At 37.6% G+C, this 144179-nt stretch overlaps 2 protein-coding genes across 8 annotated transcripts; one reads left to right on the top strand and one right to left on the bottom strand.

The window, feature by feature from the left end:
• Positions 1-6250: 6250 nt before the first annotated feature.
• HPF1 (histone PARylation factor 1) lies at positions 6251-32959 on the top strand. Its single transcript, XM_055276396.2, has 8 exons — positions 6251-6385; positions 10171-10330; positions 11537-11726; positions 13718-13816; positions 20070-20220; positions 24724-24811; positions 30568-30740; positions 32720-32959. Exons 1-8 carry the CDS (start codon positions 6338-6340, stop codon positions 32849-32851), a joined length of 1041 nt encoding a protein of 346 aa, XP_055132371.1. The 5' UTR covers positions 6251-6337; the 3' UTR covers positions 32852-32959.
• A 6626-nt stretch (positions 32960-39585) lies between these two features.
• Positions 39586-143067, bottom strand: CLCN3 (chloride voltage-gated channel 3). Of its 7 annotated transcripts, none has more exons than XM_055276387.2 (14): positions 142478-143025; positions 126884-127059; positions 83452-83609; positions 75596-75695; positions 74100-74287; positions 72689-72811; positions 71033-71239; positions 67658-67738; positions 65573-66118; positions 59569-59755; positions 56473-56871; positions 49420-49636; positions 44848-44923; positions 39586-42813 (listed from the first exon to the last, which is right to left on the bottom strand). In XM_055276387.2, exons 2-14 carry the CDS (start codon positions 127041-127043, stop codon positions 42655-42657), a joined length of 2601 nt encoding a protein of 866 aa, XP_055132362.1. In that variant the 5' UTR covers positions 127044-127059; positions 142478-143025; the 3' UTR covers positions 39586-42654. The 7 variants fall into 7 exon arrangements, with proteins under 7 accessions (XP_055132362.1, XP_055132368.1, XP_055132367.1 ...); XM_055276393.2 differs by lacking the exons at positions 126884-127059; positions 142478-143025 and adding exons at positions 95573-95638; positions 101931-102040; XM_055276392.2 differs by lacking the exon at positions 44848-44923 and having other exon boundaries at positions 142478-143067.
• Between the last annotated feature and the right edge of the window lie 1112 nt (positions 143068-144179).

Genomic DNA, 144179 nt, shown 5'->3' with positions numbered 1-144179 from the left:
AAAATTCTGCAATTTCAAACTACTCCCAGTGAATTTTATTTGAAAATTTCCCAGCAACCATAAAGACATGAGAAAAGCTCCAGTTAGCCCTAGTGAACAAGAGAAGGTAAGTTATCTTCCCAAAGTAGTGACAAAGAGGTCCTCAATCAACTTAAAGAGGGCAGCAGAATAGTTAAACATTGCATTTCCTTATTTCCTCTTTTACTGGCCATTTTGAAAATGAGGGACCCACAGTTTTGTCCACTGTCTTGACTAAAGGGAGATTCAGAGGATACAGTAAAACCTGTGTATCCTGGCAGGACGTGGTGGCTCATGCCTGTAATCTCAGCACTTTGGGAGGCTGAGATGGGAGGATGGCTTCGAGCCCAGGAGTTTGAGGCCAGCCTGGGCAATATAGTGAGATCCTGTCTCTCTCTCTTTTTTTTTTTAAAGATGCATCCTTTAGATACAAATTTCCTAAGTTAATTAAACTAGGATTAAAAATGCAAGTGGCTCTGTGAACTACAGACCTTATTCAATCTGGCTGATTGCTAGAGAGACTGTATTGCACAGCGTTGAAAGTACTCTGAAAGGATAGACTATTCAGGTTTGAATCCCACCTCCAGAGCTTGCTGTGTGACTTTGGAAAATTCACTTAACCTCTTTGAATGTTACCTGCCTTATCTGTAAAATGGGAGTAGAAATAGAAATTACCTCACATGACTGGTATGTGGCTTATATCAGTTGGTCTCAGCAAAGCACTTAGTACTATTGTGGTTTATTCAAAAATGCTCAACATTGCTAGTTATCAGAGAAATACAAATTAAAACCACAATGAGATAGTACCTGACACCTGTTACAATAGCAATAGACATTATCAAAGATAACAAGGGTTGGTGAGAATGTAAGAAAAAGGGAACCCTTGTACACTGTTGGTGGGAGTGGAAATTAACACAGCCATTATGACAAACAGTGTGGAGGTTCCTCAAAAAACTAAAAATAGAACTACTATATGATTCAGCAATTGTACTCCTGAGTATATACACAAAGGAATTGCAATCAACATGTTAAAGAGATATCTAGGCATCCATATTGATTGCAGCATTATTCACAATAGCCAACATAAGTGTCCATCAACAGATGAACGGATAATGTGGTACATATACAATGGAATACTATTCAGCCTTAACAAAGGAAATTCTGTCATTTTTGACAATGTAGATGAAACTAGAGAACATTACGCTAAGTGAAATAAGCCAGTCACAGAGAGACAAATATTGCATAATCTCACTTATATGTGGAATCTAAAAAAGTTGAACTTACAGAAGTAGAGAGTAGAATGCTGGTTACCAGAGGCTGGGGGTTGGAAATGGGAACTGCAGAGATATTGATCAAAGGGTACAAAGTTTTAGTTAGACAGAAAGAATAAGTTTTTGAGATCTATTGCACCACACAGTGACCATAGTTAATAATAACGTATTACATATCTCAACATTGTTAGAAGAGTAGATTTGAAATGTTCTCATTCCAAAAAATAATAGGTATTTGATGTAATTAATATGTAAATTAGCTTGATATAGTCATTCCACAGTGTGTATATATATACATCAAAACACCACATTGTATTCTATAAATATACACAATTATCTGTCAATTAAAAATATTAAAAAAGAATAGTTCTATTGCATAGTAAGTACTAGATATAAAACATTTATTAATAATAACTTTGTTTCAGAATGACAGACACTGATAACCTGAAGAAGTAGACCAAATTTGGTCAACTCTACCCATTCCTTCAAAATCACTGTGGAGTAAACATATGAACAGGATAAAATACATTAAATGTATTAAATATATTAAATGTCAAATGTTTGAATTAAAATAGAAATTTCATTCATATTCTATAAAAGAATTATACAAATTATTATTCAGAGCAAAGTTTTAGTTCTGAACTTGAAATTGTGTATAATAAGTGCAGTTTTACAGGTTACAACTGCCAACCTGCTGTTATTCAACTGAAAAATATCAATAATAAATCCTCCAGTTAACATACTTAACGTACCTTGAAAACATGCACTTTCCTCCACTCCTTAAGAAGCCTCACTAAAACAAAGATAAAGAAGATTAAAAAGGGGGACAGAGAGACCATATACTCATAAAAACAAAGAAAACAGGAGAAGAGACAACAGAAAAATGCCACAAAAATTTAGAAATCAGTTGACGTGGGTTGAGTTGCATCCCCCCAAAGGATACATTGACTGTGTCCATATCTGGAAATAGGGTCTGTGTGGATGTGATCAAAACAAAGTGACGGCCGGGTGTAGTGGCTCACGCCTGTAATCCCAGCACTCTGGGAGGCCGAGGCAGGTGGATCGCTTGAGGTCAGGAGTTCAAGACCAGCCTGACCAACATGGTGAAACCCTGTCTCTACTAAAAATACAAACATTAGCTGGGCCTGGTGGCACGTGCCTGTAGTCCCAGCTACTCAGGAGGCTGAGGCAGGAGAATTGCTTGAACCTGGGAGGCACAGGTTGCAGTGAGCCGAAATGGCACCACTGCACTCCAGCCTGGGCAACAGAGCGAAAATCTATCTCAAAAAAAAAAAAAAAAAAAAAAGATAAAGTGATACTGGATTAGGGTGGTCCCTAATCTAATGGACTGCTGTCCTTACAAAAAGAAAGTTAGACACAGGCAGATACACTGGGAGAACACGTAATGACAGAGATAGAGATTGGAGTGATTCATCTGCAAGCCAAGGAACACCAAGGACTGCCAGCAGTCACCAGAAGCTAAGGCAAAGGCATGGCACAGATTGTCCCTCAGAGTCCCCAGAAGGAACCAACCTCCTGACACCTTGATTTTTTATTTCTAGCCTCTGTAACTGTGAGGGAATAAATTTCCATAGTTTTAAGCCACCCAGTTTGTGGTAATTGTTATGGTAGCTTTAGGGAGCTAATATACTGGCGAACATATGGACTTCCCAGAGAAAACTGAAACCCAAGTGTTTTCAGAGGTGATGCCTGGAAGCAAGCTCACTGGCACTGCAGAACCTCACAATGGCTCAGGAATTGGAAGTACCATACCTCTTCAGTGGGTTGAGCTGAAAAGATACCATTAAAAGTCCCAGAAGCAGTTAAGACTCCTAGATTTCCTCCCCTGGCAAAGTCAGGGAAACATTCTCTATCCTTCATTCCCAACCTGAGGATTATTTCTTTTGTGAGATATGGAACCAGGATATGGATTCAGGGACACCAGACACAGCTGAAGGTAAAAATGTTATTATGAAACAGTGGTGTTAAGTGAAGGTATGCATAATTATATCTTATTTTATTTTTGTTTGAGATGGAGTCTCACTCTGTCGCCCAGGCTAGAGTGCAGTGGCGTGATCTCGGCTCACTACAACCTCCGCCTCCTGGGTTCAAGTGATTCTTGTATCTCAGCCTCCCAAGTAGCTGGGACTACGGGCACGTGCCACCATGCCTGGCTAATTTTTGTATTTTTAATAGAGATGAGGTTTCACCACGTTGGCCAGACTGGTCTCGAACTCCTGACCTCAAGTGATCCACTCTCCTTGGCCTCCCAAAGTGCTGGGATTACAGGAATGAGCCACAACACCCAGTGGAGAGTTAATTTTATGTGTCAACTTGACTGCACCACAGGATGCCCAGATACCTGGTTAAACGGTATTTCTGAGTGCGGGGGCACTAAGTAAAAGAGATTATCCTCACCAATGTGGGTGGGCATCATCTTATCCATTCGGGTCTGAATAAAACAAAAAGGCAGAGGAAGGGAGGATTCATTCTCTCTCTGCTAGATTCTTGAACTGAATCTTTGATCTTTTCCTGCCCTCGGTGATCCTGGTTTGCAGGACTTCAAACTCAAACTGGAATCTACACCATCGGCTCCCCAGTTATCAGGGCTTCAAACTACAATATGGGCTTTCTGGGTCTTCAGCTTGCAGATAGCAGATTGTGAGGCTTTTCAACCCCCATAATCACGTGAGCTAATAGACAGATAGATACAAATATAGGTATAGATATAGATAAATAGATATCTATTCGTTCTGTTTCTCTGGAGAACCCCGACTAATACAGCGCATATAATGAAATTATTAAGACTCCCAGCCTCTTTCCCACATTGGGCTCCAAGAAGTCCGTATATTCTCAAAGCAAGTAATTACAAGATTACTCTCTAGAAGAAAATAAACAGCTGGTCCTTGCCCCACCATCTTACACCTTGTCCAGCAGTGAACAAGCCTTGCCTATGTCCCCAAAGCACCTTTTTAGAGACTCAATTTTACATATAAATTGACAGCAAGGATCACCACACAAGATGAAGAATGCCTCTAGCAGAAACAACAGGGACCAAGTATAAACAACCAACCAACCAAAAAAGACTCAAAAGAATCAAAGTTAATGCAGAGTTATGTAGAAGGCATTTTAAAAAACCCTATAATTTACATCTGCAGAGATAAAAGGAGCTATATTCATGCAAAATAATGTAATGCTATAAAAGAACAGACAATAAAGAGCACTTAGAAATAAAGGTATATTAAAATAAATAAAGTAATCTGATAGTCATTTGTCCAATTAAATTGAAAAAGTCACAGAGAAAGTAGAATAAAAAGAGGAAGAGATAGAAAATAGGACAGACAGGCCGGGCGCGGTGGCTCACGCTTGTAATCCCAGCACTTTGGGAGGCCGAGGCGGGCGGATCACGAGGTCAGGAGATCGAGACCACGGTGAAACCCCGTCTCTACTAAAAATACAAAAAAAATTAGCTGGGCGTGGTGGCGGGCGCCTGTAGTCCCAGCTACTCGGAGAGGCTGAGGCAGGAGAATTGCTTGAACCCGGGAGGCGGAGCTTGCAGTGAGCCGAGATTGCGCCACTGCACTCCAGCCTGGGCCACAGAGCGAGACTCTGTCTCAAAAAAAAAAAAAAAAAAAAAAAAGAAAATAGGACAGACAAGTAAGAAAAAGCATCAGCCAAGAAGGTCCACGATCTAAATAACAAATTTCAAAAAAGAAGAGATACAATAAGGGGGTGAGGAAGAAATGATCAAATAAATCATACCAGAAGAATTCCCATAACTCAAGAACATGTGTTTCAGGATTGAAAAACTGATCAACAGGAAGGAGAAAAGACCCATAACCAAGACACTCAATTGTGTCGTAGAACACTGGGAATAAAGAAAAGATCCTAAAGCTTCCTGAGACAAAACAAAACAGAAACGAAAGCGGGTTACATATCAAGAAATTTAGTGACCTGTGAAGGAGAAGGAAATATAATGACATAGAGTTTCTCAGCAATTCTGGAAGCTAAAATATTGTGGAGCAAGCCCTCCAATATTCCGAGTGAAAGTTATTTTCAATGTAGAACTGTGCTCAGCCAGAATAAAAACATTTCCAGACATGCACACTCCGTGGGAAAAAAGACCTGGCAGCAACCTCCCTCAAGGAACTATTGGCGGATATGTTCCACAACATGAGGGTATATAATCAAGAAAAAGGAACACACAGACTCAGGAAATAGAGAACTCACCTCAGGAATGAGGAATAAGACCTTCCCAGGATGGATGTGAAGGAGGCCCAAGGGCATCAATTGAGAGCTGTGCCTTCCAAATTTTGATGTGCATAGGAATTACCAGGGGATCTTGTTGCAATGCAGATATTGATACAGTAAGTCTGGGTAGGGCCTGAGATTTGGCGTTTTTAACAAATTCCCTCAGGATGCTGAGGCCACTGGTTCAGGGACTACACTTTGCATATCAGGGGTGTAGAGAAAAAACAGTCCCAATCGTACCAAGAAGACGACGATACAGAGACAGAGAGAGACCGACAGACATTTATTTCCTTCTTGGAGATAATCAGGAATGAATCAGTGTAAGCCAATAACCGTAGAGTAGGGGAGAGAGAGGGATGGAGAAGGAGAAAAGGATTAATATTTTAAGTAAACATAAATGAAGAAAAAACAAGGAAGGGGCTGTATTGAGGGCAGCCGCATACATCCAACCTTGCCTCTAGTAGACACCTGAAGAGGAAGGTTGGACCACTCTAACGGATTCAGATTCAGTAGTCTGGGTGTCTCTGGAGCGACCCTGGAAGATGCTCCAGAAAGCGTAGATGCAGACTACGCTGACAGAAGACTCTCCTTCCCCGCGCCCAGCACGGGAGTGGGCGGAGCCTCAACGCGTCCGGCGCCAGGTCTCAGGGGGCGGGGAATGGGCGGAGCCTTTCCCCTAAATTGGCGCGCCCGGGCGGCGCTGAAATTTGGATTGGAGGCTTTTGAACCCGGAAGAAGTTGGCGGCCCTCGGAAGCGGTCGCGGATCGGGGAATTCTGCTGTCGCTGCAGCTGCAGAATGGTCGGCGGTGGCGGGAAGCGCAGGCCCGGCGGGGAGGGGCAGCAGGTACTGCCGGAAAGGCTGTGCGGGCTACGCGGGGCGCTTTGGGTGACAGCCAGGGCACCAGGAGGCAGCGCGTTTCATTCATCTAGTGACTGTTAAGCTTGCTGTGTGTCCAGGGGCTGCGGTTTGCTGCGGGGATCCTGCCCAGGGCCGCTGTTTCGCGCTGTGCAGGGGGTTGGACGAGGAAAGTAGCGCCTCTGCATCTTCTGCACAGCTCCTCTTGGCGCATTTCATGGGGAAACGGATTAAGCCAACCAACGGTTCATTCATTCGCCCAGCCAGATTGATTGGGAACTGATTACATACCTGACATTGTGCGGGGCGCTGCGGATTGGGGGGTCGACCTGCCTGCCCCTGCTCCTTGTAGAGCCCCCGGCCTGGGGAGGAGGGGCACAAGAGAATATGCATTCTACTGTGACTTTTTCGTTTGGGATTATAACGCTGGTGTGTAGAAAGTGCTATGGAAACACTGAAGGAGGACTTAACAAGTCCCAGGGGGTGTTAAAGAAGACTTTTAAGACAACTCTTTGAAAATTGGTTTTGAAGGCAGAGAAGTTAGATTCTGAGACATAAAACTGTAGGAGATGTTTGGGCGTAGCGGAGCGTTCGGCTTGGCTGGAGCCAGGGAAATGGGAAAATAAGAGGAACCTGATCATAAAAGCACTAAGAGTGGAGGAGGAGAGAGTATGTGCATTCTCATACTTTACTAAGATTTCGGAAGTTCTGTAGCCACTACAGTAGCAATAAGGGGAATCAGGAAAGAAGTGCCATTGTGATAACTAAAGTTTTAGAAAAGTTACTCTGGTAGTGTCATAAATCGGACAGGGTGAGACATTCTTAGAGGGCTTAATTAACTGTTAAAGGGCCATGGGTATAGGCATCCTTTATATTGGGTCTTGCATTCTAGGAAGACCAGGGTAAAGAAATGTAGCCTCTGAAGGGGACAGCTGTTCTAAATTCTAGTTGTTAGGGATATGGAGATGCTGAACTAGTGTGTGAGTTAAGGCACAGCTGAAAAAATTCTTTTTGAAGGTGCAGTGAAGAACTGCTTTGGTGGAGTAATGTGCTTAACTAGAAATACAACACCAGAAGTGAAGATGAGTCTGTAGAGACTATAACCATAACGGCCAGCATTTGTATATTATGTGCTAGGACCGTTCTGTGTATTTTTACATATAATAACATTCCTTGCAACAACCCTGATATAGGCACTGTATGCCCTTTTTGCAGATGAGAAAACAAATCACAGAGAGGTTAAGTAACTTGCCTAAGGTTGGAAATCAGTAGAGTCAGGAGTCAACCCAGGCAACCTAACCATTATGCAAAACTGCCTTTCAGCGAGGCAGATTAAGCCTTTTCTAACATCTTAAGTTGGAGCCAGCCTTTGAACATCTGAACAAAGACAGTTATAAAAACAGAAGATAGGATAGCTCAGGACTTCGTATGTTCCTACTGTTCTATATTTGCTGTTGGAGAAGCAACATAGTGAAGTGGTTGAGAATCTGCTGTGGAGCGAGATTTAAACCTGAGTTTAAATCCCTTCTCTTCCACTTCCTAGTTAGGGACATAGGGAAGTTAACCTCAGTTTCCTCAGCTGTACGATGAGGTTAATAGAATCTAGTGCATGAGACAGTTGAGGACTAAATGAGTTAATCCACAGAAGGTGCTTAGAACAGTGAAACAGCACAAAATAAGTTCTCAGTAAGTATGACTTAACTACTTGTTTTTACTATCATATTATCTTTACTACTACTATTTGCTATTATTGATACTCACTTTTGGATTCATTTTTCAACAGCCTTTTTGTTCAACGTAATTTTTTTTATAAATCAGATGCATTATAATCCTTGGCATAATAAACTGTTACCATATTCATGATCGTCTTTGACCTTATTTATGTTAAGTAATGTAACAAACACCAGTGAACCCATTGCCCAATCCCAAAGCTGAAACAGACAGTAGCTACTACATCTACGCGTGTTCCTCTCCTATCGGTTCAGCCTAACTTCTTCCTGTCAATTATGTTCAGTGTAGGTATCCTGAATTTTGTTTTCCCTTGCCTTTTAAAAATAGGCTTATCTCCTATGAGTGTATACCTAAACAATATTTATTCTTAGTTTTTGAACTTCATAAAAAGGCTATCATGCTGCATATAATCAAGAGCTTTTTTCCTCATTAAAAATATTGAATATAGATTGATCCATATTGTGTAGCCATACCGTAACCATTCGGTAAATGATGGAGATTGGTTCTAGGAGCTTAGGAGAGCATACACTAATTTTTAAAGCAACAAGAAAACAAACCGTCTCTTTAGCCAAAGATAACACAGTTAATATTCTAGTATACAGTAACAAATTTCCATATATCCCCAAATCTGAGCATACCCAAGTTCCAAAGTTGGTCCTGTGGAACCCGAGTATACGAAAAGTTGGCCCTCTCTATAAGTGGATTTCACATCCCAAGAATACTGTATTTTTTTATTTGCATCTGGTTGGAAAAAGAATTCATGTATAAGTGGGTCCACAAAATTCGTCTATTGTTTGAAAACCTTATAAATATTCTAACAATAGGTATTTTATTCTGTTTTGTTTGTTCTTGGAATTAATACCATCATGACCATTCTTGTATCATCTGATTACATTTTGTAGATGTTGAATTATACCTAACATTAATAAACTTCAGACTACTGGGAAAATGGAAGAATATAGATATGAGAAACATCTAGCTCAGAATTTCTCAACTTGAGCACTGTTGACATTTGGGGCCAGTAGTCTTTGTTGAGGATGCCTATCCTGGGCATTATAGGATGTTGAGTATACCTGGCCTCTGCCACACTAGCACCTTTCTTCCAATTTGGTGACAACTAAATAGGTCTCCAAATGTTCCCTGGGGGGCAAAATCACCACCGGTTGAGAACCACTGCTCTAGGTAGGAAGAATACAAAGGAAAGAACTTAATCCAAAAAGAAAGAATCTAGGTTCATAGAAAAACAGATTGCTGCTCAGGAAACTAAACATACGTAACCTCCAATTAAGCATATTGTCTTTACAGAAATTTATCAAATATCTAGTAGGCATTATAAAACCTAGCATACTTATATAATGAACCTGTATTGTGGTGGTCCTAGAGATGAGTATTGTAACTTCATCCTGGCATTAAAAGGCCTTTTCTGAAATAATTGGATTTTTGGCCTAGAGTTTAGTGCTATTCTGCTAACTTTATTAGGAACTGTAGGTGTTTAACATTGTCACTAACCTTCCCCCTTTATCTGGAAAATCAAAAGGGAGGTATCTGTTTTTAAGGCTGGGTAATGATTGTAGTGAATAGCTCAGACACAACTCTGGAAGTTGCTAAAGAAACAGCTTTTTAACTGATGAATTATATCCAGTTTCTTCTATTTGTTTCTGGTTTGATCAATTAATCTGTTTAAAAGACTCACACCTTTAACGAAAAGAGGGCATAATCTGCCCTTTCTTTATTCCTCTCTTCCTGCTCTTTATTATTTCTTTTTTTTACCTTTTTTTTTTGTGGTTTCCATTATCTTACAAAAATATATTTAAAGACTTGCTGTGTGGATTCCTCTTAACCACCATATAAACTACTCTCTTTTTCCTGTGCCCAAATGAATTCCCAGATTTTACTCAAAGACCATTTAGAGAGTTTTAAGGAAAACACATGTATTTCATAGAGTTGGGTGAACAAGAGTGAGTGATACTGTTGTGCAAAGAGAGTTACTGAAATTACTAAAGATAATTTGGAGAACTAAAGTTTTGCGTGCCAATTTTCAGTGTGAAAAAACAACTGATGTGAAGAAAAGTAAATTCTGTGAAGCTGATGTCTCCACTGACCTTCGAAAAGAAGTAGAAAATCATTATAAGCTTTCTTTACCTGAAGATTTCTATCACTTCTGGAAGTTCTGTGAAAAACTTGATCCTGAAAAGCCATCTGGTGAGTTGCTCCAGAATCATTCTTGTGTTAATGGAAAAAGTAATATAATAGGAACTGGGCTGGGTGTGGTGGCTCACACTCTAATCCCCAGCTGAGGCAGGAGGATCGCCTGCGGCCAGGAGTTTGAGACCAACCTGGTCAACATAGTGAGACCTCTTCTGTACAAAAAAATTAAAAAAAAAAAAAAAAAATAGGCATGGTTGCATGTGCCTATAGTCCTAGCTACTTGGGAGACTGAGTGGGAGGATCCCTCCTTGAGCTCAGTAGTTCAAGGTTGCAGTGAGCTCTGGTCACTCCAGCCTTGGTGACACAGCAAGATCCCATCTCTAGAACATACAGTAATTGGCCAGGCATGGTGGCTTATGCCTGTAATCCCAGCACTTTGGGAGGCCAAGGCAGGCAAATCACTTGAGGTCAGGAATTCGAGACCAGCCTGGGCAACACAGTGAAACCCTGTCTCTAGTAAAAATACAAAACTTAGCTGGGCATGGTGGCACACACCTGTAGTCCCAGCCACTCAGGACGCTGAGGCAGGATCATTGCTTGAACCTGGGAGGGAGAGGCTGCAGTGAGCCGAGATCACACCACTGCCCTCCGGCCTGGGTGACAGAGCAAGACCCTGTCGCAGAAAACAAAAAAAACAAAAAAAAACCTAACCAAGGATATAAACAGTTCATAGAAAAGGAGTATTTCCCAAGATGTTTCTAGTAAGAGAAAATATAGAAAGAAATGTAGATTAATGCTATAGTAATGCCACTGTCACCTATTGTATTGGCAAAAGCAAAGGTAAATAATTTCATCACATTCTGGGGGAATGTGAAGGAAAGCAAGCTCTTTCGTATGTTGCAGGAGTTGTAACAGTTCTGCTTCCAAGAACTAGTCTTATGGATTACATAAACTAAGAATTATGTTTGAGGATGTTTACTTAAACAAAAAATGGGAAATGGCTTAAATGCCTACCAATACCACATCTATTCAGTAGATCTTCATTGTTTTAAAAGCATGAAGCAGATTTTTAGGAAATAATAAACTATCATGCCTGAAATATGTTAAGTGAAAAAGAAGAGTGTATAGAGTATTTTTAGATTTTCTTTTAGTTTAGAAACTTTTTAAAGACAATTGCTTAGAAATAAATAGTTGACTAACTAAAAGCATTATTTCCTATCTGTCTCCAGAAAGTATTGTCTAAATTTATTTTCTTTATAGATTCACTTTCTGCAAGCCTTGGACTTCAGTTAGTTGGTCCTTATGATATCCTTGCTGGAAAACATAAAACGAAGAAAAAATCAACAGGCCTGAATTTTAACCTTCACTGGAGGTTTTACTATGATCCTCCTGAGTTCCAGACCATTATTATTGGAGATAATAAAACTCAGTACCACATGGGTTATTTCAGGTAAAGGATCTTTTCGTCACCTCTAAAATACAGCTGCTGTCCTGCTAATGAGGATAAATAGTTATTCACTAGCCTCACCCAAGGTGAAAGGCATATTTTCCCCTGTTGGTGGATATATGAGCCATCTGTTGTTCTTGCTGTTACCGTTTTAACCTTCCCTAGGATGGGTAAACTCTTTAGGTTTAATCTCACTGGTTTTTCCTTTCCTTGTAATTTTTTTCCCTTTTGGGTTCAGAAGAGCTCTTTTGGCCCAGGAAAGATAATTTAGAGCAGCTGTGCTTAATAAGCTGTGTGCTTCCAGGTGCCAGAGTGGCAACTGGTAGTTAAGAGTGGTCTCTGGAGTCACACTGGCCCTCTTGTTTATTATCTGTGTGACCCTGTATCATTAGTGACTGTGACTTTTCTGTGACTCGGTTTCCTGCCTTGTAACAATAGGGATAACTGTACGTACCTGATAGGAATATTATGAGAATTAAATGAATGCATGCAAAATACTTAGAGAAACTCCAGGAGGAAAATACCTTGTCCACTTTTACCAGTAGAGATGCTATCCTTTAAAGTGAAGATTAAATGTAAGATAATAGAAGGAACGTGCCCAGGAAGAAGTGTTGTAGTACAGTAGAATGCACATGCGGCTAGGAATTGAATTATACTGTAGCCAAGGTCCTAACTTACTAGGCCCTTGGCTGAGTAATTTAACCTCTCAGTATTTGTTTCCTCCATTTTAAAATAAAAGGATTTGGTTATATATGTGGATAGGATCCTTTCATCTCTAATGTTTTACAATCCTTTTTCTTGTTTTTCCTTTTTTTTTTTTGTATTTGAGTATAAAAGCAACTAGGCCCTAAGAATCTTAGTTTTAGGTTCCGTTATATAAGATTTATCATAGATATTCCTAAGAAACTTGGAGCTTAAAACTGGCGAATTTGCTTCAATTTTTTAAAAAATGGCCTTATAAAAAAGGTGTCAACCTAGATCCTTGGGAGGGAACTGGCTTTCCTTTTTAAAAGATATTTTACTGGTTGGGCGTGGTGGCTCACGCTTGTAATCCCAGCACTTTGGGAGGCCGAGGCGGGCAGATCACGAGGTCAGGAGATCGAGACCATGGTGAAACCCCGTCTCTACTAAAAATACAAAAAATTAGCCGGGCGGGTGGCAGGCGCCTGTAGTCCCAGCTACTCAGAGAGGCTGAGGCAGGAGAATGGCGTGAACCCGGGAGGCGGAGCTTGCACTGAGCCCAGATGGCGCCACTGCACTCCAGCCTGGGTGACAGAGCAAGACTCCGTCTCAAAAAAAGAAAAAAAAAAAAAGATATTTTACTGAAGAGCTGAAAAATGACTAGTGTGGGGTTAGCAGATCGAATAATTTGAAGTAGACCATGCAGTATTCCTACCACTACAATGTAATCATCCTATTTGTGACAGAGAAAGGGAAAAAGTGTAGTAATAGGGTGATGTACCTATAATTTGAATAATTTTGAGCTATTGAAATGGCTTTGTAATTTTCATAACTGTTGTCCATTGTTTGAGGACGCTACCTACTACACTGAAAGCGTTCCTTCCATATCTACTACATATACACCAGCAACAGTATAAATGTAAGCCTAACTTTGCAATATTTATAATACTTTAGTGATGGAATTTTTTAACATACAGTATGTAAATGTGCAGATTTTATGCGTGTTGACAAAATTTTTCAGCTTGCAAAATGGGACTGCAACATTGCATTTTTCACTTAAGCAATTTTTTACATCTACATTGTTGCTTTCTAAAATGAATGTGAATGCCATCTTTTATGACTGCAACTTGCCTTTTCCATTACAGAAATTTTTGTTTGATGTAATCGATAAACTTTGGTATGATTTAAAAAAAAAAAAAAGGCCTCCAAAAAGGAAAAAAAATAGGTGTAAATTGTCTGTAGACCTGAAATTCCACTTGCCTGATAATATAAATTATGGGCAGCTAAATTTTTAATGTCTTTTGCTTACACAGGGATTCTCCTGATGAATTTCCTGTATATGTTGGTGTAAATGAAGCAAAGAAAAATTGTATAATTGTTCCAAATGGAGATAATGTATTTGCTGCAGTCAAGTAAGAATATTTTATTTCAGTTTCTCTTATATTTGTTTACAATGTTTATACTATATTAGTCCATTACAAAGGGGGTTTGAGGGGCTGGGCACAGTGGGTCACATCTGTAATTCCAGCACTTTGGGAGGCCGAGGTGGGCAGATCGCTTAGGTCAGGGGTTCAAGACCAGCCTGGACAACATGGGGAAACCCCATCTCTACTAAAAATACAAAAATTAGCTGCGGGCATGGTGGCACACACCTATAATCCCAGCTACTCAAGAGGCTGAGTCAGGAGAATCGCTTGAACGCAGGAGGCGGAGGTTGCAGTGAGCCGAGATTGCGCCACTGCATTCCAGCCTGAGTGACAGAGTGAGACTCTATCTCCAAAAAAAAACAAAGCGGATTTGAGACAAGCCCATAATTGTAGATTTCTAGAGATAATTTCCATGACTTTTGCAGGTAGTCTTATCTATACTGTTATTTTGTCACTCTTCACCAAAAAATACACCTCTTATGTAACTATTTTACTTAATAAAAATAATACTTGACCTCAGGTGTTTCATGGCAACATCAACAGTTTTGTTAGACATCTGATTTTAAACACTTGTTAAGAGTTCATTTCTTATGTATAGTTGAAACAGACTTTAAAAATAGGTGGTCATAAAATCCTTGGAAGGGTTGAGGGAGCAGGCTGAGCTTCCAGGAATGACAGTTGTGTAGCTCACAGTGGATTTTGTCTCTGCCACCATCAGGAAGCTGGGAAGTTGAGAACTCCTGCCACAATGAGTGGCTCTAGGACCACATTATCTTTGGTATAATCTGGGCCAGGTAAATGGATGCCCTACCCTTTGCCTCTCAGCCCCCATGAAGCTAAGAACCAGGTGCTGGGATCTCAGCTTCAGCTGCTGCAGAACATCAGATGCCTCTACAGCTGTGCTCACTGATGGAGATCGTGGAAGCACAGCCTCCACCTGGTATCTCTTCTGCCTCTGAGATTTCAAAGTATTGCAGCTGCTTGGAAGAAGATAGGTCCCATGTGGAGCCTGAGCTAAAGAGTAGTATGGGAAATGCAGCGAACTTTCATGGGGAAGGGGTTGGAATAGAGCTGAGTGAGCCAGTCTGTGCTATATCAGTCACAGACATGACTTGAAGCCGTTTTATTTGTCAGCAGCTGTGTAGTTTGCATTGTAATGAAGAAAGCAAACTTTATCACTTCAAATACAAGTAGATTATCTTTTCTTTGACCTCTTTTAGTACTGTCTCTTTAAAGGGCTGTTGTTCCCTGTGATTTGATATACAAATTTGCAGTAAAGTGAATTCAAACTAAATCAACCTACTACAACCACTAGACTATGCTACGTACATACTGGTGTATCTACAAGGCAGCTACGTTGTAGATGTCCAAAAATGTTCTTTCTTTTCTAATACCTCTCAGTTTCCTATAAAACGTTACTTGGTATTTGTAATTTATAACTTCTTTTAAACTCTTTGGATTTATCGTTCAATTTAAATTGGTGCCATCTTTATTAGAAACTCTTGTTGTTTTCTTGCTTGTTGTCTGTCTCTTGCACTAGCATGTAAGTTCCATGAGGCAGAGGGTTTGTTTTGTGCACAGTATCTTCCCCATACTAGATGCTCCATAAATATTAATTCTATAAATACCTTGGCATGTAAAAACACCTAATTTTTTCAGGCTGGGCAACACAGTGAGACTGTCTCTTTTTAAAAAAACAAGCCTAACTTTTCATTTGTATTATTAGTCATGTTTGAATCTTTTTTTTTTTTTAAAAAAAGATAACATAATAGTGGTCATGTAACATAACCCAAGACTCTTCTGGTATCTTTTTTGTTGTTGTTGTTAAGCTAATTGGAGAACACAGACAGTGAAAAAGAAAAAAGAATACATCGGTGATATTTATAATTTAGGTGAAGTAGTATTAGGCAAGTGAGTATTTGAGGAACTACCTCCAATAATTTATCTCAAACAGGGGTAAATTACTTGAGATATAACTATTTTAGTACTTTTAAAGTATTATAACGGTTTTAGTTTTTTGGGTACTACCTCCTTAAATCAGCTAATCAGAACACTGAATTTCTTTATATATTTTAAAATTTATTTTTATGGCAGACTGAGTAAGGTATTTCAAGGCATACCTTTGATCAACACATTTTTATTGTCTTTAGTTATTATTAAATCTTGTGTCTGCAATATTTAATAGTAACTAAAGAAATACAAATTAAGCCAGCAAAGATTTTTTTTAAAGGTTAAAGAAATAGTAATAACCAATGATGGTTAGGGTATAAAAACCCTTACTGATGTGTTAATTGGTAAAACTTTTGTAGAAATCAGTTTGAAAAATGTTTAAACAACCATATTCTAAGATTTCTTGATAGGTGACATTGCCAGGTACTGTGTGAAGTACACATTTATACCCTTAAGTTAGCAATTTCACTTCTAGCTGTTTATTAAAGGGATTTTGGACAGGTACAGAAATATGTATATTTATTACAGATTGTTTATCAAATGAAAAATTGGCAACATATCGAGTAATAGGGAAGATTAGGTAAATATAAACTATCCATATACTATAATACTTTGGTATTGATTTGTTGAATTTGTTATGAAGTGGGCAAATAACAATAGTGTAGAATGATTCCATTTCATACTGTCTAATGCATATGGAAGTAAACATAATTCTTAAATAACTTTGAACAACAAAGTTAGGAATGATTTTTTTTTTCCTTCTGCCTTTTTTTCCTAAAATAACTGGGGTAAATAGTTTTGACCTTGGGTCAGGGACCCTTAGGGTCAGAACTATTTGTGATAATAAAATGTTATTTTTGCACCAATGGCACAAAGTTAATAGTGGATAATACTGTTGTCACCTTGGCAGGAATCAAGATAGTGCCACCAGAGTAGCAGCAGTCATTGCATTATTCACAGCAGTAACATGCAAATGTATTTTAAAATGTTTGTGGTGGAGCCCGGCATGGTGGCTACTCCAGATGTTGAGGTGGGAGCATTGCTTGAGCCCAGGAGTTCAAGTTCATCCTAAACGACATAGCAAGACCCTGTGCCTGAAAAAAGTCAGTGATGGAGTATACACGTATTAGATGTCTACCACTGAGTGCATCTCTTTAACATTCTGTGATGAAATAGGAAATACATAGAAAGTGTTTCTCATACTGAAGTACTGTGGTTGTCTCAAGGGAAAAAAAAGCCCTTGTATGATTGAGTTTTGAGATGAACTTTTCCCCACTTTTAGAAAGAGTGACTCATTGACAAACTGGTTATTTTGGTCTAGATACTGGCAGAAAGTCTCTCAAATAAACCAAAGAAAACAACTGACTGACTGTATTTTTTGCCAGTGATAAAATTCAAGGTTTCAAATAAAAATTAGATTGAGAAACTTGTAATACCACTGTGAGCACAATAGCTTTTTTTTTTTTCATAATGTTATGTAATGGAGTGAATTTGATATATAAGTTTCAACACTTATATCTGTGTGATGTAGTGAACCACTATTTCCAAAGGGCCATTGCATGATGCCATATAACATGCATGGGTACAAATTTCATTTGCGTTAAAGACATTCTAATGGATTTAAAGTCACAGCACAAAATGTTCGTGTTCATGGTTATGGCTTCAGTTGCACATTGCACCTTATCTTTAAGCATCACACAGTAAAGTGCTAGAGTAGGTTTCGGCAGAGACAAAAACTTAAAGATAGTCATAATAATGTGATATGTATGGCAAGGCAGCTACCAAGTGCCTTCAATGGTGGCGGAGGTAAAAGAGGATATTTTATGTGGGCCTTGATGGGTGCCTAAGAACTTACTAGAAAGAATGGGAAGAAGGATGTTTTAGGTAAGGGAGCAGTATGTGAAAGTGTGAAACTACATGGCCCAGGGTACTTGAATGGCTATATTGCCATGCCAGAGTGTTGAGGAAGATTGTAAAGATCGATTGACACAGGACTGACATGATCAAATCTGCATTTTATGGTTGATATAAACATATCCTCTAGACATACAGCTGGTATTAAGTGAAGGTAAGATTTAGTGTAACTGTGTGCTGTAATCAGAAGTTAGATTTTGATGGCTTGGGTTTCTGTGGCATTTTAATCTACCAGTGCTACTGGTAACTCTACTGGTTTAATCTATTAGCTCTCTCAACATGGGTAAGTTGATTATCCTCTGTGCCTTTTTTTTTTTCCTGATAAGTACAATGAAGCTAAGACTAGCACCCACTATAAATGTTCTAAGCCCTTTGATAACAGTGTTGTAGGGAATACTACAAACTCAGATGTTGGCAGTGAATAGAAGTCAGTTTCTTCCTAGGAGTTGTTACTCCCTCAACTTTCTTCCTGGGAGTCTGGCATACCCTCCCGCTCTTCATTGTACTGCTGACCTTTTACATTAATGGCAAAAATCTTAACCTGTTTATGATAAAGTATAAAATTATTTCCACAAGTGGCATTAACATGCTGTATATTCACATACTTTTGAAAGCTACTTTGGATTATGCTTTTGTATATGCTTACAAAGTACTTTGCTTTCCTTTTACATTTTCTAAATTTTTCTTAATACAAACTTCAACATTAAAAAAAAAATCTATTGACCTTAAGTGTTATAAGTGTCCTCTGTCTCTTTAAAAATGGGAAAAAAAGGGCCGGGCACGGTGGCTCAAGCCTGTAATCCCAGCACTTTGGGAGGCTGAGGCAGGCAGATCACAAGGTCAGGAGATTGAGACCATCCTGGCTAACACGGTGAAACCCTGTCTCTACTAAAAATACAAAAAAATTAGCTGGGTGTGGTGGCAGACACCTGTAGTCCCAGCTACTCGGGAGGCTGAGGCAGGAGAATGGTGTGAACCCAGGAGGCAGAGGTTGCAGTGAGCCAAGGTCGGGCCACTGCACTCCGGCCTGGGCGACAGGGCAAGACTCCGTCTCAAAAAAAAAAAAAAAAGGCCAGGCACAGTGGCTCACGCCTGTAATCCCAGCATTTTGGGAGGCCAAGGCAGATGGATCACCTGAGGTCAGGAGCTCGAGACCAGCCTGGCCTACATGGTGAAACCCTGTCTCCACTAAAAATACAAAAATCAGCCAGGCGTGGTGGCATGCACCTGTAATCCCAGCTTACTCAGGAGGCTGAGGCAATAGAATCATTTGAACCCAGGAGGCGGAGGTTGCAGTGAGCTGAGACCTTGCCACTGCACTCCAGCCTGGGCAACAAGAATGAAATGCCATCTCAAAAAAAAAAAAAAAAATTTGCTTTGAGACAGTCTTAGGCTGAAGTGCAGTGGCACCATCTCGGCTGACTGGTTGGCTGCAACCTCCGCCTCCCAGGTTCAAGTGGTTCTCGTGCCCCAGCCTCCCGGGTAGCTGTGAATACAGGTGTGTGCCACCATGCCCGGCTAATTTTTGTATTTTTAGTGGAGACAGGGTTTCACTATGTTGGCCAGGTTGGTCTCCAACTCCTGACCTTGAGTGATCTGCCCACCTCGGCCTCCCAAAGTGCTGGGGTTACAGGCATGAGCCACCACGCCCAGTCCCTGAAAAAATTTTTTTTTTTTTTTTTTTTTTTTTTGAGACTGAGTCTTGCTCTGTGGCCCAGGCTGGAGTGCAGTGGCACGATCTCGGCTCACTGCAAGCTCCGCCTCCCGGGTTCATGCCATTCTTCTGCCTCAGCCTCCCAAGTAGCTGGGACTATAGGCACCCGCCACCATGCCCGGCTAATTTTTGTATTTCTAGTAGAGATGGGGTTTCACTCTGTTAGCCAGGATGGTTTCGATCTCCTGACCTCGTGATCCACCCACCTCGGCCTCTCAAAGTGCTGGGATTACAGGCATGAGCCACTGCGCCCGGCCTGAAAAATTTTTTTGATGTCTACTTTTTTTCGATGTCTACTTTTTTTTCTGTTAGGTCAGACTTCTCCAAAGTAGTATGCCATATCTTAGTATCAAGTGATACAGTTTAAACTTTGACTAATCTCAGCTTTGTAAATATCCCTTATACCTTTATTGTAGACATTAGAATACTAATATAAATTTGAATCATATTTGCTCTTTCTGTGACTGGTAGTTTTTTATGAATATTGCTTTACTCTTATTTGAAGAAAACTATTAGGGATTTTGAGAGAAGTGTTGGTGATTATTCTGTGGACTTATTCTTGCATGGAATTTGACAATTTTACCTTGGCTCAACTTCCAAAGGTCTTTGTACTTAGTACAGTGGCCTGCCACATAATGAGGACTTTTACTTCTTTTTCAGATTATTTTTGACGAAAAGACTTAAAGAAGTAACGGATAAAAAGAAAATCAATCTCTTGAAAAGCATAGATGAAAAACTCACAGAAGCAGCCAGAGAATTGGGGTACTCGCTTGAACAGAGAACCATGAAGATGAAACAGAGAGATAAGAAAGTATGATTTCAAACTGTTGGTCTCTGTTTTGCTATAGCATATTTTTTTCCCCTCTTGATTCCTTCCCATCTCTAGTTTACCCTTCTCTTCCCTAGTCCTATCTTAAGAGCTGGATGCTGTCCCTCAGGGGTGCTAGGAGGATGGCACTGAAAGAGGATGGCACTGAAACGGGTCAGATGGCTCCTTTGGGTTGGTACACTGATTGAATTGCACAACTGGTGATATCACTGCCATGGTTGAATAACTCATGCCAGTACTTACCACTCTTTTAATCTTATTTATCAGTTAATCACTTCATAAAGTTAAGTGAAAGCTGCTTTGTACATACATACATTTTCTCCAGTAAACGTGTATATAAGCAGTGCTTCTTTCTTTTTCCTTATTAATCCTATCATTTCCTTTTGCATCTCTCCTAATGTCTGCAGTGTGAGGGGAGTATTTTGTAAAGGAGCAAATACTTCTTAGTGTTGGATTCTTTTGGTTTTTCAGCTATAGATTTCAGAGTAAGTTAATGACAAGCTGGAAGATTTCTGGTTTGGAGTAAATGAGAATTCTATAGGAGTTTGTTCTTGTGGCCTCTGGGGAAAAAAAAATCATTTGTCACTGGAATGAGGGCTCCCCAGTCTCCTCCAGCCTCTCACTGTTTGTCTGCCCTTGCTGGTTCATCTGAATGTTCTAAGCTAAATGGAGAACTTGTTATTCCTTAATAAACTAGCACTGGTAATGAAGTACCTTAGTGTACTTAGACATTAAATCCTACTTCAGTTCCTTCTCTGAGCTTGATTCAGCTGCAAGGGTGATATTCTGATAAGCTCTAGGCACTCTTTAGTCCTAGAGACTGGAAGGTTTCTTAAAACATACATTTTAATGAAACCCATTACAATACGGCATTTTAAAAATTAAGATTTTATATTGCCATTTACGTTTCCGGTTATCACAGGAAGCTTCTCCCACTTTGTGACTAGGAGGAAGGGTAGCATTTGTAACCTAGTTAATGTATTCCTAATTTGTTTTGACTAAAGTCTGAGCATCCGTACACATAATAGCTGTTAGCAAATTATTTAATCAGTCTTCTTTTTTAATTTTTCTACCACAAGCTGTAATTTATTTCAGACATTTTCTTAATTCTTCCCATAAATATGATTGAGTTTTAAATTTCATAAATATTTTTGTCCTAGACCCCTCCCCCATGAAGTTTCATTTTAATGTTTGTTTTTTATACAAAAACAGCTGGTAAAAACAAAGACAAAAAAGAACTTACAAGACAATCATGTTGTTAATCCTCCCCTGTTGATGATTATACTTTCAAACCCTTTTCTGTTGTATGTAAGGTTGTTGTTCTTTTATTGTTTTTGTGAGATCTTCATTTAATTCATATTTTTCTACCGAAAAATTCAATTCCACTAGTATATGTGAGTTAGTGGCTTTGTCCTTGTGTGTGAGCATGAGAATATATCCACTCTAGTATGATAGAGCACTGTGCAGCACACTGGAAATCAGTGTGTTTATACTGACAGTAACTTAGCGTACCTTGGAATGCAGAGTCTTTACGAGTTATATCATTTGATTCCCTACAACAAATCTGCAAAGTTGGAATTATCCTATTTTATAGGTGAGTAAATTGAGGGTTATAGAGGTTTTGTGTCTTGTCCAAAATTTTAAATGACACATGTAAAACCCAACTTCATATTTTTCATATTTAGCATTCTTTCCACCCCATCTTCTTACTAATTGGCTCTCTGCCACTTCACCTTTTCCATACGTAGATTTCTTCATAAGGAACATTGGTTAAATGATGCTTAAAATGATGGTGTGGCACTCCATCCACCTGTGATCTGATGCTTCAGGATGTCACCCACCCCTATACAGTTTTCCTAAATTTGTAATCTTATTCTTCGTAATTTCTTAATAAAATTACGATTCTGATGACTTCTTAATTGATTCCTCTTTATGGACAATTAGTACAGGTAATCATCTGTGAAAAATCTGAACATCTACCATCATTCTTACTGTGTGTTGTTCAGCCTGAGTTGGCAGCTGTAGCACTGCTGTCTTTTTCTTTCATTATTGCTGCTTTATGTCCTGCTTTTTACACTTATGAATATGGTATGTTTATCACCTCATATTGCCAATTTAAGATCTACCTCATAATTTTGAGTGGCTGCAGAATACTGTGCTTATGTTCAAAATTTGGGTTGCTTAAGATTTTTCACAAATACAATCCTGCCATAGATATCCTTTTATACCTTTATTCTCATACTTATCTGGTTAATTTTTTAGAATAAATTCCTAGACATAGTATTGCCAGGTCCAAAGTAGTTTGTGTGTGTGTATGTGTGTTTGTAGTTTTTCTTTGCTTGTTTCTAATTTTGTGGGGTTTTCTTTAGTCTTCTTAGTTTTTTCCATGCTGATATAAAATTCTGCAGTTTTAATTAGCATATCTTTTAATTATAAAGGACGTCAAATACTTACACTTCTCTGTTGATCATTGTATGTTTTTTTTTTAACTGCCTGAACTCCGCCCATTTCTCTATCAGGGTTAGAATTAGTCTTTTTCTTACATGTGTTCTAATTTGGATGTTAGTCTTTTCCTTTGTTAGACTCCCTTATAGTTTAAAGACATTAATTTTTATTTACTGTTAAATTTTGCAGATATATTTTATCAGTTAATTTGTCTTGTGTACTTGATTTCACTGGATAGACTTTTTATTTTTATGTAGTCTTCTCTATCAAAAAGTTATTTTTTAAAATTTACCTTCTACTAGTTTTTGGCTTTATTTTTTATTTATTTATTTTATTATACTTTAAGTTCTAGGGTACATGTGCCCAACGTGCAGGTTTGTTACATACGTATGCATGTGTCATGTTGATGTGCTGCACCCATTAACTCATCATTTACATTAGGTATATCTCCTAATGCTGTCCCTCCCCCCTCCCCCCACCCCACGACAGGCCTCGGTGTGTGAGTTCCCCGCTCTGTGTCCAAGTGCTCTCATTGTTCAATTCCCATCTATGAGTGAGAACATGCGGTGTTTGGTATTTTGTCCTTGTGATAGTTTGCTGAGAATGACGGTTTCCAGGTTCATCTCTGTCCCTAGAAAGGACATGAACTCATCCTTTTTTATGGCTGCATAGTATTGCATGGTGTATATGTGTATGGCTTTATTTTTACATTTAATTCTGAAATCCAGCTACAGATTATCTTGATAGAAAGATTAAGATAGAAGACAATGACTTCATTTTTTTCCCAAGTGGTAAGCAGTTGTCTGATAACTTCCTTTGAATAATCTGCCCTTTCTGGCAGCTTAATAAAGGATAATGAAAGAAGCAAGAGACTGGGAGAATAGGGAGATTAGAGAGAAAAAAATGTTGAAGATATAGAGACTTAGGTGAGAGGCCTTTAAGGTTGGAGTTTGGTTTTTGGGTTGTGTCCTTCCTCTGCCTTGGAAACTTTTCACTGAATTGCATAAAGAAGTGGAATATTTGTACAGATGTTTTGCTAAGGAAAGGACCTAAAAATAATGCCACTAACATGAGCTAAAGGAAGCATGGAAACTGGAAGGGTTGTGGTGGTAGTTGTAGTTTGGCCTGTTTTTGTCTTTGAAGACTACCACTTAATAAAAGCTCACTGGTTATATGATTTGCCTCCATAAAGGATACCACAAACCTAGAAACTGCCCCACTTTTGGGGAGTTTGCAAACAAGCCTAAATATTCCAGTTAAAAATAGGGGGGTCTGAATTTGGCAGGATGGATGAGAGGAGTTCTGTCCTACCATATCTTCTTTTTTTTTTTTTTAAGAGATGGAGTCTCGCTCTTTCACCCAGGCCGGACTGCAGTGGCGCTATCTCGGCTCACTGCAAGCTCCGCCTCCTGTGTTCATGCCATTCTCCTGCCTCAGCCTCCCAAGTAACTGGGATTACAGGCGCCCGCCACCGCACCCAGCTAATTTTTTGTATTTTTAGTAGAGACGGGGTTTCACCGTGTTAGCCAAGATGGTCTCGATCTCCTGACCTCGTGATCCGCCCGCCTCGGCCTCCCAAGTGCTGGGATTACAGGCGTGAGCCACTGCGCCCGGTCATGTCCTACCATATCTTCTTGCTGACAAGAACTGTTTCTTACTTTTTTTCTTTTAGACCCAGGTTCCTCTGTGCTTTCTACGAAGAAGGTACTTTGACCTTAGAGGAAACCGATATTTTGGCTTGCCTTTTAGGATGTATTGGGTTCTTCCTTAACAAATCAGGATGCAGACTTCCAAGTGACTGGCACAATTAAGAAAAGCCAATTATTTCACTGTTCTGTGATTACTTCAAGTGTTTAACTTTTAGCTAATTTTAAAGAAAAAAAATAGTGTTGAATTTTTACCCTGGAGTCCAAATTTACTGAAATAAATTGTCATTGAATGTTACATTTTGGCAGACATGTTGAGGGTTTATGTATTTGGGTTTTTTTTTTTTTGATGTCTGCTTACCATGATTACATTTTATTATTTTCTTTAACGTAGGTTGTGACAAAGACCTTTCATGGTGCAGGCTTGGTTGTTCCAGTAGATAAAAATGATGTTGGGTACCGAGAGCTCCCTGAAACAGATGGTAATGTATTTCATATGTAAACATGTGCATATATGTTAATGCATGTGAATAAAGGTTTTGCTTATATTGGGAAGTAGGTATGTCCATATACCTTTTCTGACACAGTCGCTAGACCTTAGTAATAAAGAGTGAGCTTAGGTTTTAGAGTCAGTCATTCCTGAATTAAAACTGAGTTCGTAGCTGTGTGGCCTTGAACAAATTATTTAACCCTGTGAAATCTTGTCTTTTTCATCTGTAAAATGAAGTTAATCATATGCACCTCATAAAGGAATTTGGGGTGTAAACAAGTATTAAAATACTTAGCAAAATGCTTGCCTCAGTGCTCAAAATTCAGTAGGTTTTTTGTTTTTTTTTTTTGAGATGGAGTGTTGCTCTGTAGCCCAGGCTGGAGTGCAGTGGCACAATCTCGGCTCACTGCAGCCTCCAGCTACCAGGTTCAAGCGATTCTCCTGCCTCAGCCTCCCAAGTAGCTGGCATTACAGGCACCCACCACCATGCCTGGCTAATTTTTGTATTTTTAGTAGAGACGGGTTTCAGAATTTTAACCTATTGCCTACTTCTTGGGAACTATTTCCAAACTTTTGACATTACAGTCAACTTGCAAAATAGTCATTATTGAAATCGTGTGTGTTTTTATGGTTCTTTGTGAACATTTTTTCATCTGCATATAAAATGATTTAGCTTTCAGAAGCCCAAGATCCTGAACTACATCATCTGTAAGTATAAAAACACTTTGAAAATGGACCACTGCACATAATCTATTTATTGCTACGTTAAACATCGAGAATTAAAATCGCTTCTCAACACTTTTCCCTTTGTCTCCATTCCCTTATCGTGAATAGCCCTGCTGGTATTCCTTTATTGATCATCCTCTTCTGCGGGGATAAAACTTAAAGGGAAATCAAACTTAGCATCTTCTCAAGGAACCACATATTCCTGCCCAACGCACGTATTTGGCCGTCTATTTTTCAGAACAGAACTAACTAGCCTTGGTAGTTACCAGTCTCTGGGGTTGTGACCTGGACATCTGCATTTAAACCAGTTCTCTAAAGCAGTTCTTCTCAAATTTTACTGTGCAGAGTCTCCAGCCAGTAGACAGAGATGTCTTAGGTGGCAGCTATTCATATGGATCTGTTTTTGCTGTGCCCCTGCCACTTAGAGGACTGCCATAGGGAAGATGAATGTGGCTGAGCTGTCCAGTGTGATGGCCACTGAGTGCTTCAAATGTGGCTACTGCAACAAAATTTGTAACTCGCATTTATTTATTTTTTACTTTTTTTTTTTTTTTTTTAACAGGGTCTCACTCTGTCACCCAGGATGGAGCACAGTGGTGCAATTATCCTGTCTCAGTCTCCCAAGTGGCTGGGACTATAGATGTGCACCACCATGCCTGGCTAATTGGTGGGTTTTTTTTTTTTTTTTGTCCTGTAGAGACAGGGTCTCACTCTATTGCCCATGCTGGTCTCGAACTCCTGGGCTCACGTGACTGACCCACCTCGGCTTCCCAAAGTGTTGGGATTATGGGCGTGAGCCACTGAACCTGGCCTGTAATTTTGTATAATTTTAATTAGTTTAAGTTTGTAAATTAAAACAGGATTAAGTGTTTCTTACATTGATTATATGTTGACATAATACTATTTTGGAAATATGGGTTAAATAAAATATCTTAATTTCACCTGTTTTTTTTTTTTTTTAGCTCCTTCTCCTGTCCCACCTGTTTGTTTTTTCATGTGGATACTGGAAAAAATATAACCCACACTGTATTTCTCTTAGGCTGATCTGTTCTATATCTCCTCTTTGAAGCCAGAGGCAATTAGTCTCTGATGGGACCATCGTGGGCCCTAGCTACTGGTCAGTCTTCTGCTTCTACACTAAGTCATCTTCTCTTCGTGTGTCTGCTCACAGAGAGAGCTTTCAAAAAGCACGATTACTATCTCATTTGGGAAAGGTTGAGCACATTTGTTGTAGAGATGGGCAGTCTCTAAAGCTTTTGGGGTGATGGATGTTAAATTGTAGTGCCCTGGAGCAAAGCCTGTTACCCTGCGGTAGTTGTGGTTCTGGGGTTATATATCCAAGTCTAATATTCTAGGCATTAGATCCTTCTGTATTTAATTAGTTTTGAAGTGGTAGCAAAACATAAGAGTGAAGGACCTAATCTTCTTGCTCTTGCCAGTGTCGTTTGCCAGGAGGTATAATTGACTGGCAGTTTGTTAATGTGACAGTGATTAGCAAATCACAACTAAGTTTGTTCTTAACCCTTTGAAGCTTCTTACAACAACGCTTCAACTTAGCAAATAAGATACATTGTATTGAGCAATTCTTAAATGTCAGTGTCTTGATTCACTATACAAGTGATGTATTTAATTCTCACCCAACTCTTTAAAGTAGGTCTTATTCCCATGTTCACAAAGGAAATAGACCCAGGGTGCTCAGCATTAGTCAGTAAGGGCTCTGGTTTTCTTTCTTTCTTTCTTCTTTTGGTTTTTTTTTTTTTTTTTTGAGATGAATTTCGCTGTTGTCACCCAGGCCAGAGTGCAATGGCAGGGTCTCAGCTCACTGTAACCTCCTTCTCCCAGGTTCAAGTGATTCTTCTGCCTCAGCCTCCTGAGTAGCTGGGATTACAAGCACCCACCACCATGCCCAGCTAATTTTTGTATTTTTAGTAGAGATGGGGTTTCAACCATGTTGATCAGGCTGGTCTCGAACTCCTGACCTCAAGTTATCTACCTGCCTTGGCTTCCCAAAGCACTGGGATTACAGGCATGAGCCACCACACCCAGCTGAGGGTACTGGTTTTCATACTTGGTTTTCTGACTGTAGAGTGCATACTACTGTCTGAAGTAAGAAGAGTTGCCTGCCCAGTTGCCTGATTTTTACCTTGACAGAACTATTGTAGCTTAATTTAAGTATTCTAGTTGATAGTAGTGGCAGGGATATAGTAAGAATTCAGCAGTGAAACTCCTAACTCATTGAGTATTTTGAGTAGAAACATTTAAGTCTTCATTTTTGAATAGCTAATTTAAGGCTTCACTGATGTTCTTTAAGTTTGGGTTTCAGTTAAATGAAATTTCTGTAATGTTTTATTGCTGGAAGAACATAATTTTCCTTGTACTGATGGTGAGCTGAATATTTTCATCTCTGTTCTTCAGTGTTTTTCTAGCTTAGTAATTCACATAAGTTGCTTATTCTTTTTAGTCCATATGTGCCTTGCCAGGTGTAAAAATAGAAAATATGATACTGGAAAGTGATAAACTTTAAATTCTTCACCTCCATACCCACCCTGATTTGTAGTGGCTCACTGGAGCATAGCGAGAGAGATTCTAAGGGTCCCAGTCAATCAGTTACACCCACGAGTACAGGGAGGAACCACTTATTTTCCATCCTTAAGGAGCTTTTTGGAGAAAGCCTCATCTCTTGTCTTGAAATGATCGGCACTGATTTTTCTGAAGAAAGGAAGGTCATGAAGCTTATGTAAAGTTTAATTTGTAAAAGGTTTCAAACCAACAAATACGTCACCACTGTTTATAGATAGTTAGAAACGCAGGTGGTGCAGTTTGCCATTCATTCGGTGCGATACTGGTCCACCAAAAGTGGGAAAGGGAACAAAACATTTTGTGACTGGGGTAACAGCATGTATTCTGTACTGTCACCAAGACTGAACCAAATGATACTCATAGACTGGGGCTAAAAGCACTAGTATATAGTGTATTTTTAATACCATCCTTGGTAATTTTTTTTTTTTTTTGAGACAGGGTCTTACTCTGTTGCCCAGGCTGGAGTGCTGGAGTGCAGTGGCATGATCACGGCTGACTGCAGCCTGCACCTCCTGCACTTGGGTGATCCTCCCACCTCAGCCTCCCAAGTAGCTGGGACTACAGGTGTCCACCACCAAGTCCAGCTAATTTCTCTCTTTTTTTGTAGAGACAGGGTCTCACCACATTGCCCAGGCTGGTCTCAAATTCCTGGGTTCAAGCGATCCTCCTGCCTCAGCCTCCCAAATCCTTCCACTAGGATTACAGGCGTGAGCCACTGCGCTCAGCCCATCCTTGGTAATATCATACCTTATATTTTTCGTTAGTATCATCAGAACATTGTGCCTCATACATATAATTTAACATCACCTATCATTCTTAAGTATAATTGTTAATGTTTTAACCAGTCTTACTCTCCCCCAGTATAGCAGCCACCTGTTTGGAAATGTTTTGTTGGTTTGTTTGAATAATATCCATTATTTTCATTATTATTCTCAAAGAAGTACTGTTTGTTAAAAAGGACATACAGTTTGTCAAAAGGAAGTCTAAATAGATAGTGTTCATACTTCCATCGCATTTGCATCCTGAGATCTGATGGACATTAACATCCAGAGAGAATGAAAAAAATCTTGAAAGCCAAAATTGAAATGTTAATTTGTAAAAATATATTCTTTAGGTAAATAGTAGACATTTCTCTCTATTCTTAGCTCAGACGCACGCTTGCCATGCCTACTCTTCTCCCACTTTGGTGAAGGTTTTAGTTAAAGGTTTAATTCTGCAGTGATTTCTTGTCTCTTACATTGTTGTCTTTTTCTGGTTTTAATTCACCATAAGTCACAAATCAGTAATTTTTTTTAGCAAATATGGTAGGACAGGGCAAAAAGAACAAATTTTACCTACTTGGATTATTTTTTAATCCAGTTGTCTTAGTATTAGGACCTCGAAGGATACCCAGAATCTGATGCTCAAGTTCCTCATATAAGTTGGTGTAGTATTTGCATAACTTACGCACATCCTCCTGTATATTTCAAATCATTTCTAGATTACTTAGAATACCTAATATAATGTAGACACTATGTAAATAGTTGTTATACTGTATTTTTAAAATCCATATGTTTTATTTTTGAGTATTTCAATCCGCACTTGGTTTAATCCAAGGATGTAGAACCCTCAGATACAGAGGCAACTATATAGTGCCTGAACCAGGCTGGCAGACTTTCCATATAGGGCCAGATAGTAAATGTTTTACACTTTGTGGGCTACATAATCTGTCGCATTCTTGTTTGATTTTTCAACCATTTAAAAATGAAAAAATTTTAGTTTGAGGGCAGTTAAACATGGGGTGAGCCAGGTTTGGCCAAAGTTTGCGAACTCCTGGACTAGTCTGCTGAATCTTTAAAGCTTATGTAAACTCATGATCACCACCATGGAATAGACTTTTTAAAAAAATCATGACTGTAGCTGGGCGCGGTGGCTCACGCCTGTAATCCCAGCATTTTGGAAGGACGAGGTGGGCAGATCATGAGGTCAAGAGATCAAGACCATCCTGGCCAACATGGTGAAATCCCGTCTCTACTAAAAATACAAAAATTAGCTGGGCGTGGTGGCCTGTGCCTGTAGTGCCAGCTACTTGGGAAGCTGGGGCAGGAGAATTGCTTGAACCCGGGAGGCAGAGGTTGCAGTGAGCCGAGATCGCACCACTGCACTCCAGCCTGGCGACAGAGCGAGACTCCGTCTAAAAAAAAAAAAAACTGTAACTAAATCCTGTGAAATAGTCGCTAATAAATATTTGTTAACCTGTTTTTAAGCTTGAATCCTAAGTAGAAAAGTTACCAAATTGCCATTCTAAATTAGAGTGGTGAAGATTACTACCCAAGGTGGCACAAGTTCTACCAGTACAGAAAGTCTTAGGAGGAAAAACCCTCTTTATAATCTTCTTACCTTTGAAGACTGATTCATTTTCTAACTGTGTAGATAATCTTTTATATTATTGATTTCTTTCAGCTGACCTCAAGAGAATTTGCAAGACAATAGTTGAGGCTGCAAGTGATGAGGAGAGACTAAAAGCTTTCGCTCCCATTCAGGAAATGATGACTTTTGTGCAGTTTGCTAATGATGAATGTGATTATGGCATGGGGCTTGAATTGGGAATGGATCTCTTTTGCTATGGCTCACATGTGAGTAAAAAAAAAATGCCCTCCACCTGCTACCCACTGCCACACCTCCCTACTCTCCCCCCGACATCCACACATGAATACATGCACATTTATACCCCCAAATTCAGCAGAGGTAAGATAGGGATTCAGCTTGTATTTCAAAATGAAGTTTTTGAAGTGATTTTTTTAAAGTAGATGTGCTAAAAATGTTTTAAATTCATCTTATATTCTGGCAAAGGTGAATATTTGCATTCGCTCAAAGGTGAAGATTATTTGCATTCAGGCTTACGTTAAAGTGAATTTACTCATTAGACACATTATAGGGACATGCCTTCTTGCCGTGTGTGTACGTTTGGGGCTAGGTACGGGGGGGTGTGCACACACCTTAGGCTCCATTTCATTTCCATTGTGTTGGGGGTATTTGTTATTGTGCTTAAATTCTTAGATGAAAAATACACTTTAAATTATTTAAGCTTTATAAGAGATGCTGTTTTACCGTTAACTAATTGCTCATTAAATAAGAAAATTTTACTTAATAGCTAAACCAGTGCTTACTCAACCATAGTTGCCTGCAGGTCAAAGAGGCAATAAGGTGTAGCGGGCATGACCTGTTTCTGGGGCCAAACTGGTTGTAAATCACGTCTTCCCAGTGTGTAAGATTGGGCTAGCTTCCCAACACCTTTGTATCTGTTTCTTTACCTGTAAGATATGTCTGCACATGTGCACGAGTGCGTACCCACACGCAGATCATTTAATTCTCATTTAACCTACTTTGTAACCAAGTCACAGAGAGGCAAAGCATCTTGCCCAGGTTCACACAAGCAGTCTGGCTCCAGGATCAGTGGAGTAATTCCCAAACTAAAATGCATATAACTCAGCTGCAGACATTGTTAAAATGCACTCTATTGTAGGTCCAGGATGAGATCTGAGACTGCATATCTGTCATGCTCCCAGGTGATGGTCATGCTGCTGCTCTACAGACCACGCTGGGAAAAGCAAGACTAAACCAGTAGCTCTCCAGCTTTGGCGTGCATCAGCATCAATGGGAAGGCTTGTGCAAATGCACACTGGCACTCTCCCCACCCTCCCAAGTTTGACTGAGTTCTAGGGTGGGTCTTGAGAATTTGCATTTCCAACAGGTTACCAAGTGAAGTTGATGCCCCTGTTCAGGGGTGTACATTTTGAGAACCCTGCTATAAACCATATTATACTACTTTTCTTTGCCCACCTCATAGATAGTTATCAGTAAAAAATAATCAAAATGTTTAACAGCCAGAATGACAGTCATTGACCAATCCAAATAGTACTTGACCTGCTAGAGAGGCCCTAGCCATAAATAAGTAGAGCCATAAGACATGAACCAGTGAATAGCAAACTTGATTGTTGTGAGAATGAAATAACGTGTATGAGTTATAAAAAGGTTTAGCACAGTACTTACCACATGTTAAGGGCTAAATGTTTATTATGATCAGCAAAAAGGTGGTATATGTAGATAATAGCAGTAATCTAAAATCTTTTGATAAGTCTAAGGCAGTGACTCTTAACAGGGATTGGAAGGCGGCACATGTTGGGGATGGGGGAAAGAAGGAATTTGAGGATAAAGGCAATACGATCTGAAAACTCACTTTCAGCATAGCTATTAATAGAATTAATTAAGGAAAATAAAGCTTAAACTTTTGCCTGGGAAAGAGAATAACAAGTATTTGTGAGCATTGTTTGGGGTGAGAAAAAGTTGATAAAACCTAAGGGAATAAGGAAGCTCAGATTTAATTTTGTTTTCTTAATTTTCAAGATATGCCATTAGTCATCTAGAGCAACAAGACTGCCTCTTAGAATGCCAGGCGCCTGTCCTTAAATTATGTTCACTAACTACCTGAGGGTGTAGCTAAAATGATTTTGGAAGTAGCCTTTGTTAAACAAGTGCTTTGTTGATATATTTTCTGCTACTTATTAGGATATCTGCTATATTCTCTGCTTAATGTTATATTTTTATTTTTCAGTATTTTCATAAAGTTGCTGGTCAGCTTTTACCTCTTGCGTATAATCTGTTGAAGAGGAATCTGTTTGCAGAAATTATTGAGGATCATCTGGCAAACAGAAGTAAAGAGAACATAGACCAACTCGCTGCATGAGTAAGGTGGCTTTGATTGGTGTACAGTATTTCAAAGGACTAGTATTAAACTTAAGATTTTTGTTTTTAAGGAATACAAAAAATAAACATTTACTAAAAACGTTTATAAGGTTCTTCTGCCTGGTTTTCCTTCTTTAATGTGCAAGCAAATGGCAGTCAGATCATCTAAATGGTGACCCTAATCACATTTTGGAGGACAACTAAAGTCACCCTCTGATATGTCACAGGAAGCCACTGTCTAATGCCTGTGGCTGTAACTAGACCATCCTAACAGAGTCCTGTTTCAATATTTGTCATCTGGGCAACTAAGAATATTTCTTCTGAGTCTTTTTTTTTTTTGAGACGGAGTCTCGCTCTGTCGCCCAGGCTGGAGTGCAGTGGTGCAATCTCAGCTCACTGCAAGCTCCGCCTCCCGGGTTCACGCCATTCTCCTGCCTCAGCCTCTCCGAGTAGCTGGGACTACAGGCGCCCACCACCGCGCCCGGCTAATTTTTTTTTGTATTTTTAGTAGAGACGGGGTTTCACTGTGGTCTCGATCTCCTGACCTCGTGATCCACCCGCCTCGGCCTCCCAAAGTGCTGGGATTACAAGCGTGAGCCACTGCACCCGGCCTCTTCTGAGTCTTGAGTTAATAGCTGTAGCTTTAAGGTTTGGGTTTATGGCAGGTGAAGAGGGGAACACAAGGAAACTTAGAAGGAAACTCATGACACTGCAATCAGCACTCTCCCAGGGTGCCTGACCCTGACCTACCCAAACTGCATTTTGGGTAGTAGCTCCAGGTGACTCCTAGCAAGTAATCCAGTTATCCCATTAGGTATATTATTTTAAATCTTCTCTTGACTCAGTCATTTACTAATATAGCCTCATATATTGATACATAGTATATAGTTTTAGTATAAGTAATCAGTATACTATTACTTTAAAGTTTTTCATTGCAAATGATTTCACTGGAATTTTAGTACAAATCTGTGGATAGCTGTGTTTTACTAGATTCAGATTTTCCTTAAACCTGATGATATGTCCCTCACCTTAAAAGTAAAGGGCAGGGCCGGGCGCAGTGGCTCACGCCTGTAACCCCAGCATTTTGGGAGGCCGAGGTGGGCTGATCACCTGAGGTCTGGAGTTCATGACCAGCCTGGCCAACATGGTGAAACCCCATCTGTACCAAGTATACAAAATTAGCTAGGTGTGATGGCAGGTGCCTGTAATCCCAGCTACTTGGGAGGCTGAGGCAGGAGAATCGCTTGAACTCAGGTGGAGGTTGCAGTAGATCACCATTGCACACCGGCCTGGGCAACAAGAGCGAGACTCTGTCTCCCCCCACAAAAAAAAAAAAAAAGTAGGGGGCAGACCATGAAATGCAGAATAGCAAACTTCCTGGATGGGGGTGAGGAACGGATAAGCTTTTTTCCCCTTTCTATGAAGTTCAAGATGGAAAAGTACCATCCCCCCACCCCAGGTCACCTAGTTAAACCTCCACATTGTGTAAGATTGATGTGATTTACTCAAATAACTTATTGACTAGCCAGTAGTTCTCCAAAGTTCTGTCAGCTGCCCCCTTAAAATATACTTGAGGTACTTACTCTTTTTTATATAAGGGTATGAGTAGACTATTAAAAGACAACACTATATTTAAAAAGAATTTTAAATATAAGTAGCATTCCTCCTCTCCCCAATTAGGCTGCAAGCTTCTTAAGGGCATATATTTTATGGATGTATATCCCCCTCAGTAACACAAACCTTTGGAATTGCACTTACTGAATAAAATGACCCTGTCACATGTTCTTAAGTGCCAGACAGAATCAAACTGGCAAGAGCTGGGAAACTGATAAGATGCCTGGGAGTTAAGGATTCTTGACTTCTCAGACAAAAAGTCTTCTGGGGTCAAAAATCTCTGCCACAACCAAAATCTGTTCCTTTCTGCCAATGGCTCATGCTGCCTTTGGAGGCAGGTAAGATGCTTTCTTCAAGGTAGGTATATTTTGTATAATATCTTAACCAAAACGAAACTGAAAAGATCTTCAGCTTCCCTTTCATAACTGTGCAGGAACTTTTACAGCTCTTAATGGGGAGGTCGCAGGTTTTAAGGAACTGCCATTTTAGTTAGGTAAGTAGCTCCAGGCCCTGGAACCATCTGAACTATTAACTTGTTTTATATTAAAACATTACAGTTACAATTAGCTCACACATATTTTATTAGAAAAAGTGACCAAATCACATTGATCTTAAATAATTTTAGGCCATAAATTTTAAATAAAATTTTAGAAGTTTGAGCTTTGTTCCTCAAATTTCTTAAGTTTCTAAGGGGCTCAACCATTTCTAAATACTGCCCCTAATGTTAACACACTTAAAAAATATCCAAATTCATGTATCTCATTAGATATTTGTTTAGCTAGAAATATTAATTTTGTCACTTGGTGATCCAACAGTCTCAACTGTGTAGTTTGTAAGATTTTTTTTTATGTGCCTTATCAGTAATATGGATTCCAGAAGGATTTCTTATCAAGGAAGAAATGAAAGAGGACAAAAAAGGTGAATCGGCTTTTCATCCATTCCTTACAGAAACCTAACATGAATGTGTATCTTCAGGAAGCTGGGCACATCAGAGCCAAGACAGAAATTGGACACAAACTCTAAGAATATGGTGGTTATGATTCAGATGATACCGTTGTGAATGGAGTTTCCTGAAGACAGTAATAAGAAATGTGGATTTCCAGTCTCAAACTCCAACCAGTTGTGTCAGAGGGCTGCTAACCTGTTTCAGGAGGTACTATCTTCCAACTACTGAACATTTTTCATTAAAGAAAAAGCAAGCTCCCTACAGGAAGATACCAAACCTTATCTTTTTCCTTAACTAAAGGCATAGTCCACTTAAACCTAGTTCACTAAATATTACCTAGGATCTGGTCACTCAATGGCTATAGTAGCTTCCAAATGGCATCTATATACCTCTGTTCTCTGAGAACACAGTTTAAATGTCTAGGCTCTTTCATAGAAGAACCTTGATCCAATCAGGATTTAACAGAAAATCATTACCAGTTCAAATTTAGCTAAGCTCACCTCTTGGAGTTCAATAATGGAGTTTGTATATAACCTCTCAAACATGTACGTAGAATGATAACACCCAAGGCAAAATGAAAGCTATAAAACAGATTGCTATAAACTACTCTGCAGTGTCCTAAGACCTTTGCATTACCTCAAACACTGACCTTACCAGCTTAATGGCATTCTGTCCAAACTATTCGTATCATAATTAATTTTAATGTCTGGCTGGACACGGTGGCTCACAGCTGTAATCTCAGCACTTCGGGAGGCCAAGGTGGGCAGATAGCTTAAGGCCAGGAGTTCGAGACCAGCTTGGGCAACATGGTGAAACTCCGTCTCTACTAAAAATAGAAAAGATTAGCCAGGCATGGTGGTGCACACCTGTGGTCCCAGCTACTCAGGAGGCTAAGGTGGGAGGACTGCTTGAGCCCAAGAGGCAGATGTTGCAGTGAGTCGAGATCGCACCACTGCACTCCAGCCTGGGCGATGGAGTGAGACTGTCTCAAAAAAAAAAAATTATATATATATATATGTACACACACACATATATATGTATGTGTGTATATATATACATACATATATATGTATATGTGTGTGTGTACATATATATATATATATATATGTATGTATATATATGTAGGTGATCCCTACAATACTCTAACCTCTCAGTTCGACTTACTCTTTCAATGATCTAGATTAGGGATTGATTGACAAACTAGAAACTAGTACCTTCTCAGTACCAATAATGAAAACCTCCCAAATCTCAATCTCAAGCATCCTACTGTCTTAACATCATCACTCATCCTTCCGTCTCTTTCCCTCTAGTACCCCAACAATTTTTTCAACACGACAGTCCCCTACAATTCACAAATGTAACCACCTTTTTCATTCTTCACCCACTCCATTCCTGATTTCTTTACCGAGCCTTTAGATTCTACTCCCCATCATTAAATCATCCCCCGCATCCTCCACTCCACTGCCCTCTCCATTTTTTGTATTTATCTGTTAACCTTAAGCCAGATTTTAAAAACTGTGTATTCCTTATCAGAGTCTGCCCAGTATCAGGTGGCTGGAGAAAAAACACAACCATGGCAGCTCGTCTTATTTTAACCTCAAGTTGGCCACACTGGATGCCCATCGATCCTACTTTCTCATCTCTCAACCCCCAACCCCCACCCCCATCCTCAGTTTATTTCACTGAGAAAATAGAAGCCACCTAAATAACTTCAACAGAATCCCACTGCCCTACCAACTACCCATTATACTCTGCCTTTCCTCGTTTCTATGAAGGTTGAATGTGTGCCCAAGACCCCATCCTCCCTTGCCTACTTCATTTTTCCTCTCAAACATTCCTGTTAACAAAAAGCCTATAATTTCCTGCACCTTAAAATCCGATCGTTCTCAGATTAATTTTCCCTGTCAAACCATCAACAGCGAAAGAAGTTATAATATCCTGCATCTTAAAACTATCATGTATTACTTTCCTGGAAACCTGATAGGAAGAATTGCAATCATTGTCTTCTTCCAATCTCTGTTGGACCCACTCCTTTCAGGCTTTGGCTTGCCACCATCGCGCTGAACCTGCTCTGGGGGAAGTTATCAGTTCTCTCTACATTGGTCCATTTTGAGCCCTCATTTACTTCACCTATCAGCAACACATGACAGTTAATCATCGCTCCTTGAAACTATTATTCACTTGGTTTAGGGGACTACCCTTGTTTTTTGAGACAGGGTCTTGCTCTGTCACCCAGGCTGGAGTGCAGTAGCACCATCTTAGCTCACTGCAGCCTCCAACTCCTGGGCTCAAGTGATCCTCCTGCCTTTGCCTCCTCAGTAGCCAGGACTACAGGCATGTGCTACCATGCCCAGCTCATATTTTTATTTTTAAATTTTTTGTAGAGACCTGGTCTGTTTCCCAGGCTAGTCATGAACTCCTGGGCTCAGATGATCCTGTCCCCCGCTTGGCCTCTTGAAGTGCTACAGGCCTGAGCTACCACATGCAGCTTATTTTTTAATAAATCCACCAGTGGAATACCCTTCCTTGAAGGTCACTATTCCTAACCCAACCTCACTGGCGGCTCCCTCATTTGCTGGCTCCTTACCTCCCCAAATCTAAACATAAGCATGTGTCAGCGCTCGGTCCTTGTACCTCTTCTCTGTCTGCATTCAATCCACCGTACTCTCCTGTCTCAGGATGATGCCGCCCCGTGTAGCTCTCAGGCTGGGTCCTGAACTCGAGTCTGATACATGCTAATGCCTATGTGACACCCCCACTTGGAAGTCTAAAAGACATTTAAAACAATGTCAAAAACCAAAATTCCTCTGCACACAGCACCCCAACCCCAATCTATTCTTAAGTCTTTCCCAACTCAGCCAGTGGCCATTCCATTGTTCTGTCATTACTCAGCCAAAAACTTTGCAGGCATCCTGGACTCCTCACTTACCGCATTCCACATCCAACCCATTCACAAGTCCTGTCTATTCTACCTTCAGCATGTCTAGAATCCAACCGCTTTCACCACCTCCACCAGCTTCCATCAGGTTCAGATCTCTACCATATCTCACCTGAATTATTCCAAGAGCCTTCTAGCTGGTCGCCTCCTTCCACCCCTGCCCCCTTATAGTCTATTCCCAACAAAGGAGTCTGAGAGATATTTTAGGTCAGATTATGTGACTTTTCTGCCTCACTGGCTTCTCATTTTATTTAGAATAAAAATCAAATGCCTACACCCCCAACCTCTTTCCTTACCACTTTCTTCCCTCTTATCCCTCCTCTCCAGCCACAGTGACCTACTCGGTGTTCCTTGAACCTGGCAGGAGAATCCTTTGTATATAGCATTTTCTCTTCTTACAACATTTTTTTCTCACAGATAAATGTCCTTCTCTCACTTTCTGTAGGTTTCTGCTCAAATGCTTCCTTATCCCCGAGGCTTTCCCTGATCACCTTCTATAACAATGGGGTGGGTGCACACACCTTCACTTTTTGTGCATTAGAAAAACTATTAGAATGAGGATTCTTGACTGACTTTGTATATTCGTAACAGTGTGCAGCACATAAAAATCATTTTTTAAAATTGCTGAACTAATCCATATTTATCACCATCTGACATACTCTAGATTTTTCTTCCTGCTGGAATGAAAACTTCAAGAACATAGAATAGCGCCTGGCGCCCAGTAATTGCTCAGTAAATACTCGGTGAATATAAATGATCTACTCTGAACTTTTAGTGTGTTCCTTTTTACTAAAAGCTTAATAGTAAAAGACCACATCTTAATTAAAGATTGTTACTTACCACCCTCTTTTGGCAGTTCTATTAGCAAATGTCCAAGGTGATTTTTTAAAGACATGTAAATAAATCCTTTTACCTCTTTTTCATGCAAATAGCGTAAAAATCACTTTTGAAAGTGAGCTGAAATGAAATCAGTTTTCTGCGGACCTGCAGCTTTCACTGACAAATGGGGGCGCTAAACCATTGCTGCTGGTATGAACATTCTGCTGTCAATCCAGCATCTATCTACTCTTCTGTTGCTCCTTGCTTGCAAAGTGTAGAAATGCTCTGTAACCTGAGAGAAGCATTATAATTATTACCTTTTTGGGGCTCCCTGTGCCAGGCATATCGGCCTACACTGCGTAGGGCAGCAGTGAAGAGGGAGGACTGTTACAGATATAATTAAAGGCCAAACCACACATTGTCATATAGATTTTAATAGATTTTCTGATTAACTCATCACAGTAATCATTTTTACTGTAATGATATGCAGCTTTACTACACTAGTATAAATAAAAACAGATAAATACAGCTCTAGGCAACATCACAGATTAACTAAGCATTCTTCGTGAACCAAAACTGAAAACAATTATTAAGAAGAAGAGATGCTGACACCCTTGCCCATTCTCATCATACCTTCTCAAAAAGGGTATTCAAACAAGGCGCTACACTTATTATATTGGTAAATTAATTTGCCAATTAGCCAGGCACAACAATTTCATGGTCTCCACTATTTCATCATTTTGGTTGAAAAGGAGACACACTTCAATGTATGAAAAAGAAAAATGGAACAGATAACACCAAAGAAAACCACTAAATGCATTAAAAATACGGCACTTTTCCTGTATTTTAGCAGTAAGACACGCTAGGGATAGAAATATACCAAAAACGAAAATTAATCCTTTAATTAATATCACCCTGAAATGTCAGTCTCTGAAGCAAGATGGGCAATGAAAGGAGGAGCAGAAATAGAAAAGGGAAATATGGAAAATAAACTCCATGTAAAGTTTTGTGAAGCTATCTGCAAAGAAACCGATTTGTCCTTTGAAGGCTAGTAACTCAGGACAATTAAGTTATCCAGCAGCCATGCTGAGGAGTTCATAGTCTAGCAATACCTTGCACATAGGCAAATACACTTAAGACAAGTTGGAGATATACAGAACTATCATTTAGAAATGATTTTACTCTGGATGGCCCAAAAAACTTTGAAAGGGCTATGAAGAAAACTTGAAGTCTGTCAAAGGAGAGAAGTAATAAGGACTAATTTTAGGCAGATAGCACAGCTAGGAATGTTTCCCAAAATCCCGAAAATTTTGCTCAACTTTCAATCCTTATTCTTATATGGCTTCATGATCTTATAAGTCTTCAGGATCTTACAGATCTTAATAGGTATATTATAATTAAGAACTAGGAAGTGAAGAATCACTTTCAAAATGTAAAAACAGCTCATTGCCAGTTGTGTTTCAGAAAATGTCTGTCTGGGCCAGGCACAGTGGCTCAACGCCTATAATTCCACCACTTTGGGAGGCTTACGCAGGCAGATTGCTTGAGCTGAGGAGTTGAGACCAGCCTGGGCAACATGGCAAAACCCCATCTCTACTAAAAATACAAAAAAATTAGCTGGGCATGGTGGCGTGTGCCCGTAGTGCCAGCTACTTGGGTGGCTGAGGCGGGAGTATCACTTGAGCCCAGGGGGTCAACGCTGCAGTGAGCCAAGACCATGCCCCACTGCACTCTAGCCAAAAAAAAAAAAAAGAAAATGTCTGTTTGCAAAAATTTCATTTTCCTATAAAAAATGCATAATTACAGAATATTTAAGCCAGTCCTTTGAGTAAATTGCCTTTGCCAATTGTGAATTAAGACTGTGATTAAAACAGACAATTCCAAAAACAAAAATCCCAAATATACTCCAGTGCATTTTAACTCATCCTGCAAAAAATGTTCAAACCATCATTGACCACTTCAAATATGGATGTGATCTAGCCCGAGACTCAAAGGTTACTTTCAGATAAAATTTTAACTGCTATCTTTGCAATTCTATTGTTTTCAAATTTTTTGTTTGATTTTTTTTAAGAAGGTAAACACTAACTTTCGGTTTTCTCCGAAGTAATGTAGTTTTTCAACTTTCCAGTTAATGGGTCAAAATGGACAGGTCAGAAGACATAATCCAGAGGATGGCAGTGAAAGATCAGAGAAAGGTTTATATACACACTGGATCACAGAGAGAGAACCACAACCTTTTTTTAAACCTTTGTTCCCACTGTAAACTTTGTTCATATCTCCGTATTTGTAAGTTGAATTATTCTATAAAAATCACATTAAAAAGGTAAAATTACTTAAGTGCAATATTAACTGATCTGTATTTTATAAATTTTAATCCATAAAAATATAAATAAGAATGGTAAATTTTTAAGAAAAAAATATACATTTAGTGCAAGTTATGAATTACATTTCTTCTTCAGTGTCAGCCATGAGATATCTTGAGAAAAGAAAAGAATGACTGATCTAATTTCAATTTAAAAAATTCCAGTGTTTTAACATGCAATTAATACCAGATACAGCTAATCAGAATACTTCCTTCTCTTTACTGTCAAAGCAGCAGCATTTTGTTTAATTATGCTGAACAGCACTTGTATATCATAGTAGTAGTTTTAGAAATAGAAAATTTGCATAAGACCAGGTCACATTATCCATTAAGTCTGAGAGGAAAACAAAAAAGAAAACCGTTTATCCTTTAAAACCAAGCTTCACTGTTTTCGGTTTTGAGCCACACGGCACACAATGAGAGATTTCGTTCACGCTTCCTTCGAGATTTTACCTGTTTGATCAGCCTTTGTTGTGGTGCATGTGTACTGTTCCAAGCATTTAGTGATGGTACAAACTACATGGTTAATGGCACAAGAAACACTCCCTTCTTGGATGAAACCTCAGTAAAATCACAGTACATCTCAATATGAGAAAGGACTGCTTCAAAAGGGTACACCGATTTAAAGAGGCTTTGTTACAGCTCAGGAGAGAGAGAGAGAGAGAGAGAAATAAAGGCTCTTCTGGAATGTAGAAAGGTAATGCTTAACTATACAATTCATGAATTAAACAGAACAGTTTTGATTAAAAAAAAGGGCAAGACCTTGCAGTTTTATAGATGGCTCAATTCAAAGTAATCCCTCTAGAAATAGGGACTGATAATGTGTCTTTGCAATGTTGGAGCAACAGGCCAGGTGCTCGAGGACTCTGCTGTCATCTCCGTTGAGGCGCAAACCTGCACTATCAGGCACATCCTCAGCTGAATGCATCCAGTGCAGAACAATAGGAGTTGATATGCTGCTTTCTGTTAGGTGGGAAATACCTCACTCCTTTCCTTCTCTCTCTCTCCCCAAACAACGCCTCCATTCCACCAGCATTATTTGCAAACCACGTTGCAAAAACCCGGCTTTTATATTTCCTTTCTTTTTTTGTAAAGGAGGAAAAAAAAGTAGACGACTCCCTCGGGTTAAAGAGTTGTGCTATTCAACAAATAAACTTCCTCTTCCGTTTCTTCTCTCTCCTCATCTGTGAGATTCAGTTGAACATTATTGAAGCGGGGTCTTGGTTTGCCGTCTGGGCCATATGCCGGAGGATATCTTTTTTTGTTATAATGCCAAGGAGGCGCCTGAAAGGAATAAACAGAAAACTCCTATGAAATAAAAGGGAAAATAAAAGGAGAAGCTAAATCTATAGCTAAATCCTTTTTGTTGACAGGAATAGAGCAAAGCAAGCAGCCTGATTTTGTATTTCCAAAAAGTACTTTATTGGTAAAGATATTAAAATTATCCAGCAACCATCCTTTGGTATAAAAAGTTACTATGGTCACTAATAGTATGACAGCCTTTTCACCGAGAGTCTGAGGACTGCATGCCTCAATGAAGCAGAGCTATTTTGATTATGCCAACAAAAAAGTAACAAAAAATGGATGGATGTATGACTAGGAAATGATACTGATCCCATTAGAGAAGGAAAACTGATTTCCATCACATGAAGAGAGCAGTAAAATGATGACCAAATCCTCTCAATACTTTCTCTTTTTCATTTATTTATTTATTTATTTATTTGAGACAGAGTCTCGCTCTGTAGCCCAGGCTGAAGTGCAGTGGCGCAATCTCAGCTCACTGCAACCTCCCCCTCTTGGGTCCCGGTTCAAGCAATTCTCCTGCCTCAGCTTCCCAAGTTGCTGGGATTACAGGCACGTGCCACCATGCCCCGCTTATTTTTAGTAGAGACAGGGTTTCACCATGTTGGCCAGACTGGGCTTCAACTCCTGACCTTGTGATCCACCCGTCTCGGCCTCCCAAAGTGCTGGGATTACAGGCGTGAGCCACTGTGCCTGGCCACGTTCCCTTTTTTAACCAAAATTAACCAACTTTTCAAAGATAATTTAAGGATTGCCCACTTGTATCAGAATCTTCATGAAAGCACATACTATTGAGGTAAAATGCACATAAAATGGTCAACACAGAACGTCAATCCCAAACATCAGAGCCCCAAGAACAAATCTATAAAAGAATCCAAGTTTCTAGGACACTTATCAATGTTTTCCTTTTTTTTGATTTAGGCCAGGAAAGTTAAGATACAGTGCTTTTATGAAAGTCTTAGTTATTAATGCTTACATTAAAAGATAGGTGAAAAATCAGAAGGCAGTCCTAAACGATTATTACAGGTGAAGCAGAAAGCAGAATGAATGAGTAGCTACAATAATATTCTGGTTAGTAGTTTTTAAAAAAAGGATGCATGAAACACTTGTGAAATATTAGCATACAACAGGAATACACAATCAGTTGTGCACTTAAGCAAACTGGGACAGGTTTCATACAGGTATGACAACTGCAGGGCAAAATAATTTCAGGCATTAATTGCTAAAGCCAGACATTTTTTATGTTATGCAGTAAGATAATTCAAATTTGTAGTCATGAAACCACTAGGACATAAAGCCAGTTAAAATGAATGCATTTGACTCTAAAAGCTGCTTATCGCGTTCTAGAAACATCATACAAAAGGGGCACACACATAATCTAGGTACAATTCACTAATGAGATGGCAGGACACACACTGTGACTTTGAAGATATGCAGGGTATAGCAGGAAAAGAACTAATGCTATGATCACAAATAATATACACATTACACTCTAGTTAGTGTGCCCATTAAAAAATCCATTTAACTGTGAGCAATTCTAATTGCTAAGCTCCTTTAAAATCCTTTAGGAGCTTAGATCTACCATAAGACTACCACAACATCAGGAAACCTTAAAAAAAAAAAAAAAAGGGCTTGCAGGGATGGGTCAGACATTTTTAACCAGTCAGGTGTCTTCTGAGACCAGTGTATCCACTGAGGTAGACAGATTTGCCATATTCACTTTAAGAATGTCCAATAATATTCACTTATTCCACTACCAAACTGTTTACAGTTCTGAAATTGTAATGAATGATTTGATGAGAGATGTTAACTTTTGCTTACTTTCTATAAATGGGATTTTACACATATGTAAATTTATCTTACAGACACATTTTATCAGATACAAATGTAATTGGCAGCATAGTAGGATATTTTTGTTCAGCAGATATCTGGGAAAGAGAGAACTCAACAGTTCACAAGTTTCATGCTTCCTGACTTCTAAGGTGTCTAATGAGGAGATCTGATATATCTAATCACCAAGGGTTCGACGTGCTGCTTTAGTTGCTCGAGATGCTCTAATATGTTCTTCTTTGTGATGATCCCCAAGACAATCCTGAAACAGATTATTATGCTAATAACTGTGTGAGAAATTAAATTAAAAGAGGTTCCAATCATAATGATAAAGAATGAGAGAAAAAATAAAAACACGAACCATAAGAATGAATCTCATGAACTTCAGAAAAACAAAAATGATTTAAAGTTCCAGGTTCCTTTTGCATAAATTCTACTGACTTTCAGAAGAAACACAATACTAATCTTCAATATTGGTGGGTTATTTTTCTTTTTAAATTAAAAATAATAATTATGAAAGTTTGGAATGAAGATGACTACAAAGCAAAGTACAAAAGAAACACATTGATACATAGCTATAGACCTCTGATATATAAAGTTTCATTTACAATGTTCTTTCCTCAGAGGAAAATATTTTTCTAATTTCTATGATGTCACAACACAGCAGCTATCATCTGGATCTACCTTGGTGAAAAGGTAGGAAAAGGCTGTGAGGAGACTTAAAAACTCCCGTGGATTTTACTATAATTTCAAATTAAAATTAAAGGCAATGTGCACTGAATAAATAATGCTGACCAAAAGAAACACTCCCTAATGTTCAGGAGCTGTGACTGCCAATTCTTAAAGTAAGCTAATAAAATGTATTTATGATTAGGGATTAAAAGGACTTTCACTTTGTGCATTTTTTTCTAAATAACAATTGTTTCTCGTTTAGCATGTCATTGTAATCACATCAAGCAAAGTGATGGACATAAATTCTCATAATGAGGATACATGAAAATAATTAGATTGCTAATTAAAACAAAATTATGGTTACTGGTTTTATAATGGAAATTAATGTGGCAATATAAACAGTGAAAATAAAAAAAAACCTTAAAAAAGCTTTAATCTTTAAATTCTGGAATCCCATCCAAAATACCCTTCAGGATGACTGGACATTTCCTTGATGATCTCATTAAGTCAACCTCCCTTGTTAAACTGCCTTTGAACATTGAGACTTGAAGGATGTCACTAGGAGACTTCAAAGTAGCCTGTTCCTATAGCTATGTCCAGGTGTAAAATAGTTACTTTGCTTGATGGCTGGGGTGGGAGGTGGGGGAGCAGGAGGATAGAGAATGGGAAGGATAGAAATGGGTCCTCTGCTCATGTTTTCTCATTATTATGTTAAAAATAATGTATCGATCCTTAAAAGTTCTCAGAGCATGGGAGCAACTTCCCCCTCCAAAAAAGCTCAGAAAATGCACTATATAAAATGAACATTCACTCATTCAATAGATGTTCTTCATTGACTAAACATTTGAGGTTTCTTTTTTTTAAGCCATCAATTCATTTGATTTTATTGTTGTAGTCAGGAAATGTGAAAATCTTGGCAATTAATTAAATATAACACCAATTGAATTCTTACTCATGCTTTTCTATCCAATTATACAGAATGATTAATTTCAGTTAGTATCATCTATATTGGTAAACTCTGCCAAATCACAAAATATACTATGAGGAAGGTTACAAATGTGTAACGATCCAGTGGCAAATTTAGAATTTTACACAGTAATCTCTGTGTTTATAAAGTAAAAGCCCTAAAAGATGGAGAAACACACATTAATGGAGAAGAGCGATTTGAGCATAATAAGGTCAGAGTGCTGCTTTAGTAATTTTACAGAGTAGAAGGAAAATCAGTGCAAAATGTGGCTCATATAAAAAATTATTTGCTGTTTCCTTTTGGGCTAAAAACTAATGATGTAAGAGTTAACAGGGCATAACCCAGCATTTCCAAAGCATGTTCCAAGAAACACCAGTTCCCATGAGTTCTTCTATATCCTTCCCTGCAACTCAAAAATAGTTGCATTTTCAAACAAGTCTGAAAAACCATGTATCCTATTACCCATCCCCTCATCTGGGAATCAAAGAATATCAACATATTATCAGTTCTGAGGAGTTCCATAGTAAAGAAACCTCAATTGTATTTAATCCAATACTTTCCAAACTTAGACAGTCACAAAATGTTTTTTTCTGAGTCACTCCTATTAACAACCTGCTAATTCCACCAAAATTAACTGATTTTGAAAAATTCTGCACAGTTAAAATATAAAGTGCAGAAAACCAATAGCTAATTGAAATTTTTATAATTTACAAACATCTTTCCCTTTCATCTATTCTTTTTCTCCTTGCACCTAAGGTTCCAGATTTGTTATCTCTCTTCCTCCAAATAACTATTTTCCACTTCTAAAAATGCAGTATGAACTACACATCAATGATAGCTATGCAGAACTTCATGGTCTCCATTACAAACCAGAAGATATCATTTATTTTCTGGGTTTTAAACAATTTAAGTGAGAAAAAAAAACACCTGACTTCCTAATACACTTCAAACAAAAGTCCCACAAGCCACTTCCCTAAATGATCTCTTTTCTTCCCATATATGTATCAATTTATTTTCCTTGACAGACAGAAATAAGGAAAATATGATGAAAGCAATTAAATATATTCCCTTAGAACAAAGTCCAACCCCTTTTTTCATATGAACAGGCAGGACCAGACAAAATTTTAATTAGCTATCCACCCCTCGCTCTATACACTTCATTATTTTTACACTTTCTTTTAAATATTTTCCTTTCTAATATCTATGCTGCCAAATACCTGGGAATTAATCAACAAACTGAAATATGAAAATTATTCCCTAACAGTTCTGTGATCATAGTTAACCATAACTCAATAGAATAACATTTGTATTTGTTAGTACACAAAAGAAAAAGCCATGCCAGGAACAGAAAACAACTTGAAGCAAATAATAGTTTGTAACAACTCAGCTTAGGTTCCAGTTGAGCCATTTAATAAATAAAAGGGCTCAAGGACTAGCAAAGCTTTATGAAAAGTTGCCCTATTTAACTAGTACTGAGTTTTTAAACTTAATAAAGTTGGTGCCATTATTTAATCAAACAATATTACACAAAGACAAATAGCAACAATAATAACTTATGACATACATCTCTTCTCCAATCAGTATCTAAATTATTAGAATTTAATAATTCTAAACTCCCTGCCTTTAAGGGCTTTATCTCTTTAATGATTTATTTCATATTCCTAAAGAGTTATTTTAATTAGTGCAGTGAAAACATTAAACATAGATCTAATTCTCTAGTTTCATATTTCTATTCTTAACTCAATCTAATATATTGGCCAAGAAAATGCTTTAGTAGTTTAAGAAATCACAAAGAAAGAGGATTTCTATCAGTCACTTAAGCGCAAAACAGTAGCAAGAGGCTGGGTTTTAAAGTAGTAAAGACAGTCTGATTCCTTGAACCATTACTTGTTCACCACATGACTTTGGGCAAATTATTAAAGCTTTTTGAGCTTTAATTACTACATCTGTCAAGTAGGGATATAACTACCTACTTTGCAGAGGTCCTGCAAAGTTAAATGAGAAAATATGAAGGTGTTCAATAAACAAATTTCCTTCCTTTCTGTTCTTTTTCTCTCCTTTCTCTGGACAGGAGTCATGTATTCTGTCACCAATGTGTTTTCTACAACATGTTAAAAAAAAAACTGCTATGATTCTCTAAGTGTTTAGAATTTCAACCAGCTTTACGCTGTTCAGGATTAGCCATCCAGTTTATGCATAATCCAAGAATACCCTCTGTTTTTCCTCTCTAGCCTTTCTGGTATTTGCTTTCAGATAAAACAACATTCTTAAGTTCAACAAGAAAGAATATATAGTGGAAATAAAGGGTCCTAAAGAAAGAAGTATGGAGAAACAGATCCTAGGTCCAGGAAAAGAGAGCAGTGGTGACGAAGTAGTGTATTTGCTAAATTAATTCTGTGCATTAAGGTCTCCAAAACCCCCGTGACATCTGTCTCTTTCCTATATTCCTGTCAATGGAGAAACACTGGCAGTTCATGTGTAAAAGGTGGAAAAATAAATTATCAATGTATACATTTTAAATACATGAGTATTTATTTGTCCTTAGCAGTTATATAAATATAAAAGATTTGTGTATAGAGAAAGGTAGACAAAAGGAGACAAAGTATTTGTTAAAGGAGATTTTTAGCTAATTTACAAATTTCACTTAAGTATATATTCTTTCCTTCATTACATGATAAATCAAATATTGGCTGAAAGAGTAAATAGCAAAATATCTAGAAACTTATCATTGTACTAAAATTTATATACTAAAAATGAAACATTTACAAAAATAAAACAGGTTTTTGCAGTGCTCCATGCAGGTTAGGTCCACTCTTCCCTAGGAAAAGAAGCACTCTAAGCTCAACATGCTTTCATGCTGGAGATCTTTCAGCACCTCTTTTCTAACTTTGAAGTATTATTTACAAATGTCACTGTTTGGCAAAGAGCAGGCAGATGACATCTTTCTTATTCTTTAGTAAATGTGAAATTTGACTGATCCTATATTTGTGACTATACCACAGGACAGACTTTCCCACCTGGGAGCTGACTCACATGCTCCCCTAAATAACTATATAGATTCCACCAAAAAGGATCCTATATTCTAGCAAGTGAACTGATTCCTGTGGTACCAGACTTACCCGTTGTGTGTTACAAGGCACTGCCTCAGTCCCAGCTTTCGGAAAATATCCACCACGATCTCCATTGGGGTGTGGTCTGTCACTGTAAAAGGGCTCATGTCAAGAATGCTTCGAAGCTTCAATGGCCGAGGACTTTCTGCTGGAAGAGATGGGGTGTGCTGTGCAAAACACACCCGAGAACTGCCAACGATACCTTCTTGTTTTTTCCTGGCACTTTCTGAAAAGAGAGAGAAAAGACCAACACTTTTAAACTGATAGATTTTTAAGTAGGCAACCTGTTTATTCGGAGATAAAAAAAAATTAATGTATCCTATAACTTCTGATCCCTTCATTTTTTCCTATCTTCTCCATAACCAAGAAAGGAGTCAACTAAAAAGCCATTTAGCAATTGTTTGTATTTGATTGAATTAGAAGTCAACAATAATATATCATCTTCATGGAAAGAAATTATTTTTTGGTAACGTTATATCATTGTACAATTTTCTTTACTGAAGCTGTTTTCTAACTTGGGGGCTAATGAAGTGGGTTTGGAATATGGGATTTTAAAACCTGCACAAATTCTGAGTGCAGTTTATTATAGGAATCCATTATCAAATGAAACCTGCCTCTGCTGAATGTTACTTATTCTGCACTGGAGGTGGCACTAAAGAGAGTTTCATCCTTGCTTTGACTATGCTGTGTCCTCCATCCCTATGAATTAGCTAGTTCTTTTTCTTTTCTCATGTTAAAGTATAATTTTCTAGAAAAGTCATGAACATTACAGATGAGATGAAAGTACAATTATGCACATAATGCACACAGACTGATATTGGGGGGTCGTTTTCTTCGTAAAGGCTTTGTTAATTTCTCCTCTCCAGTGTGCTCTGCTTCAAGTTCTTCTGTCCTGCTGCCTACTTCCACTCCACCGTTGAAAGAACTAAAAAAAAATCTGAATAAACTGCTGATAAAAAAAAAAGTGCTACAGCAAAAGAAACTATCATCAGAGTGAACAGGCAACCTACACAATGGGAGAAAATTTTTGCAACCTACTCATCTGACAAAGGGCTAATATCCAGAATCTACAATGAACTCAAACAAATTTACAAGAAAAAAACAAAAAACCCCATCAAAAAGTGGGCAGAGGACATGAACAGACACTTCTCAAAAGAAGACATTTATGCAGCCAAAAAACACATGAAGAAATGCTCTTCATCACTGGCCATCAGAGAAATGCAAATCAAAACCACAGTGAGATACCATCTCACACCAGTTAGAATGGCCATCATTAAAAAATCAGGAAACAACAGGTGCTGGAGAGGATGTGGAGAAATAGGAACACTTTTACACTGTTGGTGGGACTGTAAACTAGTTCAACCATTGTGGAAGTCAGTGTGGCGATTCCTCAGGGATCTCGAACTAGAAATACCATTTGACCCAGCCATCCCATTACTGGGTATATACCCAAAGGACTATAAATCATGCTGCTATAAAGACACATGCACACGTATGTTTATTGCGGCACTATTCACAATAGCAAAGAGTTGGAACCAACCCAAATGTCCAACAACGATAGACTGGATTAAGAAAATGTGGCACATATACACCATGGAATACTATGCAGCCATAAAAAATGATGAGTTCGTGTCCTTTGTAGGGACATGGATGAAACTGGAAAACATCATTCTCAGTAAACTATCGCAAGGACAAAAAACCAAACACCGCATGTTCTCACTCATAGGTGGGAATTGAACAATGAGAACTCATGGACACAGGAAGGGGAACATCACGCTCCGGGGACTGTTGTGGGGTGGGGGGAGGGGGGAGGGACAGCATTAGGAGATACACCTAATGCTAAATGACGAATTAATGGGTGCAGGAAATCAACATGGCACATGGATACATATGTAACAAACCTGCACATTGTGCACATGTACCCTAAAACCTTAAAGTATAATAAAAAAAAAAAAAAAAAAAAAAAAAAAACACAAAAAAAAAAAAAAAAAAAAAAAAAAAGTGCTAGACAAGAAGTGGCAAAGATGGAGAAAAGTTCAGAGATCACACAAGATGGAGAAGGAAACTCAATGGAGAGAATCTGAAAATAAAATAGTCATTCAGCTTTATGTTTCTACTTTGAGTTAGTATTAAAACTGAGTATATACAGATATGATATTTGTTACAGTGAAAGTATTTTGGCTGGTCATGGTGGCTCAGGCTTGTAATCCTAACACTTTGGGAGGCCGAGGCAGGAGTATCACATGAGCCCTACAGTTCAAGACCAGCCTGGGCAACATAGGGAAACCTTGTTTCTACAAAAAAAAAAAAAAAAAAAAATTAGCCGAGCATGATGGTGGCCCCAGCTAATTGGGAGGCTGTGGAAAGATCGCTTGAGCCCGGAAGGTCAGGGCTGCAGTGAGCCATGATCATACCACTGCACTCCAGCCTGGGTGACAAAGCAAGACTCTGTCGCAAAAAGAAAAAAATATATATATTTTGAACACAAATTTTACTACAAAAACATTTAAGCCATAATAAGCATCAGTCCTAAATTGAGAAGCAGATATTACTGCAAACACTGCACTGCTTTTCACTCCTTTTGAACACTACAGACTTCTTAACTATGTTCTAACACATTTGAGTAGGAAGGCACTAAGTAAAGCCCCAGCAACTAGTACTTACTCAACCACCTTAAAAGCATGATCAAGCCGGGCGCAGTGGCTCACGTCTGTAATCCCAGCACTTTGGGAGGCCAAGGTGGGCAGATCAACTGAGGTCAGGAGTTCGAGACCAGCCTGGCCAATATGGTAAAAACCCTGTCTCTACTAAAAATACAGAATTATCCGGCATGGTGGCGCATGCCTGTAATCCCAGCTGAGGCAGGAGAATCTCTTGAACCCAGGAGGCGGAGGTTGCAGTGAGCCGAGGCTGCGCCATTGCACTCCAGCCCAGGCAACAAGAGTGAAACTCTGTCTCAAAAATAAAAAAAGCATGATCATGGCATAGAAAAGAAGTCCATTAGCAACTGACATAAATGATTTTTGAAAAATACCCATTAAGTTGCTTTTAGCTCATAACAATCTAACAACTGAAAGGTGTCTGACAACTGAATAGTGGAGTGTAAAAACTACTAGAAGTATCATTAATGGATTCACAAAATAAAAAAATGTAAAGTGTGACATCAATAGTATAAAATGTGGACGGAGAGTAAAAACTCTGTAGATTTTGTAAGCAACTGAAGTTAAGTTGTTATAAGAAATATATAGTCAAATTCATAATGCTCTAAAACTGCAGTAGGGTTTGTAAATCATTTCTAACTCTAGGATAAAAGTTGAAAGACAGAAGAATTAAGAATAACTACAGCAGGCCAGGTACAGTGGCACACGTCTCTAATCCCAGCTGCTCCGGAGGTTGAGGAGAGGGGATTGCTGAAGGCCAGGAGTTCAAGTCTACCCTGGGCAACATAGAAGACCTCATCTCTAAAACAATAATAACTATAGCTAAAATAATTCGTTAATAGATATACAAAATAAAAAGATGTGAAGTGTGACATTAAATAGAGTAACATTCTGAATTAAAACTAACCCCAATTATCAATCTTAAACACCGACAAAATAACAAACACTGTATCAATGAAATTGTACTGATTGTTTAAACATTTAATGACAAAATATGTAATTTTAGAAATTTTTAAAAAATTATTTAATGGAATGTTTCTCTTATATACAAAGTACCAGAAGTGAACATTCAATCTCTTTGACTTAAATTTGTCATTTAAAAAAATAACACTTTTCGCCAGGTTTGGTGGCTCACACTTGTAATCCCAGCACTTCAGGAGGCTGAGGCAGGTGGATCGTTTGAGCCCAGGAGCTTGAAACCAGCCTGGGCAACATGGCAAAACCTTGCCTATACAAGAAATACAAAAATTAGCCAGTCATGGTGGCGCATGCCTGTAGTCCTAGCTAATTAGGAGAGTGAAGTGGGAGGATCACCAGATGCCAGGGAAGTTGAGGATGAAGTAAGCCAAGATCGTGCCACTGCATTCCAGCCTGAGAAACAGGGTGAGATGCTGTCTGAAAAAAATAAATCACTTTTATTCTTTCATTTCATTTGGAAATTGCTAAGGAGAGGGATTTTAGATATTCTCCCCACATACAAAAAAAAATCTGAGTTAATTAGCCTGATTTAATCATTCCACAATATTTATATCACATAAACATACATACAATTTTTATCAATTAAAAATAAATAAAATTTAAAAAAACAAGTATTACTTTTACATAAATACAGTTTTTGTTTGTTTGTTTGTTTTAGAGACAGGGTCTCACTCTGGACTCTAGAGTCCCAGGGATCCTCCTGCATCAACGTTCCCAGTAGCTAGGACTACAGGTGGCACCACCACACCCAGCCAATTTTTTTTTTTTTTTGGTAGAGACAAAGGTCTTGCAATGTTACCCAAGCTGGTCTTGATTTCCTGGTGCCACACAAACCTCCCACCCTGGCCTCCCGTTTAAAATATTTTTGATGCTATTCATTCAAGGGCCTTTGAAATAAAGAACACTACAATTTTCACTTTCTTCATTTTTAAAAAAATATTTTTAGTGCTATTCATTCAAGGGCCTCTGAAACAGAGAACAACATTACAGTTTTCATTTTCTGATATAATTCAGGCTTTTTTTTTTTGAGACAGGGTTTTGCTCTTCGCCCAGGCTGGAGTGCAGTGGTAGGGCTTCCTGCAACCTCCATCTCCCAGGTTCAAGTGATTCTCCTGCCTCAGCCTCCCAAGTAGCTGGAATTATAGGCATGCGTCACCATATCCATGTATTTTTTTGTATTTTAGTAGAGGCGGGATTTCACCACATTGGCCAGGCTGGTCTCAAACTCCTGGCCTCAAGTGATCCACCTGCTTCAGCTTCCCAAAGTGCTGGGATTACAGGCATGAGCCACCATGCCCGGCCTCAGACTTTTTTTTTTTTAAAGTCTCAGCATTCCTGTTGAAATGGCCCTAATCTGAGACATCTCATTTGGATTTAATATTTTACAACATTCTGCTTTAGTATGAAACGGGAATCTATCTAGTTTAGCATATGTCAACCATCTTATTTTATGAGACAGCGTGGAAATTTTTTTGTCTTTCAATAAAGCATTTATCCTTATATATATCAATTATATGTATTATATGATGTAACTATATATAACACATACATTTTTAATTTATATACAGATCCGTACACTAGGTTTTCTATATATATAACCTATATATAATTGTTAATATTTATATAATTAATTATAAATTAACATTTACATAATATAATTTTCATATATAGATATGTATTTTTTACAGAGGATATATAAATATATATCTCTCCCATATAAAAATTACATATGTAAACATATATATGTAATTTTAAATTTATATATATATATATATAAAACCTAATATACAGGTCTGTTTTTCCCAGTTAAAAATTTAAAACTTTACAAAAACATACACGGTAAAACATTTAAGGTGTGCTTAAAAAGTCATGTGACTAACATTTCTGATGACATGGCTTGGCACCTCACCTATAGAAAGTACCCTCATTCCCTTAAACCAACCTTATCTCTTATCTCAATATTCTCTCTCTCAAGACAGTGACAAAACTTTAAAAAATACATCCACATAATCAGTGGGATAATGAATAGTTCTTAATTTCCACACTTTAAAAACATGCCTGGCCTTTTCCCCTTACATTTCTATGTAAATACCGAAATTCTGACCTCCTTTTTCTTTTCTTTGGCTGGCTACTAGTAAAAACTAGAGAATGGGAATCTTAAACAATGAAATTCTTTTCTGACTAGGTCTAGCCATGGTAATGGCTAAAAAACTAAAATGCTTGAACGGAGCCAAGCATGACAAAATACTTTGTCATCAGCTCTGGCAACTACTATTGTATTAACTAAGTAAAATTTAGAATGATGGGATTGTTAGGCCTTGAAAAATCTAAAGCTGTAGCCTGTTCCCAAACTGAACAGGGTGTTCTCTGTAGGATCTTTTTTCTTTTCCTTTCTTTTTTCTCTCTCTGCTTAACGGTTCTTACAAATTAAAGTTTCCAGTTTGATTTGAGAAACACTCCCCCACATACACTGTCTGGTCTTCTGCCATTCAAATGGCACAAAAATTATTTTTAAGTCCTTTTGCAATGGCCACAGAGGTAAGCTGGAAGGGAGATGATATGCTCACAGGAATGACCTTTCAGACAGGCCAAAGGCTTGACACTTCCATTCAGGGTCCGGTACTAAAAACTGGGGAGTAACAAAGCAATGGCTTGATGTACCTATCCTCAGTCACTTTTTAGGGGTTGGAGGAAGAGATATAAGATTGTGTCAAAAAAATATTAAGTCTTAATGGTCTCCTCATCAATATTGTAGGACTATAAGGTAAAGAGAAAAACAAATTTTAGAGAAACAGAACTATAGAAAGTTTAATTTATCTCCAAGAAATATACTATGGCTAATACCTTTAAACAGTATTTTCAGGAAAGTCTGCATAAAACACAACAGGACTGATACATTATACTTTTTCAACCTGGCATTTGATCGGAAATAAAAATCTCAGTGATTGTCACTTTAAATCAGATATTATAAATTAATATTATAATTCTAACTCCGAAGACTGATAAAGCAAAAGTGTTATTCTAATTTTATGAGACTGATGAAGATGAGATTTTCAATAACTTGTATTCCAATAAACCAACTTTATTAAATACAAGAATGTATTTGGCTGAATGCATTTAGCTAAGGTCTTATATTACATGCTGTTTTGAATAACCAAGATCAACTTATCAAGGCTTATCGGAGTGGGAAAAGAATCTGACTCTAATTTCCGGTACAATGCCAGATCAAAAGACAAAACTGTATTTAGCAGAAAACCATCCACTGAAGCATACCTTCCTTTCCTAAAGAACATTAGATTTTAAGGAACATAAAATAACGTCCCTTGCCCCCACAAATCTAATCCATTAAATGTTATTGCTTATTGCTTTCCTTTCTTCCAGAAATCCATCTCATATATACATACATATATATTTGAAAGGGTACCTATTGCAATTGTCAGGTCTCTTCTGAGGGCAAATCCCACTAATCTCTGAGATTCTTTTGACATTATGACAGGAAATCCATTGTAACTGGTTTCATTAATCATGTTTTCTATATCATCCACTGTCATATTGTCCTGTGTCAGGACAGCTAAGGGAGGATCGTTCCTTCGAGGTCTCATAACGTCAGCAGCCAGGGTGGTATGAGTGAATTCTTCTTTTGCATCCAAGAAAGGGTATCCATTTAATCGGATGTGTGCTTCATAAATGCCTTCCCTGCCAAAGGCATCTCCAACCCATTTACTGGTCATGACTGCAGCCATAAGGGGAACAATATATTCCAAGCCTCCAGTAAGCTCAAAAACAATAACCACCAGGGAGACCGTCATTCTTGTCACACCACCTGAAAAAAGTAAGCACCCAATGGTCAGGAAGGACAGGATCCTCATCATTACATTTTATTAGAATTTTTGCACTAGGCAGTTAAAACTAAATGGCAAATAGAACTCAGTCAGGGAAAAGCATTATCATCTAAAACTGCTCCTCTTTTAGGACAATAATCACTACTTTTAATAAGCTCTAGAGAAACACCAATTTTCTTTGTTTATAACAGAGAAGACTATTAAAATAACATTTTAAAAACCTGTTTATTTCATATTTAAAAAAATCAAAGCTTACCAACTAAAACAATTTTGCCATTTTGGTTTAGCACTGTAGCAAAGACATAATTTCACCCTTATAAAAGCTTATTCTAATTATTAAGGAATTTAGTAAAGCACATCATGCTTATCTTTGCTATAATTTACAAATTAAACTCATATACGGGTAGAATATTAATATAATAAATTTCTCCTCTAAATTTTTTTCAAAAACAGTAAAATATTTTGATGCCTTTGATTTACACTAACGATGCAAGTAATACCCACTCACAGAAAACTATTTGGGCCAGGCACAGTGGCTCATGCCTGTAATCTCAGCACTTTGGGAGGCCAAGGCAGGAAGATCACTTAAGTCCAGGAGTTTGAGACCAGCCTGGGCAATACAGTGAGACCCTGTCTCTACAAAAATAAAAACTAAAAAAAGTAGTCAGGCATGGTGGTGTATGTCTGTGGTCCCAGCTACTTGGGAGGCTGAGGTAGGAGGCTCGTTTGGGCAGGGGGTTGAGGCTGCAGTGAGCTCTGCCTATGGTGTTCACACTGCCTGTGGTCCCTTTCTCAGTATTCTCACTGTTATCAACCCAGTCCAAGCCCTCATGACTTTATTCCTTTTTTACTTTGTATTTTTTAAGATTTGGGGTCTCACTCAGTTGCCCAGGCTGGTCTCAAACTCCTGGGCTCCCATGATCCTCCCACCTCAGCCTCTCCAGTAGCTGGCATTACATGCATGTGCCATCGTGCCTGGCTATTCCTTAATTATAATACCATTTTATCTTACCTCCATGACTCCAGGCCCCATTACCACTGTATAAGCCATGTTCCCTGGTTAATCTTTCCTAAGTACTACTTTTACTGTGTTGCTCTTTTGCTCGAAAACCTACCAGGGCTTGTCAGTTCATACTGTATTAAGCTCAAGCTCTTCCTTTTGTTTTTTACCTAAAAATAGCAAGGAGACAGATCCTACCATATATTACATACTCTACCCTATACCAGGCATGTCCTAATCAGTTTACAAAGACTTGTTTTTCAAACTAGGCACTTATTTTACCAGGCACTATTATAACAGCTTTACATGCATTTTATCTCATATAATCCTCAAAACAATCCTAGCAGATCACCAGCTGTTATTCCTTTTTACATACAGAAAATTAAAACTTCAAGAAGGAACTTTCTCAAAGTCATCAAACTAAAAATGGCAAAGCTAGGAATGCCATAAATCTGACCAACTTCAAATATAGAATCATCCTGACATTAATCAGGTTTCTTGTCTTTTCATAATCTGTTCCTTCTCACTAATCCAACTTTATTTCCCAAAAGTACCCAAAATGTACTCTCTAGAGTCAATTTCTTCAAAGCCTCATGAATACAAAATTTATTCCCATCCTCGTTCCTTTGTCTTCACATTATAGTCTTCAACAAAGTCACCTTTTCCTTAAATTCTGCCAATCTTTTAAATAAAGCTCATGTTCTACTCTTCCTGAAGTATTTCAGCTCTTTCTTCCCCTATATTCCTACCATACTTAGACTCTTTTAACCTTGTATATATTCGTTAATATTCCTCACTATTGTATTCTCAGTGTTCGTCTTGTCTCCTCAACTTGATTAGAGTTGAGATTGGGTCCATGTTCTTTTTGTATTATTCACTGTATCTAGCACAATGCTAAAAAGAAAGTGGACATTTAATAAACACTTGCTACTTTGGTGAAAATGATTCTGTCCTTTCCTTTTAATTGATATTACATTTTTAAAGATCAATAATCACATAATTTTTATTCACTAAACAAAACTGGTCAAAATGGCAACCATTAATATTATAACCAGAGTTTAGCTAATATTTTAAATATGAAAAGCAATAACCATTTTTTCCCGCCCCAACAGACATTAAATAGACTCAAGTATTTAATGTAGGTATTTTGCTTTTCTTCTCATTAAAATGAATAGTTACCTTTTCTCATTTTGTTACAAATACACCTTAGATGATGGAGCATGGGTAAATACATCTTTTACTAAGGCTAACAATAAATCATTTCAGAACCAAAGTAAAGCTACTCTGAAACTTTGTTGCAATGCTAATCTTAGGTATCATGCTATAGTTGTTATAAGTAAGCCAAGATCCTTAACAATGAAAGAATCAAAGACCTCTTTGGTCAGGATTCAAATTAAGCTTATGTTGTACTTAGATGGCTTCTGCCATAGTGTATTAAGTTATATTACAATATGCCAATGCCATTAAATTCTTTTATTAACAAATGTTGTAAGACAGAAAACCCGTACTGTATAATACCCTAATAGTACTACTGTTTCTTATCTGTTAAAACTTTTCCTCCTGGCACCCTCCTTTACTCAACCAATCTGCCCACCAGTTAAGCAAGAATGTGTCCCACTTTCTCTTGGCTCTCTCAGACTTGCAAACATCCACACACAAGCAGACACAGCCATATTACCTAAGCATGCAGCAGCACCAACCATGGCATAAAGGCCAGGTGTAATGCAGTCGGCCCCGACCTCACACCACTCCTTAAAGATAAACCAGTCATGGTGATAGTAGGCAAGCTGCTCCACCGCAATCCCCACAATCCTTCCTGCGATCGCTCCAATAGCCATGCTGGGGATGAACAAGCCTGACGGAACCTATAACAACAACAGAACTCTTTATGGGGCAGAGATCCTCTACTCACATGCTTGAAACTTACATTCTATGCATTTATTTCTAACACTTTTGATTCTTTTCACATTGTATTAATATAGCAAAATCCTAGTACAAATAAAACTAAAGCAAAATATTGTACCTTAACAATCCCATGAATTCAGTTACAAAACAAATCACATTCTCTAGGCCAAAGAGAAAAAAATTCAAGAGTTATTTCCTTTAGCTCAAGGTAGCTCAAGGGTGCCCTAATGTCAGTTCCTAACAAAATTTTCAATAGTCCATGGTGAAATGAAAAAAAAAAAAGGACAATATGCTAGATACAATATATACTACTTGGGTGACAGTTGCAATAAAATCTTAGAATTCACCCATGTAACCAAAACCACCTGTAACCCAAAAGCTACTGAAATTAAAAAATACATATTTTTAAAAATACAATATGAAGTATTTTTCACAAAACTCAACGATTCAGTTTTAAGCACTGTCTTTTACTTCAAGATTATGAAGAAAGTGAACTTGATAAGTGTTGTACGTGGTCTGACTGCTCCACTATCTGGCTGTTCCCCGTCTCTCTCCCTCTCCTCAGGCGTCCCCATTCCCTTAGACCCAATGATACTGAAATTAGTACAACTAAGAACCCTACAATTGTCTCTAAGTGTTCAACTGAAAGCAGAAGTCACGTTTCTTGGCTGGGCGTGATCCTGCAGACTCAGTCAGCCTCATGAGTAGCTGGGACTACAGGCATGCACCACCACACCCGGCTATTTTTTTTTGTAGAGATGGGTCTTACTATGTTGCCCAGGCTAGTCTCTAACTCCTGACCTCAAGTGATCCTTTTGCCTTGGCCTCCCAAAGCATGGAGATTATAGGCGTGAACCACAGTACCTGGCCGTTTTTAGCTGTTGATATAAAGTGAGAGACGTGACTTTTTTTTGAGAGTAATCAAAGACTTTTTTTTTTTTTTAAGTAATCCTTAAATTACGCCAATCTACTCTCTCTGTGCTCTAGAAATGGACCAACATAGCCTGGATAACAGCATATCTGTTTGCGGCATGGTTTACTATTTTAAGCCCACTGTTGAGACCTACTGCTCAGACAAAAAGATTCCTTTTAAAATATTACTCATCACTAATAATGCACCTGGTCTTCCAAGAGCTCTGATGGAGATGTACAAGGAGATTCATGTTGTTTTAAAGACTAATTTTGACTTTTAAGTTTTACTGAAGAAATGCATTTCCTATGGCTACAGCTACCATAGATAGTACTTTTGTTACAGCAGGTAGCTAGTCAGGCATGAGCAGGGCAGGACAGGGATCCTCCCAACTCCACCACGAATGTCAGGCAACCATCAGGTGATGATGGTCAGATAGCTCTCACGCTATCTCTCTAAAATAATAATTGGTTGCAGCCAGTGTCAGGGAAAGGCCATCTTCCAATAGACAGAAACACCTGAAACTAGCGATCAGCAGCTTTCTGATAAGATCCCAGGAGATGGGTGAGTGGGCTCAGGCACGCACATTTAGAGGCAAAATTGCAGAGTTTAACTGAAATATGACCTCCTAGGGACATTCGGCTGGTAAGTGACGAACACCTCAGGTAAGCATGCATACAACTCCAGTAAATACACTGCGCACACTCCCCTCCCAAGTGCTAGCAGGCCACTGTGCATGTGGGCAACTCACCCCAAAAGAAAAATCAATGGAACAGGGATGCAAGATGCCGGAAGTATGCCAACATATAAAACCCTAAGTCCAAGGTCAAATGGGGCACTTGTCTTCCAAGATGCCCACTTGGCCCTCTTTCAAATGTATTTTAATTTCTTTTCATTCCCACTCTAAAGCTTTTTAATAATAAACTTTCACTCCTACTCTAAAACTTGCCTCAGTCTCTTTTTCTGCCTTACGTCCCTCAGTAGAATTCCTTCCTCTAAGAACGCAAGAGTTGAGGTTGCTGAAGATCTGTATGGTTCGCCCCTGGTAACTTGGAAACCCATCACTGATAACAACTTCTCTGATGGATCCAGGCAAAGTAAATTGAAATGTTCAAAAAGTATTCACCATTCTAGATGCCATCCAGAACATTCATGTTTCATGGGAGGAGGTCAAAATATCAATATTAACGGGAGATTGGAAGAAGTTGATTCCAACTCTCATGAATGACTCTGAGGGGTTCAAGACTTCACTTGAAGAAGTAACTACAGAGTTGTGGAAATAGCAAGAGAACTAGAATGATAAGTGTAGCCTAAAGATGTGACTGAATTGCTAGAATCTCATTTAAAAAAACTTGAATGTGTAAGGAGTTATTTCTTACGGATGAGGAAAGAAAGTGGTTTCTTGAGGTAGAATCCACTCCTGGTAAAGATGTTGTGAACATTGTTAAAAGGACAAAAGATTTTGAATTTTCCTTAAACTTAGTTGATAAAGCAGTAGCAGGGTTTGAGAGGATGACTGTAATTTTGAAAAGAAGGTCTGCTGTAGGTAAAATGTTATCAAACAGCATCACATACTACAGAGAAATCTTTCATGAAGGGAAGTGTCAATCAATGCGGCAAATTTCACTGTTATCTTAAGAATTGCTACTGCCAGTCCTACCTCTAGCAACCACCAATATCAAGGCAAGACCCTACAGAAGCCAAAACTGATTACGACTCACTGAAGACTCAGATTACTATTAGCATTTTTTAGCAATCAAGTATTTTTAAATTAAAGTATTACTTTTTTAAAAGACATAATGCTATTGTACACATAACAGACTACAGCATAGTGTAAACAGAACTTTTATATGCACTAAGAAACTAAGACTTTTATGTGACTCGCTTTATTATGATATTCACTTTATTGTGGTGCTCTGAACTGAACCTATATCTCTCAGGTCAGTCTATTTATATGAATCAATTAAAAAGAGAAAAATATTTATTAAAATCAATGAGGATAATAAATAGGGATAAGAAGCACCATAAGCAAGATCATTTAATGACTACTGAAAGAGGCCAGGTTCAGTGGCTCATGCCTATAATCCTAGCACTTTGGGAGGCCAAGGCCTCCCAAAGGATCACCTGAGGTCAGGAGTTCCAGACCAGCCTGGCCAACATGGAGAAACCACATCTCTGCTAAATATACAAAAATTAGCCAGGTGTGATGGTGCATACCTGTAATCCCAGCTACTTGGGATGCTGAGGCAGGAGAATCACTTGAACCTGGGAGGTGGAGGTTGCAGTGAGCCAAGACTGCAACACTGCCCTCTAGTCTGGGCGAAAAGGTGAGATCCTGTCTCAAAAAAAACAAAAAACCAACCAACCAACCAACCAACTACTGAAAGAGTAATAAACTCCTCTGAATATGAAATGAGCCAAACACAAAATGATGGCATGTTTTGAGTCTATTAAGATCATTAAAAGGATAAACAATAGAAAAAATCAAAGTGTGTTTTACACTCTCTTGCCAGGTATGATCCTTCAGCCAGAGCTGAGTCAAAGGTGGGACTTAACAGAGGCCTGCCAATTGCCTCCAGCTTCTTGCAGTTCAACTGACTGTGAGAAAATTGGGATTTACCCAACACTTACTTATCGTAGAAAAAAGAGCTTTAACAGCTCTTTTAACTTGATTCCCTAAGAAAAAAGGTAAAACTTTAAGGCTTTTCTATTATTATTATTATTATTATTATTTTCTTCTTATTATTTTTTGAGACAGTGTCTTGCCCTGTCACCTGGGCTGGAGTGCAGTGGCGTGATCTTGGCTCGCTGCAACCTCCGCTTCCTGGGTTGAAGTGATTCTCCTGCCTCAGCCTCCCAAGTAGCTGGGATTACAGGCACCTGCCACCACGCCTGGCTAATTTTTGTATTTTTAGTAAAGATGGGGTTTCACCACGTTAGCCAGGATGGTCTTGATCTCCTGACATCGTGATCTGCCTGCCTCGGCCTCCCAAAGTGCTGGGATTATAGGTGTGAGCCACTGCGCCTGGCCAGGCTTTTCTATTATTTAACTCTTGATACTCAGTGGACTTAGGACAACAGAAAAGAGACCTTATTTCAAAAACTAATACCACTCTAATTTTGTAGAAACAAAGCTGTTATTCCACATTAATTTACATCTATAAAAGCGCATTACCACTAGCAAATACTATTACATGAAGTACAGGGGTAGTAATTTAAAGAACAAGAATAAGCTGATATGTGCTTCCCCATATATATCACTGATAGTCACAGAAGAAATTATATTTACTCATAGACCATTAATCAACACATTTTGTTATTTTATAAATCCAAAAGAAGCAATGTCTCAGGGCATAAGGCCCAGCTGCCTTAATTTCTTGATGGAAAAAGGCATGTATTTACAGATCTAGTAATTTAACTGAGTCTGCGTTGTCCTTTCAAGCTAACACCCTGTACTGGTATGAGGCAGAATAATGGCTCCTCAAAGATGTCCATAGCTTAATTCCCAGAACCTGTGATTACATTACGTTGCATGGCAAGGAGGAATTAAGGTTGCAGAAAGAAAGTTTCGAAGTAGCTGACCTTGAAAAAGGAGATTATTTTCTGATTTATCTGGGTGGGCCTAAAGTAATCACAAAGATTTTTCAAATGTGGAAGGGAGATTTAGCAGAGTTTGTGTAAGAGTGATGAGACAAGAGAAAGACTTGACCAGCCATTGCTGGCTTTGAAGATGCAAATAGAACTGCCAGGAGCCAAGGAATGCTGGCAGCTTTTAACAGCCAGAAAAGGCAAAAAAACAGACTCTCTCCTACAGCCTCCAGAATTTTAGCACAGTGAGATCCATTTCAGACTTTTGATTTGCAGAACTGTAAGATATTAAATTTGTGTGGCTTTTAAGCCATTAAGTTGTGGTAATTTATTACAGCAGCAATAGGAAACTAATAAAAGTGGTTTTAAAACATGATCATGAATTCTCTGACACTTAGTCCCAATAAGTGTATGTCCCTCCTCTGAATGTGGGCGGGCCTCTGTTACTGCCTCAATGAATGGAATAAAACAAGTCATGCTGCAAGACTTCATTGGCTACATTAAAAACAGCCCTCTTGGGAATCCTAAACTATAAGAAATCCAATTCCCTGAGGCCACCACCCTAGAAAACCAGAGAGAGAGAGGAAAAAGAAAGCGAGAGAAAGAGAGAGAGACAGCGGGAGAGAGCACAAGAGACAGAGTATGCATGATTGATCCCAGGAGCCCAGGTGTCTGAATCTTTTCAGCCTAGGTGCTAGTCATGAATGAAGAAGTCTTTAAACTATACTCAAGAATTTAACTGTATACTTAAAAATAATTAAGAGTATAATTGGATTGTTTGTAACACAAGGGATAAATGCTTGAGGTGATGGATACTGCATTTACCCTGAGATTATTATGCACTCCATGCCTCTATCAAAATATTTCATGTACCCCAAAACTATATATAGCTACTGTGTACTCACAAAACAGTTTTTTAAAAAGGAAATGAAAAAAAAGAAGCTTTGAGATGATTAGCCCTCGCCACATCTAATAACAACTATATGAAAGACCACAAGCAAAAATTGCCCAGTTGACCCCTTCCCAAGTCGTTGACCCAATATCAAGAACGAAATAAGTAGTTACCTTAAGCTGCTAAGTTTTGGGGGTAATTTGTTAAATAGCAACAGATAACATGGTCAACAATACATGCTAAGGAATTATCTTTTTCATTACTTAAAATTAAACTCAAAAGATAAGTACTTTCTTCAGTCATTTATGAAACAACAACTCTCTCATTCCACATATAAGTTTTGAACATGCCAAAATTACCCAAATATCACCTCACATTAGCACTTACCTTGATGCCAAAAGTGAATACTGTCATTATGATTTTAAATATGAGTGCCAGGCATAACTGCCATATAGCTGAATATACTCCAATGCCTGCTGGACGATCAGGAATGTCATCGACAATTTTACTGGCATTCATGTCATTTCTGTAGTCACAAAGAGAAGAGGATTCCAGGGGACCACAGTCTGTAAAAAGCTCTTTGATCAGTTCACTGGTGTTTAGCCTAGTGTATGGATTAGGGAAGGCTATCACAGCAGTAATGGCTGCAACAATAATGACTTCCAGAACGGGATACTTTCCAAATTTGGTTGACTTGCGTCGACGACACCAGGCAATATTTGCCCTAATGAAAAAGGCTCCCCAAAGCCCTCCAAATACCCCTAGGAGAATAAAAGGAAACAGTTCAAAAAGGTACCATGGTGTATGATACTCCACATAAAAAAGGACCAGACGGCTGTTACCAAATGGATTGATGGACCTCAAAACAAATGCAGCCACTAAAGCAGCAAAAAATGATCTCCATAAAGTTTTGAGAGGAAAATAATAGCTAACCTAAAAAAAAGAAAAGGAAAAGAAAAATTAATGCTATAATTTTATAAGATGTTTCTGATATAACTTGAATGGTAAATATCCTAGCTCTAAATTTTGCTGTAGTTAGAATTTACATGTAATGGATTTTACTGTAATAAGAAAAATTGATGTTATTATTATTTTTGGAGATGGTGATCATCATTACAAATTGACAGTATCAACTGATCATAAATATCTAATAAATACTAATAGAATACCTAGTGCTGTTTTATTTTCAAAATGAGTTTCACATTCAATTCAATCGTGGTAGTTAAAAATAAATGTACCATCACCAACTCCTGTTAGCTTATAATGCATTTAATTTATCTCTTCTACATTAAAAAAGGAAAAAAGAATACAAACAACTAAAAGAAAAAAGTAAATTTAAAAACATTCTTGAAATAAAATAGTTAAATTCATAGAAGTAGAGAGTAGAATAGGGGTTACCAGAGGCTGGGGGTTGGGGAGGTGAACAGGGAAAGGGGAGACATTAGTCAATGGGTATGAACTTACAGAGGAGGAATAAGTTCTGGTGTTCTATTGTACAGTAAGGTGACTACAGTTAATAATGTGTATTATATATTTCAAAATAGCTAAAAGAGAGGATTTTAAATGTTCTCACCACCACAAGGACACAATAAATATTTGAGGATTTGCTAATCACTCTGATTTGATTATTCCACAATGTATACATGTATAGACACATCACATTATACCCCATAAACAAAAACAATTATTATTTGTCAAAAAAATTTAAAAAAAAATTCCTAGTTACATTTTTATGTAAAAAGAAAAGTCTTAAACACCTATTAAAAAAACAAAAACAAAATAATCCACTGAAGTGACTAAAGTTATTTCCTTAAACATCAGTAACTTAACTTAAACATCAGTATCAGAAATAATCACATGGGAAAGACTTTAAAACACAACATAGGAATTGATTAAAATTTTTTAAACAAAAACTACTTGGAAGGCTGAGGCAGGAGAATCACTTGAACCCAGGAGGCGGAAGTTGCAGTGAGTCAAGATCACGCTATTGCACTCCAGCCTGGGCAACAAGAGCGAAACTCCGTCTCAAAAACAAAAACAAAAACAAAAATAAAAACAAAACAAAACACACACACACACACACACACACACACCACACACACAGCCTGGCCAACATGGCGAAACCCCATCTCTAATAAAAATACAGAATTTAGCCAATGGAAATAGATTGTTTCACATGTCCTCTATTAAGTCAACTTCACATCTTCTTACTTTTAAATATGTCAACAAAGTAAAGTTAGATTTTAAATAATTACTAATATTTATACATGAATAAATTAAAAATAGTTTCCTCTAGTTATGAAGCATGAATAACATTTACTTTTTATGTAAGAATGAGTAGAAAACAACTTTAGAAAAATAAATTTGAAAACAAAGTCTCTACCTATTACATCATCTATAAAACTGAAATGTGTGAAATATATTTGTAATGGTAATTATATATAATTTTAATTGTTGTATTTTTTTACCTACCTCCTCCAGGCTAAAAAGAACTCCTCCAATTGGTGCACCAAAAGCTACAGAAACCCCTGCAGCTGAGGCAGCTGATAGCACCTAGAAAGAGGATATGGCTCATTTCATAATTTTGTAGAAATTCAAATGTACCAAATAAAAATTCTTCATGTTACTTGAATTTTCCAAATGGATTTTCTGAACTTAACTTGCATGTTTCCTTGCTCCCTAAGCAAAGGGTAAGTATTCATTTCTTCTATTAAGATTTGTTTCTTTCTCCTGTGCTTTAATTGAAAGGTCAGTCATGCATTTACTATTCAGTTAAAAAAACATTTTTTGCCAGATATACTAATGTGAATAGGGTGTAAAGAAGAGGAAGCAATGAATATAGACAATTTTCAAGATGTATGTTTGTGTAGATAAGAGGGGAGGGCAGTAACTGGGATGGGGGGCTTTTTTAAATAGGATATCATTTCTTCAAATTTTAGAGCTAACTGCTCCACCATAAATACTCTATTCCAAATCCTAGCAAGATATGCAGGGAACTGAAGACCTTGTAAGATTCTCTATATTTTCACTACCCTATGCCCTCTGAAATACTGCTAAAATACTATCAATCTAGATAGTCTCATTCTGAAAGCACACAGAACAGCTCCTCAAGTTACAGTCTCACCAACCAACACCTCTACACAAAAATTAAAGGAAAAGAAAAATCCAAGGACACTCTTCCGTGTCCTCTCTCCAGCTCCCCAGTCTATCAGATGGTAATGGTCTACTTCCCACCAGTATGAAGCCAACTACACCTATAATTTCACTAGGGTTTTATTTGTAATTATTTTTCTAAGAGTCTGTATTCCTTTATTTTTTTCGAGACAGAGTTTCTCTCTTGTCTCTCAGGCTGGAGTGCAATGGTGTGGTCTCAGCTCACTGCAACCTCCACCTCCTGGGTTCAAGTGATCCTCCTGCCTCAACCTCCCGAGTAGCTGGGATTACAGGTGCCCGCCACCACACCCAGCTAATTTTTGTATTTTTAGTAGAGACGGGGTTTCACCATGTTGGCCAGGCTGGTCTCGAATTCCTGACCTTAGGTGATCTGCCTGCCTCGACCTCCCAAAGTGCTGGGATTATAGGCGTGAGCCACCACGTCCAGCCAAGTGTCTGTATTCCTTTCACTATTTTCATGCAGCAAATATCCAAGGCTACCTAACGTATTTCTTCAAATGGTCAATTGTTACATTTCCAGAAGAGAAATTATAAATAATCAAAATTAAGCTGTAAATGGTTAAGACCATGAACTCCATAGTCAGGCTGCTGTGTTGAAATCATGGCTCTGCTACTTACTAGCTGTATGACTATGGGTAGATAACCTAACCTGTATGTGCCTCAGTTTTCTCTTCTCTAAAATGGAAATGTGATAATATTACTTAGCTCTTAAGGATTGAGTAAATATATAGCGAGTGCTTTAGAACAGTGCCTGGCATCCAGTAAATACTTTATAAAAGTTTGGTGAATTAAAAATAAATAAATATTTGTTTTAATCAAATTGTTGGCATTAGAATGTAGACTCTGCTTATTTGGGGAGGAAAGGGAGCAAATTTAACTTCTTTTTTTTTCTCCACTAAAACGAATGCAGACATATTTATTTGAATGTCCTGATCCTGCATTTACAACCAAACTAACACCTATGTATCTATAACTCATAAACACATTTTAATCCATTTCGTACGTATCTAAGAAGCATTTAATTTAAAAATATCAATGCTCTCCCCTCTTGTCTACACAAAACTATGGGACCTTAATGCTTTCAACTAACCGTGAATTCTTGCCATTTATATATACACTAAGGTGACAGAATAACAACATATTAAACATTAACTAATCATTACAGTATGAACATTAAAATTTAGGTAAACTTAATTTCTAAAACATCTAATAAATTACATTTTTTGAACTTAGAATAAGTAAAAGTCTTACCAAAAAATATAAAGGTACAACAGAAAGTAATGGAACTGAATTGAGGAGGCAAATGCTCTAGCTCCATCTTAGCCACTAACTTGCTATGCTACAGGATGGTTTTGAGTTTTGTTTTGAACACACACAAATATATACCCACATAGTCGTAAGGGCAGTAATGTAGATAAGACCACAGACTTTGGAGTCAAAGAAAAATGAATTTTAATCCACGTTCCGTCACTAACTAGGTATGTGGTCTCAGCCAAGTTAGGTAGCTGTTTTCAGCCCTAGTTTCCTAATCTCTAAATGAGGATAACGGGGCCATATTACTAAATTACTGCGAAATTAAGTATTAAAATCCAAGTAAAGTATCTGCCACAGTACCAGATACACAGAAAGTAATCAATAATGCTAGCTATTTTTGTTATAAAGTACTGGAATCACAATTATTCAGAGATGAAACTATGACAATCTGAAGTATTCCACTTTTGGGATATCTACGTCCAATGCAAGGACAATATTTTAATGCGAACATTAAAATGCACTAGAATTATTTCAATTGTAGATTAAACAGTTTGATAAAATATTCTACTTTTTTGGTTATAGTACATAAAAAAACCCAACAAGATGAAAAGGTTATGCCAGTATTTAATGAGATGTTTTTTAAAAAATCCTATCTTAAAAACCCAAAGATCTCCATACCATCTAGTGCTGTAGATTTAGATTTGGAAAATAGGAAGGGACTGGGCTCCCAAAGTCTAGAGCTAATATAAAGGACTCAGGAAAATGCCCAGAGCAATATGGAAACATCAGAGGAAATCCATAATATATATAAGGTTTCAAGGTCTTGTAGAAGATCTCAGGCTGGCCTAAAGAAACGGTAAAAGAAATTGCCTTAAACAATCAAATGAAAAGGATTTTCTGTAATCTCTTTAATGTGAATTTCTGATTTAAACTTCAAGAGCTTCTAAAGGCCCTCAGAACTTCCCCATGGCACTGGATAGCATTTTTCATATCACACACCACTTACACTGGCACCAGACACTGCCTCCAGGAGGAAAACACAGCTATTAAGATTTCCCAACCTCTTAATGTTGAAAGTAAGAGTGAAAAACAAAGCTAAGCTTAGAAAACACTTCAGAAGGGGAAAGATGGAAGGTAAAGTGAAAACAGGAAGATATTCATGAAATGCAACTGAAACCCAATGGACACCAGCTGTCTATCTAAAGCTTCTCTAAAATTTAAGACTAACTGAGCAGCACTGGGAATGGATTCTAGAAAGATGTTATAGATTATTCAGGAAAAACAAAATTAGCACAAATTAATCTCAAAATTTTTTATCTGAATTCAGAATTTATTATTTTTACACTAAGAAATTCTTTACTTAAATAAATACTATATAATATATATTTTTCAGTCAAGTTAACTACAAAAGACACTTACCTCCCTTTTTTTAGCTTCGTTTGTGCTATACTTTGGAAAGAGGTAGGAAAAGATATTTCCACAGCAACAGGCAACATGTACCAGGGGACCTTCTTTTCCTAAACTCAGACCTGATGCCACAGCCAGGACTAATGTGATGGTTTTAATCATTAAAGTCCATTTTCCCAAGTAACCTCTGATGATGAATCCACTTAAAATAGTTTTAATCTACAAGGCAAAGATTAAGGAAGCTTAATGTCCTTTAAGAAACATGAGAATATTAACGAATCCAAGTTATTTTCTTGTTTTATGCACAAAAACGACCTTACAAATTTTAGCAACCTATAGAAAAATTTAATTTTTTGAAAACTTTACCTGTAATGCTAAACAGAATAAATTGATATTATAATCTAATTCTCTACCCAAGAAAGGACAGAGGGCAACTCTATCTCAGGAACAAAATCAAAATATCAGGCCATGTTAAAATGAATACAGACCTTAACTATAAGGATTATAATTACATAACCAAAAAAAAGGGCAAATTTGGATATTTCTGTTGTAAAAATAAGCATAATATTTTAAATATATTTCAGATATTATGTTAGAAATAAGAATATTATGTTTTCTCTGAGTACTGTAATTATGTGGAATAGTTTTTTATGTATCAAGAAGGATGAATGACAACTGTTATATACTACATGATATTGCTTTTTATGAAAGATATTCTTAATACAACCTTAAAGATCACTACAATTCCATTTTAAAAAGAAATGTTAGGAAAAAGTTGGTAACTTACTTAACTACAGAAAAATAAAAGAGAAAAGAAATAAGTTCAAATCAAGTTCAATCAATCCTATGTATAACTCTACTTTATTGTGATGAAAAATAAAACCCAAAAGTTTGTACTATTGACTCACTGTGATTAACTACTTTCTCAAAGCATAAAATGGCCAAATTCAAGAATATTTAACTTATCTAATCAAAAGGTAATTATAAAAAGAGAATGAATGTATCAAAATCAGGGTCACAGCCAGGTGTGGTAGCTCACGCCTGTAATACCAGCACTTTGGGAGGCTGAGGCGGGTGATCACTTGAGGTTAGGAGTTTGAGACCAGCCTGGACAACATGGTGAAACCCCATCTCTACTAAAAAAAATACAAAAATTAGTGGGGCATGGTGACACGTGCCTGCAATCGCAGCTACTCAGGAGGCTGAGACACAAGATTTGCTTGAGCCTGGGACGCAGAGGTTGCAGTGAGCTGAGATCGCGCCACTGCACTCCAGTCTGCGTGACAGTGCAAGACTCAGTCTCAAAAAAAAAAAAAAAAATCAGGGTCATAACAGCAAAATAACAACTAATCCATCAAAAAACATTAGGTCAAAAGATACTTTTTCCAGGCTCTTGATGTTTAACTAAATAGTCTGAAAATTTGCCTAGTCATGTGTTAAATTAGTGGTGAGAGAAAAAAAATCAGCCTCCACAGTAAATGACCAAATGACTATGGGAAACAATATTTTTCAATGATGTCTACCATCAGCTTATACTTTAAAAATTTTTTTTTCATATTATGAACAAACTATCCCTTTCCTTCAGACAAGCCAACTTTTATTATCACTAAGGGCAAAAAGATAAGCATCACAATAATGTTTAATGACACTAAATATTACTTGGCTTACCTCTGGAATTCCAGAGCCACAGGCATATGGAGCAAATACCTTTACCAGGGAAACTGCAAGAAAGGCAAAACTCAAGGCCCAGAAGATGTACATTATGTAGTTCATGATATAAGAACCAGGACCCTAAAAAGAAAATAGTTCAAGAGTATGAATTTAATTTACATTGCACATCTAATGCAAATGCTTGTCATAAGAAACTTCAGTAAATGGCCAGGCATGGTGGCTCACGCCTGTAATCCCAGCACTGGGAGGCTGAGGCAGGTGGATCACCTGAGGTCAGGAGTTCGAGACTAGCTTGGCCAACATGGTGAAACCCCATCGCTACTAAAAATACAAAAATTAGCTGGGCATGGTGGCGCATGCCTGTAATACCAGCTACTCGGGAGGCTGAGGCAGAAGAATCGCTTAGACCCTGGAAGCGGAGGTTGCAATGAGCCAAGATCATGCCATGCACTCCAGCCTGGGCAACAGAGTGAGACTCCATCCCCCTGGCCAAAAAAAAAAAGAAAGAAAAGAAACTTCAGTAAAATAAGTACAAGTCTCCTGGTTTATTTCCACAATAATAGAAACTTTATATGAACAAAATATTTAAGTAGAATCCAAAAATTAATGCCTATATATACCAAGGAGCCTTAAGCCCATTTAATCTTTTTCCTAATCCCTAAAGTGTTGTTACCAACACATCTCAGCTATACTTCAATCTCTGCCTACAAACCACTTTTTGGAAACAGTGGAAACAAATTGCATCACCACTCAGATTTCATTCTATTGCAACTTTCCAGAAGATCATTAAACTCAATTCAATTAAGCCAGGTAAACAGCATAGTACTCATCTTACCACAAATGTATATGTTTTAGCTCTAAGTTCAGCTAAAACAAAATTTAAAAAATATATCCGTCATCATGTAAAAAATATACAAATAACATCCTAAGTTCTAAAATGTTCTTTGTAGATCATAGTAAATCAATCATTTAAATGCTGTAATGCCACAAATAAAAACGTCTGATTGTCTTCAATGTTATCTCTACGTAGGTTGATTTTACTAAATTATTTGATAATCATACTTTCATAATTCAAACTTCCCAATCTTAGTAATATATTAGTTTTAATAACTTGACTTTTTAGTAACTTTACACAGATCTTACTGCAATAACTATCACTTCTTTTCTACTACAGCTCAAATATATTTGCACCACAATCCAGAGGATGTTATATGACTATGCAGTTAACTAATAAAAAAGCTTCTTGAAACAATACTGCACTTAATTCTTTCTTGCTGCAATGTGTTAAGGGTGGATCCACTTAATGTGTATGCAATCATCTAATATGTGATTAATTCTATAATTAAATGAATTGGAAACATTTTGCTATATCAATTATTAATTCATCTTGAGACAAAGCAAGACTTACCTCTGCTTGACCTATGATTAATTCTGCCCATGTTTTCCACTGTGGACATTTATCCCTCTCTTCAAATGTTGTTTCATTAGATCCCCAACAGCACTGTTCGTGGTTGTACCACAACGCACTAAGGCAAATGCCCTCCTTTAGGTCAGTCATCCAATCGGCAGCAATGTCTATTAATCCAGCCAATGCCCCTGTAAAAATATGTTGGAGATGGTAAAAAAAAAAAAGTCAATTTTTTGGGAGTCGAGAACAATCTAGTTAAAAGGCAAGTGGAAAGCAGGAGACTCCTAAATAAAGGGTCATTTATGAACTACATATAAATTTAAGATTTTCAAATTTTAGTTACAAACATATATTTTAAAAGTGTAAAGAGTTATTTTTACAATAAAAGTGCTATTTTTGTTTGGAATTTTAAAAAGTTACATCATTCAAATTAATTGTGATCTGAAAAACAGTGTTTAAAAGATACTAAAATACGTTCAAAAGACAGCTACTTGGCAGGAGGTTCACAAATCTAATTTTCAATCGATAATTAACAGACTTATAAATGATGTCAATCTCATTAAAATTTAATGTCCATTAGAAATAATTATTGAAACTCATAGGAATAATATTTATATTTTCTTAAATTACAGAAAACCATATATCAAGATTATTTTATTGTGAGAATATAAAACATACACAAATTTATGGTCAAATCTGGGTCCTTCTTATATAAAGAGATCAGTGGGTTACATACATAGAGGCCATAAAATTATTATGCATGCCAATTAGAATTATCAGTACTTTATTCTCTACAAAAATTTTAATCTTTGTGGTCTTCTGAACATAATCTTCCATCATGGAAGCTGAAAGTGATTATAACAGTGCTTAAGATTTGTTTTCAGGTCCTCAACAGCTCTTTCTTAAAATCTCACACATGGGACTTTGTGGCCATGCTGTATAGCAGGGTGATGAAGGGGATAGGTCTTGAGATAGAAGGCTTTAATTCAAATCCTGGTTTAGCCATTTACTAAACTGTATGACCTCAGTCAAACTAAGTTACTTTTCTTCTGCTTCAGTCTCCTCATCTGTAAAATGGTGATAACGACAGCACTGGTACCACAGGATTGCGGTGAGGTTTAAATACATGTCAAGTTTTTAGAACAGTGTACAACACATAGGAAGTACTCAATAAATATTAGCTATTTATTACGATGTTAATATCAAAAGATACTTTATTGATCATCTGATCCAAACCACTTATTTTACAGATATAGAAACTGAGTCCAGAAAGATCAACCAAGCTGGATAAACACGTAAAGTGACAGAGCCAAGACTAGACTTGGAAACCTCCTGCCTCCTAGTCTTATATTTAAGAAGATTTTTTGAAGAAGAGAAACAAATGTTTTTTAAAATCCAATGGTACCTGAAAAAAAACTGAGGGAAGGACGGAAGGAGGGAAGAACAGTTTATACTTCTGTTAACTAAAAAAGGATTGCTTGAAAAATTTTCTTTACCTGATGCCAATCCTGTTAGTGTTACTACTAGCCATCCTGACCACGCATCATACAAACTTTTTGTCATTTCCCATGCTGATTCTTTCTTTTTGCTGTTGATCTGAAATTAGAAATGTTTATGCTTCATTTTTCCGACTATGAATAGAAGCCACAGTTCTAGAATCCAGCAATTTTTCTCATTTACCATACATAGAACAGTAATTTCTGAACTAAATAATGGAAAAGGTAAGTCTGGGGCAAAATCACTACATTACAGACAGTTGTTAATACCTGTAAACCAGACTACGTGTCTTTACCCAAGATCTGCTTTTATTTTTTATTTAAAAAGTTTTTTTCTTTCAATAAATGAGACTGGGCCTCGCTATGTTGGCTAGGCTGGTCTTGAACTTCTGAGCTCAAATGATCTACCTGCCTTGGGCTCCCAAAGTGCTGGGATTACAGGTATGAGCCATCGTGCCCAGCCAAGATCTGCATTTTAATAAGAACCTTGAGATTTGAGTGCAAAGGGTCCACAAACTATATAAAATCTGGCCTAGATTGTTTTAAATTGAATCAAATTTGAACCTCAATTGGTACACATAACTGTCTTTTCTATATGTCTTCTGTAAGACAATATGGTTTGAATTATCAGTCATTCTCTGGTCCTAGCAGTTCAGTGGATTATAATGTTCTTTAAAAGACAGGATCTGTGTATAATAATACCATGTCCACAAATACAATGTATTACAGAATAATCATGTGGACAAACGGACCCCCCAAAACTTACAGGTCTTTTAATATGCAGGTTTGGAGAGCTCCGATCCCATTGCTAGAGTCCAGAGGCTCTTTCTTTACTGTGTAAGGCAAAAGTGTCCTCTACTGGCTATAGTGTAGGAAGTTAGGAGATTAATAAGAGTAATAGATTTGATCCAGATCTCACTATACTAAAACACAAGAAGGTAAGTCTCACCTTTCTTACTAAGAATGTACTTCTAAACCTAAATCCCTAACTAGTCAACACCTCTCTTCTGTTCTACTAGGATTGTTGCTTTAGAAAGCCATATTTTCGGCCAGGTGTGGTGGCTCACACTTGTAATCCCAGCACTTTGGGAGGCTGAGGCAGGTGGATCATGAGGTCAGAAGTTCAAGACCAGTCTGGCCAACACAGTGAAACCCCTTCTCTACTAAAAATACAAAAATTAGCTGGGTGTGGTGGCGAGTGCCTGTAATCCCAGCTACTCGGAAAGCTGAGGCAGGAGAATCACTTGAACCTGGGAGGCGGAGGTGGCAGTGAGCAGAGATCATGCCACTGCACTCTAGCCTGGGTGACAGAGCTAGACTCTGTCTCAAAAAAAAAAAAAAAAAAGCCAATTTTCAGCCCAGGACTTCAGTGCTCAACTGTTCTGAAGGAGGGCTACAGCTGGAATTCAATGACCCAGTCTATTTCTTTTTTTTTTTTTTAATTATTATTATACTTTAAGTGTTAGGGTACATGTGCACAACGTGTAGGTTTGTTATATATGTATACATGTGCCACGATGGTGTGCTGCACCCATTAACTCGTAATTTAGCATTAGGTATACCTCCTAATGCTATCCCTCCCCCCTCCCCCCAACAGTCCCCGGTGTGTGATGTTCCCCTTCCTGTGTCCATGTGTTCTCATTGTTCGATTCCCACCTATGAGTGAGAACATGCGGTGTTTGGTTTTTTGTCCTTGCGATAGTTTGCTGAGAATGATGGTTTCAAGCTTCATCCATGTCCCTACAAAGGACATGGACCCAGTCTATTTCAAGAATTGGGTCTATTTGAAGTCACGATGCCCCACTAAAATGACACAGTAAGTTCTAAGTTGAATGAGGCAATTTTACCCCTTCTACCCTATAAGCAACCAAACACAGATATTAACCATTCTTTACAATTAGAAATAGGTTATTTCTTTCAAAAATAATCACTAAATTCCATGTTGCTTTTCCTCAATAAAAATAAATAATGTGTAAGAAAATATGATAATATTAAGCCATTTTCAGACTGAGTCACTGCTGTTTTCTTTATATAACTGCTTACACAGCATCACAGTCAGTCACTTAAGTAATTGCTTGATGGAGTGTACCAAGTAAAAAAGATATATGTACAGAGAGTTCAATCATCACCGTTCCTAAAATCTGGAAATCATTTAAATGTTCATCAACATAGCATCAGATAAATAAACTGCAGTAAACCTATGTAATGAAAAATTCTGCAGCAATTAAAAAAGAATGAGATACATGTAGTGTTATGCAGGAAAAAAGCAAGATGGCCAAAAGTATGCTAAAAGACAGGAATATAAATATTTATGCTTATATTTTTAAAAATCAGAAGATAAACCATAAGTTAAAAATGTAAATTATTACTTACAAGGGGAAGAAGACAATAGGTTGGATGGGACGGAGATAGAAACTAGACTTCTTTGAACATGCCTGTTTTGTACATTTAACTTTGGAACCATGGAAATACTTCATATATGTATAATAAAACAAAACTAAATCTAAAAAGCAAACCTTAAAAATTGAAGTAAAGTTAAATGAATCGAAGGTGCATCTAACTGGTAACATAATGCCACAGAAGAAACTATTCCAAGGGACTTTACAACAAAGTAATTTGTATAAACAACTTTGGTGGAATAAATAAAGGATAGGCCAGACATGGTGGCTCAGGCGTGTAATCTCTGCACTTTGGAAGGCAAAGGCAGGAGGACTGTTAGAGGCTAGAAGTTTCAGACCAGCCTGAGTAACACAGCAAGACCCAGTCTCTTAAAAAAAAAAAAAAAAATTAGCCAGGCATGGTGGTGTGCACCTGCAGTCCCAGCTACCTGGGAGGCTGGAGACAGATTACCTAAAATTTTTCAGTAGGCATATTGTTGGAGATGGTGTTGGTACTGTTATTCTGACAATGTTGTATGTGTGTATTGTGGGGTAAATGAAATGACTGTTTGTGATGTTCAGATTTTTGGCATGACTTAAAGGAAATGCAGATTTAAGAACTAGAGGTTTAGCCCCATAGTTATGAATTCAAATTAGTAGAGTCATATAAACTTAGGAGGCTAGAAACAATAGCCAACCCAGAAGTAACAAGTATCATCTAGTGCCTAGATTGTACCTATATTATATTTTCCTTCAATGGAATCAGAGAGCTCCTTGGAGAAATGGCTGATTCCAGGTTTGCTGCAGGAAATGTCTACGATGAATCAGGACTAGGATTAGGATTATCTAAGGACATGACAAAGGACACAGATAGCAAACTAAATAAGCTCCCACTAATCTAAAATAACATGAACATCAATAAGAATAATAACAGTGATGATTAAAACACAAATATACTTAAATCCGTGAGTCCATGAAGACACAGAAAAAAACAACCAAACAAGCAAAAAATCTCATTGGTCAACTTTGAGGATGCTAAGGAACCTAGTATTTCAAGATTTCTCCCTTTCCTGTACCACCTTTACTTCAGGGAATCCAAATGGTTGATGTGGGGTAAACTCTCTATAGAAATATGCAAGCTAATAAATAAAAAAGGAACAACAATTAAACTGCAACCATTTTGTAAAATACTGAAATAGTAATATTTGAAATTACAGAATGTCAATTTGCTTCGAAATAATCTGGGGTAGGAAGGCTACAACTGTAACAAAAAAGTTCACAGAAAAAAAGAATTAGGTTGGGTATATGCACTGACATAGAAAGGCTTTAAAATTTAATGTAGGCCGGGAGCAGTGGCTCCCACCTGTAATCCCAACATTTTGGGAGGCTGAGACAGGTGGATCACTTGAGGCCAAGAGTTTGAGACAAGCCTGGCCAACATGGCAAAACCCCATCTCTACTTAAACTACAAAAATTAGCCAGCGTGGTGGCGCACACCTGTAATCCCAGTTACATGGGGGGCTGAAGCATGAGAATTGCTTGAGCCTGGAAGGCGGAGGTTGCAGAGAGTCGAGATCACACCACTGCTCTTCAGCCTGGGCAAAAGAGCAAGACTCTGCTAAAAAAAAATTAATTAATTAATTTTAAGAACAATAGTAAGTATATAAATGTGTGGAATTTTCCAGCTTTAAAAAATTTTGTTTGTATAAGCATGGATCAAAATATTGAAAAATATTTGATTGGTCTAGGAAGAGATGATTGATAAAATTAGCTAGGACACATATTGGCTACTTCATATATTGCTATATACCATTTGCAGTATTTTCAAGGACTGTACACTAACCACTTACACACTCAGAGAAAAAAGTGTTTTTTGTTTGTTTTGGAGGGTGACAGGGTCTTGCTGTATCACCCAGGTTGGAGGGCAGTGGTGCAATCATAATTCACTGTAATTTAGAACTCCCAGGCTCAAGGGATCCTCCCACCTCAGCTTTCCGAGTAGCTAGGACTACAGGCGCAAGACACTATACCCAGCTAATTTTTGTTTTGTTGTGTAGAGATAGAGTCTCCATATTTGCCCAGGCTGGTCTCAAACTCCTGGGATCCAGCGATCCTCTGCCTCAACCTTTCAAAGCACTGGGATTACAGGCATAAGCCACTACGACCAGCCTGTTTTGGTTTCCTTTGATCCCAGTTTTCTATAAAAAAATTTTTTTTTTTTTGAGAGGGAGTCTCGCTCTGTCGCCCAGTCTGGAGTGCAGTGGCGCAATCTCGGCTCACTGCAAGCTCCGCCTCCCGGGTTCACGCCATTCTCCTGCCTCAGCCTCTCCGAGTAGCTGGGACTACAGGCGCCTGCCACCACGCCCGGCTAATTTTTTGTATTTTTAGTAGAGACCGGGTTTCACCATGGTCTCGATCTCCTGACCTCGTGATCCGCCCGCCTCGGCCTCCCAAAGTGCTGGGATTACAAGCATGAGCCACCGCGCCCGGCCCTTCTCTAAAATTTTATGAACATAGTGTCATGGATACTCTCTAGGTACCACACTTTAAAATATACTTAAGTCCCAACCTGAATACTGTTAATGTCTCTGAATGTATACTTCTAAATACAAATGTATTTACCTAATGATCATACAAGACACAGGATTTATAGTGTGTCTGATCTAGGCACTTTGGATTAAAATAGTGATTTTCAAAGTATGGTCTACAGGCACCTTGGAGGATCTCCAAGACCTTTTCAAGGGGTCTACAAGATAAAACTGTTTACAAAATAATACAAGACATTATGTGCCTTTTTCACTGTGTTGACATTTTTATTGAAAATGCAAAACCAATGGCAAAATTGCTGACTCCTTGGCAAAAATCAGGCAGTGGCACTCAAATGTACTGGCAGTCATTACATTCTTGACTTCCATGCTTCCCAGTAAAATCGAATAAATAAATAATATTATGCCAGGTTCAAATAAGAGCATCTTTGATGAAGCAGTAAAAACTGCTACGCTTCAACCACTGAGTCTTTTTAATATTTTGGTGATGAAATAAGAACCATGCATAAGGAGCTATGCATAACTACACACATCTGCTGCATGTGGAAGTATGAGGTTATGTCCTAAAGAAAAGCACTTGTGTAATTTATTTGAGTTGCAAAATAAACTAGACACTTAAATGGAATACCATTTTTACTTGAAAGAGTGACATCAAACTATGGTTTTCCAGACTTGGGAATTTGACAGGTATTTTCTCAATAATGAAACCAAGTAATCCTGTCATTTTTAAGTTAAATAAATGTGTATTTGTTTCCAATGATAGAATTTGAGCTCTCCAGTAAAAATTAGAATTTTAGGAAACTTCTAACTACCACTGTGAGGATGATAGGTTCCCAATACTTACAGTCTTTTCTGAAGAGATCAAAGGTAAAATTAACAAATGTGATTTTTAAAATATAGTATTATATTATATAAGTGTCAACATTTAAAAGATCCACATAAATCAGTGAATCAATATTTTCTAAATGATCACTGCATAACGTTACAAAATCATATATTCAAAGTTCAAGGTTCAAAATCAATGCATTTTAATGTAACAGAAGACAAAGTTCATTGATGCAGTTTCAAAGTACATATTACAAATAATCTTTAAGAAACTAACAATTGTCACTTTTGTGTAGTATCAAAGAATAATATTTGCAATAATCTTAAAATGCTATTAAAATACTCATAGCTTTTCCAACTATATTATCTGTGTATGAGGTTGAATTTTCTTCACATACTTCCATAAAAACAACATATAACATATCGAATGCAAAAGCAGATATGAGAATCCAGCAGTGTTTTATTAAGCCAGACAATAATGAGATTTATAGCAAATGTAGCACAATGTCATTCTCTCACTAAATTTTTTTTTGAAAATATAGTTTTTTAAAAATGTTATTTATGTTAACATGTAATGGGTTTTGTTACTGTTACTTTTAAATGAATTATTTTTTTAAAAACCCTCAGTTTCAGTGTCTAATATGGTAAATATCCATTGATAAAAACCATGTAAACAAAGGCTCCTTAGGGCTCTTCAATGTTTTTTAAGAGTTTAAAGGGGATCTGAGACCAAAAAGTTTAAGAATCACTAGATTAAAGCACTGATTTCATGTACTGTATTTTATTTTTAGATATGCCCTAAAGGTAAATATCATCTGATGAATCTCAGAAGCTGTACCTTTCATAAACAATATAATATAATTTGAATTTCAGTTTTCACACACATATACATTAATATGGAAGCTTATAATTTGTGTAAATAGTCATTTTCATTGACAAGTAAATTTCCAACGCCAAAATTATATAGGGCCTTTTGAGATTTGGAATTTTATTTTCAAAAAGATTTTCTACTTTGGGAGGCTGAGGTCAGCCAATCACTTGAGGCCAGGAGTTCGAGACTAGCCTGGCCAACATGGCAAAACTTCATCTCTACTAAAAATACAAAAATTAGCTTGGCATCATGGCACACACCTGTAATTCCAGCTACTCAGGAGGCTGTGTACAAGAATTGCTTGAACCTGGGAGGCAGAGGTTGCAGTGAGCCAAGATTGCACCACTGCACTCGTCTGGGTAACAGTCCCCCGCACCCCCCCACAAAAAAAATTGTTGTTTTTTAAAAAACATATTTTGTATAAAAACTAGCCAGGCATGGTGGCGCACGTTTGTAGTCCCAGCTACTCAGGAGGCTGAGGCAGGAGCATTGCTTGAATCCAGGAGGCAGAGGGTGCAGTGAGCCAAGATCACACCACTACACTCCAGCATGGGCAGAAGACTGAGACTCTGTCTCAAAAATAAATAAATAAATACAAAATAAAAAATGTATTTTGGATTACATTATCAGTAAGTCACGACCACGAACAAAAAGGACCCATAAATTGTACTTTTATATGTTAAAGCCATTTTTAAAAAAATAGTAAACCATTACAACACTCAATAAGCTTTATTTGGGAGTCAAATTGAGAAATATCTCAGAATCAAATACTGGGAAAGGAGATAAAAGAAAACAGCAAAATCCCACAAGACTATCTGCCCCCCAGTAGATTTCTTCTTTTTCTATAGGTAAGAGCTATGCAATGAGTTTCCTTTTTTGCCTTAGCTGGTGGACTGCTCAAAGCCCAAAATCATGCTGACCTCCATATCTTGAACTTGGCTTGTTCTTCCCCCCAACTCCTGTGCTGTATTTTTCCCTTTCCTTATTATTTTGTCTTATTGTATTTCCTTGTTTTTTAGCTACCTGAAATTCTTTCTGGAAAGATACAGGGTATAAGTAAGCTAAAAAAATTAAACATAGAAAAAGAAAAAAACCATGTACCACATATGAAATGTAGACATTTACTTATATTAAATGTAAACATATTTTGGCAGCCTGAGATCACTGGCAGAAATACATTATTAAAAGATCTAATCATGCACTATGTTTTTAAAAATTTTTACTAAGAACACTTACCCGTCTATGCCTTTCTCTGTCTTTACATTTTTCTCGCACCCAATCAATAGTATGGAAATCATCATATGTACCAACACCTGGAATTGGTTCATCCAAAAGATCCAGTAAATGTGTAGAACTGTTAATGCTGCCTCCATTTGTCATTGTATAATGAGTTCCTACAAAAGAAAAAAGATGAGTATGTTTTAGAAGAGACAATAGTGAGCTAAGTGACCTTCTTAGAAGTTCATTATTAAGTCATACAGAAATAATATCACTTAAAATCATTGCAATTAGAGAAAAATGTGTTAAGAAAAATTATCCAAAACTTAGAAGTAAGGCCAAAAGATTATGGCATGGCCTTTTAAAATCAAACCCAAGTGTCAACAATTAGCTTGCATAATAAGTCACTTGACGTTCTGGAGAATTTTGAAGACTATTTACTACTGATTAGGGAACAGACTCGGTAAAATTAGAAAACGATTTGTAAAAGATAAATTGAAAATAGTAATTTTTATCTGGTAAAATGCAAATGAATTCTGTCCAGTAGAAAAAATAACCCTTAGAGTTGTGGTTTTGTTTTTGCCCTGTAAGAATTTGCTTTCTTTCACTGATGATATACACTTCATCTCACACATTCTCCTTTCAATCAGCCTTGTCATCAGGCGGGTTCCCTCATTAGAGTCAAATAAATCTTTGACACATGTTCACCATATATCTTATATGAGTATCACAGACTTGAGAAATGTATCAGGAAGGACATTAAAAGATAGCTCAAGAAAAAGAAACACAAGTGGCTTTTAAATATGAAAATAAGCTCAACCTAACACATAAAAAGAAATGCAAATCAAATCCGCAATATCATTTCCCTCTATCAGATGAGTAAAGATGAAGTGTGTGAATGCACTAATTTAGCAAAGCTATGGAGAAAGAAGTCCTATCACAAAATTAGTAGTTTAAGTATGAAATGGAATAATCCCTTTGGGAAGGCGAAAGCTAACAAAATTTAATATACACAGATGCTCTTCAACCTAGCAAGTTCACTTCCAGGTTTTTTTTTCTTGCAGCTACACTTGCATAAATCCTTGAATAAACCCATAAATTATGCACAATGTGGGCAGAACATCTTACTATGTGCTATAGAAAGAAAACAAAAACATATTAATGCCAAAGTGCTCATCATCTAAAACGGGTTGGCGAAGAGCCAGAGAGTAAATATTTTAGGCTTTGGATGCCACACAGTTGCAACAACTCAATTCTGCCATAGTAGCACAAAAGAAATCATAGACAATATGTTCATGAATGAGTCTGAATGTGTTCCAATAAAACTTTATTTACAAAACAGGTGAAGGACAGGATTTGGCACATGGCTCATAGTTTGCCAATCCCTGATCTAAAGTCTGTACAGCAGACTTACAACTGAAGACTTCTATTAAGAATTTTTTATATAAATAGCACTTTACAGTGTAGCAGATACAAAGATAATTAAAAAAAAAAAACTGCCCCGACTTCCAGGTGCAATATATTATAATATTTTTTAATATAACAAATTATATTTCAAAATAAAGTTCAAATACTGAAGTTCCAAGGTTCCAATATTCTTTGACTAGAATTCTAGTCATGTTACCTATATTTAATTTGTTAAAAAGAAAGAAATCTTGGGGCTGTAGCACCTGGAACTAGGTGGATTGATCTAAGAAAACTTCCTAAAAAACATGAATTTTAAATTGTAATATGAAATAAATTAGGCTATGGTTTCACAATGAGAATTATAGCTGTACATTCCATGTTAGATACACTTAACACCTATTTCTGAAAGAAGAAACATATATGAGTATAGTCTGCAAAAGACAATTTATATTGCTGTTAGAAAAAGAGCTTTTGGGCCAGGTGCAGTGGCTCACACCTGTAATCCCAGCATTTTGGGAGGCTGAGATGGGTGGATTGCTTGAGCTCAGGAATTTGAGACCAGCTTGGGCAACATGGCAAAACCTCATCTCTACTAAAAATACAAAAAAAAAAAAAAAAAAAAAAAGTGCTGGGCATGGTGATATGTGCCTGTAGTCCGAGCTGCTCAGTAGACTAAGTTGGGAGAATTGCTTGAGCCCAGGTTGGTCGTTGCGCCACTGCATTTCAACCGGGTGACAAAGCAAGATGCTGTCTCAAAAAAAATACAAGAAAAAGAGTTTAGAGTGTCAAAAACAGGCTGGGTAAGAAATATGATAATCCAAGTGAAAATTATTAGACTTGACAGTGGAAGTAAAGAGATACAAACATTTTGGGAAGCAATTTGGAAATATCTATCAAAATATAAGGGTTCTACTTCTAGGAATTAATTCTACAAGTGCGCAAAGGCTTAAATATTTAATTGAACCATTATCTGTAATACTGAAAAATTCAAACCAATGGAAATGTCTCATCTATTGGTAACGAATGAAATTATGTAATTTATATATAATGCAGCAGTTAGAATAAGGTTGATCAATATATACTGGTATAAAAAATTGGCTACAATAAATTGCAGTTTTTTAAGAAGGGCCAGGTGTAGATTAGCATTTTTAATATGCAAATTACTGTGTAAAATTTATACAGTAATACACAGAATACAGAGAAAACAGTATGACCAAACATGAGACAACATATTAATAACAGTTATCTCTGGGGATTAGAATTGTCAAAAGCAGAAAATGAACTTTCATTTTCTACTTTGTACTTACAGGTATACATATACGTATAGGCACACACACAGTATTTTCATAGAACCATAGAGACAGCTACGAAAATAGAGAAATTCTAACGAATCCAATCATCATTTAAGTAAATAGAGCAATGAACTGTTACCAAAAGGCCCAGATTCTAGTCCTGGACAGCTAACTTTAGACAAGTCACCTTTAAATATTAAGTATCTATCAGCATCCTTGACAACTACATGATATATGCTACAGCTTATAATAAAGAGACATAAACAAAGAAACATTTAAATTTTTTCCAAAGCACTATAAACTTTGAAAACCTCATATATCATTTCAAATAGGTGATTTTAGCATAAGTGATTATAAATTATATCCTCAAATTATTTTGTAATGCAGATTTTAATGCTAAAAATTACTCAGAGGTTATTATTGAAAATGTAACTAATTATTTGATATAGAATATAAGAAGTGGCACTCTATACTAATGTTTAAAAAAACTGTAAAAATAAAACACAAGATATGTTTATTTTATTATAGGACTTTTAAGGAATGGAAGAAAATTCCCAGACTACTCTTGCCATCTTTCTGGTTTAAACAAACTCATTCTCTTTTGTTTACACATAAAAAAACAATTATATATGTTAAAGCCAGAATCTGAACTTTTTGTAATCACTATAAACATTCTTAGACTAGATCAAGAGATCATTTGAAATCAATTTGGGGTGGGATAAGGGAGAAATGCACAAAGAACCACAATGCCAATACTATTAACTAATTTTATTACTGCGGAGATATAAGCCAAATAAACTATAGAGTGGGTTTTTTGATAATTCTGAGAGGACATGAATATATAAGGCGCTAATATTTTAAACAACGTAATAGTACTAATAAATGTTTGCTTCTACCAGGTCCAACAGGGTTCTTGCTTATCTCCCTATTTATTACATTTAACTGCCTGCCTTGGAAGCCGGGAGTGGTGGCCCATGCCTGTAATCCCAGTACTTTGGTAGGCTGAGGAGGACGGATAGATTGAGCTCAGGAGTTGGAGACCAGCCTGGGCGACATGGCAAAACCCCGTCTCTACAAAAACTAGCTGAGCATGGTGGTGTGCACCTGTAATCCCAGCTACTCGGGAGGCTGAAGTGGAAGGATTGCTGGAGTCTAGGAAGTAGAGGCTGAAGTGGGCTGTGATCGTGCCAATGCACTCCAGACTGGGCGACAGAGCAAAACTCTGTCACCAAATTAAAAAAAAAAAAAAAAAGTGTACCTTGGAAAGGTGTAAAACTTCTAAAAGGAGAGTGGCACACTGATTTCAGTGTTTTAGCAGAAGTACTCCAAAAAATAATAATAATAATAATAATGATAATAATAATTGATACCATTCTTGGCCAAAGGTTTAAAGGCCCAATCCCTGCATCAATGTCCATGTTCATTTACATACAATACATACTCAATTGCATCAACAGCCACATTCATTTACATACAACACATACTCAAAAGCTTAAACTTAAAGCTTTAATAAAGCTCTTCCCCACCCTCCATCCTAATTTTATGTAGTAACTTCCACTTTGCAAAAGCTATCTGAAAGGCCACACATTTTCTTGAGAAAAAGCAATTGGAGAATAAATGTAACAGGAACACTTATAATATCTTGACATATGTGAGAATCTCTGACTCTGCTTTCCATATAATATTAAAACTGATCATTTGGAAAAGGCAAATGCCACTTATGGCTTTCTGGTAAGATGTACAGTACTTCCGTGGTATTCTGGCCAAAAATGCATAAAATGAATCTTATAAGGAAAAACCAGCACACCCAAACTAAGGGAAATTCTGCAAAATATATGGATTGTACTCTCCAAAAATGTCAAGGTTATGAAAGATAAAGAACTGAGGAACTATTCTAGATTAAAACAACTAGATGTAACATGTGCTCCAGGATTAGCTCCTAAACCAGGAAAAAAAACTTTTTTCTTTTGTACTAAAGGACATAGTGGGACAACTGGCATATTGGAAAATGGTCTGCAGATCATGTCATAGTACGGTATCAATGTGAATGTTCTGATTTTGAAAAGTGTATAAGTATACGGTAGCTATACAGAAGAAAATGCCCTTTCTTGAGGGAATACACACACTGAAGTATTTAGGAGTAAAAGCACGTTACGTCTGCATTTTACTCTTTACATGGCTCAGAAAAAAATATATAGTGCATACGTGCCCTATATCTATATAAAATGCTACATATTACATATAATGGCATATATAGTACTTGGAGAACAGAGACATAATGAACAAATGTGGTAAAATATTAACACTTCAGGAACTGGGGTGACAGGTATATGGGATTCTTTGTACTATTTTTAAACTTCTGTAAGTCTGAAGTTACTTTAAGAAAAAGCCTACTATGAAATATTTTGCAAACTTCATTTTCCCTCCTACATTGCCCTTCTCTGGGTAGAGCTGAAGAAATACGGACTACTGATCTTGTTACTCTTTATGCAAAAAAAAAAAAAAGCGAAATTTCTATACCACTTAACATGTATCCATAATAAATCGCTAGCGCCACTTAAAGAATTTCCAGGCTATTTGCAGCATGAAGATAATAAGCAAACAAAATATACATTTCTCCAATAGACTTATGAATGACGAAGTGGAAAAGTACAGACTGCTGTTCTCATTTTTATGAGGTAGAAAAAGGTACAGTAGTGCAATAAACATTTACATTAGGCATGTGTCTTGCTTTCAGTGACTTTCAAATAATTACTCTATGGAAACTACTCAACATCTTAATTTACACAACAATTCAGCAATTCAAAATCTCTGGAAACCAGAAAATTTTCAAACATCCAAACATTTACTTTAGTATGTGACATTTCAAATATTTTCTCTTATAATTTGTTCTGCCAAACATGGAAATCTAAATAGTATAAAGAAGGAGAAGAAAAGGAAAATTTCTATCCTAAACTGGGGAGAAGTCACTATATTTCTAATGTGAAAAGTAATTTTAAAGGTATTATGTTTTCTAACAATGGCTTTAAAATATTCCTGTTGCACTGTTTCTTTGCATATAATTCTCTGAATGAAACCTAGATTTGTGTAAGATATAACTTACAGCCGGGCGCGGTGGCTCACGCTTATAATCCCAGCACTTTGGGAGGCTAAGGCGGGTGGATCACAAGGTCAGGAGTTCAAGACCAGCCTGGCGAAGATGGTGAAACGCTGCCTCTACTAAAAATACAAAAATTAGCTGGGCGCGGTGGCAGGTGCCTGTAATCCCAGCTATTCAGGAGGCTGAGGCAGGAGAATCGCTTGAATCTGGGAGGCGAAGGTTGCAGTAAGCCGAGATTGCACCACTGCACTCTAGCCTGGGCGACAGAGCAAGACTCTGTCTCACACCAAACAAACAAAAAATATATATATAACTTATATAGGCTAAAATGAGATAAGTACAAAAAATTATATATATGTCAAAATTTTTTAAAAGCAACAGTATATCCAATTTTACCTCTCAATTTCATCTTACACATGAATAAAGGATGTATCTTTTAGGTACTGTCACGGCATAAATTAAAGTTCTCTTCTACATAAAGTACATCTCCTCTTTTTTCCTGTAATAATATATCAAAGGCGGGGCGTGGTGGCTCACACCTGTAATCCCAGCACTTTGGGAGGCTGAGGCAGGCGGCTCACTTGAGGCCAGGGTTTGAGACTAAACTGGCTAACATGGTGAAACCCCGACTCCATTAAAAATACAAAAATTATCTGGGTGTGGTGGCGCACGTCTGTAGTCCCAGCTCCTCATTTAATTTAATTAATTAATTTATTTATTTATTTTGAGATGCAGACTCACTCGCTTTATTTATTTATTTTGAGATGGAGACTTGCTCTGTCGCCCAGGCTGGAGTGCAGTGGCACGATCTCGGCTCACTGCAAGCTCCACCTCCCAGGTTCAAGCCATTCTCCTGCCTCAGCCTCCCAAATAGCTGGGACTACAGGCGCCCGCCACCAAGCCCGGCTAATTTTTTTTATTTTTAGTAGAGACAGGGTTTCACCGTGTTAGCCAAGATGGTCTCAACCTCCTGACCTCGCCCGCCTTGGCCTGCCAAAGTGTCGGGATTACAGGCGTGAGCCACTGTGCCCAGCCACAGTTAGATTTTATTAACCTAAGATGACAGGATTTGCCTTTGTCAGCCATTTCTCAAAGCATATGCGGTTCTCACTTACCTGTGAAGACAGTAGTGGAGCTGTAGTGGAATACCTCTAGGAAAGACTAAGCAAGTTTCCTTAGTCCATGCTATTTTCTTGACCCCTCCACACACCTTCCCCGCACCAATTCAGTCAGTGACATCCATGGCCATAGGAAAAGAAATACACAGCAGAGCATGGAGAACACGATTCGATATTATGGTATCCCAGTTTCAAATGTAGGCTTCTGAAACCCATAGAGGAGAAAAATTCTTTTCTCTTTAAATTTAAGTTCTGGGATACATGTTCAGAATGTGCAGGTTTGTTACATAGGTGCATATGTGCCATGGTGGTTTACTGCACTTACCAACCCATCATCTAGGTTTTAAACCCCAAATGCATTAGGTATTTGTCCTAATGCTCTCCCTCCCCTTGCCCCCAACCCCCTGACAGGCCTCGGTGTGTGATGTTCCCCTCCGTGTGTCCATGTGCTCTCACTGTTCAACTCCCACTTATAAGTAAGAACATGCAGTGTTTGGTTTTCTATTTCTGTGTTAGTTTGCTGAGAATGATGGCTTCCAGCTTCATCCATGTCCCTGCAAAGGACACGATCTCATTCTTTCTTATGGCTGCATAGTATTTCATGGTATATATGTGCCACATTTTCTTTATCCAGTCTACCATTGATGGGTATTTGGGTTGGTTCCAAGTCTTTGCTATTGTAAATAGTGCTATAATAAACATACGTGTGCATGTGTCTTTATAGCAGAATGATTTATAATCATTTGTGTATATACCCAGTAATGGGATTGCTGGGTCAAATGGTATTTCTGGTTCTAGATCCTTGAGGAATTGCCACACTGTCTTCCACAATGGTTGAACTAATTTACACTCCCACCAACAGTGTAAAAGCGTTCCTATTTCTCCACAGCCTTACCCACATCTATTCTTTTTTGACTTTTTATAATAATCGCCATTTGACTGGCATGAGACGATATCTCATTGTGGTTTTGATTTTCATTTCTCTAATGATCAGTGATGATGAATACAACTTACGAGGGACGTGAAGGACCTCTTCAAGGAGAACTACAAACCACTGCCCAAGGAAATAAGAAAGGACACAAACAAATGGAAAAACATTCCATGCTCATGGATAGGAAGAATCAATATTATGAAAATGGCCATACTGCCTAAAGTAATTTATAGATTCAGTGCTATTCCCATCAAGCTACCATTAACTTTCCTTGCAAAATTAGAAAAACCTACTTCAAATTTCATATGGAATCAAAAAGGAGCCCATATAGCCAAGACAATCCTAAGCAAAAATAAAGCTGGAGGCATCATACTACCTGACTTCAAATTATACTACAAGGCTACAGTAACCAAAACAGCATAGTACTGGTACCAAAACACATATATAGACCAATGGAACAGAACAAAGATCTCAGAAATAACACACACCTACAATCATCTGATCTTCAACAAACCTGACAAAAACAAGCAATGGGGAAAGATTCCCTATTTAATAAATGGTGCTGGGAAAACTGGCTATCCATATGCAGAAAACTTATACAAAAATTAACTCGAGATCGATTTAAGGCTTAAATGTAAAACCCAAAACCATGAAAACCTAGGCAATACCATTTAGGACATAGGCACTGGCAAAGACTTCATGACTAAAACACCAAAAGCAACGGCAACAAAAGCCAAAATTGACAAATGGGATCTAATTAAACTAAAGAACTTCTGCACAGTAAATGAAACTATCATCAGAGTGAACGGGCAACCTATAGAATGGGAGAAAATTTTTGCAATCTATCCATCTGACAAAGGTCTAATATCCAGAATCTACAAGGAACTTAAACAAATGTAGAAGAAAAAAACAAACAACCCCATCAAAAAGTGGGCAAAGGATAGGAACAGACACTTCTCAAAAGGAGACATTTATGCGGCCAACAAACACACAAAAAGACTAATTCTTAATAGTCAAAACTTTCGAATTCAAAAGATGGGTCTCTGGGTTTCAAAAAGCTTTAAGTAAACAGGCTTAGGGGTTTCTGCAATAAACCAGATGAAGAACCAACTTTACCTAACTACATGAGGATTACTGGGGAGGAGAAAAAAGGGAATCAAGTAAACAAGAGGTTAGAACTATTAAACTGGTGACTGGCTTCAGCCTTTTATATTTTCTATAAGTGAGATATAGGTAAGATCATACTAGCCACACTTAAAAGTTGATTTTTTTCATTCATACTTCCTGAAAATTATTTCACATCATTAAATGCACATGCACATTTTCAGTGACTTCAGAGAACTATATTTGTTACAACATACTATAATTTATTCATTTTACTTTATTTTTTTAGAGATAGGGCCTTGCTCTGCCACCTAGGCTGGAAAGCAGTGGTGGAAACATAGCTCACTGTAGCCTCAAACCTAGGCTCAAGCAATCATCCTGCCTCAGCCTCCCAAGTAGTTGGGACTGCAGGCAAGCACCACCACACCTGGCTACATACTACAATGTAAACAAATCTTCAGGTTGGTTTGCCATTATGATTATCTAACATATATGTATCTGCTTAGCCATCCTCTTTTCCAATTAATTTTTACTATTTTAAGTCTTTTCTTATTCTCAACTTTTTCTCCAATCCCACTACCAGATATTCAATACTAATAACCAGGTATATTTCCAAACTTAAAATAATCATATTATCCATTTATTATCTTCACATTAGGGTTATTATTTATGTAATGGAAACTGATTGTTTTTGCCCACTTGGTATCTCCTTCCCCTTCTTCCTATAACAGAACGCAACTATTTTAGGGAAACTTCTGTCCCTCACTGCATGCAGTCCTGGTGAAGGTATCAATCAAGGTACCTTCTCCTCCCCAGCTAAAGAAAACGCACAGATCCAAGTTAGACCAATCAAACTGTGGCTCCTAGAAATGTAAATCTTGAGCACAGTGGTAATCAGAACCAATTAATTTTAACAGCTGAGCCTTCAAGAGGACTTAGGATAATTCCATAGTTCCTGCTACCTAAATATCCAGCTCTTGGATGATAAGAAAGTATGACCTCAAAGTTAGTAGCTTCCAAGTTTAAGACAAAAAAAAAATCAAAAACTTTTTTGGAGGGCTGACTACCAGATGCCAGTGACTATTATTCTACTACCTAACTCTACTATCTCCTACCTGAAAAACAGTAACAAAAAAGACTGGAAAAAAGATCACTTTTCTTCCAGGTGGCCTAGTAGAGAAATTCCATGACTTTACTGCACTTTGAGGTCAGAAAGACCTAGAGTCAAATTCCAGCCCTGCCTCCCATTAGTTCTGTGATCCAGCACAAGTTACTTATTAACCTCTTTGAGTACCTTGGTTTTGTTACCCACTTCTAGTAGAGTATTGTATATGGACTAGAGATAAATTATGTAAAACATTTAATACTATACTTGACAAATAGTAGAAAAACAATAAACACAAGCTATTATTTCTGCTCAAATATTTGGGTATTTAAAATTTCATCAGGAAAGCCAGGTGTAGTGGTGCACACCTGTAGTCCCAGCTAATCAGGATGCTGTGGCAGGAGGCTGTATCGTTTGAGCCCAAGGGTTCAAGGCAGCCTGGGAAACATAGTGAGATCTCATCTCTACTTAAAAAACAAACAACAAACAAAAACACCCCCTCCCACACACACACTTCAGCATGCTGCATTATATTACTCATATGACTAAGTTATAATATCACTTAACCAGAAGACTAACAATATGACAAAGAAAGCAAAAAAAAAAAAAAAAAAAGTCTGGCTGGGCACGGTGGCTCACGCCTGTAATCTCAGCACTTTGGGAGGCTGAAGTAGGCAGATCATGAGGTCAGGAGTTCAAGAGCAGCCTGGCAATATGGTGAAACCCCATCTCTACTAAAAATAAAAAAATCAGCCGGGCATAGTGGCAGACGCCTGTAGTCCCAGCTACTTGGGAGGCTGAGGCAGCAGAATCACTTGAATCTGGGAGGTGGAGGTTGCAGTGAGCAGAGGTTGTGCCACTGCACTCCAACCTGGGCAACAGAGTGAGATCCATCTCAAAAAGAAAAAAAGTCTTAAAAATTTGGACAATGAGTTCTTCTACAACTGTATATTGAGCAAAAATCCTATATCCTTAACAGATAACTGAATTCATTATGCCTGGTATGGACACAGAAACAAATTCCTAAAATGCATCATTCATGCATTTCATAGTTCAGATATTACCAATACTGAAATACCTCCAGCAAGCAGGAAAAATTATCCAATCGATGAACTAAAACTGGCTTGCAACTTTCTTGCAAAAATAACTCTACTAAGAAGATTGTTTTGCCTTATTTTATTTTTTCCAGAGACAGAGAACTTTATAAAGATCAAGCACACCTATGGAAATACAAATCCATTATTTCCTATTATGTGTAATCTAAACATAAAGACTTAAATTTACCTGTAGGAAAATTATTTAAAATTATTCATTATTCTTTTTCCAATTGAGTGACAGCAGTTAAAAAGAAAAAAAAGGATTCATTACTCTTTAAAGAAATATTTTTTCTAGTGAGGAAAGATAGTCCTTTGAATAAATGATGCTGGGACAACTGGCTATTCACATGCAAAAGAATGAAACTGTACCCCTACCTCACACCATATATAAAAATTAACTAAAAATGGATCCTAGATCTAAAGAGCTAAAACTATAAAATACAGGAGTAAATTTTTGTGATCTTGAGTTTGGCAGGTTTTTTAGATATGACATTAATGCACAAGAGACAAAAGAAAAAAACAGATAAACCGAACTACATCAGAATTAAAATAATCTTTCCCATGCAGAGGCCACTGTTATCTGGCTCATGTCTAATAATAACAACAGTAAGAACAGCTAATTTTAATTGAGTAACTTAATGTGTGCCAGACATTGTTCTCAGGACATTACATATATTAGTTCATATAATCCTCACAACAACACAATGAGACAGGTATTATTATTTCCACTTTATAGATTTGGAAAACAAGGTGCCAAGAGTTAAATAGGCCCAAGGTCACACAGCTAGCAAGTAGAAGAACAGGGATTCAAACTCTAGCACTTTGATTCTCAAGTCACTAAAATAATTTCATTGTTGGTTTATATGTATACTTTAAGAAATGTGGACCATCTTCTCTCAGAGTAGGTTAAGAACTATTACGTGATGCCTTCTCCCAAACACATATGTATATGCACTTAGCCTTTGGACAATAAATACAATCTTACCCTTCACCATCACCATCCCTCTTTGCCTTTGGTTGCAGTCCACTTTTTCCTATATTATTTAAAATGCTGCAATAGAAAATGGCAGAAGTGGTGAGCACTGCTTTGCTCCCAGCACTCACATCCTTATGCTTTAGCAGAAGTTTATGATAATAATGCATCCCCATTTTCACCCTCCGTTGTTCCCAACATGCCACAGGAAGTGTACCTTTACCCCAGGTGTACTTACAAACAGGTTTTCAAACTTTTTTTAGCTTTTGAAATGTTTTTCAAAAACAAAGTGGAGAAATGTTTCTCACTGACATAGTATATAGATATGTACTTAAATAAAACCAAAGTTTAGTAAACAATGCTTACTCTTACTAGTTGGTATATACTGATATTTTATTTTCTGTTTTCTTTAATTTTTCCTTTTAAAATACTAGTCACAATTCAACTGGTTTCATGATCATGTTAAAACCTGAAGTTTGACAAACACTGAACTAGAAAAATAAAGGCATTAATAAAATCGTCTGCTTTCCCATAAATACAAATATAATTTTACCCACAAGCTTTCCACATATATTTGCTGAACTGAACTTCAAAAAAAAAACAAAAAAAAACCACAACCTAAATTGCTGCACCTTAAACTGAGCTTATTAGTAAATATCACAGTGACATTGGCAGGAGCCTAAGTCTTTTCTCAAAGGGGTTTATCCAAATAATAGTTTTACATGAAAAATGATGTATGTAGTTATTTAATAAGAGTTACTTATTACCTCTGTGATCAATCTCCAAAGATGTGAAATGGTGATCCTTGTCATTTAAGTTCATAATGCAGATTACTGTTACATAAGACACACGCAAAACATATGAACATTTAAAAAAAAATTATGGAAGAGGCAGAAATCCAAAATACTGTGTATTCCTTCACAACCTATTTGCTTCTGTATGTTAAGAGCAGGAAGTCCAGCCCCAGATGGTTTTTTTTTTCTCTCTCTCTGCGACCCTACTGATAAGAAATGGCCATCCTGGTAAGGGAGGGGAAAGTAAACGTTATAAGTTGATAGTGGAAGTTCCAGAATGTTAGCAGACTCCAAATCAAAGATTAAAAAGGTAATGGCAAGAATAGTGCCTCACATTTAGCAGGTGGTCAATTAAATGTCTACTGGGTAAATAAATAGCATAAAAGAAGCATATGCTATTAAAATTTGTTCAGCCATTCAGTCATATTTAACTGTCTAAACTGCAAAGTATAAACTTGCAAGTTAATGTCAAATCCCAAAGAAGTTTACCAAAGATACACAACCAGGCAGCAGCAATACTAAGCCCATATTCACTGTTTTCTTTTCTGTTCTGTTGCCACCTCAAAATAAAAAGCCACATCCTTAGTTAGAGATGATAAGGTGGATATTAAGACATCTGTGTAACTGGAAACAAGTTCCACATTCAATTATTATGTCTGCATATATGATGAGCTGTACAATACATGAATAAAAAGATTTATAAAATTCGCTAAATTTCATATTTCATAAATTTATAAAATTTATTAGAGAAACTAGAGTAAATCCACTTTATGACCTAATTAAAGTTGCAAAGGGCTACAAAGAAACTAGAAATTAAACATATGTTAATTTAAAAACAAGAAACGAAACCTTAAAGTACAATTTTAGCTACCAGTCTCCTGCATAAACACAAAGCAGAAACCTCGATGCTGGGAAAATAGCCAAAATTACAAACTTAATCAATGAGGCAGGAAATCTGTTCACACTTTTAAATCTTGATACAAAGCATTTCTGACAAGCCATGAGATGGCATAAAATTAACCATACTAAAGTGTCAGCTATTTTTAGAAAATCAAGCTAGAGGTAGTAATACGAACCAGATTTTATTGAAGATTTGAAATTCAGATACTGTGGGAAAAGTACATTTAAAAACAGGCTTGTTTTATACTACTGTTGTAGAAACAAGGAGTTTTTGACACCAAATAATCTTTACTTGTTCCTTTAATTTACAGACACTTAGATGGATTAATTTTTAAGAAAAGGCTTAATTTTCTTGTTGGATAAAATATTAGGGCCAATAAAAATATCATAAGTATCTGAATCCTAAAATCATTTTACAAAGAGCCTACAGAATGTCCCTCTGGCAATATCATATAACACCTGGATTTTCAAATAATGTGCAAAAAATGATACTTTTCTGAGGGAAGAAAAAGGAACAAACCTCTATTATAATAGAAACCCAAAAAAGCTTTATTTAGATACACTGCTGAGCTAATGAATGTCAAGAAATAATTTCAGGGAGAAACTTGATAAAATAAGACCCCAAACATTTATTTCAATGGCAAAGCTACACTTTTTGTGGTCTAAGCCCATCATTAGTCCTCTAGGATCTGCCACTCTTCCAACTTCCACCTTTCTATACTACCCTCTCTATTAACTCACAACAAAACTGCCTTTGTTGTACCAAAACTAATCCAAGAGCAACATACTAGGCATTTCCTCCTGTCATCGCATTTACTCATTTTATTATATCCACCAGGAATGCCCTACTGAGTTCCCTTGTGTATGTGAGAACAGTCTACTTTGATAACACTTGTCAAAAGGAGACTAATCTCTTCTTCCCCTAAAGTCCCAACTTGGGACTTTAGGGGAAGAAGAGATTTCTATCATTTCTATCATTCACTAGAAATTTACTAACTTCCTCAGGATTTTGTTTGTTTTTAAACTTCTTATGCCTCTACCAGACTTAAAACACAAGTTACTATGAAGATACGTGTAGTGAGAAGCAGTTTAGCCTCATGATTAAAGTATGAGCCAAATATCTGGATGGAATTCTGACTTTTCCTTAACAATTCCTTACTTCAGTCTTGTCAACTAGAAAATGGGGATTATAACAGTACCTACTTCATAAACCTGTAATGAGGATTTAAATAATTTCATACACATAAAGCACTTAGAACAAGCCAGGGCCGGGCGCGGTGGCTCACGCTTGTAATCCCAGCACTTTGGGAGGCCGAGGCGGGCGGATCACGAGGTCAGGAGATCGAGACCACGGTGAAACCCCGTCTCTACTAAAAAAATACAAAAAAATTAGCCGGGCGTGGTGGCGGGCGCCTGTAGTCCCAGCTATTCGGAGAGGCTGAGGCACGAGAATGGTGTGAACCCGGGAGGCGGAGCTTGCAGTGAGCCAAGATTGCGCCACTGCACTCCAGCCTGGGCGACAGAGCAAGACTCCGTCTCAAAAAAAAAAAAAAAAAAAAGAACAAGCCAGGCACAGTGGCTCACACCTGTAATCTCAGCTACTTGGGAGGCCAAGGCAGGAGGGTCGCTTGAGCCCAGGAGTTGGAGACCAGCCTGGACAACATAGTGAGACTCTCCCTAAAAAAAAATTTTTTGTTTTTTAAATTAGCCAGGCAAAGTGTTGCATGCCTGCAGTTCCAGGTACCAAGGAGGGTGAGACGGGAGGATCTGAGCCCAGTAGTTCAAGGCTGCAGTTTGCTATACTCACTCCACTGCACTCCAGCCTGGGTGAAAGAGTGATACCTCTCTCTTAAGAAAAAACACTACTTAGGACAGTATCCAGGTAACAGGAAATTCTAGTAAATATTAACTATTATTAATATTACTATTTTTATAATTCTCCACAGCACCTAGAAGTGCCGTGTGTGTGTGTGTGCGTGTGTTGTGTGTATACACACATATATGCTCACTCTGAATGAAACAATTAAATATTTAAATAATTGTTAAAGGCCCCTCACGGAGTAAATGGAGGCTCAGGCCCAAAAGATCAAATCCATTATAAAGGGTTGGTAGAAGAAAAGAATTTGACCTCTAAAACTACTTAAATATCTTGAACAAATTAAGAAGAAAAAGTGTAAAACTAACAGTCCAAATAAGCCAAATCTTTTTTCCTGATAAAAAACGAAGGGACGTTTTGAGAGAGCTTGATTGTTTCTATATAGGAAATCTACCCCTAAAGATGGCTATTTCTGAAATGTCACCTTAATTTCTAATCTATCAATAGTATATCAAACTAATTCTAATTTGAATCTACTTATACTTCCAGACTTGACATTATTTACTTAAATAGGAAGCTTCACCATTTACCATCTCACCTTGAAAAGTAGTATTAAATTCAATTTACTCAACAAAGGTAATCCCTGGCTATAGCACTCAAGGATTTACTAAACAGATCCATGTTTACTTTATTGATATCCTTCACAATTTTATACTTTATCCGCCTCTTCACTATCAGCCTGAAGATCAATTTTAATCATTATAGTTTTGTTCTTCCTCACAGGGAAGCTGATTCAGTTCTTTTGATTTGTTAGCTGCCTGTCTCCATCAATTCCATTGTGTTGACCCATGGCTACAACAGGTCATAAATTATGGAAAACAAGTAACATCTGACGCATAGACACTAGGATACTACAGTTATGTTTGAGGTAAGACAGTACAGTCATGCAAGCCTAATAACTGGCTTATATCTACTACACACACACAATGTTACTTTCAAATAACAATGGCTTATATTAATAGATTAAGTCTCATCAAGGGATAAAGAACCTATTTGAGCTGCCAAGAGTGGGACTGATTTAGATCCTAAGCAAGATTCTTAAAGGATTATTTATGAAAGTATAATAGAAATAAAAAGCTTACATTGTGGTAATATCAGTAACCATGCTTACTCTCACGTAAGTTTTGACTTATTTCTTATTATTTGCATATTTTACACTGAGACAGTCCATAAGTAAGTTCTGTCAAAGACTGTTAAGCTTCACAAAAGGAATTTAAATTTCTGAAGCCCAGGTATTCTGGTTTATCATCATTAACAATCAAATGTTGTGATAGCATGAGGAAAATATAGTCTGTCTTGTTTTACAGTTTATTACTGATTAGCAAATAATGTGACGTTTGAACAGTCACTATTCATTCATCTTGCTTCCTGTTTAAAGAAATCCTTAACAGAAAACTGATAATGAGAACATAGGAAACAGAAGAACTTATGATCGTAACATTAAGAAAAAAAATTAAAAAGCTCTGGGTGGTGTGATTACGAGAAATTATTTTCTTCTTTATGCTTTTAGATATTTCTTCCAAATGTTCTAACATATACATATACACATATATCGAAATTTTATTAAGAAGGCAACTCTGTAAGAGAAAGCACAATATAGGTAACATGATCCTTACACAGCTTTTCTCAAAATGTAAAAAGCAAGTTTTTACTAACTACAGAATACTACAAGATAAATAATGCTACAACTGTTCAGACTCTAAAATAGTGTGTAGCAGACACAGTGCAACCGACAGACATTTGTTGAATACATTATAATGTTTAAATTATAGTGGAACTTAATACTAAAAAAAAAAGTGTTATCAGAACACAAAGTGTATTTTAAATAAAGCAGGCTAATTATATTAGAAAAACATTACTTCCTTATATACTTTCAAATAAAAGTTTGGGTTAAATCATAAGATGAGTTTATAATATCATGCAGTAATTCAAACTAATGTGGCTCAAAAATGAAGTCATATAAGCTAAGAGATTTTTCTTGAAGTTCAATTTTTTTCTAGGACAACAAATGTCAACCAGTCTGTTTTTATAATAAGCAATTTAACAAAAATGAAAAAAAGGGTAGTAATTAACATGCAATTAATTTTAAGGAGACTGAGGAAGTGCCTGCCAAAAGATTCACAGGCATGCTGGGTGCTCTTCTGCTTTTCACAAACCAATAACTATTATTTTTTCTGACATTTAGTCAAATGTGTTTTATCATATCAAATTTCACAAGATACCTGTGGAAGACAATGTAGGATGTTACTCAGCCAAAATACGTATTAAATAAAAAGTATTAATGTAGAAATTATTCATCTTTACTGTCATTTTAAAATGTTCTAAAATGTAGGTAGAGCTTTTGCTATAAATTTACTTTGTGGTGTAAAATCTACATGGTAATTGGCAGCAGATGAAATATAATGGTACCTAGGCACCTGATTTCTCTGTGTAAATTAAAGGAAATGTAAGTTTTCTGAAGGAAGAAAAACATTACTTTTTAGGTGCCAACCAACACGACTTTAGTTAGCTGTAAGAGCAGATTAATTCATTTTCAGAGTTAGAAAGAAGATTTTCATGCAGAAGATGGAGTCGGAGCCCGACGTGATCTGAAGCAGTACTAATCTGCACAGAGAAAACAATCAGGGATGGCTACATAACCATTCAGAAGCTTGCATTTTCCCCTTACTAACAACCCAGGGCAACTAAACAATGTCCTGCAGTATTTAAAGGACAAACGAGAACCAGTTTAAGCTAGAGGACCGCCCAGCCGCATGCAAAACATACCAACAGAGAATTCACAGCAAGGGGATGGTATTACCTCTTTTATGTAATTCCCTCAGGGGAATATTGTCTCCTCCCCCGTCATAAGGCAAATAAGGGTCGGACGAAGCATCCATGATTAGAATTTTTAAAAAGACGAAAAAGAAAAAGAAAAAGAAAAGCTTGCTAGCTTAAAAAGAAAGTGACATTTCTTCCATCCCTGCTGCAGCAAGCAAGGGAGATGCCATATTTGATGAGGTTGGAACTGTAGTTCGACTCGCTGAAGCAACTGGGTTCTTCCACAGTGGATGATGTCATCAAAGGGAAATTATTGCAGCCTGGTTGCTAGTGGCTACAATCTAGCAAGGCTTAGAGGCGGCACAGCCTTCTTAATCAGGTCCTGCTACGTATGACGATGACTAAGCTCCAAGTATAACACACAAAACTGGTTTGAGAATTTTAAAGCACTCACAATACAGCTTCTGTAGCATCAGTGGTAACTACAGTAAAACAATAGAAACATTATTTCTTTTGGTTTTAAGATAAATATAAACGGGAAAAAGTAATACAGAGATGTAAAAAGGAAATTTTGAATGCAGACAATGCCCTTTTTCATTTCTAATGTAGAAAAATGAGAGCAGCACTCTAGTAAGTTTGTGTGCTTTTACGAGAGAATGTACTAGTTTTATACAGTAATGTCATGTGAGTCATAGCCATAAAAAAACTACAATATGCCAAAGGTTTCTCAAGAAACTTGGTTCTAAGTCTATTAAAAATAAAAAATAGTCTACGACATACAGCAGCCTTTCATTGAGGATTTAAAAACCGAATAACCAAGAGTTGAATAGTGTCTTATCCCACTCACCAATCTCCTCCAGCAGCTTCTTGTTTCCCTTCTTGAAGGAACTAGCTAGTAAGACACTGTAGCTTTTGAGGAGAAAGAAAATTTATCAACATACTAAGTAACTTTACGATTGCGTGTGCGTAAACTACACAAAAAAGAGGTTTACTAAGCAGAGGACCTTCCTATCTCTACTAGCTTCCTATTTATCTTATCTCATAAGGGTTTTGTGTTTTTAAATAACTTTTAGCAAAATGTGTCTCAGAGTGAGGTAGTCAACTTTTCTAGAAATTGTTATAAAATTCAGAAATTGTCTCTTTAATAGAAATTTTTATGAAGTTCAGCCGGGCGCGGTGGCTCACGCCTGTAATCCCAGCACTTTGGGAGGCTGAGGCGGGCGGATCACGAGGTCAGGAGATCGAGACCATCCTGGCTAACATGGTGAAACCCCGTCTCTACTAAAAAATACAAAAAATTAGCCGGGCGCGGTGGCGGGCCCCTGTAGTCCCAGCTACTCGGGAGGCTGAGGCAGGAGAATGGCGTGAACCCCGGGGGCGGAGCTTGCAGTGAGCCGAGATCGCGCCACTGCACTCCAGCCAGGGCGACAGAGCGAGACTCCGTCTCAAAAAAAAAAAAAAAAGAAATTTTTATGAAGTTCAGAAATAAAGCAACTTTCTTGTTTAAAACTGTCATTCAAAAAAAAAAAAAGCCCACAATGCTTATTGAAGATCAGAGTTCAACATTTTATAGCAAACAGAGGATGACTCTGGACTGGGAGATTCTCCTCCTGAAATGCCTGTTACACGGTGTCACTAAACAACAGCAACAACAAAAGGTGTTGTTCATTAGAAGCAATTCCACAGAACTCAAGGGTTCTATAAAGTTTGTTTTCCTAAAGTATTGAATGAGACAACCTCTGAGGTCCACTCGAACTGAAAGTGTTTACATGAAAATTGGGGGTGAGAGAAGGAAAGAGAAAACTCAGAGGGCAGTAGAGAGAAATTCTATTCAATTTGTGGAGTACTAAATTTTACTTATTTGGGGTCTTTTAAACAAACTGTATAGGTTAAATCAAGTTTTTGTATTTTAAATCTCAGATAAACAGAGCTTCTTATAAAATCTCACCTGGAATTTGGGAGATAGGGTTCCAGGAAAGGAATATAGACTAGAATTACTGCCACAGGAATATTCTATCTTATCCTGATTCTAGCTATTAAAATTTATGATAGGATAGTAGATGATTTTTTTCTTTATTTTCTGTATTTTTCAAATATTCTTGGCAATTTTTTCTTCTATGCTCCTTCCTGCACACTGAGCCAATAATTTTTTTTAAACAAGGAAAGCTTTGACAAAGGCTAACTGTACTAAATTAGCTCAATGTAAATTTGGGAGTCTGTGGTTCTTTTATATAAATGTTCTACCACCATATAATTTTTCTAAATATATAAGTGTATGGCATTTATAAAGGATTTTGTTTTTATACCATTCATGTTCTTATATGTCTTTATATAAAAAATGAAAATCTTTCAAATACCGGGAAAAGTTTTCCCGGTATTTGTAGGCACTCTCTTAACTTGTTTTTCCCGATCTACAACTTGATCATAAAGAATGAAAATGACAGTCAGCACTCACTGAAGGGAGAACTCCTCCTGGTAAAATAAATATTGACAATGCTTCATACTGTAAAAGTTTTGTAGCCATATTTGAATTATTTTTAAAGATAAACAATTGTGTGTATATATGTATCTATATAATTATATTTGTATAGAATTAAGTTTAGAATAAGACACATCAAGCCCTTAGCAATTGTTATCACTGAGACATAAGGTAGAGAGGTTGGGGTACATTCAGTGTTTATATAATTCCACACTATTTAAACAAATATATTACTTTTCTAATAATAAACCTAAAAATCTTTAAAACTTCAGAAGTAAACATATCTCTTGTGATTATGGGGTCCACAGCTTCCACTTTCTTCAAGTAAAAGAATCAGTACACAGGTTAAGTCCAATCACAATTTAGAAAAGCACAAGGTAGACTGGAAGGTGTGGCAAAAGAGGACTTTGACAAATAAGAGGACTTTGATAGAGACTTTTTATTACCAGATTAACATACTGAATTACAATCAGGGTGGAGCCCAGATAGAGACAGAGCAGAAGACAAATTCAAGAATTCCTAGGCATAGCTCTGGAAAAATGCTCAGGATGGAATTCTAAAGAACCAAAATCACAAGTAGCACACAGGAAGGCATCAAAATGCAAAAGGAGAAGTTATTTTTACTTTCGAACGCACCCTCGATTGTAATCTCAACTTGATATGGCAATCTGGATAAATCACAACCTCTCTGGGATGTCTCTGTATCTACAAACCAGGAAGGCAGAATAGATAACAATAATATTTTAAGAGTTCTACCTTTAAGCCCCTTATAACAGTAATGATCTGAGAAATCTACAATATTAGAAGTACTTAAATTTTAAAACAATAAAAATAAATTTTAAACAATTTTTTTGCCTTTAGATCTACCAACTCATAGAAAATACAGGAGCAGAGAAACATGTTAAATGATAGCTCAAAATGTAATCAGGAAAAACCAAACTAGGAAACAAATGACCTGTTTTCTTCGACAAATACAATTTAGTAAGGAAAAAGGGAGAGAGGGAAACCTACAGAATTTTTTAAAAAAGACTTAAAAGATACAGCAATACAATTTTTTAAGAAACAATTGGGGAAATGGGAAACACAAGATATTTGATTTTAAGGAATTATTCATATTTTAAAATAATGACCTTTAAAAGAATCTTAATCTTTTAAAAATATACAATATATATGTATATCTACCTATATAAATGACAGTGTTTCAGATTTATTACAACATAATTGAGGGAGTAGAAATGAAACAAAATTGGCTATGAATTGATAATTATTTAAAGTGACCAGGATGAAAAGGTACACAATATTCTTCTCCATACGTTTCAATGTTTTAAAATTTCTTCCATAATGAAAAGATTTTTCATTTGTATTTATTATTTTAGAGACAGGGTCTCACTCCAACGTCCACGCTGTAGTACAGTGGCATGATCATAGCTCACTGAAGCTTTGACCTCCTAGCTCAAGCGATCCTCTCGCCTCAGCCTCCCCAATAGCTGGGGGAATACACACATGTGTGCCACCATGCCTGGCTAATTTTTTAATTTCTTTTGTTGTAGAGACAGGTCTTACAACGTTGTCCAGGCCCACCCAACACTGTCCACTGCACCAAGCCAAAAAGATTTTTAAAAGAATGCTTATAAATACAATCACTTACATGAGATAAACATTAATAAAAAATTACAACCTCTACCCCTCTAATAGAAGCAGGTTAAAAACTGCAGTTTACAATCCATCAGTATGGTTGTAATATGGTTTGGATCTGTATCCTCACCCAAATCTCATGTTGAATTGTAATCCCCAATGTTGGAGGTGGGGCCTGGAGGGAGGTGACTGGATCATGGGGTGGAGCCTACATGAAAGGTTTGGCACCATCCACTTGGTGCTATCTCATTATAGAGTACTCATGAGATCTGGTTCTTTAAAAGTGTGTAGCACCTCCCTCACTGCCCTCCTTGCTCCTGCTCTGGCCATGTAAGACATGCTAGCTTCTCCTTCACCTTCCGCCACGAATGTAAGTTTCCTGAGGCCTCCCCAGAAGACGCTATGCTTCCTGTACAGCGTGCAGAACTGTGAGCCAATTACAACTCTTTTCTTTATAAATTACTCAGTCTCACGTATTTCTTTTTTTTTTTTTTTTTTTGAGACGGAGTCTCGCTCTGTCGCCCAGGCTGGAGTGCAGTGGCGCGATCTCGGCTCACTGCAAACTCCGCCTCCCGGGTTCACGCCATTCTCCTGCCTCAGCCTCTCCGAGTAGCTGGGACTACAGGTGCCCGCCACCACGTCCGGCTAATTTTTTGTATTTTTAGTAGAGACGGGGTTTCACCGTGGTCTCGATCTCCTGACCTCGTGATCCACCCGCCTCGGCCTCCCAAAGTGCTGGGATTACAAGCGTGAGCCACCGCGCCCGGCCCCTCACGTATTTCTTTATAGCATCATGAGAAAGGACTAATACAGGCTGCTTTAAGTTTACATTTGGACACACTATATGGCACTAAACCTTAACACCTTAACTTGCATTGTCAGTCATTCTCCGTATCAAAATGCCACACAATTGGCCCAGGCATGGGGGCTCATGCCTATAATCCTAGCACTCTGGAGGCTGAGGCAGGAGGATCACTTGAAGCCAGGAGTTCAAGACCAGACTGGGCAACATAGGGAGATTCCCGTCTTTACAAGAAATTTTTAAAAATTAGCTGGGCATAGTGGCACATGCCTGTGGTCCTAGCTACTCAGGAGACTGAAGTGGGAGGATCACTTGGGCCCTGGAGGTCAAGGCTGCAGTGAGTCATGATTGCACTACTGCACTTCGGCCTGGGCAACAGAGAAAGACCCCATCTTAGAAACAAAAACAAAAAACATCACACAATGATCAACTTTTCAAAATCAGAACCAAAAACAGCAAACATGTTTTAATGCCTAAACAATTCCTTTTGAAGGAATTTCTCAAATATATTCAGGCATGAACATAAGCTAATATAAAAACTAAGCAAAAAAAGATTTTAAGAGTTCTAAATTTTAGAAATATTTAAATCCAAATATGCCACTATTTACATTAAGTGTAACCAAACTAAATGCTCCAATTAGAAAATAAATGCTACCTAATTGGATTTGAAAGTTTAACTATATAGTTCAAGAGCTTCAACAAAACACACAGATGCAGAAAGACTGAAAGTAAAGAGGATAAAAACAGTATAGTATTCAAACTCTAATCCAAAGAATAATGGGAGTTATATTAATATCAAAGTAGATTGTAAGATAAAAAACTATAATTAGAAATAGAGTTATTTAAAAAAAAGAGTGGTTCAATTCACCAGGAAGATATAACATAATAACATAAGATCAAAGTATATAAAGCAAAAATTGACAGAATGACAAGAAGCAGTAGATAAATGTGCAAATACGGTGAAAATTTTTTAACATATCACTTATCAAATACTTAACAGAAACAAACAAGGAGAATAATCAGTAAAGAAACAGAGTATTTTAATAGATTAACAAACTTTACCTAATGGACATGGAGAGAACACCATAACCAAAAACTTCACATTATGTACTCTTATAGCATACATGGAACATTTACAAAAGTTGACTTTTTTTCTGGGCCACAATGCAAGTTGCAAAAGATTTCAACACACTGAAATTACATAATGCATATTCTCAGACCGCAATGCAATAATGTTATAAATAATTAAAAACAGCCAGAAATTCCTCATGTGTTGGAAATTATAAACTGCACTTCTAAATAACATATAGCCCAAAGTAGGCATCATTATAAAAGTTAAAAATTATTTTTAAATAGTGATAACAAAAAAGGCATATGGCATAGAAATAAAACAATATCTGAAAAAAAATTTATAGCTTTAAATGCACTTAAAGGAAAAGACAGCTTAACTGAGGAGCTAACCATCCACTTCAAGAAATTAGAAAAAAAACTCATCAAAATAAACTCAAAGAAAGTAGAAGGAAATAAGATCAGAAATTAATGAAACAGAAAAGAAATACATAATAGAAAAGAAAAAGGCAAACCAATTCATTGGAAAAACTAATGATTGATAAATCTACAGTGACACAGATTAAGATGGGGGAGGGTACGGGGAGAGAAAGGAGAACGAGAGAGGGTTAGAAGGGAAAGGAGGGAAGGAGAGGAGGGAGTAGGAGAAAGGAAAGGAGACGAAGAATTGGGAAAAAGAGAAGAAAAAGACACATAACCATTATCAAGACGAAAAACCAATAGTACAAAATGGGAAGTCTAGAAATAGACCCTGCTATATATAATGAGCCCTTCATATATATCACAGGTGGCACTGTACAAGAGTGGGTAAAAAATTGTTTTCTAGTAATTGATGTTGGGATAACTGGCTATCTGATATGGTTTGGTTGTTCTGTCCCCTCCAAATCTCATGTTGAAATGTTAGAAGTGGGCTTAGTGGGAGGTGTTTGGTTCATGGAGGTGGACCCTTCATGAATGGCTTGGTGCCCTCACCATGGTAATGAGTAACTTCTTGCTCTGTTAGTTCGCAACAAAGCTGGTTGCTTAAAGGAGCCCAGCATCTCTCTCATGCTGCCTTTCTCACCATGGGACACGCCTGCTTCCACTTCAGCTTCTATCATGATTGGAAGCTTCCTGAGGCCCTCACCAGAAGCAAATGCCAGCACTTCCTTCCTATACAGCCTGCACGACCTCTTTTCTTTCCTTTTTTTTTTTTTTTTCAGACGGAGTCTCACTCTCTCACCCAGCCTGGAGTGCAGTGGCATGATCTTGGCTCACTGCAACCTCCGCCCCCTGGGTTCAAGTGATTCTCCTGCCTCAGCCTCCTGAGTAGCTGGGATTACAGGTGCCCACCACCATGCCTGACTAATTTTTTGTATTTTTAGTAGAGACAGGGTTTTATCATATTGGCCAGGTGGTTTCGAACTCTTGACCTCAGGTGATCCACCCACTTGGGCCTCCCAAAGTGCAGGGATTACAGGCTTGAGCCACCGCACCCAGTCAACCTCTTTTCTTTATAAATTGTCCAGCCTCAAGTATTCCTTTACAGCAATGCAAAACAGACTAACACACTATCTATATGGGAAAAAAATGAACACACTAACACATACACACACACACACATACAAATCAGATGACTACAGAACTAAATGTAAATGGCAAAGCTCTTACAAAATAATATAGAAAAATGTCTTCATAACATCAGGGTAGGGACGTTTTTTAAAATTAAGACACAAAAAGCCTTGGCCATAAAGCAAAAGATTAACACATAGGACCACATTACAACTAAGAATATTTGTTCATAATTTGTCCATTAGAAGAGTGAAATGCACTCCATAGAAGACAGCTGTAACACATTTACCCAACAAAAAGTTTGTGTCTAGAAAATAAAGAACTTCTACAAATCTGTAAGATAGACACTCCAATAGAAAAATGAGCAAATGACCCGAACTGGTACTTTGAAAAGGATTTCCAAATAGACATGAAAAGATGCTACATCTCTTTGACTACAAAGAAAATGCAAATTAAAACCATAATCAAAATCCATACATAGCTAGCACACTGACAAAATCAAAAGTGTGAGAATATCAAGTGGTTAGTGAATGTGAAGCAATGGAAGCTCTCATACATTCTTGGTCTGAATGTATACTGAAACACTACTATGGAAAACATAACCTATGACCCAACAAGTTCACATCCAGGACAAATAAAATTTGTGCACCTAAGGACCTAAGTACCATACAAGTACATGCATAATATTCAAAGTAGCATTGTTAGTAACCACCAAAACCTGTTAGGAGCTTCAAGATCCATCAAAAGTAAAATGAATAGGTAAACTGTAGTAAATTCATTTTTTAAAAAATGATATATAATAGTTTAGAGCAACCACACAGCTACTACCTGCAACAACATGCATCATTCTTGAAAGCCACATTGTGTGAAACCAAGAAACAAAGGCATATATACTATATGATTCCATTTACTTCACTTTCAAAAACAGACAATGCTAAATTATATACTTCTTTTTTCAACACACCATTTCTGGCTTGAATGAATTATATTCTTAAGGATGCATACTTAGATGAGCAAACCATAAAGTAAAGCAAGAAAGTGATTAGACAAAGAGAAAATAGTATTTACCTTCAGAGGGAAAGGAAGGGTTGTGATTAGGGAACAGACGCAGGAGGCTTCTGGAATATGGTTATGCTTTATTTGCTTAACCTGGGTGGGCTACAAAGATGCTTGCTTTGTAATAACTCATTAGACTACACAATTATGTTTTATTCATTTTCGGATGTGTTATGTCACAATTCAAAAGTCAGTTAAAAACATATCCTAAGTATCTCTAATTCTATTAATATCTAATGTGGATTTCTTTTTTTCCCTACCTAAACCCTTCTAGTTTAATCTTATTTACAGTCTCAATCAGTTGTAGGTAACAAATTACATAAGCATCTAAACTGACTTTAATGTGTTCTAAGGTGCTGCTTTTTCCAAGGACTTTCCTCTGTATTTCAGAACTGTGTAAAATAGGTCCATAGACTTCCTATGATTTTATGTATAATCAATCTTCTGTATCCAGGGGTTCTACATCTGTGGTTTCCACCTATGTGGATTCAACCAACTATGGCTTGAAAATATTTGGGGAAAAAATGGATGGTTGTTCTGTACTGAACATGAACAGGCTTCTTTTTCTTGGCATGATTCCCTGGGCAATACAGTAGCACAACTATTTATACAACATTTATATTTCATCAGGTATTATAAGTAATCTACGGACAATTTAAAGCATATAAGAGGATGTGTATAGGTGGTATGTAAATACTATGTCATTTTATACAGAGGACTTGAAAATCCATGCATTTGGGTACCTGAGGGGCTCCTGGAGCCAAACTCTCACAAATACTGAGAAATTACTATATTCACTTCGGCTTATGATTTTTCAGGTTTAGCAGATAACTCCTCCAGCTCTTTTCAACTGAAATTCTTTTTTTTTTGAGACGGAGTCTCGCTTTTTCACCCAGGCTGGAGTGCAGTGGCTCAATCTCGGCTCACTGCAAGCTCCGCCTCCTGGGTTCACGCCATTCTCCTGCCTCAGCCTCTCCGAGTAGCTGGGACTACAGGCGCCCGCCACTACGCCCGGCTAATTTTTTGTATTTTTATTAGAGACGGGGTTTCACCGTGGTCTTGATCTCCTGACCTCGTGATCCGCCCGCCTCGGCCTCCCAAAGTGCTGGGATTACAAGCGTGAGCCACCGCGCCCGGCCTCAACTGAAATTCTTAACCAGAACCACAACACAAAACATTAAGCTTGAAAATTTTCTCAATTCTCCCAAGGACAGTTTGTAGGTAATATTCTACATGCACAGAAGAAAAGTTAATTTGTCACATCATGATATTAGGGTGAGAAAGGTAGAGTGAAGAGGTAATCATTTTAGTTAATGTTCTTTGAAATTTTTTTGAGAAGAAAAATTTTTTTTTGCAGTGCAATGACAATAATTAAGGTGGTAACTGAGGTATAAACCACCAGTTTCTGTATATTATAAAATTAAGCTGATTTCTTTCCAATGACCTTTCTGATGATATCTATCCAGTACTCAATTGACTTTCCACTGGCATCTTAGGCTAATTTTATCAAGGCACCAGTTTATTATTAATACCAACTTCTTTCCTAGTTCATTAGTAACATTCTGAATTACAGCATTTCATAAACTTAGTATGAGTTTGTCTTCCCTAAATGCATTACCTTACTCTTATATAAACACACAAATTTGGGCATTCTCCTACTCCCTTATATAAGTATAATAGGTTAACTAAGTTGCTCTGGCTGAAGCAGTCTCGAGACACAGGTGTAGAAATGTTTACTAAGTAGTTGGCAACAGAATGTGAAGTGTCAAATGTATTAAGAACATGACCCTGCTTAGAATAAATATCAGATGAACTTCAGAATTATTTGTTTATTTCTAAAAATAATTCAGAGTAGAGCATTTAAGAGAGCTTTGACCTTTTCCCAACAAACAGACATTAAATGGTAGCAGCGTTCTGTTAACTTCATTTAAGAATTTCTTATAAAAACTCTACCAAAGATTTACAACGTAACCACCATTCTACACTTTCTAAACCGGCTTAAGAATATACGTTGTCAACTTTGACTTTAGAGTCAAATGTCTTACTCATTAGAATACTACCAATGTTATTGGAAAATGCCAGATAAAACAATAAAACTAAAATCAACTTGTCATCTACTGAAGACAATATGCACACACATAACCTTTGAAACTCTGCAGCAAAGCCAAATTCTCCTAACCAAGAATACTTTTCTTGGAGCTATACCACAACTTTATACTGTTGGAAATTTTTCTGTGCTTATAAATCTACGTACGAGAATACTGTGTTTCCTAAAACACCTTTCTTGGATTGTTTTATTAATGTTTTCTACCAGCAGTTAACATCAAACAAAGAGCTTCATTATTCTTATTCACGGAACCAACTCAACTGTTTTATCAGCACTCAGACTTTATCTTTAGCAACAATTCCACCACTCGTTTTTTTTTTTTTTTAGATAGGGTCTCGCTCTGTCACCCAGGCTGGATGGAGTCCAGTGGCATGATCATGGCTCACTGCAGCCTTAACTTCCCAGCCTCCAGTAACTGTCACATCCCAGCCTCCCAAGTAGCTGGGACTACAGCCGTGCACCACCATGCCCCAGCTGATTTTTATATTTTTTGTAGAGACAAGGCCTTGCCATGTTGCCCAGACTGGTCTCAAGCTTTTGGGCTCAAGCAGTCTGCCTGCTTAGGCCTCCCAAAGTGCTGGGATTATAGGCATGAGCCACCGCGCCCAGCCTTCCACCACTAATTTTCAAAACATCGTATTCACTACACATTAACAGATGTTTTATTTCTGGGAACTGAAAATACATTTGTGTATCTGATTATTATGCAACCATTAAAAATGATTAAGCTCTTGCACCATAAGGCAGTGTTTTATATATTAAAAACTCTCTGCCTTATAAATGGCACTACCAACTGCATGTGCTAGAAATACAGAACATTTGTCTTTAAACTCCCTCATTCTACATCAAAACAACCAGTGTATCTGGCTGATTTTACTCCTAAATCTATTTTGAATCTCTCTACTCTCTATCACTACCTGTAGTCCTAGACACTATAATTTCTTTTCTGAACTATGATGTTTACCTCCATACTCTCACCACCTAACAGTCCATTTGCCCACATGGCCTCTGAATGATCTTTTAAAATTACAAAGATCATATGACTCCCTTGATTAAAAAATCTTCAGTGGTTTCCCACCACTCTTGGGGAAAAGTGCCAAAAACTTTACATGTATTATTTAGACCTTACTTAGCTACCTCTTCACCCTCAGTCCCTCCCTTTCTAGTTGTCATTCTCTACACTCCAGCCATTTTACCTCTAACGCTCCAAGCTCCTTCCCTCTGCCTGCAACTGCACCTGTACAAGCTCCTAGCACCTCCAATGCCCTGCTTCCTTCTTTCACATGCCTGACTTGTATTATTTTTCAGTTCTCATCTTAAATAATACATATTCAATTTTTATTTCCCCACTTATATGTTCTCACATTCATACTTTTTTTTTTTTTTTTTTTGAGATATTCTCACTTTATCACCCAGGCTGGAATGCAGTGGCACCATCTCAGCTTACTGCAACCTCTGCCTCCTGGATTCAAGCGATTCTCATGCCTCAGCCTCCCAAGTAGCTGGGATTACAGGCATGCACCACCACACCTGGCTAATTTTTATATTTTTAGTAGAGACAGGGTTTGGCCATGTTGCCTGGGCTGGTCTCGAACTCCTGGCTTCAAGTGATCCATCTGCCTCGGCCTCCCAAAGTGTTGGGATTATAGGCATAGGCCACTGTGCCTGGCTGACATTCATACTTCTTTACAGCCCTTACCATATCACGGTTGTAACTTTTTTTGTGAGACTGTTTAATAGTACTCTCTATCACTAGAGTATAAGCTCCATAAGAGAAGGACACATTCTTCTTCACTGCTCTATCATTAGCACCTACCAAGATGTCCGGTCCACAAAGGAGTCTAATAATTATTTGCTGAATGAAATACACATAGAATTAAGTCTAGAAAAAAACATATCCAAATAATCAGTTATCTCTGGGTGGTAGGATTATGGGTAGTTTTCATTTTCTACCTTATATTTTTTATCATTTATATTTTCTACAATAAGCACATTTTGCTCTTATTATTTAAAAGTTAACTCTTTCCAACCCATTTTTAAAAATAAACTTCATTTTGGAATAATTTTAGATTTACAAAAGTTGCAAAGATAGTACAGAGATGTCCCAAATACCTCTCATTCAGTTTCCCCAATTGTTAACACGTTACATTTCCATGATACATTTGTCAAAACTAGGAAACTGACATTTGTATATTATTATTAAGTAAACTCCAGACTTTACATAGATTTCAGCACCTTTTCCATGAGTGTCCTCTTTCCATTCCAGGTCCCAGTACAGGATCCACATTGCATTTAGCTAACTTGTCTCCCTAAACTCCTTTGGTCTTAGTTTTTCAGTCTTTCCTAGTTTTCATGATCTTGACTAGTCAGGTATCCTGTAAAAATGTCATCCAGTCTAAGCTCATCAGTTGCTTTTCTTGTGATTAGACTAGGATTATGGGTCTTTGGAAAGACTACCACAAACGTGACATGTTCTTCTTGTCACATATCAAGGGTACATGATATCTATGATATATCACTGGTGATATTAATGTTCACTATTTGGCTAAGATAGTGTTTTCCAGGTTTTTCCCTACTCTATTCTTTGGAAGTAAGTCACTAAGTCTAGCCCACCCTCAAGGGAGGTAGGAATTAAGCTTCTCCTCCATAGAATGGAATGGGTACATAAATTATTTGATGGGAGATTTGTCTCTTTTGCCTCATATTTATTCAATCCTTTATATCAACGTATATCCTTTATATCATATATACGGGATTATTTTATACTTTGAGTTATAATTCACGCTACATTATTTTTGTTGCTCAAATTATTCCAGCTTTGACCCTTGATGTGCCCCCATCCTTTTGTTTTATGAGTACTTCTTCACTCCTGGTACTACAGGACACTCTGGCCACATCTTGTATTTCTACTGTCTCAGTCCTAGACTCTGCCATTTCTCCTAGGCAATCCTACTCATTACTAAGACCTAAAGTTAACCATGTTAAGATTTTTTTTCTTGAGATGGGGTCTTGCTCCATCACCCAGGCTGGAGTGCAGTGGCTGATCTCAGCTAACTGCAGCCTTGACCTCCCCAGGCTCAAGTGATCTTACCATCTCAGCCTCCTGCATATTGAGGACGACAGACAAGCACCACCATGTCCAGCTAATTTTTCTATTTTTTGTAGAGACAGGGTTTCGCCATATTGCCCAGGCTGGTCTCGAATTCCTGGGATCAAGAGATCCACCCACCTCAGCCTCCCAAAGAGTTGGCATTACAGGCGTGAGCTACCACGTCCAGCCAACCATATAAGATTTTTATGAACCCAGGATAATCTATCTGAATGTCATGATGTAGGTAATCTGTTTGATAGCTGCAGAAAGTATAAGTAAGTTTAAAGTTTGGGCACTCAGGCCAAAATTATCATAAAGGATTCTCATATATAATATTAAATAGCAACACTTCCATCATTTCTTCTACCATATTCTTTTATTTTGTTTCCAAAACTAATCTGAGTCAGGTAGGTAGAATAGATATGTTTCCCTTCATTTTTTAGATGAGAAAATCTAAAAGGGTGTGATGATACTGACTAATGTCAGGCAGGTAGCCATTTTCCTCTGTGGTTTTCTCCTGGCTTTCTATTCTATCCCTATTTCCTTCTAGATTACACTACCATTTTGGTGAGCCCTTATGCAACACAGTTTAACAATATAGATAAGTGGCTTATAACCTGCTATTCTACTGAATAACCCACCAGTTTAGTGTCCAGCTAAACCAAAACTTTATATAACTGTATTAGTTCAATAATTTAAAAGGTCTGGGTGCTGTGGCTCACGCCTGTAATTCCAGCATATTGGAAGGCCGAAGGGGGCAGATCATTTGAGGTCAAGAATTCGAGACCAGCCTGGCCAACATAACAAAACCTATCTCTACTGAAAAAAAAAAGTATAAAAACTTAGCTGGGCATGGTGGCACATGCCTGTAGTCCCAGCTACTTGGGAGACTGAGGCACAAGAATCACTTCAACACTCCACCTGGGAGGCGGAGGTTGTAGTGAGTCAAAGTATCGCCAGGGTACTCTAGCCTGAATGACAGAGTGAGACTCTGTCTCAAAAATAATAATTTAAAAGGAAAAAAGACTCCTAAAAGGTATAAAATATGAGCAGTGAATATGTTGAATAGATGACTATTTTACAAAGAAGTAAACTCTTAACAAGCTCCTACTCTATGCATGCCAATATATTAGACATTTGAAAGAAGGAAGGATAAAATAAACAGTATATATGGCTGCCCATTATATATGAATATCCCTTTCCCACAAAATTTGGAAATAGAAAAAAATAAGAATGCTCATCAAGAGTTAAACTATGTAATCAAAATGTAATGGATCAGCTCTAAACAGAACTATGTACAAAGGAAAATAAATTACTTACAAACTAACAAAAATTACTAGGATAATTTTACTGAAAAAAATGTGTTGCTCAATTTAGGAGGAGAGTAGGCTATAAACAAGTAAGACAAATACAGATAAAGTCAAGAATGCAAGCACAATAGAAGCAACACCCAGTTTACAACATATAAGGGGCCCTTAACTTTAACTGAGTAGTAAGCTAAGGCTTACTAAAGGGACTGAGGGCTAATTAAAGAAGCAAAGTACAAGTAGTACTTTAGTACTACTTGGTATTGGAATACTATTAGTATTCTAGACAAAGGACCATATATAAAGACCTGGAAAAATGGACAGCCAGGCACAAGCTCAAACCTAACATTTACAAGGGCCACAGCAATAGTACAACAGAAGGCCCAATTACCATACGGACAAAATATTTAGTTATACATCAAGTTTAAACTATTAATATGTTCTATCCTATATACAAATATACCTCGGAATGACCTGGAAGTTTAAATTCAGTTTTATAATTCTGCAGCCAAATTGCTGATAATTTGGAAAATACTAAAAGTATAAAGAAAAATTATAAATCGCCAAATTCCATCATGAAGAAAAAGCACATTAATTTGGTGTATCTTCCTCCGTTTTTTCTGTGTGTATATATAATATTTGAAGAGAACTGGGAAATCATATATGCAGATTTTACCCTTTTTATATAAACCCTTCACTCTTAAAGTTTTTAAGACAATATAACAAGTCACCTTATTCACATACTCAGTGTGCATTTGGCAGCTAGTTTATCTTAGAATTCTCAAAGTGTGATCAAGTACGGTCGAGACCCAAAAATCTTTCTCAGGGGTCCATGAGGTTAAAAACAACACTTTCAATAATACTAAGATATCCGTGTCAGTTTCCTACTGCTATTGTAACACACTGCCATAAACTTAGTAGCTTAAAACAACACAAATTTATTTTCTTATAGTTCTGGAGACCAGAAGTCTAAGATCAAGGTGTCAGCAGGGCAGTGTTCCTTTTGGAGGCTTCAGGGGAGAATCTATTTCCTCGCCTTTTTTAGCTTCCAAAGGCCACCTTCATTCCTTGGATCCTTTTTCTCACATCACTTGTTTCCATTATCATGTCTGCTACCACTAACTCTGATTCTCCTGCCTCCCTCTTTTAAGATCCCTTGTGATTACATCAGAGATACCCAGATAATCCAGGATAATCACTCCATCTCTAGATATTTAATCACAAAGTCCATTTTATCATGTAAGATAACATATTTACAGGTTTTAGGAATTCGGGTGTGGACAGGGCCATTATTAAGCAGACCATAACATTCTTTGTCTTGTTCACTGTATTGGCCTTTCATTTATAGTACAAAAACAACAGTGAGGAAGACAGCTTGATATCTAGCATAAATCAAAACAGTGGCACCAAAATTTACTAGAAGTTGTTGTACTGGCCAGGCACGGTGGCTCACGCCTGTAATCCCAACACTTTGGGAGGCTGAGGTGGGTGGATCACTTGAGATCAGGAGTTCAAGACTAGCCTGGCCATCTCTACTAAAAAGACAAAAATTAGCCAGGCGTGGTGGTGCACATATGTAATCCCAGCTACTCGGGAGGCCAAAGCACAAGAATTGCTTCAACCCGGGAGGCAGAGGTTGCAGTGAGCCAAGATCATGCCACTGCACTCCAGCCTGGGCAACAAAGCAAGACTCCGTCTCGGAAAAAAAAAAAAAAAGAAAAAAAAGCAGTTGTTATATTTTTCACCACCATGAATTTGCAGAAAACAAAAGCCTGTTTCACTTCCAAATGTTCTTGATAAAACGGTTAAGTATTCATTTTATTAAATCACAACTCTTGAGTACACATCTTTTTAATATTCTGTGTAACAAACTAGAAAGAATGAACAGAACACTTTCACTCACACTGTTGTACAATGGTTCCATCTTGAGGAAAAGCACTTATCTGAATATTTGAGTTGTGAGCTGAATGTTTTTCATGGTACATCATTTTTCTTTGAAAGAAAAACTGACACACTCACTTCAGTTATTTAGGCTAAAGATTTTGCCAGACATTTTCTCAACCTGTCTCTTCAAGTAAGACAACTGACAGTACACTGTTGCCAATAAAAAAATTTGAGCTCTCAAGCAAAAACCACATTTTGGAAAACTTGTATTCACCACTGTGAGCCAGAGAGCTTCCCAACACTTTGGAAGGCCGAGGTGGGAGGATCACTTGAGCCCAGGAGTTCAACATCAGCCTGAGCAACATAGTGAGATACCCCATCTCTACAAAAAAATTAAAAATTAGCTGGGTGTGGTGGTACATGCCTATAGTACCAGCTACTTGGGAGGCTGAGGTGAGAGGATCATTTGAGTCCACGGAGGTTGAGGCTGCAGTGAGCTGTGATCATGCCACTGCACCCCAGCATGGATGACAGAATGAGACCCTGAATTTTTTAAAAAACATTATTTTGAGGCCAGGCACAGTGGTGCATGCCTGTAATCCTAACATTTTGGGAGGCCAAGGCGGGTGGATAACCTGAAGTCAGGAGTTCGAGACCAGCTTGACTAACATGGTGAAACCCCGTCTCTACTAAATACAAAAAATTAGCCAGGGGTGGTGGTGCGTGCCTGTAATCCCAGCTACTTGGGAGGCTGAGGCAGGAGAATCGCTTGAACCTAGGAGGCAGAGGTTGCAGTGAGCAGAGATTGTGCCACTGCACTCCAGCTTGGGTAACGAGAGCAAAACTCTGTCTCAAAAAAAAAAAAAAAAAATATTTTGAATGAAGACTCCTGACTTTGCCCATGGGCACAGCCTTTACTTTTCATTAAGAGGACTTCTGGTGGCTTCGATTCAGTCTTAAATTCAGCTGGGCTGTGTTCTATTGCTAAAGAAAAACTAGCTAAATGTAAATAATATACTCTTTTATAATATAGCTCTGTTATAATTCTAAAATCGCTGTTATCTAATATATATCAAACCTTAGAAAAAATATACATTGATGACCTCCTGAAACTCTCTATACAGTCCATCTATTCGAAGATACTCTAAAATACACCTATGAATCCTGCCAGAACATCACAAATAATCAATGTTTACACTATGTAATAATGGTGTCTTTGTGGAATCTTGTGATTCAAGTAGGAGATATTGAAGAATGTTAATAATAAAAGCCCTGTGAGGCCAGGTGCGGTGGCTCACACCTGTAATCCCAGCACTTTGAAAGGCCAAGGCGGGTAGACTGCTTGAGCCCAGGAGTTGGAGACCAGCCTGGGCAACATGGAAAAACCCCGTCTCTACAAACAAAATACAAAACAATTAGCCAGGCGTGGTGGTGCACACCTGTAGTCCCAGCTACTCAGGAGGCTAAGATGGGAGGATGGCTTGAGCCTGGGAGGCACAGGTTGCAATGAGCTGAGATTGCGCCACTGGGTGTGACAGAGTCAGACCCCTGTCTGGCAAGAGAGCCTGGGCAACAGAGCCAGATCCCATCTCAGAAAAAAAACAAAAAACAAAACAACAACAAAGCCCTGTGAAACTTTACTGCTTACTCCAAGCACATTCCTAAAAATCACTGTTTCATATACTAGATAGTAACCACTTCATAATGTCACTCGGAAATTTATCTTAATATTAGTAATAGGGTGTCTGCTGAACAATTGGTTAGGTTTTCGTTTTATAAACACTTTGCATCATTTAACTGAACAGGTTCTTTTATTTACTTGCTGCTACGAAGTTTAGAGGCAAATTTGTAGTCTCCTCTTAAAAAGTATATTGGTAAATCGGGCGTGGTGGATCGTGCTTATAATCCCACCACTTTGGGAGGCTGAGGCAGGAGGATAGCTTGAGGCCAGGAGTTTGAGACCAGCCTGGTCAACATAGTGAGATCCCATCTCTACACTTTTTAAAGTTAAAAAATAATAAAAAATTTTAAAATGTATATTGGTAACTTTTATTGGTCTCATGTCTACATTTTAGGTCACCTCAAGTTGTTTTCCCTTTGCTTCATCTGTGTCAAATACTTATGCAAATGATTGAATTCTGTTTATCCTTTTAAGTTGCTTTATATCCTTTTTTGGAACGAAGTAGATTATTAGTATATTTCTCACTATAAGTACATTTGTATTATGGTTTTACCTAATGAGATCTAAAACCCTAGTTAATATGAATCCACCTCTTAGAGACAGCTAGTTTCATCTTGATGCCATGTTTCTGCGTTTACAGGAGGAAGGGCTGGACCCTGTATTTGTGTTATGCACCCTCACTCTAGGAGGTGTCTTCACACTAAGAGATGGCCATTCAGCTTCTGGCATTATCACTCTGCATCTACTTTGCCAAGCTTCTTCTTTTGAAATGTCTCGTGTAGGCAGTAGTTATGAATATGCCACCCAGAAGAATATGAGATGAATAAACTTACAAATATTTTGAATAAAGCTCATCTAACGATAGATATTTGAATGAAAATACTGGAATCCCTTGTAATAGCTCAGAAGGTAGCTTAAATTTTAGCAGACGTGGTAGGATCACAACACCTTGACCACGACAGTCCACCTCTGAGCCTCGTCTACTATGTGGTTTTTGAGTTCTGAAGCTCAGAATGTTACATATATAGGAAGTAGAATACAATAATCTATGTAATTTCTCTGGATTCCACTCCCAGTTATCACATGCCCCAAGATTTCCAATAAATCAGAAAACCTCATATTTGCATTTTAGTATTTCCAAAGGTTTTTTATTTTTATTTTGAGACTGGGTTTCACTGTTGCCTAGGCCAGAGTGCAGGGGCTATTCACAGGTGCGATCATAGCACCCCACAGCCTTGAATACCTGGGCTCAAGCAATCCTCTTGCCTCAGCCTCCCAAGCAGCTGGGACTACAGGCACCCAGCTTCCAAGGCTGTTTTTATTTCTAGTTTTTAAAGTTATGTATAGATAGGAAATCAAACACTTAGGAGTGAGCCCTCTCAACTTTTACTCCTCTCACATTTCCCTCTCAGCCTATACATAATCAGAAACCTGGGAGACCCTTGATGTTGTCAAGTAAACATTTCAGATGTGATAAAAAAGGATATAGAAGCCTACATTTTAAACTTACTAGCATAATCACGTTACCAACATAAATTAACTACTGAAAGTTAATTTGCTTAAACATGGCTGATTACAGTTTCTACCCCATCAGTCAATCTCAATAACTTCTCTTACTTCAAGTGAAGATAGTACTATCTATTATAAGAATAATTCTAAAGCTGCACTCATGAACAGTCATGTGCTTCATTTTCAATGAGTCAAGAGCCATATGGTTCTCTTTAATGAATACAACTCTGGCAACAAAATCTTGGCTCTCCCTTCCTGTTACTTGAAATAAAAAAATTTTGCATTTTCCATGGAATCTGAATTATTGACCAAAATGACTCATTCAAATTAGATATATCTAATATAAACACATTGCAGGCCTACTTTTTCAGCTTTTTGCTAGCTGAAATTTCTGACTGATACTACTAGTCATCATTATTCAGAATAACTTTTATTTTTTAATCAGTGTACTCTAGATTGTTTAGCACTCACTCTGAGCAGATTGATTACATTTTTGAGACTAAGTACATAGAGTTACTGTCAAAGCAAGGGCTATGCAACAGATACCTACTGAAGTCAGTAGATTCCAAAGCAGTTTATCTCTGACAAGCTAAATCCTAATCCAGGTGTCATATTTGAGTTCTAGAGCTATAGCTTTTCATTAATACTAGTAGAGATGCTACTGACATCTCATTTGAACGTGAACATAAAAGAAAACTGCTTATGTTGGGGGTACAGAGTCTAACACATCCAAAGCGGAAGTAATCTAGAAGAAAACAGAAACAGCTACTATTTAGTGAGTCCTTATCATAAGCCAGTCACACTGCTAAAGATTCTATATGTATTATTTATCTGTTAAGATCTCTATATGTATTTAATTCTCAGAGCAATCGTTTAAATAGTTTATTATTTAGGAGTTTACTACTATGTTGTATATGGGAATAAACTGAAGTATAAACAGGCTATGTGACTTGCCAAAAGCTAGAGAGAGAATAACTGACAGAACCAGGATGTAAATTCAGGTCACCGACTTGAAAGCCACTGAACATCACGGATTTTCATTCAACACATATTCAAAAGAACACTATCAATACCTTCTGGTAATAGTTATTTTTTGGTATGCTAAAAAGATATGGAGTCACGAAGAATTACTGCTTGACTTACTAACCACTTCCATACTCCCCAGATATTGAGCAGAAACAGAAATAAGTTTTTTCCTCTGAAATCTGCCTTAACCCATACTGAGAGACCTAATGTGAGGCTCCAACTTCTTCCAAGACATTCCCCTCCCTGCTACTGTTAACAGGAGAATATCAGCTATGTTGAAAGAAAGAATATTCACTGTCTTAAAAAAGGACATTCACTGTTCCACATATATAATAATTATCCCTATTGCTGGATCTTCATGCATTATCTTCCCTTTACAACAACCTTCCCAATTCTAAAGGGGTATCAAAATGATATCTTTTTTTGGTGAGATGTAACATTTGGAATCTGTACCACTGAATTTAAAACTCACACAGTTATTTTTGACTGTTACTCCACAACTTACACCTTCAACTACACTAACTTTGAGAAGAGAATCTTTATATAAACTACCAATAGACTGGGCACAGTGGCTCATGCCTGTAATCCCAACACTTTGGGAGGCCAAGGCAAGAGGATCGTTCGAACCTAAAAGTTCAAAACCGGCCTGGGCAACATAGTGAGACCCCATTGCTACAAAAAATTTAAAAAATTAGCTGGGTCTGGTGGTGTGCAACTGTGGTCCTAGCTACTCAGAAGGCTGAGGCACAAGTATCTCTTGAGCCCAGGAGGTAAAGGCTGTGGTTAGCCATCATCGTGCCACCGCACTCCAGACTAGGCAAAAGAGCGAGACTCTGTCTACAAAAAAAGAAAACACCAATGGTTGCCTACACTATAGTCATTACAACTTTATACTTGCTAATTGGGCCTTCCTCTTGTTTGCATGTTAAAGTGCCTAATTTCAGAGAAGGAATCATAATTGTCCTAATCAATCAGTAATCTCATTCCCCTTTGCCAGTTATCAGTCTTGGGATAGGCATGTGACCCAATTACAGCCAGTGACACAAAAGGAAGTCTAATGATAAGGTTCTAGTAAAATTATCCTCCCTGATAAAAGGGCAATACAAGTAGATCCTTTCTGTGGCCTTGCCCCATCCTTACTGCTTGGCACTCTCTCCTATTGAAGGCCATGAGTAAAGACATCACCAGCACTTGACGGCAATGTGGGAAGAAGGAAGGAGTCAGCTCTTCCTGTGTCTTTCTACTTCCTGGAGTTAATTTTCTGCCTCACATAAAGGGCTAAAGAGCTATTTAAACAGAAAAAATGGGTATGCTATTAATTTCACCTAATGTTTCAAATTATGAATATATGTATTTTTCTTGTTTATAATTTTGTCATTAAAATTAGAAAAAAAAATCTGTGATAAAGACAGCAAATGACCGATAACAGCAAAATATTGTATTTTAAATCAGTAAATATCCAAGGGAGCTAGAACTTGAAGTGTCAATATTCTGAAAAGAAGTGAAACAAAGAAAGGTAAAACCCAATAGTCTCAACCATTTTTATTCTTGAGCTATTTCCTGGTGAGAAAATGGTAAGGAAGCAGAAAGGGGTAAAAAGAGGTAAAGTATTCTGAAGTCCCTGCATTTTCCATGAAGTGGTAAAAGTACCAATGCCTAGAACTAATAAATCAAGGATACATGTAATAATCTCTAGGGTAGCCTACTGAACAAAAAATAAGAGAACATAAAACAAGGTATTGAAGGTAACAGAAATAAGGGGAGAGGAAAGAACAGATGTGACAAACAGAAAACAAATAGAGGATGGTCTGAAACCAAACATATTGGTGATTATGTTAAATGCAAACAGACTATAAATCAATAAAAGACAAAAACAAATTTAAAAAACAAAATTCATATATATACTGGGCATTCGCATATGGATAAGACAAATATTTCATGTAACACAGTAGAAAGTCCAGAAACAGATCTACAAAAATATAGCCACTTGATACATGACAAAGATGTCACTGTAGTACACTGGAAAAAGGAAAGTTTTTTCCAACAAATGGTGCGGAGTCAACTAGTTATTCATATGGGAAAAAAATGAATCTGAACTCTTAACCCACATCATATTTAAAAAATTAACTGCAGGTAGGTAGACCTAAATGTGAATACACAAAAATAAAACTTCTAGAACAAAACAGGAGAATATCTTTGTGACCTTGAGGTATGGGAAGACTTGTTAAACAGAACACAAAAAAAACACTAAGAATAAAGGAAAAGTTTTTTTGTTGTTGGTGGTGGTGGTGGTGGTGGTGGTGTTTGTTTGTTTTTTGAGACGGGGTTTTGCTCTGGTGCCTAGCAGGAGTGCAGTGGTGCAATCAAAGCTAATTTTTTTCTTTTGCATTTTTATTGTAGAAACAGAGTCTCGCTTTGTTGCCCAGGTTGGTCTTAAACTCCTGGCCTCGAGCAATCCTCCTGCCTCAGCCTTCCAAAGTGCCGGGATTGCGGGCATAAGCGATTGAGACCGGCTTAGAATAAACGAAAAGATTAGCTGGATTTCATTAGAATTGATGATATCTTCACCAAAAGATTCCTTTAAGAGAGTAAAAAAACATACCACAGAATGAGAGAAGATAACTGCAGTACTGTACATGTATCTGAAAAAGGACTCATAATCAGAATGCATAATGAACTCCTATAAAACAGGGAAAAGGACCGAATAGGTGCTTTAAAAGAGGCCATCTAAAAAGCCAATAAACACACAAAAAGGCATTTAAACTCAAAAATCATCAAGTAAACATAAATTGAAACCAAAATGAGAGACTACTGCAACCACACTAGAATAGCCAATTTTTTAAAAACTGGTATCATGTATAGGTGAAGATGTGGAGTAACTAGAACTCTCACACATTACTAGTAGAAATGTACATGCTACATCCACTTTGGTAGTAGTATCTTTGAATAGGGTAATTGACAAAAAAAAAGAAATGGAAGTATCTCTGATAGTATCTGATAATGCTGAGATATACATATTCTATGATCTAAGCATTCCATTCTGTGATATAAATCATACAGAACTGTGTACATAATGTGCACTAAAACACATGCACATGAAAATTCATAGTGGCACTGCTAGCAATAGCCAAAATCTGGAAAAAAAAAAAACCAAATAATGAAATGTCAATGTAGAATAACTAAATAAATTGAAGCATGTTTACACAATAGGACACTACACCAACAATGAAAATACGTTAACTATTGCTACACACAACAATATAGATGATTTCGAAACGTAAGTAAAAGCCACAGACATAAAAGAGTATACAGTATGAATTCCATATATATAAAGTTTAAATACTTGCAAAACTAATCTAGATAGGAATCAAAATAATATTGAAACTGAAGGTGTAACCAGGAAGCATTCTGAAACTACTGGTAATGTTTTATTTCTTGATTGAGGAGTAGTTATATAATAAATGTTCACTTTGTAGAAACTCATCAATTTGCACACTATGATTTGATGACTGTACACCTCTCTGTATTACATTATATTTAAAAGCTTACCCTTAAATGTAGTAGTTTCTTTTGGGGTGATGAGAATGTTTGAAACTAGATAGAGACGGTAGTTGCACAACATTGTGAATGTGCTAAATGCCACTCAATTATACACTTTACAATGGTTAAGTTTATGTTATGTAAATTTGATCTCAAATTTTTAAAGTTAATGAAAAATTCAACCTCAGTAAAATAGTGTACATATTTATTAGTGGATATTCATGAATACAAACATTAGGCTGTCATGCTGAACTTACCAACTGCAGTGTCACCATCTAATAAATTGTCATCTTCAGATGTTTGAAAGTCCATAATAACACCTGCTCCATCTAAAAGTTCCTCATCACTACTTGCACTTGTTATACTGTTGTAGCTGTTTCTATAGTAGCCTCTATGGAACAGCTGCTCAGACTCCATTTAGCTGTCTGATTATCTGTGGGGGGGAAAAAGGGGAAAAAGTAGTTTTAACATTTTTCAAATATACAATAAAAATCATCTAGTTTAACATCACAAAAGGAAAGTTATGATCTATGTGCTAAAAAAAATTAAGTATATTCACTGTAACAATAGTTACCTTTATTAAGTATTTTGGGGTGAGGTAATAATTTTATTCTCATTATACAGTTGTAAAAAAGAATGAAAAATTTCTACAGGTAGATCTCCAATTGTTAAGTTGAAAAATGTAAAGTATATTTACATTTTTGCTTGTGTATGTATAGATTGTCTCAGGAGAGAGTTCCAAGTAAGTTGCCCACAGGGTAGGGAACAAGATGGCTGAAGTACAAGGTTTGAAAGACAGACTGCACCTTTTGAATATTTTATCAGGTGTAAGTACAACCTGATTTTAAAAATAAATACTACAATTAAAAATTTTCTTAAATATTTGTTTCATTCTCCTTTCATCATTTTAAAATTTAAATCTTCAGAGCCTATGGTCAAACATTAGCCACTGATAAAATGGTAACAGGCAACAAACCAAAAAAGGGTATGTTTTCATTGTTCTTACTCTCAATATTCTTAAATCTATATTACCCCTAACTAGTTTGATTTTTAAATACATCCACTTACTCAACACCAAAATAAGAGTTCAACATAAGTATGGGGACGTTAGTAATAGACTTTTAAGCTGCATGTGTGGGACTTGAAAGATGCAGTCATAAAAGCAGTCAAACCAGTAAGCCTTGTAAAACAAGACTTATCAGATATGGCCTAGTAAGTACACACAGAAAATGACAGATGAAGACTAAAGTAAGCACAGTTCAATTCCAGTGCTGAATTCCAGTAGTGAATTCTAATACTGAAGACTTGGAGTGTTTTAAGACAATCACTTCTACTCAGTAAATTTTCCTTCTGCAAATGGAAAAATAACCTCAAAGAGCTTTAATAACAAAAAGGTATTTATGAAGTTTTAGAAAACTAGACTATTACTGACAATAAATATCTTTTAAACAGATTATATAAATTTCCTAACTTAAAGATCACTTTGAAAAAGGTGAAGTTTTGAGAGCTCCTTAAGAGCATGCCTCTACTCTCCACATCTGGCATAATGACCGGCACAGTGTAAGAACAACAAATGTCAAACTATTCAATTAATGAGGTCAAAAAGAGAAATGTATTCAGTTTTCAATTTAAAAAAATCCTCTCTCCAAGAGTATTAAACTGTTCTTGGAGGAATAACCAAAACTAGCAAATAAATTAAAAAAGAAAAATGTAAATACTTGCTGCTTTGCGATTTTATGAATGTTTTATAGTTATCGCTACCAAAGATGGCATATTATACTAAGATGAGATTTGTTAGAGTATATTAATTAAAACAATAGGTAAGTATGAAAGTAGTTGTTCACACTAAGAAATTTGCAGTTCCATAGAGGCAAACAAATTAAATATTATGTGGCTTTTGAGAAAATAACCAAAAGGCTTTTAAAAACATAAACATTAATAGTTTAAGAATCATTTAATTTTGATGTATCAAATCAGGTATGCTAAGATTTTGTGAAGAACACAGACACTCTCTTTTTATTTCTTTACAGAACAGAAGGGCTTAACACATGTGGTAACATTTCAGTGAACATTAGCTAGAGGCTACACAGCACCCAGAAATCTCTCTAAAATCATTAAACCTTTTTATGTGTTAAGACTTCAATCAGCAAATTCCAATATATCTCCTCCATTTTATCCCTAAACGTCTCTCAAAAACCATAAGTGATAACTGGAAATTTAACTATTTCTGTTAAAAAAATTAATTTCATAACACCTTTGAGACACCTAGCCTGCAGATCATTCTTTATAAGATGAGCATGCAACTCTGCTCCAAATAAACCAATTAAACTCAGGCCTGCAAGGGTTTCTATTTCTATAAATTTGATAACTTAAGATAAAAAAAAACTATTCCACTTATTAACCCAGAAACCTGACTGACTGATGCAGCAGCCAGCAGCTACATATGGCTGTTGAGCCATTGAAACATGGCTGGTCCAAACTGAAATGTGCTCTAAGTGTAAAATACCTACCAGATTTCTAAGACTTAATATTTAAAAACGATGTCAAATATTTGACTAGAAATTTTACACTGATTACATGTTGAAATATTTTAGATCTATTGGGTTAAATAAAATAGACTTAAAAAGAATCTCATCACTTTCTTTTTACCTTTTTAATGTGGCTACTAAAAAATTAAAAATTACCTATGTGGCTTGCATTTGCAGCACTAACACTTTTATTGAACAGCACTGCTATAAAATATTCAAATTTCCATAGTAGCATAAAGGACATATAACAGAAGAAAATCTGAACACTAGTGTTAAATATTTTCAGGTTCTAACCCCAATTTCCAGGCTTGGGCACAAAAGGCCATTTAGACCCTAACACAACAGCTGAAATTTTACTTATTTAAAAAAATAAGGCAAAGTCACCTTTCTATTTTAATCGCCAAAAAATATAATCATTTCAAAACATTGTAATAGATACACAGTAGCTTGTAAATATATTCTTACAAAATTATAAAAATTAGAGATAAGCTGGGTGTGGTGGCGCATGCCTGTAGTTCCAGCACTTTAGGAGGCCGAGGCAGGTGGATCGCTTGAGGTCAAGAGCTCAAGACCCGCCTGGCCATGGTGGTGAACCCATCTCTATTAAAAATAAAAAATTAGCTGGGCGTGGTGGCAGCCGCCTGTAACTCCAGCTACTAAGGAAGCTGAGGCACGAAAATCGCTTGAGCCAGAGAGGCAGCGGTTGCAGTGAGCTGAGATTATGCCACTGCACTCCAGCCTGGGCAACAGAGTGAGACTGTCTCAAACAAAATAATAATAATAATAATTAGAGATAAACTATGAAAACTGCCAGGAATAAGGCCTCATTTACCTAATAAATTCCTATATTATCTATGTGCAATTATTTTGCTTCCTTCGAATCTGATGACACTGCAGCCAGCACATTTTTTTTCCAAAAAGTAAGTTTGATCATAATCTCTCTCCATTCTATGTTAACATCTCTTAATCATTTCCTACTACCCTTAAGAAACAAACTCTTTAACATAGCAGAAAAAGTTCTATGCAGCCCAACCCCTGCTAGTTCCCCAACTTTTTTTTTTTTTTTTTTTTTTGAGACGGAGTCTCGCCCTGTCACCCAGGCTGGAGTGCAGTGGCGCGATCTCGGCTACTGCAAACTCCGCCTCCTGGGTTCACGCCATTCTCCTGCCTCAGCCTCCCGAGTAGCTGAGACTACAGGCACCCACCACCGTGCCTGGCTAATTTTTTGTATTTTTAATAGAGATGGGGTTTCACCATGGTCTTGATCTCCTGACCTCGTGACCCGCCCGCCTTGGCCTCCCAAAGTGCTGGGATTACAGTGTGAGCCACTGCGCCCGGCCCCAGCTTCTTTTAATAGTAGCCATTCTGACTAGTGTGAGATGGTGTCTCATTGTGGTTTTGATTTCCATTTCTCTAATGATTAGTGATGTTGAGCATTTTTTCATATGCTTGCTGGTCAGTTGCATATCTTACTTTGAGAAGCATGTACTTCCTGAAGTACTCTAGACTCACTGATCTTTCAATCTCTCAGTCCTACCAAGCTCTTTCCTGACTCCTACCCCAAGGCCTTTGTTGTTTCCTCTGCCTGGATCATACCCTCTCCTCTTCACCAACTCACTCTCTTAATATTTTGTTGAAGATGCTTACATCTATGTTCATCAGGGATATTGACCTGTAGTTTTCCTTTTTCATTGTGTCTTTGCCAGGTTTTGGTATCGGGGTGAAGCTGGAATGAGTTAAGGAGGCGTCCCTCTTCATTTTTTGGAGTCGTTTCAGTAGAATTGGTACTAGCTTTCTTTGAACATTTGATAGAATTCAGCTACGAATACATCTGGTCCAGGGCTTTTCTGGTTGGTAGGTTTTTTTATTACCAATTCCATTTTGGAACTCGGTATCGGTCTGTTCAGGATTTCAATTTCATCCTGATTTAATCTTGGGAGGTTGTTTGTTTCCAGAATTTATCCATTTCCTCTAAATTTTCTAGTTCGTGTTTACAGAGGTGTTCATAATAGTCTCTGGGGATCTTTTGTATTTCCATGGGATTGGTTGTAATGTCACCTTTGTTGTTTCTGATTGTGTGGTGATTTGGATCTTCTCTCTTTCTCTTTATTAATCTAGCTAACGTCTGACAAAGGTCTAATATCTGCAATCTACAAGAAGCAAACAATACAACAAGCAAAAAACAAACAACATCATTAAAAAGTGGGCAAGGACGGCCGGGCGCAGTGGCTCACACCTGTAATCCCAGCACTTTGGGAGGCCAAGGCAGGCGGATCATGAGATCAGGAGACTGAGACCATCGTGGCTAACATGGTAAAATCCCGTCTCTACTAAAAATACAAAAAAATTAGCCAGGCGTGGTGGCAGGCGCCTGTAGTCTCAGCTACTTGGGAGGCTGGGGCAGAAGAATGGTGTGAACCCAGCAGGTGGAGCTTGCAGTGAGCCGAGATTGTGGCCACTGCACTCCAGCCTGGGCGACAGAGCAAGACTGTCTCAAACAAATAACAAAAAGTGGGCAAGGACATGAACAGATACTTCTCAAAGTAAGATATACCACTGGCCAACGAGCAGATGAAAAAATGCTCAACATCACTAATCATTAGAGAAATGGAAATCAAAATCACAATGAGACACCATCTCACACCAGTCAGAATGGTTATTATTAAAAAGCCAAAAAACAGATGCTGGCAAGGCTATGGAATGCTTATACACTGTCAGTGGGAATGTAAATTAGCTCAGCCCCCGTGGGAAGCAGTTTGGAGATTTTACTGGGTATACACCCAAAAGAAAATAAATTGTTCTACATGAAAGACACATGTGCTTCTATGTTCATCACAGCACTACTCATAATAGCAAAAACATAGAACCAACCTAGGTGCTCATCAACAGTGGACTGGATAAAGAAAATATGGTACAGGCTCACACCTTTAATCCCAGCACTTTGGGAGGCCAAGGCGGGCGGATCACCTGAGGTCAGGAGTTCAAGACCAACCTGGCCAACATGGTGAAACCCTGTCTGTACTAAAAAAATACAAAAATTAGCCGGGCGTGATGGCAGGCGCCTGTAATTCCAGCTACTCGGGAGGCTGAGGCAGGAGAATTGCTTGAATCCGGAAGGCTGAGTTTGCAGTGAGCCGAGATCGTGCCACTGCACTCTAGCCTGGGTGACAGAACAAGACTCTGTCTCAAAAAAAAAAAAAGAAAAGAAAGAAAAGAAAATTGGTATATATACACCATGGAACACTACACAGCCATAAAAAGAATAAAATCAAGGCCTTTGCAGCAACGGGGATGCCGCTGGAGACCATTATCCTAAGTAATTAACACAGTAACAGAAAACCAAATACTGCATGTTCTCATTTTAAGTGGGAGCTAAACATCGGGTACTCACAGACATACAGATGGCAACAACAGTCACTGAGGACTACTAGAGCAGGAAATGTAGGGAAGGAAGCAAGGGCTGCAAAACTGTTGTGTACTATACCCACTTCCTGGGTAATGGGTACAACTGTACCCCAAATCTCAGCATCATGCTATATACCCATGTAATAAACCTATACATCTAAAATAAAAGTTGAAATTATAAAAATAAAAAAGAATTAACTCTCCTACTCATTTTTCAGGTCTTATATCAAGTATCCCTTTATTTAACGAACTCTTAACCAGAACTTACTATATGCTAGGCAATATCTTAAGCCCTTTACAAATTCATTCACTTAATATTCGTATTAAATATATGACAACCTTAAACTATAGGTGCTATTATTGTCCCCACTAAAAACGAAGAATTGAGGCACAAAGCATGTAAATAACTCGCCCAAAGTCATGCAGTTAGTAAGGAAAGCTTCCCTGACCCATTTACTATCTGGATCAAATTTTCTCATTATTAGTTCTTATAGCTCTCTTTTACAGCACTTACCACAGCTGAATATTAAATTTATTTCTGTGATTATTTAATATCTGTCTGCCATTGTAGAACGTGTCATGAGGTCTTGACATTCAATTTTTGCTCAACACTGCATACTCAATGGTTAGCAAAATATGTCACATTAGACCAGGCACAGTGGCTCATAGCTGTAATCTTGGCACTTTGAGAGGCCCAGGAGGGCAGATCACCTGAGGTCAGGAGTTCAAGACCAGCATGGCCAACATGGTGAAACCCCGTCTCTACTAAAAATACAAAAATTAGCTGGGCGTGGTGGTGCGTGCCTGTAATCCCAGCTACTCAGGAGGCCGAGGCAGAAGAATCACTTGAGCCCAGGAGGCAGAGGTTGCAGTGAGCTGAGATCACACCACTCACTGCACTCCAGCCTGGGCAACTGAGCAAGATCCACCTCAAAAAAAAAAAAACGTGTCACAGTAGGTGTTCAATTTTTTTTAATTAAATTTTTATTTTGAGATAATTGTGGTTCCACATGTAGTTACAATAAATAATATAGAAAAAAATCCTGTATATACTTTACCCAGTTTCCATTAATGGGAACATCTCGCAAAACTATAGTACAATATCACAATCAAGATACCAACATTGACACTGTCAAGATACCGAATATTGCATCACCACAGGTATCTCTCACGTTGCCGTTTTATAGCCATCCCTCCTTAACCCCTAGCAACCCATAGTCTGTTTTCTACTTCAATAATTTTGCCAGTTCAAGAATGTTATATAAATGATATAACATGGGAATTAACTCTTTGTTCTCAGGACAATTCTCCAGAGATTCATCCAGGGTGTTACAGGTGCCAATAGTTCCTTCCTTTTTATCATAGTAGTCTATGATAACAGATATGCCACAGTTTGTTTAACCATTCACCCACTGAAGAACATCTGGCTTGTTTCTACGTTTTGGTGACTATGAATAAAGCTACTACAAACATGCATGTACAGGTTTTCGTAAAATGAATAGCCTTCATTTCTTTGGGCTAAATGTCAAAGAGTACTATAGTTGGGTCACACAGCAGTCACGTATTTGGTTTTTAAAGAAACCGCCAAACTGAGAGTGGCTGTACCATTGTACATTTCTACCAACAACGTATGAGTGATCCAGTTTCTTGACATCGTTGCCAGAGTTGGTGTTGTCACTATTTCTTGTTTTAGCTATTCTGATAGATGTACAGAAGTATCTTGTTGCTTTAATTTGCATCTCCCTAATGGGTAATGATGTTGAACATTTTTTATGTGCTCATTTGCTATATGTGTAATCATCTTCAGTGAAATGACTATGTCTTTTGTCCATTTTCTAACTGGACTGCTTTCATACTGTTGAGTTTTAAGAGTTCTTTATATATTACCGATACTAGTTATTTCTCAGTTGTGTTATCTGCAAATATTTTCTCCCCTCTGTAGTTTATCTTTTCATCTTTTTAACAGGGTCTGTAACAAAGCAAAAATATTTAATTTTGATGAAGCTTAACTTATCAATTTTTCCTTTAAGGAGTATTCTTTTGATGGCAAGTCAAAGAAACATATGCCTAACCCTACCTCCCCAAAATTTTCTTCTATTTTTCCCTAAAGTTTTATAGTTTAATATTTTTATATTTCAGTCTGGGATCCATTTTAATTTGTGTATGTATAGGGTATGAGACATAGGTTGAGGTTCCTTTATTGGCGGGGGGGATGGGACAGTGTAATGATGTCTAATTGCTCCAGTACCAACTGTTGAAAAAGTTATCTACCTCCGTTGAATTGTTTTGTGCTTTTGACAAAAACTAGGCATATTTATGTGGATCTATTTCAGAGTTCATTGTTCTGTTCCACTGATCTGTGTCTATATCTATGCCCATACCACACAGTCTGATTACTGTAACTACATAATAAGTCTTGAAATTGGGTAGATTGATTTTTCACACCTTATTCTTCTTTTTCATTGCCTTTTCATGTAAATTTTAGAATAATCTTGTCCATATCTAAAAAAAATCTTGTTGGGTTAATTATATTGTATGAATAAATAACAAGTGTATAAGAAATAAATGGTACATGTCTTCCTTGATGTTGTAAAAGAGCTAAAATTCAACAAGACCTAAACTAAATAAATATTTGCCCCAAAAGTGCTTGTCATCCTACTTTTCCTATCTCAGTTTACAGGATCACCATTTATCTAGTATCCAAAGCTAGTTTTCAGAGTCATTTATTCATTTATTTGATAATCATTTACTGCACACTTAGCATGTACCAGGCACAAAGTCAGGTGCTAGGGTAATGAGTAAGATATGGTTCCTGTTCCTAAGGCAGTGAAGGTGACTGACATAAACAAGTAATGACAGTATGGTATGATACACATCAAAGGAGAGGTATATACAATGTATTTGATAAACCTTAGAAAAGTAAGCAAGCTGGCTGGCAAAGAGTCTGTGAGCACTTAATAGACGGAATGTTTTAGCAGAATATTGAAGAATTAGGTTCGATTAATTGGGCTATGAGGTAAAAAGTCAATACAGGCACACACACAAAAAGTATGTGCAACCGCACAAAAGCATCATAGTAAAACCTGCTTGGGTAGCTTATGTAAGAGGTAAAGGACCAAAGAGTAGTTACAGAGGTGGACATAGGCCAGATCACGAAAGGGAGGGGCTCATGTGTCACACTAAGAAACTTACATACTCATCTATACACAGGGGAAACCATGAAGAACTAGAGAAACCACATGATCAGACATGAATTTTAGCAAGCCAACACTAGCAGCAGTGTGAAAGACAGATAAGAAGGGTAAGAGACTGAAGGACTACAGATAGAGGAGCTGGAGACGAGACAAGACATCTGAACAATTCTAAACGTAAGATAGGGCATAACTGAACTAAGAGTGATATGATATACATTGGTTTTCATCCATGGTTCCTGATTTATAAGTCTCACAACTCTTATTACATTCTTTTTTAATATTAAATTTAATTTTATGTAAGTAAAGATGGGATTTCACTATGTTGGCCAGGCTGGTCTCGAACTTCTGGCCTCAAGTGATGCACCCACCTCAGCCTCCCAAAGTGATGGGATTACAGAGGTAAGCCACTGTGCCTGGCCTTACTACAGTCTTTTGTTATAATGTTGGGGCACATTAAACCTCAGAAAACAGAATCTCTTCTCTTGCTGACCTTTTCCTGCCCTCCTTTCCACCAACCCAAGGCAGAACTCTAATCTTCCACAGCCTGTCTGACTGTGGGTCATAAGACCTTCACTTTAGAAGGCAGCTTGTCCCAACCCTGGAAGAAGGAATGCTGCAGACAGGCAGAAGAATTTGGACAGGCAGGCCTTACTGGGTTTCCCCACTGGGTCTATTAGTGCTGTTAGGTCATACCCTTTTTGTCCAATCACATTTCTACACAGTTGTTGACTGTGCCTATGTAATGAAGCCTCCATAAAAACCCAAAAGGAGTGGATTCAGAGAGCTTCCCGATAGCTGAACATTGGAGGCTCCTGGAAGGTGGCGCACCAAGGGAAGGCATGGAAGCTCCATGCTCTTTCCCCTATCTCCCCCTGTGCATCTGTTCATCTGTATCCTTTGAATATCCTTTATAATAAACCGCTAAGTGTTTCTCTGAGTTCTGTAAGCTGCTCTAGCACATTAACTGAACCCAAGGACGTAAGGAGTGGGGGGGGTCATGGGATCCCTGATTTATAGCCAGTGTTATCAGAAGCACAGGCAAAATCAAAATAACCTGGGGCTTGCGATTAGCATTGGAAGTGGGGGAAGTCTTTTGGGAACTGCCCTCAACCTGTGGTGTCTGACACTATCTCCAGGTACACAGTACCAGAATGGGGGGCACCCAGTTGGTATCTGCTGCAGAAATGACTGGTTAGTTGCTGTGGGGGGAGAAACTCCCAAGCATCTGGTCACAGAACTCTTCTTTGTGAATTGTTGTTGTGTTGAGTGAGAGAATAAAAAAATACTTCGGCTGTGATTTTATCCTGCTCACTAAGACACACCAATATTGAGAAGCAGAGAGAGTTTGAAGAAATATTTAAGAGGACCTGGTAATTAATAAGATACAAGGAATGGTAAAGAAGAATCTAAGATATCCACTAAGGTTCCAACTTGGTTAACTGAAAACAGTTGGCAGAAACAAATTTCAGTCTCCTGCAACTCACAGAACTCAAGACCAGCGTGTTCTTTCCAACTTTAGGATTATACATTTACGCTTTAGTTTCTATTCCAGGTCAGATTATAAAGAAGGTTACCTCCATTACACTGACCTGAGCCCCAAAACTGCAAACACTAAGCAATATGCCACCAGAATTTGGGGAGGGGAGCAAAAATAGGAAAACCATGGAAATGGGTGGCGAAAGGATCCACAGCCTGAGATATGCACACTAATTTTTCATGGTTCCCAACAGTTTTGTCTCTCCCATAAAGGAGACTGACTGGGTACAGTTGAGGACCACATCTAATTCCCAAAGGTGTGTCAGTCAACTCTCTAACTGTTAAGCTAAAAAGAAAAGTAGATATAAACTGGGTGAAAGAAGAATGTCAGCAACTAGAGAGATGGAACAAAAGTCTCAAGAGCAATGATGGCAGAGAGGTGAAAATCTGAGCTAGCCATTTGTATGTAAGGAGAATTTTCATATAAATATTGTAAAAACTGTGCTAAGTACCAGTCACAGATTGAAATGTGAAAAGAGGCCAGGCACGGTGGCTCACGCCTGTAATTCCAGCACTTTGGGAGGCCGAAGTGGGCAGATCACCTAGGTCAGGAGTTCAAGACCAGCCTGGCCAACATGGGGAAACCCCATCTCTAATAAAAGTACAAAAATTAGCCGGGCGTGGTGGCAGGCGCCTGTAATCCCAGCTACTCAGGAGGCTGAGGCAGAAGAATAGCTTGAACCCGGGAGGCAGAGGTTGCAGTTAGCTGAGATCGCGCCACTGCACTCCAGCCTGGGCGACAAGAATAAGACTCCGCCTCAAACAAAAGAAAAAAAATGTGAAAAGGAATTTCCACATAACTTATTCATTTACTAACATTTATAGAATAGCTAACAATGTACCAGAAATTATAATAAATATGAACACAGTTTTTATTGTATTAATGCCATTATATTTGTATAGGCCCTACAGTTTTCAGTAGACTTCAGCATAAATTACATTATACATTTTCCTCAAGAGGGATGCTGTAATAGCTTTCTAAAAATTAGTATATATTCCAGCCCAGTGCAGTGGCTCATGCCTGTAAGCCCAACACTTTGGGATGCTGAGGTGGGCAGATCACATGAGGTCAGGAGTTCAAGACCAGTCTGGCCAACAGGGTGAAACCCTGTCCCTACTAAAAATACAAAAATTGGCTGGGCACGGTGGCTCATGCCTGTAATCCCAGCACTTTGGGTGGCCGAGGCGGGTGGATCGCCTGAGGTCAGGAGTTCAAGACCAGCCTGGCCAACATGGTAAAACCTTGTCTCTGCTAAAAAGACAAAAATTAGCCAGGAGTGGTGGCGCGCACCTGTAATCCCAGCTACTCCAGAGGCTGAGGCATGAGAATCGCTTGAACCCAGGAGGCAGAGGTTGCAGTGAGCAGAGATTGTACCACTAAACTCCAGCGGGGGTAACAGAACAAGACTCTATCTCAAAACAGAAGTCACTACTATACCATAGGAATTAGTGTGGTCTACTGATTACATTAGCACTGGGCAAGGTTCAATTTAAATCAAGTTCTCAAAGTACCCAAAGTAAAATCAACATATCTAATCCTTGCTATACTGATCTAATTTTAAACTGATTTTATAGGATTACTTTTCTTTCTTCCAATACAGTGATTCATCTTCTGCATTTAAGGTAGATATTAAAGATATCTAAAAGGATCTATGATACATTAGGGTTACTGATTTCTATCAGAAAAGTAGGTAAAATTATGAGTATTATTTCATTTTGGAAATATAAACAATTAAAAAATGCAAACATTGTGTTCTATGTAGAGATGCATTTGAGCAAATTGTTAAACCCACCTACTTCCATGAACCATATGAAGTATCACAATAAAAGACACATAACACAGTAAGACTTATTTTTTAAAAAGAAGGGCAAAAGAGCAAGATTAGATGGAGAAAAGGCTGAAAGTGTTTAATTAGACCCATAGGGTTATTAAAAGAGAAGGATTTTAATACAGATTGTCAACACATACAAGATATGACAATAATAAAACTAATTTCTCTCAAAATAATATTACTTGATAGTTTATCCTTACTGTTCATTCAGTTACCTGCATGTCCAAATTGTTATGCCTTATTTTTCCTCAAAAAAGCAATAAATGAATAATTTGCTGAAGGAAATAGCTCTCTGAAGAAAATGTCTTAGACTTACAAAATCTTTTAGTGTCATTCAAAAATTAAACGCTACTATTCACAATAGTCAAGACATAGAAACAACCTAAGTGTCCATCAAGGGATGAATGGATAAAGAAAATGTGGTATATATACAGAATGGAATACTATACAGCCTTTAAAAGGAAGAAAATTACGTCATTTTCAAAAACATGGATTAACCTGGAGGACATTATGCTAGGTGAAATAAATAAGACACAAAAAACAAATACTGCATGATCTCACATATGTGTAAAATCTAAAAAAAAAAAGTCAAACTCAGGGAGGCAAACTTTGGTCTACAAAGGCTAGGGAGAGGGGGGGAAAGGAAAGAAGAGAGGTTAGTCAAAGAATACAAAGTTTCAGTTAGAGGAATAAGTTTTAGAGATCTATTGCACAGCATGGTGACTATAATTAATGTACTATATACCTCAAAATTGCTAAAAGTTAATTTTAAACATTCTCACCACAAACAAATGGCAAGTAGGTGATATGATGGATATGTTAATTTGCTTGATTTAACCTTTCTACAATATATACATTTATCAAAACATCACATTGAACCCCATAAATATATACAATGATGATTTGTCAATTAAAAATAAAAACAAACAAAAAAACCCAAATTCCTCAGGGAGCAGGTATAAATGCTAGAGGATTTCAAGAGGACAACGGAATAAACACACATACAAATATAACGCTCAGATTATAACAAGGAAGAAAGATAAAACAATAAACCAATAAAAAGTTGCTGTGGAAGACAGAAACTTTGAAAACTAAATAGTCTTCATGATTTTAAAAGAGAGAAACTGTTCAATTACTTCTCACAAGGAATAGCAAGAAATATATTTATTTAACTTGGTTCCAGTCAAAGATCAAATCTCTCCGGATTTCAACAATGAAAGTGTGGCAGTGGGGTTCAATCTCCATTTTAAACTTCACTGAAGATTTATCTTTAAGAACCAAAATGAATCACAGCTACAATGTTTATGTACAGATGTTAATGTGCATATTTAAAAATTAAAATGTTTATTAGAGTAGTAAGATTATGAGTATTCCTTTTAAAAACACTATTTCCCAGACTCTGTAATTTTACATTGCTTTTATAATTGAACCTACAAGCCATGTCTCTCCTTGTTTTTCTCTAGCATTTTGACTATTCTAAACCACAGTATGGTGCAGCAGAGAGCAGGAGCTCTGAAATCACACTCCCAGGCTTCAGTCTCAGTTCTGACAGTTACTGCAGGGCAAGTTAGTAAAGTTTTCTGTGCCTCAGTTTCTACGATTGTAAAACGAGATTAGTGAAAGTACCTACTTCGTGGGGCTGGTGTGAAAATTGAGATAATTCACAAAAATTACTTGGAAAAGAGCCTGAAAACATAGAATGCATTCAATAAATATTAACACTTATTATAAAATATTATGCATTTTAGATCCCTGCGACAAGTTTGACTACCAAACTAAGTTGGAAGTTCTACAAAGCAGTGATAGTGGCCAAACCCCACAGGATACTGCTTTGATATAGGACCCACCACAGAGATCAAATCTGGCTTCCTGAGCCGTCTGAAAATTATGACCAACACGTCACAACAGGAAATGGACAGGCTACCACTAACATGACCTGGAAAATAGCCAATTTACTAACACAAACCCACAACGCCAACAAATCTGTTCCCCTGAACCACATCTATCCAAAAGTAGTTTAAATATTTACATTCTTAATGAGCTATGTATGATTGATAACACATGCTAAAGCACAATTTCCAAGTAAAAATGTAGGTACTATACATTCATATTGACTTCTTAAAATAATTGGACTCATCATTCAAGCAAAGCAGCAAAGTTTTCGAGGTGCTGAGGGGAGTATGGGGTGGGAAGGGTATGCAATCTATGATGAATTCTGCCAACAGTGGCTGTCTGTATTAACCATATTCAAGTTGAGAAAATATCTGTAGGTCACACACATGGTTTTTAAAGCCGTATTATAGAACAAGACACTGGGTAGCATATTCAAGTTGAGAAAATATCTGTAGGTCACACACATGGTTTTTAAAGCCGTATTATAGAACAAGACACTGGGTAGCATATTCAAGTTGAGAAAATATCTGTAGGTCACACACATGGTTTTTAAAGCCGTATTATAGAACAAGACACTGGGTAGCAGCAGCACCTTTTAAGATGAAAGTCAACAATATATACACAAGCACTTTAACTCCCATATGTAGTCTCGAACTGAACAAATATTATTTTGTAGTGACTCACAAAGGGACGTAGTTATTTCCATACCGACCTCATAAAAAAAATCTTCTAAATTAACTCTTTAAAGATGAAAGTAAAAGCATTCCTGGAAAGATTCAACAATTATACAAGCCACAGTGATGCTGCAGTAACTGAACTGCATAGCTCCAAAAGTTTACGTTTGTAGAACTGAACTTTTGAATTATACATCTATGTAAAAGGTATGGTCGCTGTTGATTCAATTCCATGAACAGGAATTTCTTTCTAAAGGAAATAGAAATCTCAGTTTCTAATGTGCACAATGCATATGTAATTATCTTCTATGTGCTCCGCAGTTTTAAAATGCCAAACAAAGCATACCACATGCAAAGTTAATTTCTGAGATTCTAAGGCAGTTTCCAGTCAAGTTTAAGATCAAACCACAAATATATATATATACAAAAAATATTTTACATACACATATATCTAAAGATAGAAAAACTGAATATTATTTTTAAATTGGGGAAAATTTAGCGAAAGTAAAACCCACTCCTCTAAGTTTAAAGTTAATCTTCTCCTGGAACCCACTTCCATTTTATTCAGAGGTCCTTCGACGGTTCCTGAAGCAAATGTGTGAAATTTTAAAGCATGTCTGAGGGTATACACCTAATCAGGATGGGTTTGCATCCCAATTCATGATGTACCTTTCAACATTATGTAGGTACATTATAAGAGAAACCAAGATGAGGGCTGTGGCCTCACAGTTGACCCAAAATCTGTGAACAGGAGAGCTGACGACACTTCGCTCATACAATGCAACTCACCTCGCAGCTCAGAGACATAGCAAAATCGGTGGCTGTTTTTTGCGCTGCCTTTGGATTCTGCATCTGTTTCGAACCTGGCTACCCTGGGAGCTCCACCGAAGAACGCCTGACACAACGAAAACTATCGCGATTTAAAAGATACCTGACGTTTTCTACTGCAGAGGTTACGGAAATTTTGCCCGGTGGGACTTTTATTGTCCTCCTTCAAACACGGGAGCAACATGAAGTTAAATCCTCTCGCTCTGGAGATCCCTAGAATCAACCTGCTTCTGCCCAAAATTAAAAATAAAAATCTCCAACCTCATTTCCCCTTTAAGACTAAAACTGAATCCATGCTCTAACTCGGGAGTAAAGTAGGATGGCTTTCAACCCACCACACCCTCCTTGCTCATTATTCCGGGTCGCGGGCGAACTAGAACACTGGGAAAGGGGCTGCAGGTTCCGGACCGGACCGGCCCTGACCCACGGAAGTGGAAGAGAAGCTGCAGGAGTCAGGAGCCCGACAGGTACGTCCCCAGCGTCGACGCGTGACGTCACTACGTTGACGTGAACGGCCGTTCAGCGTCCGGCCGTCCCAACACCTCCTCCTCCGGCCACTCTCTGAGCCGCGTCGGCGCCTATTGGGCGGCGTGAGAAGGGTGGGCGGGCCGGGACTGGGTCTCGAGGAGGAGGAGCGGGGCGAGGTGCCTGGCTCAGAGGGCCGCCAGGGCTGTGAAGCCTGTCATTAGCGATTAGCTCAGGTCAGTCACTCACGCATCCCTGTTTGCCCTACCGCTGACCTCGCGCGAGGCGGCCACCTTGTGGGAGGTGTTTTCGTGACGCAACAGGCGCTGGCCTTTCCCAGCGTCACGCGGAGTTCGGATCCACTCCAGCGAGAGACCACAGCGTCCGGGAGCAGCTTGTGAAACTCTGGCGAGTGTCAGCCTTGAAAATAAAAAGTATTGGCAGCCGTCGACGAGCACAGGTTCCTAAAACTTAGATCGAAGAGAAGTGCCAGCCTTCGAAAATAAACCAGCACCAAAATCCCCCTGTGCTTATAGGTGACGTGCGGGCCGGGAGTGCAGTGGTGTCACCTCGCCTTGTATGTAATCGCCGGTTGTGTGCCTAACATACATACGAAAAGGATAACTCGAATTTAGCCATCACTCATTTTCAAAAATACTGCTTGGAAATTGAATGTTTGGAAAAAAGATACAATCTGGGGTTTCTACACGGTCTGAATTGGGTTCATTTCCATTTAGCAAACATTTATTGAGCTCCCAGCGTGGGTCACAGAATTTAGTAAAGCTGATCCCGTGTTCAAGGTGCTATATTCCGATGCAGGGGCAGGGCGATGCGGTGGAAGAATGGTGGCCACAGCAGTAGCATGCTAATAGCCTGGTGAGCAGGTACAGGTTTTGCATTTCTTTGGCGAGATCACTTTTGAGTGTCACCACTGGGTGGCAGAATTAAGACCCGTGAACGTTTAATATCTCCTGTATATTTAGTATGTTATGAATATATACTGATTAATGAATATTAAGTGCGTGTTGTGTATTTTGTGCCTCATGAATATTAAATATGACCTGTCTTGCCAGCCTTTTCTATTTTACATATACGTGCTCCACCGACTGTTTTGCAGGCTGGGAACACGTGAGTTTTGTTCTATTTCTTCTAGAGCAGAATTGAATATTCTCAAAGACAGTTCTGGGCTTCAGAGCTG

The sequence above is a fragment of the Symphalangus syndactylus genome, chromosome 4 (assembly GCF_028878055.3).
Source record: "Symphalangus syndactylus isolate Jambi chromosome 4, NHGRI_mSymSyn1-v2.1_pri, whole genome shotgun sequence".
Taxonomy (NCBI): Eukaryota; Metazoa; Chordata; class Mammalia; order Primates; family Hylobatidae; genus Symphalangus; species Symphalangus syndactylus.
This window is presented reverse-complemented; position numbering and strand designations above follow the sequence as displayed.

Excerpts from the sequence above, each read along its gene's own strand:
- HPF1 (XM_055276396.2), top strand. The coding sequence starts at position 6,338 with ATGGTCGGCGGTGGCGGGAAGCGCAGGCCCGGCGGGGAGGGGCAGCAG. Across the intron at positions 11,727-13,717 it reads TACCACATGGGTTATTTCAG|GGATTCTCCTGATGAATTTC; the intron begins GTAAAGGATCTT and ends TTGCTTACACAG. Across the intron at positions 13,817-20,069 it reads AATGTATTTGCTGCAGTCAA|ATTATTTTTGACGAAAAGAC; the intron begins GTAAGAATATTT and ends CTTCTTTTTCAG.
- CLCN3 (XM_055276387.2), bottom strand. The coding sequence starts at position 127,043 with ATGGAGTCTGAGCAGCTGTTCCATAGAGGCTACTATAGAAACAGCTAC. Across the intron at positions 56,872-59,568 it reads TGGTGCTGCTGCATGCTTAG|GTGGTGTGACAAGAATGACG; the intron begins GTAATATGGCTG and ends TACTTTTTTCAG. Across the intron at positions 42,814-44,847 it reads AGCAGCACGTCGAACCCTTG|GCGCCTCCTTGGCATTATAA; the intron begins GTGATTAGATAT and ends TATTCCTTTCAG.